This window comes from Typha latifolia, chromosome 8, assembly GCF_019914945.1.
Source record: "Typha latifolia isolate L0001 chromosome 8, TyphaL0001v2, whole genome shotgun sequence".
In the NCBI taxonomy this organism is placed as follows: Eukaryota; Viridiplantae; Streptophyta; class Magnoliopsida; order Poales; family Typhaceae; genus Typha; species Typha latifolia.
In genome coordinates this window covers 12284949-12405915 of record NC_133093.1, presented here as the reverse complement: position 1 = coordinate 12405915, position 120967 = coordinate 12284949, and the positions used below count along the sequence as shown (strand labels likewise).

The 120967-nt window shown below is 38.8% G+C and overlaps 22 protein-coding genes across 30 annotated transcripts; 9 read left to right on the top strand and 13 right to left on the bottom strand.

Moving 5' to 3' along the window:
• Positions 1-355: 355 nt before the first annotated feature.
• LOC140793420 (GTP-binding protein YPTM2-like) lies at positions 356-3460 on the top strand. Its single transcript, XM_073144897.1, has 8 exons — positions 356-517; positions 1373-1445; positions 2013-2060; positions 2141-2188; positions 2451-2522; positions 2627-2782; positions 2955-3058; positions 3143-3460. Exons 1-8 carry the CDS (start codon positions 504-506, stop codon positions 3237-3239), a joined length of 612 nt encoding a protein of 203 aa, XP_073000998.1. The 5' UTR covers positions 356-503; the 3' UTR covers positions 3240-3460.
• A 732-nt stretch (positions 3461-4192) lies between these two features.
• Positions 4193-8355, top strand: LOC140793566 (uncharacterized). Of its 3 annotated transcripts, XM_073145099.1 has the most exons (7): positions 4193-4500; positions 5119-5157; positions 6077-6214; positions 6409-6548; positions 6632-6726; positions 7474-7589; positions 7777-8355. In XM_073145099.1, the coding sequence occupies exons 1-7, from the start codon at positions 4360-4362 to the stop codon at positions 8152-8154; spliced, it is 1047 nt and encodes a 348-aa protein (XP_073001200.1). In that variant the 5' UTR covers positions 4193-4359; the 3' UTR covers positions 8155-8355. The 3 variants fall into 3 exon arrangements, with proteins under 3 accessions (XP_073001200.1, XP_073001201.1, XP_073001202.1); XM_073145100.1 differs by lacking the exon at positions 5119-5157 and having other exon boundaries at positions 4236-4500; XM_073145101.1 differs by lacking the exons at positions 4193-4500; positions 5119-5157 and adding an exon at positions 5768-5819.
• LOC140793567 (uncharacterized) lies at positions 8300-9483 on the bottom strand. The gene is made up of 3 exons (XM_073145102.1): positions 9356-9483; positions 9223-9262; positions 8300-9138 (listed from the first exon to the last, which is right to left on the bottom strand). Exons 1-3 carry the CDS (start codon positions 9419-9421, stop codon positions 8507-8509), a joined length of 738 nt encoding a protein of 245 aa, XP_073001203.1. The 5' UTR covers positions 9422-9483; the 3' UTR covers positions 8300-8506.
• A 102-nt stretch (positions 9484-9585) lies between these two features.
• Positions 9586-11543, bottom strand: LOC140793565 (phospholipase A1-Ibeta2, chloroplastic-like). Its single transcript, XM_073145097.1, has one exon. The coding sequence runs from the start codon at positions 11383-11385 to the stop codon at positions 9805-9807; it is 1581 nt and encodes a 526-aa protein (XP_073001198.1). The 5' UTR covers positions 11386-11543; the 3' UTR covers positions 9586-9804.
• Positions 11544-13903: 2360 nt separating this feature from the next.
• On the bottom strand, positions 13904-21860 carry LOC140794145 (protein VASCULAR ASSOCIATED DEATH 1, chloroplastic). Of its 3 annotated transcripts, none has more exons than XM_073146029.1 (18): positions 21547-21860; positions 21396-21458; positions 20768-20818; positions 20503-20568; positions 20334-20429; positions 20019-20120; positions 19313-19413; positions 19066-19238; positions 18844-18884; positions 18672-18759; positions 18506-18592; positions 18346-18400; positions 17200-17266; positions 15890-15986; positions 15159-15220; positions 15016-15058; positions 14584-14876; positions 13904-14389 (listed from the first exon to the last, which is right to left on the bottom strand). In XM_073146029.1, the coding sequence occupies exons 1-18, from the start codon at positions 21706-21708 to the stop codon at positions 14153-14155; spliced, it is 1884 nt and encodes a 627-aa protein (XP_073002130.1). In that variant the 5' UTR covers positions 21709-21860; the 3' UTR covers positions 13904-14152. The 3 variants fall into 3 exon arrangements, with proteins under 3 accessions (XP_073002130.1, XP_073002131.1, XP_073002132.1); XM_073146030.1 differs by having other exon boundaries at positions 14584-14873; XM_073146031.1 differs by having other exon boundaries at positions 21396-21452; positions 21547-21832.
• A 3670-nt stretch (positions 21861-25530) lies between these two features.
• LOC140794313 (serine/threonine-protein kinase D6PKL1-like) lies at positions 25531-29542 on the top strand. Its single transcript, XM_073146298.1, has 3 exons — positions 25531-25730; positions 26155-27641; positions 28569-29542. The coding sequence occupies exons 2-3, from the start codon at positions 26392-26394 to the stop codon at positions 29440-29442; spliced, it is 2124 nt and encodes a 707-aa protein (XP_073002399.1). The 5' UTR covers positions 25531-25730; positions 26155-26391; the 3' UTR covers positions 29443-29542.
• A 588-nt stretch (positions 29543-30130) lies between these two features.
• On the bottom strand, positions 30131-30840 carry LOC140794055 (oleosin 16 kDa-like). The gene has a single exon (XM_073145868.1). It carries the CDS (start codon positions 30824-30826, stop codon positions 30389-30391), a length of 438 nt encoding a protein of 145 aa, XP_073001969.1. The 5' UTR covers positions 30827-30840; the 3' UTR covers positions 30131-30388.
• A 1372-nt stretch (positions 30841-32212) lies between these two features.
• Positions 32213-36866, bottom strand: LOC140794325 (protein ROLLING AND ERECT LEAF 2-like). Its single transcript, XM_073146325.1, has 4 exons — positions 35552-36866; positions 35264-35448; positions 33392-33615; positions 32213-33278 (listed from the first exon to the last, which is right to left on the bottom strand). The coding sequence occupies exons 1-4, from the start codon at positions 36627-36629 to the stop codon at positions 32483-32485; spliced, it is 2283 nt and encodes a 760-aa protein (XP_073002426.1). The 5' UTR covers positions 36630-36866; the 3' UTR covers positions 32213-32482.
• A 2125-nt stretch (positions 36867-38991) lies between these two features.
• On the bottom strand, positions 38992-40160 carry LOC140794326 (ethylene-responsive transcription factor 2-like). The gene has a single exon (XM_073146326.1). The coding sequence runs from the start codon at positions 40069-40071 to the stop codon at positions 39316-39318; it is 756 nt and encodes a 251-aa protein (XP_073002427.1). The 5' UTR covers positions 40072-40160; the 3' UTR covers positions 38992-39315.
• Positions 40161-45536: 5376 nt separating this feature from the next.
• On the top strand, positions 45537-46595 carry LOC140794263 (ethylene-responsive transcription factor ERF105-like). The gene has a single exon (XM_073146218.1). It carries the CDS (start codon positions 45621-45623, stop codon positions 46341-46343), a length of 723 nt encoding a protein of 240 aa, XP_073002319.1. The 5' UTR covers positions 45537-45620; the 3' UTR covers positions 46344-46595.
• Positions 46596-49525: 2930 nt separating this feature from the next.
• On the top strand, positions 49526-51741 carry LOC140794244 (pentatricopeptide repeat-containing protein At2g44880). Its single transcript, XM_073146186.1, has one exon. It carries the CDS (start codon positions 49624-49626, stop codon positions 51433-51435), a length of 1812 nt encoding a protein of 603 aa, XP_073002287.1. The 5' UTR covers positions 49526-49623; the 3' UTR covers positions 51436-51741.
• A 192-nt stretch (positions 51742-51933) lies between these two features.
• On the bottom strand, positions 51934-53038 carry LOC140794389 (protein Brevis radix-like 1). The gene is made up of 5 exons (XM_073146401.1): positions 52979-53038; positions 52646-52872; positions 52441-52564; positions 52131-52354; positions 51934-52020 (listed from the first exon to the last, which is right to left on the bottom strand). Exons 1-5 carry the CDS (start codon positions 53036-53038, stop codon positions 51945-51947), a joined length of 711 nt encoding a protein of 236 aa, XP_073002502.1. The 3' UTR covers positions 51934-51944.
• Positions 53039-53455: 417 nt separating this feature from the next.
• LOC140794415 (deSI-like protein At4g17486) lies at positions 53456-55862 on the top strand. 2 transcript variants are annotated; one of them, XM_073146431.1, is made up of 4 exons: positions 53456-53936; positions 54427-54714; positions 54796-54876; positions 55456-55862. In XM_073146431.1, the coding sequence occupies exons 1-4, from the start codon at positions 53756-53758 to the stop codon at positions 55593-55595; spliced, it is 690 nt and encodes a 229-aa protein (XP_073002532.1). In that variant the 5' UTR covers positions 53456-53755; the 3' UTR covers positions 55596-55862. The 2 variants fall into 2 exon arrangements, with proteins under 2 accessions (XP_073002532.1, XP_073002531.1); XM_073146430.1 differs by having other exon boundaries at positions 53480-53936; positions 54790-54876.
• Positions 55863-56555: 693 nt separating this feature from the next.
• On the top strand, positions 56556-60050 carry LOC140794246 (uncharacterized). Its single transcript, XM_073146188.1, has 12 exons — positions 56556-56758; positions 56845-56929; positions 57198-57249; positions 57342-57362; positions 57438-57491; positions 57674-57724; positions 57867-57929; positions 58506-58571; positions 58752-58790; positions 59184-59306; positions 59509-59601; positions 59731-60050. The coding sequence occupies exons 1-12, from the start codon at positions 56662-56664 to the stop codon at positions 59920-59922; spliced, it is 936 nt and encodes a 311-aa protein (XP_073002289.1). The 5' UTR covers positions 56556-56661; the 3' UTR covers positions 59923-60050.
• Positions 59840-63966, bottom strand: LOC140794245 (lipid droplet phospholipase 1-like). The gene is made up of 10 exons (XM_073146187.1): positions 63636-63966; positions 62500-62567; positions 62288-62358; positions 61895-62137; positions 61567-61730; positions 61408-61463; positions 61218-61270; positions 60977-61097; positions 60353-60450; positions 59840-60196 (listed from the first exon to the last, which is right to left on the bottom strand). The coding sequence occupies exons 1-10, from the start codon at positions 63761-63763 to the stop codon at positions 60125-60127; spliced, it is 1074 nt and encodes a 357-aa protein (XP_073002288.1). The 5' UTR covers positions 63764-63966; the 3' UTR covers positions 59840-60124.
• A 1390-nt stretch (positions 63967-65356) lies between these two features.
• Positions 65357-73278, bottom strand: LOC140793811 (protein ARABIDILLO 1-like). 2 transcript variants are annotated; one of them, XM_073145521.1, is made up of 12 exons: positions 71492-73278; positions 71230-71388; positions 71073-71153; positions 70837-70968; positions 70081-70208; positions 69637-69724; positions 69464-69558; positions 68624-68687; positions 68273-68448; positions 67360-67581; positions 66611-66695; positions 65357-65980 (listed from the first exon to the last, which is right to left on the bottom strand). In XM_073145521.1, the coding sequence occupies exons 1-12, from the start codon at positions 72818-72820 to the stop codon at positions 65804-65806; spliced, it is 2736 nt and encodes a 911-aa protein (XP_073001622.1). In that variant the 5' UTR covers positions 72821-73278; the 3' UTR covers positions 65357-65803. The 2 variants fall into 2 exon arrangements, with proteins under 2 accessions (XP_073001622.1, XP_073001623.1); XM_073145522.1 differs by having other exon boundaries at positions 66611-66692; positions 71492-72954.
• Positions 73279-73939: 661 nt separating this feature from the next.
• LOC140793291 (uncharacterized) lies at positions 73940-78166 on the bottom strand. 2 transcript variants are annotated; one of them, XM_073144683.1, is made up of 7 exons: positions 78015-78149; positions 77762-77931; positions 76497-76985; positions 75989-76210; positions 75817-75901; positions 75053-75163; positions 73940-74515 (listed from the first exon to the last, which is right to left on the bottom strand). In XM_073144683.1, exons 2-7 carry the CDS (start codon positions 77876-77878, stop codon positions 74142-74144), a joined length of 1398 nt encoding a protein of 465 aa, XP_073000784.1. In that variant the 5' UTR covers positions 77879-77931; positions 78015-78149; the 3' UTR covers positions 73940-74141. The 2 variants fall into 2 exon arrangements, with proteins under 2 accessions (XP_073000784.1, XP_073000783.1); XM_073144682.1 differs by having other exon boundaries at positions 77762-78166.
• A 1322-nt stretch (positions 78167-79488) lies between these two features.
• Positions 79489-100397, top strand: LOC140793479 (uncharacterized protein At3g06530). Of its 2 annotated transcripts, none has more exons than XM_073144975.1 (39): positions 79489-79738; positions 79829-80042; positions 80135-80230; positions 80337-80454; positions 80557-80730; positions 80910-81080; positions 81978-82033; positions 82141-82230; positions 82304-82452; positions 82646-82728; positions 82822-82938; positions 83047-83121; positions 83296-83461; positions 84592-84731; positions 84819-84926; positions 87036-87216; positions 87665-87765; positions 87855-88004; positions 88229-88385; positions 89477-89634; positions 90134-90215; positions 90288-90462; positions 91400-91475; positions 91667-91840; positions 91947-92018; positions 92302-92406; positions 93298-93387; positions 94315-94520; positions 94640-94850; positions 94962-95144; positions 95417-95512; positions 95596-95663; positions 95751-96108; positions 96792-97007; positions 97135-97797; positions 97915-98321; positions 98595-98838; positions 99367-99537; positions 99748-100397. In XM_073144975.1, the coding sequence occupies exons 1-39, from the start codon at positions 79579-79581 to the stop codon at positions 99976-99978; spliced, it is 6492 nt and encodes a 2163-aa protein (XP_073001076.1). In that variant the 5' UTR covers positions 79489-79578; the 3' UTR covers positions 99979-100397. The 2 variants fall into 2 exon arrangements, with proteins under 2 accessions (XP_073001076.1, XP_073001075.1); XM_073144974.1 differs by having other exon boundaries at positions 83293-83461.
• A 475-nt stretch (positions 100398-100872) lies between these two features.
• LOC140793480 (uncharacterized) lies at positions 100873-104329 on the top strand. Its single transcript, XM_073144976.1, has 7 exons — positions 100873-101263; positions 101776-101989; positions 102105-102271; positions 103208-103332; positions 103456-103516; positions 103749-103797; positions 103892-104329. The coding sequence occupies exons 1-7, from the start codon at positions 101069-101071 to the stop codon at positions 103972-103974; spliced, it is 894 nt and encodes a 297-aa protein (XP_073001077.1). The 5' UTR covers positions 100873-101068; the 3' UTR covers positions 103975-104329.
• A 281-nt stretch (positions 104330-104610) lies between these two features.
• LOC140793271 (putative kinase-like protein TMKL1) lies at positions 104611-106380 on the bottom strand. Its single transcript, XM_073144652.1, has 2 exons — positions 105675-106380; positions 104611-105469 (listed from the first exon to the last, which is right to left on the bottom strand). Exons 1-2 carry the CDS (start codon positions 106177-106179, stop codon positions 104892-104894), a joined length of 1083 nt encoding a protein of 360 aa, XP_073000753.1. The 5' UTR covers positions 106180-106380; the 3' UTR covers positions 104611-104891.
• Positions 106381-108359: 1979 nt separating this feature from the next.
• On the bottom strand, positions 108360-112650 carry LOC140793647 (phosphatidylglycerophosphate phosphatase PTPMT2). The gene is made up of 6 exons (XM_073145265.1): positions 112074-112650; positions 111146-111268; positions 110553-110646; positions 110004-110086; positions 109827-109916; positions 108360-109194 (listed from the first exon to the last, which is right to left on the bottom strand). Exons 1-6 carry the CDS (start codon positions 112260-112262, stop codon positions 108793-108795), a joined length of 981 nt encoding a protein of 326 aa, XP_073001366.1. The 5' UTR covers positions 112263-112650; the 3' UTR covers positions 108360-108792.
• Positions 112651-113373: 723 nt separating this feature from the next.
• LOC140793966 (uncharacterized) lies at positions 113374-114627 on the bottom strand. The gene has a single exon (XM_073145765.1). It carries the CDS (start codon positions 114534-114536, stop codon positions 113457-113459), a length of 1080 nt encoding a protein of 359 aa, XP_073001866.1. The 5' UTR covers positions 114537-114627; the 3' UTR covers positions 113374-113456.
• Positions 114628-120967: the final 6340 nt, after the last annotated feature.

The following is a 120967-nucleotide window of genomic DNA, read 5'->3' as shown; positions in this document are numbered from 1 at the left end:
AGTTGAATTAAAGTCAATTTAGATGCTCCTTCTTGGTGGCACGAGATTTATTACAAGGTGAGCTTATCCTTGCAGGTAATTGATACGACAAATATATCTCTACACTTACAATTGAAGTCTCGGCAATGCTAGATGCTCTTCACCCTATTACCCTAATTGCTGCCGATCATTCTCTCCTCTTGGGAAACATGTTGACCGGCATAAGTGCCTGACCACCATATTACTATAATATATTAAAATTTCTCATATTTTTCGTGAAGCAAACTAGGTGTCTGAGTGGATAGCTAACTTAGGTCTGTCAATAGTTACACATTAAAAGGAATAGTTTTTTTTAAATAATTAAATCCGCGATCGATTCCCTTTCTCTCGGAATCTTCTCCTCCTCTTCATTTCTGCTGCCGTCCCTTCGTTTCGGACCCTAGAAAAAGTAGGAGTACGTCTTTTCACGCGAATCCCTTTGTTGATCACCGTTATTGTCGTCGACGTCCTCCTCAACTCCCGCCATGAATCCGGAGTAGTAAGTCACGAAATCATAATCTGAATCTCAATATAGTGAATATTTTTGGGACTTGGAGTCTTTTAATGTTTGTGTTGTCTGGATCGATCGGATAGGGTTAGGTTGAGATCTCTTTTGAGTCATACAATTTTCGTATTTTGAGGAGGATTTCTTGTTTTTTTTTCGGCATGATTCGTGGTGGAGTGAACGTTGATTAAGTAGATGGCTAGATCCGATTGTACGGGTTTTTTTTTTTTTTTTTTTTTGGGGGGGGTCTAACGTTGTTTTACTGCCTTTTCCCTTTCTCGTGAACGTTCTCTTGAAAGATTGCTGAATAGCGGATGCTATTTGGGTTGTCTGGTTGGATATTACGGTAACGTTCTGCAAATGATTGGAATTATTCTCTACTAAGCCTTGAATAACATTACATAACAACATTGCCGTTGGTGTTGATCAAGTAAGGATTTGAAATTGCCCACAATTTTGGGATGTTGTTAGGAATGTCAGGATGCACAGCTGAATTTACACTGAGATTTAGATTTTCTCTTAAATCTTGCACATTATCTTATTATTAATTGGAAGTTTTGTTTTGTTTCATTGGAGAAGCATGTATTTTACACCATAGACGTTTCTAGCAACATTCTTAAGATTTGAGAATATAAAGACACGATGTTATGGATAGCTTGTTAAAACATGGACGGTTAAGTAAGAGCGTAATACAAGATGAGACATGCGGATTGCACATTTTGAACCTAAACAGAACTTCCAGATGTTAAACAGCTTGTTTAACACTTGTAGTGCCTTCAAGCCTTTTCCTTTTTGTCTCTTGAAATCGGTTTCTAAAAAAGTTATCTTCTTGATTTTCCAATTTTGCAGTGATTATCTATTCAAACTTCTCCTTATCGGAGATTCAGGTGTTGGCAAATCTTGTCTCCTCCTAAGGTTTGCGGTAAGAAGCAAATTGTTTGTTTACTTGATTTCAACTTTGTTCGCTTGTTGGAAAACTGATGTTTTGTTATCTTTGCCACCATTAGCTTATCTTCTTTGCATATGCTTGATGGGAATGGTCAGATATACATGACTGCATATATTATCGATGAAATTGTTATTTTTTCTTTTCCTTGTGATCTCCTTGGTAGTGGATGGCTGTACATTTGTATATCTTACTGTTGATGTAATGAGAAAGGACAATAATGTATTGGTTATTTATATGGCTAACCAGTTGTCATGCTAGATCATACACTTCATTACATATAAATATTTCACCCTGTGATGTAGTATGGATGTGAGTCATATAGACAAAGCACTACTTTTACATTACAGTATCTTTTATGCTCCTATCTATTGGCAATGAGGCAGATGCTCACACAGTATATAACATTCCCTAGAATTATGACTGAATTTTCTATCTTCTGGTATGAAGTTCGTCATGTTAATTTCTGAAATTTTATCATACTGCTCAGTCAAGATTCTACCTACTTAACCCGTTCTTCTCTTTTATTTTTCCCATGGTTAGGATGACTCATATTTGGAAAGTTACATCAGCACCATTGGAGTTGATTTTGTAAGTGCAAGTTCTATAAGATGCTAATTAAGTGATTCTGAGTACTCACGGAGGTACTTAAGTACTTTCTTTTTCTGCAGAAAATACGTACTGTGGAGCAAGATGGGAAGACCATCAAACTCCAAATTGTGAGTTTTCCTAAATGGTGCAATATCCTTGGGTCTGATTCATTGTTTTGAAATTCTTCCATAACCTTTGGTTTTGAAATATTCTTGATATCAGTTGAATTTTTCCAGTGATTAATATCAACAGCAGTATAGTCAATTTGTCTTACTTACCCTTGTGGTAAAAGTATAGCATTAGTTGCTTTTACTTTTCTCGAATCTTATTTGGATCACCTTTCCTTCTTGGCTGCAACTTTTCAATTTTTCTTTCCTCCATTAATCACAGTGGGATACTGCTGGACAAGAACGTTTCAGGACAATCACCAGCAGTTATTATCGAGGTGCTCATGGTATTATTGTAAGTTTTTAACAAATTTCAACTACTCATCATAATGTTGCATATTCCTCTGACAGTCAAAGATGACAAATTCATGTGTTCATGTATCCTTCCTGGATTTGCAGGTGGTATACGATGTGACAGACCAAGACAGTTTCAATAATGTGAAGCAATGGTTAAATGAGATTGACCGTTATGCAAGTGACAATGTTAACAAGCTTCTTGTGGGTAACAAGAGTGATCTTACAGCTAAAAAGGTTGTATCTTATGAGATGGCTAAGGTGAAGCACTAAACCCACGCTGTTTCAGTTTTTCTTCTTCCTTAAAATTGTCCACTTCATGAGCTTGCAAATATCGGAGGCCTGGTCATCTAGGTGCTTTCATGGGTTCTTGGATGTGATGTTGCATTTCCTTCTTTTAATACTATCCACTTCATGGTGCTCTCTATTTTAGGCATTTGCTGATGAGATTGGTATTCCATTCATGGAAACTAGTGCAAAGAATGCCATTAATGTGGAGCAGGCTTTCATGGCCATGGCTGCTACTATCAAGAACAGGTATGTTGGCAAAGCAAACTACTACTTTTCCTAACTATTATTTTTATGGATGCTATAAAGTGCTAATATTCCTGCCACTTTCAGGATGGCCAGCCAACCGGCCATGAGTAATGCTACGCCACCAACAGTACAAATCCGCGGGCAACCTGTCAATCAAAAGACAACCTGCTGCTCTTCTTAAGTTTGTTATTTGCTCAATAACATGTAAATTTTAGCAATTGTTTCCTGTTTAGGATGATGCTTTATATAAATATATTCTTTTAGATACTGCTGTCATTATTCAGTTCATTCTAATATTTGTTCCCAAGTCTGGATTAGGAACAGCAGCTGTTTGTATGTTATTGAATCTGGAATCCTTCTAGTTACATTTGCTTTCTATAATCGATATGCTTGTTGTTATGATCTTCTTTGTACCTCAGCTTAAGTGCTAGTGCATCTTGTGATACATTTTGGAGTGTATTCATGTAGTTGAAAATTGAGACGAAACCATTAACTCAGGGCAGGCTAAAACTTTGCTTCATGTTAAACAAGCAAAGTTTTATTTGGCCTTTTGAGCCCAGAGGTCTAAAGGCTGAGATTGGTTTTGTGGGGAGGGACAGCTTAGATTCCCTCCTGTTCGCTTGGGCTTCTGCCCTTGCAAGTTTTCATGTCTGCTACCAGTAGATGTATCTCCAAACTAAAATATGAAAGCGACTCAAAGATCGTCAATCACTTCTGGGAACCATTTTGAAGACTCTTATTGGAGCATTAGGATTTAGGACTAGTAAATTAGACAGCCTATGTGGATAGGGATAGTAAAATTTTGTACCTGGATTGAGTGAATTCTACATTGGGTTGTAGAGTCCTTACCGGGAGAAGGGGGAAGGTGAGTTTGCTTAATATTATCCGATGAGATAGGACCGAACCAAAATATAAAAATATTCTTATAAATTAATTTAGCCATCCTTTTGTTCCCAAAATTTACATTCATATTTAAGTAAGTGGGCTGTATAGAGATTGGCATGTAGAAAAATTAAAAATTATGCATAATAGAAGTAGATTTATTATTGCTAATAACTAGCAGTAAGAATATGCCTCTCGTAAGACAATTCAGAATAATAATAATAATAATAATAATAATCTTGCAGCTTAGGCGGCTGAGATATCATTGTTGCGCCTCATCAGTCCATCCGTAACTCTTTTTATATGTGTCCACGACACCCGGCGCTGCCATTTCTTCGGTAATCGTCACGACATTTCTTGATCTCCTTCGTCTCTCTCTCTCTCTCTCTCTCTCTCTCTCCGACTCGGGTTTCCTATCGATGGCGGATGAAGAGGAGCTCCGCCTTGAAGTAGAGGCCATGCAAGCCGTCTACGGCGACGATTGCCGCGTGATCCAAGAATTCCCCCCTCATCTCGCCGTCCACATCAGGCCCCGTACGGCCGGCGACTCATCGCAACAGGTGGCTCACCTAATTCTACTACTTCTTTTGATCGTTTTCTTTTCCCTGATTTCTGGAAGTGAACCGATGGGGGGAACACAGATCTATGTAAGAATTATGAGTTCTTGTTATACATCGATCCTTGTTTGTAGAAGAATGGCATTAAATCTTTATGTCCTTTGGATTGTGATATCTATTGAAATTATAAGGATTCAGCCATGGAAGCTATAGATAGATGTAGCAAAACTTGAAATATGCAGCTTGTGTCAGTGGGAACATACGTCGAACAGGTCAGTTTCAAACATTAGGCTTCTCTTGGGCTGTTGTATCTTGGGAAAGAAAAACATATTGGATTTGCTGCATCATCTTCTTGTTTTACCAAATCAACAAGAAAGTATAGACCTTGATGTTAAATTTTTAAGCATATAGAACTATGAATAAACTTTTTATGCATACGATTAAGCCTGTTTAATATGTCAATATGGATTATCTGTACAAGCATTCTTCCAAAAATGGCATGTAATGCTTGTAGATTGGTCAGCAATGTAGCAGTTCTCGTCAATTGTAATCTAGCAGGCTATGTCTATCTCCGGATGGTAATATTATTTTCGTTTCTTTTGCTTCTTCTTTTTTTTCCAGTTCGTGGAAGTCATCCTTGGAATAAAATCACCCATCCAGGTATGAGTTGAAAGCCTGAGAAAAATTGCTTTTGTTTTCTTTCCCTTTCATCGCCTCTGCCAATGTTTCCCATTCAAGAAAATTAGCCATGATTTAGAATTCTTTGTCTCTGAACTTCTATAAGCTACCTGTTGAAGTGCTTCTGTTTTTCCAATTCACTATTTGAAAACATAGATGATGATGGCTGATAAAAGCCTTAAATTATGTTCGTAAGGGCAAGCCAGGTTTGAGTTACACTGTTAGAAGAATCACTTTGACTTGTCTTGCCTTGTGAGTTTCTATGATGTTTGATTATTATGTGGAATTGTTTTGTGGCTTACTGTTGAATCTTACAAACACTTTGTGTAATATCCCATGATCGGAATGCTCACTCCCTAACTAGAGACATACATAGAGGTTCTGATACTAGCTAAATTGAGTAACTTTCTCCAAAACTAAAACAATAGTTGACAATGGCTGTGCCGGCAGTATACCGACAGATGACAAGAGGAGGTGCTGCACGGTATCTTCCTTAGCAGCTTCAGCGCTTGCTATTGACCTCACAATCTAGCTTACCATCACTGCTCGCTGCCCCCCCCCCCCCCGCTCACACCCATTGGGTGCCCTAGCTTGAGGTTGACGGCGAGCGGTGACAATGAGGTCGATAGTGAGCGATGCAAGGTGTAAGTGAGTAGTCTCCCTCATCTTTTTCTGTTCTCTTATATCACAATCGATGGCTAACATGGGCTGTGCCTGTGATACGGTCATCCTTGGTTGATAGTGTCGCTAAATTCACCAATATATTATATTCTATAATTATAAGTATAATTCCACTATATATGTTTCTTGTCTTGATTTATCGTTCCATTCTTTTTTAACATGATCAGTTGTTTTCTTTGGTTCGACATTTCAAGCTTCTAATATTGTTTTCTCCTTGCAGTATCCAATGGAGCCTCCTCATGTGTATGTCATTGAAATGAAAGGCCTGGATGAGAATCGACAGGCACACTTAATTACTCGCATAAAGCAAAAAGCATGTGAGCTGTCTTCAAACCTGATGCTTGTTGCTTTGTGTGAGGTAGCCACTGATATACTCTGTTAGTTATTTTATGTTATTCAGATATCTTTGTTAAATTGCATCTAATTAATTTTTAACTTGGTAAGTTTGCTAGAACCACCTACCTGCTCTACCAATTATTATCAGCAGAATTGGAGATCAGGTCATATTATATGCTTTCCTACCTAATTTAATTTAATTATTTTACATGATAGGAGGCTGTGGAGATCCTTTCAAGTGTGAATCATCCTGAAGGAAATTGTCCATTGTGTCTGTATCCCTTGGTTTCAGAAGATAAAAGTGGCTCCTATTTGCCGTTTATGAAGTTAATGTCCTGCTTTCACTGCTTTCACAGGTTGTTTATTCTCCTCCATTTCTATTACATTGTAATAAAGTTTCAAATCTTCTTGCTGATGTTTAGGTATGCTGTTCTTGTAGTGAATGCATTATCAGGTGGTGGAAATGGCTCCAAGAGCAAGATGATTCTAATTGTCCTGAGGAGATAACTTCTGTAACTGTGGGAAGCCAGAGAGGTAACTCTTTTGTAGTATTCCTCCTTTAGTTATATTTGAACATAAATGAAGCAATTGTCCTCTCCACATGATTCTAGTCTTTTGTTCCACTTTATTTTTATTTGTAGACTTGAAAAAACTTTATGCTTACTGATTTGCCAATTTTCCTATCTTTCATAATACTAGACATTTCCTATATATGCACATGCATATTGCCTAACAAGTAAGCATGGTCCTTTTCTGCAATCATAAGTCATGATGCACATTGATGAGGCAACAGATTAATAACTTCCATCAGTTTCTGTAATATGGAGCATATTTTTGTTCTCCATAAATGTAATAGATCAGTTACTTCTCTGTGAATCTTTTGCTCTATGTTGTCAATGTTTTAAATGAGGATATTTACTTAGAGATTCCTTGAAAATGAACTGTTATACGGCAAGCACTGCTTAAAAAATTGTGGCACTCATGAATTGCCTTGGCATTAATGTTCCAGTACTTGGCACCCAGAACTCCTCCTAGAGGTGACCCACCCCACTGCATGTGCTTTCATACTCCAAAGCAATATTGATTCTCGTGACTTCTAACTTCGTAATAGTATTGTAATGGTAAACGTAAATAGATGCAGCATTCACATGCTTATTTCTATCTTAAATGTTTAATATTGGAGCTCACCTGCCTGCTAGTGTAATATTACCTTAAATGCTTAATATTACACTTCCTGCTAGTTTCTAATTCTTTTTTATGGTTGGGCGCTGTCCAACTCAGATATACATGCCTGCACAAATCAGCAGAAGGGAAATTGTCCAGTATGTCGCAAAGTGTTTGATGAGAAGGATATGGAGCATGTTTGTTATTATCTGGCAACAAGTTCTATTCAAGCAGTACGTATTTCTCTTTGTTGGTTGTCTTTTTGGTCTGAGCATCTTTCTCATGTCTCATTAGCTGCATCATGTTTGCTTTTATATTGCTTCATTTGTCGAAAATTTAAATACACTAAATGAAGCAAAAGGACATCACTTGCTATTGAGAAGATATTAAGTTATTAACCACCATCATCATTTGATTCAGGAGTTTGCTACAGCAAATAATGATGAAGATGAAAAAGTAGTGCTACAATCTGAGTCGGAAAATAACAGAAGGCAGCAATTTGAGACCCTGTTAAGACTACAACAGGAAAGAAACGGTTTAATTGAACCCAGGAAGAACCTATCCATAGCGCCTGGAATGTTTCTTCCTCTTACTTCCATTCCACCTGCTACATCCACAGAAAGCAACCAATCTCAAGATACATCAGGCACTTCAAATGAACCCACCGCGAGCAAGCAAAAGACCGCAAACTTTAGAAGAAAACATAGAACCCATAGCTCAAGAAAACAACAGCAACATGGGAAAACTGTGAGAAGACAGCAATGGATACAAAAAGGAACGGACACGTCAGATCTATGACAAAAGGGAATGCTTTGATAAATTTTGGCAGCTATATGTGCATAAGAAAAGAATGTGAGATGTGTTTTTTTTTCTTTTTTCTACTATTACGTCGAATTTAAATCATCTGTATCAACAGGAATAAGTACATGCATAAAAACATGTGTATGTATAACCTGGTACGTTCCTCCTTGATCTACCATTGTTTGCTTTCAAGCATAAGCTGTCTATAGTGCATTCAGCATCGAAGACAAAAATTCAATGGCACTGCATTCTTTCTCAAGCACTTAAAGTGAACATTTGGGATTAACATAGTAAATGAATCCTAGCTCACAAGATTAACACCATTACAATAGATTGAAAAGATAAGTTGTTATTGCACCCGATGGATCCATTGTTCCATGCGAAGCTGCTTTAGTGGCGGGCCAACGTAGGGTTTGTTCTTGCGAGGGCACCGCCATTTGCCCAAACACTCTGGCGGTGCCTCATCTGCCACCTCGAATTGGCAATTGGTTTTATCCTCTAATGGACTCCTCAACCCTTGTTGTACTTTCCTTTCCAATCTCTTGTGGTTTTTCTCTTGCGACATTTGGTGCCTTTGCGGTGATCTCTCTCTCCTCTTTGTCGAAATAAAACCATTTGTTGCAGCATCTTTAAGTGGCTCTGCACCGTCTGAAGCTGGAGATGCTTGCTTGACAGGTGAACTCTTTGCCTCGATGTCTTCTCTCCCTTCTAAATTACACGAGACTTGTCTGTAATCGTCGATGAGATCATCTCCAGACATTTCCAGTAAATTTTGCTTACGATTGGCTTTTGGCAAAGTTTCGTCATTTGCCTCTCTCGGGTGTTCTTGATTTGGGGATTTGGTCTTTTCCTGGTGCCTGCTTGGAGAAGAAACTTGACATGGATCTTGAGTCGCGTTCTCCTCTTCTCCAGCCAACGCCAAGTCGAGCTCGGGGGATTCGTACTCATAGCTGGAGAACCAATTCCTTACGTCCGGTGGCTCTGAGGAAAATTAAGACAGAGATCAACAGAAGTAGCATGGAGGGAAAGAAGAAGGATGGAAGATTGGTGTCTTTGAGCACTCACGAGAAGGGAGCGAAAGGGTATAAGAAGATAAATTCAGATTCTGCGAGCGAAAGATGCAGACGAATTGTATGAATAAATGCCACACTGAAATTTACACAGTTCAGAGAAGGAACGAGAACGGTGGTAAGATTACCTCAGAATCGAGGGGGTCGAAGAGGGACAAGTCATGCTCTTCCCCGTCTCCGGAGATTTCCGCCATGACCAGGTACCACCCTTCTCAGTCTCTGAACACATTTTTGTTCAATCTTTCCCGCCTCGAGTATTTTTCGCATTTTTCGCATTTCTTTTCGCCCGCCAAACTTTTGCATAGTCTCGAAACTCGCGTAGAGTAAGGGATTTAAAATTAAATTAAATTAAATTAAATTTTGTTTCAATTCAAAATGATAATAAATATGTCATTAAAAGAATATAATGAATAATTCTCAGCCCAACAATTTTGTTGGTTCGGTAATTGATACAAAGGTATAATTAATTTATAAAGACAAAAAAAAAAGTAGAGATAGGATTGACCAAGTCGGGCACCAACATTGAACTTGACCAAACTTCTCGTTGACCACTAACTCTCCAAGACTGGGTCAAGATCTAGGAAGGGCTAGCCACGTATCCATATGGGTCAGCTCTGACGACAGCGGCAGCCGGGTCAACCCCAAGAGCCCGAGCCCGGTTCACATACACCTTCTTCACATTAGACCGCTGCAGCTGCAACAACCTCACGATGCTCCGCCTCGCGTCGGATCTAAATGGCCGACCCGACCCGGTAAACCCGTCAATGAGGTGGAGATAGGCCTCGAGATCGTGGCAGCATCCCGGTCCGGCGTTGGGCCGGAGGCAGGGGGAGGCGCCGCTGTCCAACCTCAGCTCCGTTCCCACGTGCACGTACCCCTCCCTCACGCGCGGGATCGGCGCCGGCGCGCCCGGCACGCGGGTGATTAGGTCGCCAGCGTTGACTATCCGCAGGGCGTTGACTTTAGGGTTGTTCTGGAGCCGGTCGGCGAAGGCCCTGTTCCCGACCTTGGGCCCGCCGAAGGAGACGACGGCGATGGGCGGGACGTTCGGGGAGCACGTGCTGAGCTCCTCAGCGGCGAGGAGGGCGAGGGCGGCGCCGAGGCTATGGCCAACGACCGTGATGCTGAGCTCCTCTCCTTTATAAATCTCCATCAATCTTTTGACCTCTTCGACTATCGTCGTCGAAAGGCTCGGCGCGTGCTCGCCGGCGGTCTTGTACAGGCTCAGGAAGCCGCGCGCCACCTTCGGGACGTGCGAGGAGTCGCCCTCGCTCTCGCCTTCGCTGTCGCTGCTTAGTGGGGTGAGGGTGGTGCGGAGGTTCTCGGCCCACTCGGGACACGTGGCGGTGCCACGTAACACGATCACAATATCTCGGCGACCCATCCGCTGTATCTCGCGTTCGGAGTCGCAGACGGCGACGTAACCGATCCAACTGGACTGCTGTGTCAGCCACGAGGGGGCGTTCCGGGGTTGGGCCCAGGTTGGGAGGGAGAGGGCCGACGTGGCGAAGAGGCTGCGCGTGGGACGGTAGTTCCGGTCGGGCAGGATGAGATGGCGGTGGCGGTGGCTGGAGGGTGACGTGGCGGCGGAGGAGGATGGTATAGAATGAAAGGCATGGTAAGCGTATTGAGCAAAATCTCCATATCTAAGCAACTCGCGACGCAGATTCTCATCAAGAGGATCGAGAAGTCCTTTCCATTGATCTCCTCCGTGGTAACGCCGCCACCGCGAAGCTATCGAGTTCTTCGGGGACAGGCGCGGCGATTCCGATAAGAGACGCTGGATATAATTCAAGCTCCGGGGCGATGCCTCCTCGGGCATCGGCAGCCTGGTGAAAGGGAATTTGAAGATTGAAGAGAGATTGAGAGCGTTAAAAATCCCATGATCTTGCGACGGTTGATCGTTCTTGTTGTTTTGGGTTGTCGGTTTTGTTTGGGGAAGCGGTGGGATAGTCGTCAACTGGGTGGATGGCTTTAAGAGGACGCGGTCGAGATTGGAGAGGTGGGTTTTAGTAGTTACGGTAGAAGCGGAGGAAGAGGTAGTAGTTTTAAGGGAGCAAGAATGGGGGTTGAGAGGAGAGTGTAGACGGCGATGAGTAGTAGCACGAGACGGAGAGATCTGGCGAGGTGGGGTCGCCACGGCGCCGATAACAGGCATGGATATGGTTTTATTGCTGTTTCCGAAGACGGCCGATCCTTGAATTTGTCCTTTAATTTGGCCGAGAGAGACAGAGAGAGCGGAGGAAATGATGGAAGGATGCTGATAAGTAACTAGTACCAGATACTTATATATTTTGGGCAGTCTCTCTATATATAGGTAGTAGATACTTCAATGCCCCAGAACAAATTATATCTATTTCCACTGTCTATTACGTACGGTAGAAAACGCGCTCTTTTGGAACGCGGACGCCACGTAGCTTAAATTTTGTTGGGAAAAAAATAACGATCCGCCTCCGGTACTCGGTCGTAGTCAGAGGATGGCAGGGGAGGTAGTTAGTTTCCGTGGTTGGTAGGATGTTTCGTCCTCCACGGCAGCTAGGATCGTGCGTACGAGAGGAAGAAGAGACTATTTTGAAGACTTTATTTTATGACGCTCGGCTAAGTGTGATGCCCATTTGAGATTTGAGATTTGAGATTTTGGGGAGGGAAGAGGGAAAACGGTTCAACCCAGCTTGCTTTCTGGCCTACTGGTCTTTCATTCTGACGGTTCCAAGATCGATCGATTTAAAGTTGCAAGGTGGGTTGTTGGTTAATTGGTCACGCCAAGTGTCGCCTCTGACTTGTTTGATATTTTGCACGAGACGTGGTGAGATTTGTGGAGAGTGAAACGGTTCAACCCAGCTTTGCTCCGTTGGCCATTGCCTACTACCTACTACTACTAATCTTTTCATCTGACTATTCCAACATGGATTTAACCTCAATTTGAGTCCCAAAGGTTGACCAAACGCCTCGCTGCATTGTCGGCAGATCCGACCCTTTTGGGACTCCGTTTATTTTTGCAGCTTGTTATTGTTGCCTGCCAAAATAGGGATGATCTAGCGGCCAAGTGGCTGTGATGTATATCGGATGTTGGATTTCCTTGATCAAAATCATTGATCGTTGGTCGGAGAACAATTTAGTTACCTTCTACTCCCTGATTTTATATATATATATATATATATATATTTGACTTTCTACTCCCTGATTTTGTCTTTAAAAAACAAAAGAACTATTCTACATTACGTAATTGAAGTTTTCACCACGTCAGTCATTAAATACCAAAGAAATATTATTACATACAACTTATTATCTCCATTTGTTCAGAATACCAGATTAAGATATGCCACCGCCACGGTCTTCCAAGAGAAATCCTACCCTACTTAATTCTTTCCAACAGATAGTCAGCGCATTATTAAAGACCTTGGTTTTTCACATTTAGCCCCCTTTCATGATGCAGATTTTGAGGTTATTTATAGAAAAAAAGCTCTCAGTTTTTTTTTTAAAAATAATGACAATATTAGATTTTAGAAACTGAATACATATATTTTTCATACTAGATGTATATCTTTTTATAATAAAATGTATACAATTTTATATAAACTGATACACAAAAGCTTATTATTTACTATTTGAAAATCTATTTTCTTTTTTTCTATGCAAATGCTTCGATTTATGCTCTCATAAATTTGATATGAGGTCATTAATCGGTGATGGTGAGAAGAGAAGTGGTATAGATGTGCGCTTAGTCGATTAGTTGTAATGGTCTGCCAGCCGGCAGAAGAAAGAAACCTTTGATTAGATATTAATTACGCTGAATCTGTGGGCTCACACGGTCAAATTGTACATCGGAGAACAAAAGTTGGAAGCATAAGTTCATACCTATGTGTGAACACTAGAGGCAAAAAGTAAAAGTATACAAGACTTAGAGGCTTGTGCGTGACTTCATATGAATTCAACCTTCTGACTTGTTAATCCTAGACACGCTCTGTTCCCGCTTTTCAAACCAGAAAAGAAACCTTTGAATATATTGCAAAAGTTCATCTACGTAGCTAATGTATCTTTTAACTTACCAAATCCGAGCTACTCTTAACTTGTACAGTTTCGTTTTTTTCTTCTCTTTTGTAAACATAATGGTCACTAAAAACTTTCAAAATATTATAATTATCGCTATGTGTGTTTACAAAAAAAATAATATCATTATATTAGTTAAATTTAATTAATCACAATTAAAACTAAACTTAAATTAATAAAAAATTTATTTTGCCCTTTAAAAATTATATTAAAATAGTTCAAAGTTATCCAATATTTTACCCAACAATATATTATTCACGTACTTGTCAAATAAGTTTTAACCCATACAGTAATTTAGTTATAGCTTTTCAAAAACCTAGAAAAATATTTATACATTTTTATAGTACAGTGATAAAATGATACTGTATCAAAATACAAGGGGGCAAAATATAATTAAGCTTTAAAATTAATCTATTAAAAACCAACCATAATGACACTTCTAAAAGCATCAACAATAATTACAATATATTAAATGATGTAATGATAATTATGATATTTTAAAAAGATTAGTGTCAATTATGTAAAAATCCACAACTTTTATATATCTTTAGTTACAGCATCTATTCCTCTAGCGAATGTAGTTCGACAATGCATGTACTATTATACTTTACATACTTGACCCGAGCTGGAAAGGAAAACTGTACTTATCATTGAACAACAAAGTACTTTGTAAAGCTATACGAGGATTATTCTATACTGGCAAAAAACCATTATAGTGTACATCAGTGCATTCATATTTCACACAACAAAGAGAATTGCCTCGTGAACAGCTACAATATTGGTAATGCCCCCCCCTGATGCAAGCGGACATCTCAATAGTTTGTTCCTGAATGTAGTTAGGATCCTTGTTAAACCTATTCGGATGCTGTTTATAGTCACGATTTGGCCTTGAGTTTCTCCAGGCTTTCTAGATGCGCCTTCAACCAGGCAAACTCATAATGCATCCTCTCCATGCGAGTCTCTACCAAGTGCATTTCTTCTTTAAGGTTTCTAAATCGCTTTTCCAACCACGCTATGCTATCTGATTGGTAATTACCAGGGTTGCTCATATAGTTATCCGGAGTAACTAGGTGGACTTCAGGGGATCTGGTTAACAGAAGAATGACAATTACCTGCAAGCAACAGCAAGGCCAAAAAATGGAATCGATATTTGTAGTATCAGAAAAAAAATGTCAGAATGTTGACGATTATGTTCTTCAACAGTTTCAGTTCCAATGACTTTTGAAAGAAACGAGCTGCTAAGAGATCACTAAAGTGGGTGGGATGTCGGTAATGAATGAAGCAAGAAGCCACAGAAAAAACTTACCTGCATTAGGATAAGGATAGCCACAAATGCAATTACTAACATCAGAGGAAAATGACTTGTTTTAGAATACGGAAGAAGTATGGACCGCAATTCTCTGAAAGTGGATGCTAGAGATGTTCTTAGATTATCTTGCGTAGGCATCTCAATGGGTGGAACAGCACTAGTAGTACCAGTCACATCACAAGGAATGCTTGCAGGGTTAACTGTTGCATAGGTCTCTTCTAAAGACTTTGAAGAATTTCCTAATTCAACAGTGCTACCTCCGATTGCCCTATTCTGATCAGTAACTCCTGCTGTATAAACATTATAGAAACCAAACCATCATGATATGCCAAAATACCAACATTAAGTTTTTTCCTAGAAAAAAGATTTGCCATGTTTACTGCATCATGATTGATGCTTCTGCACAGCTTGCACATTTAAAATACTAACCTTCTGAGTCCCCGATATTCTTCTGCTTCAATAATTCCTGAGCCTGGAAGGCATAGCACGCGGTTATATTTTTCCTTCTGCAATATTGACATGAAACCGATATACAAAAACAAAATATTTCAAGAAATAAAGAGAGAACATACACTCTTGATCCAAGTTGCATAAACTTCTCGGCATTCATCTTTGGTTGACTGCTCTATTTTTCCTGTAAATATATGTTCAGAGTGGGTAATAAGTACCAACAATGTTTGGTTGAAGGATACTAGCAAGTTAATATTGAAGAACAAGATATATCGAAAAAATTATTAAAGCATTCTCCAGTAAGATGCTTGATTGTGTCAGATGCATGAATAGCATCCTCTCATCCATCACACCTAGAAATCCTTTGTCGACTATGTTAAAAACAACCGATTGACCCTTTCCTACTGACTAAAAGCTCCAAAAGATAGATTGTAGACATACTGAAGAATATGTCTTTCTCAGATTCTTTCATGGACACTGTTTCAATATATATATTTCATGGACACTGTATCTTCAACTTAAGAAAAAGAAACAATAGACATTGGGTTGTGTCTCACTATGTAGTTCTCACTAGGTATGCCAGAGCAGTTTATGACTCCTAAAAAGATGACCAATCTATAGAAAAAGCATCTGCATCAGGTCCACAAGTATTATCGCAAGATAACATGAATAACAAAAAAGCATTACCATCAGATTCATGGTTCACATAAATTTCACTTCATACTAATGCAACAATAGAGTCAAATAAAATGGAATCTAAGTATAGAATATGTACAAGTAACAACTGTGAGGTATTGGCAGTTGATTATTCTTTTTAGAGAACAATTCAAGCTTTCTGTACGGAAGGACATACCTTTAAAAATAGTTCTCTTGGAGAATGCGACATTTGAGAACACCCTGAGAAGGCAACCATTTCCCTCGATAAAATCTTGTCTAATATCCCATATCCCCTATATATAGAACAAATAGGACAAGATAATTCATGTGCTCTGTTCACTGTTTTGGTCAAGAATTTTTGCAATATAAATGTAGGCCTGCTCTACTATGAAATACTTATTAGCCTAGGTGAACATGCGATCATTATTGGTATGTTACCTATATAAATTAATTAGTCTAAATTTATGCAAAAAGATCCAACACAACAGATTTTTATTTTTTGGGGACTAAAAGCCCAACAGAGTTACTAATATAGAGTTTGACACACAACTTCAATATTAAAGGCTTAGTGCAACTTAATAATCCTTGAAAGCAATTAGGTCAATTGGCAGGCAGTGCTAACTGTGAAAGAGTTCTTTTGAGCAAACAAGGATTAACTTGTACAACTGAAATCTGTTTTTAGGGTTTATATAAGACCAACAATTGTAGGTATTTATATACTCTAAATCTGGTTTTATACATCCACAAGAAAGCAGCACAAAATTAAAGACAGTCTAACGTCAAAGCACAAGCATTATAATTTCTATGAATAAAAGAATAGATACATGCCCCAACTTTCCTATTTCTTGTGCAGCTCTATCGCTCAAAGGAATTTAAACATGCAACAAACAAATGGCCATGCCAACCAGCACGGGGCATGCCGATCAGCACTTATCGTGCTGGCAGCGTACCAACACGTAGCACGAGGAATGCCGCACGGCAACTCTCCTAGTGGCGATCCGCTCGTCGTCAAGCTTTCGTCACCGCCATTGTCGCCTGTCGTGCCAGAGAACTCCGTCGATGAAAGCGTCGTTGTTGCATCCCATGTGGGGATGCTTTAGCCCTAGCCTGAGGAAGAAGACCTCGAGCGGGTGAATAAAGACTTAAAGTTGCATATTCAGATTTGAATCCGCAACTTTAAGTCTTTATTCACCCGCCCAACGATACAACGACGCCTTCATCGACAGAGCTCTCCAACAATGAACAATGGCGGCGAGCAGCAAGCGGCGATGACGAGGTCGAAGAGTGGAGCTAAGTAATCTCTCTCCTCTTTTTCTCTCCCTCTCTTGCGGCACATGCTTGGTGCGTCTGTGGCACAGCCATCCATGCATCGGACAATTTATTTACTATACATCATTAGTATACATGTAAATTGTTGATGGTATCAAAAGATTAATAAATACCACTCAACATTTTCTAAGATGCAAATAGGTAAAAAAAATTAGACATGGGCTTTGAATGTCATACCTCAACACAGAAGTGATCCCCATAAGGCACCTCGCTGACTTGCTGAGATGTCTCAATCATTATATGGCTGGTGATCAATAATATGTGAACATAAAGATGTTAAGAGCTGTTCCCAATTATTTTCACAAGACAAATATAGGTTTCAAGAGTTTCATTCATGCATAAATGAGAATATTCATGTTCTTCATAAGAAGTATATAATGAAGATAGCTGAAAACACTAGGGTAACAGACAAAAGAACGGACATCAATATGTTACTTCTTAGTATCAAGCATTATCAAGTGGCATATAGGTTTTAACCAAATAAAAGCCAAAATGAGGACGGCTTATTTGTTCTTTTGAACTCAATAAAAATCAAGAGGACAATGGTAAGTACTGATATACATAAAAGCAAATTGCAGGCTACTTTCTCTTTGGTTGCTTCTGCAGCTAGTGATTCAGTGCATAGCAATGGGGAGGAGCTTAAGGACCTACACTCTGGTAGAGTGACCCAAACTACAAATGAAGGTATAAGGCATATCAGATGACTAGAAGCTTCACGCTATTCTCAAATCGCGGATATTAACAAGCATTATTGCATTTCAACTTGTTTATCACTGTCACCTAATATGCACTATAATCTCTATTAAACACCATATGAACCATTTGGATGCATGCAAAAGATGTTAAAATAGCCACAAATAGAATGACTTCATAATCATCAACAAATTGCAGAATAGTACTTGTTCATCAAGACCACGGATTGGGGAAAGTAGATAAAACTGATTACTGATTTTAACATCCAAAGGTACATGACCACAGTCAGAACCAAAACAGATGCAGGACTCAGTTAAAAAGCCCACAAATTGATGAAACTAAACCAATAAAAAAAAATCCTAATAGACAACATTTGTACAGGAATCAGCCCAATCAGTATAACTACCCACTAATATCTAATTATTCAACTGCAATACCAGTTAATGGATATAATAGGATACAACTGTAAATGAATGTGTGCATTAAGCCATTAACTTATAAAATAATACAGGAAAATTCTATTTGTATAATAAATTAACATTTCCTCATACATAATCTGTATTAACAAGTTGTGATGCAACAAGATGATGAAAATGAATGCCAGGATACAAGAATGGAGGTTGAGGTTACCTGTTTCTATATACACGAAACTTCTGCACCTCCTGGCAGTTACCAAATTTTGCACCTTGAATACAACTAAAAGAAATCAAAATAGATATTACAAATAATAGTAATAAATTAAAAAGAAACTTCAGTGAATAAAGTGAATTAGAAGGTAATTTGTATTTACCAAGATATATTTTCACTGGATGCAGAAATGAGACATTACGCACATATCCAAACTGTTCATGTTGACGCCACGGAGTGCAGCGGAAATCTGGAAGCACAACGGAATAGCATAAGCACCAGAAGATGATCTTAGTATCTGTTTGTGCTATGAGACTAAAGTATATTACCCTTGTCACCACATCTTTTGTGGAAATCATCCAGAAAGTTAAAACCATGATCAGAGATAAAGAAATTGAAAACATCTTCCACACAAACCTACAATCATTTGTCAAATACTTTAATAATGCGTCAAGGATAAGCTGAATAACTAAAAGGTACAATAAATTAAGTTTGCATCACCGGAAACTTAGCCTCTGCAACCATCGTGAAATAATCAGGCACTGCAAATTTGAAGACTTAAGTGTCAAATCTGCTTTGATTAGGAAGTATAATATATACTCATACCCGATAAAACATCACTTTTAAAACTAAATACAGCATAATAGGTGAGTCATATAGTGTCAATAAGCATTTAAAGAATATGGATATTCCATATTGTGCATAAAAAAGAAGATCGCTCACCATTGGGAGCATCAGCATCTTCACATTGCCAAGTGATAGGGCTCACAGGGTATGAATGGTCAACATTTTCTTCTGTTCCGTTCTGCTGAACTTCTAAGGATGTTTTGGACACATTGATGTCAAAGCTATCATTAGCCATAGATTTACATTCTGAAGTATCTACATCCTTAATCCTGAACAAGAGAAATGAAACAAGATTAACATCAGAATATGATTAAACCAGTTACTTTCTTGTTCAAGATGTAACCTGTATGAGGATGGTAAATCATCTTCATAGCGTCTGGATTCTGTTGTCGCTTCCAAAATTACAGGTCCATTGTCTGGGCTGCTGCCCTCTGACTTTGAATCCTGAAGCAGAAATTAATCACTAGCTCTACACTACATCTTGAAAAAGCCGGAAAAATGACATGTATGACTGGAACAGTGCTAAGACTTGTACTAAGTTAAAACTTATTTAAGAGCTTTATTATAAGTTTGTAACCTATGAAAACTTACAGTATCTAAGTAGTATTTATCTAGCACCCAATAATTATGTCACCTTCAACATAAAATAAAGGGCAAATACTGTTAAAGGAACATCAACTTATCAAATCTCCCTAAGCAGCAGTTAGAGCATATCTAAATTCTCTTAATGCACATTTAAACTTTTCGTAAATCTACAGACTATCATATTCTCAGTAATCTTGCATAAATTAACTAAGTGGACGCATGGGTGTGCAAGCATGAAAATGAAGAATTCCAGCATTATCGGATTTTGAAATCTCACACGTCATGTAATAGATAACTAACTGGCTCATATATTTGCAAGTTGTTTTAGCAGTTCTATGTGAAAATAAACAAGGTGCAAATTTGTAATGGATCAGTTGGTAAGCTTTAAACCTCTTCCTTCTGGTGGAAAATCATGCACCAAAATTTTAAAAAGGACCACCAATTAATATGAGGAAGCTGCTCACCAAGGAATCTTGGAAAGCTTTGGCATCACTGCTATGCTGTGCCCAGCTATCAATAATGAGACGATAAGCTTCATCGCGCGATAAGAAAGACCCAAAAAAGTGCTGCCAGTTCAAAATAAAGACATAAGGAGCTTGGAGCCAACATCATACAGAAGAACCTTAACAACTTATTTCTTTTTCTGAAAACCCAAGGAATTTAACAACCACTATATTCAGACAGAAATTTTAAGGACAGAATTCCATCTGGTTGTGCTACAAGTTTCAAACTAACTTCCAGTCTACTTAGAGAAAAAAGAACCAAAAAAATTCTCTTACCCTCTTCCCTCCAGTAAGAATTTCTATAGCATTAGGAAAAATTGCGGCTGTCTTTGCTTTACGAACACAAGTGACTTCATGAAACGGAATTATTTTCTGCATAACAAATCCATGTAAGAACAAAATCTCTGTATTTGGTAAAGACAAACTTCAAAGAATCATTCAGTACCTTTGTCTCAAAACCAAAAATGTTTGAATAGAAGCAGATGTGATGAATAAACAAGTACATATGGCCCTGCGAGGGCAGAAGATAGTGAGTTGACAGTAATAATATTGTGATGCAAATGACTTAATAAGATACTGATTATTTAACATGTAAAAGAGGACAACTTAATAAGATACATAGAAAGTAACGGAAAAAAAAACTGTACAATAATATACATGCATCGTTCAGCAACTCATGAATTACATGAAAGACATAAGTGAATGCGTACCTGTAGGAGGATATTTTCTTGAAAGGCACAATTAAAATCTTGTACAAGAACCTTCACAGAAAATAAAAATAATAATAATTAGAAGGCCCAATAGAAAGTTATCCATAAGTATGTGTCTGGTGACTCTAACTGTCCAGATAAAAATTAACAACGGTCCAATTATGTGTCTGGTAGTCAATTCCATTTGATTGCCCATTATAAACCCACATGAACAAACTTTATTTAGTAGATGAACATCAAGAGAATGGCAGGCTCCTCGGGCATGGAATAGAGAAGCAACCCTTATGGGGCTATAATCGAACAGATTGCTAAAGGTATTCAAGAAAGAAAAATTTCAAGTTCATTTAGGCATGGAAACTATAGAAGAACTTGCTGCTTGTCATCGGACTCATGAAGCATTCAAATTCAATAGCATGCAAAAGTTCCAAAGGAGGAGGAAACTAATACGACTTCAATATATGCTAAGAAAATGATCAAGATTTATCCACAAACAACGTTATCTTAACCCAAGAACACCAAAGAAAACAAGAGCAAGATCCAAAGCAATCACACTCCCGGTGGCACTCCCTCGCAATCACAGAAAACAGAGAGGGGCAATTGCGCCAACCAAATCCACAACCGCACTGACCTCATCAGGGGGAAGTCGAAACAGCAGCCGGTATTCCTCGCTCCTATTCGCCAGACCCTGACCCTACCAGTAGAAACCGAATCAAGATGCAAGAACCAAGACCCCCAACAAGGAGACGACGACGAAAATTAAAAGAGTTCGAGTAGAGTACCAAGGCGTCGACATCTCTCCGATCGGGGGTATCGCCTGAGTGGACGGAGGAGCTCTCGGAGGCGGCGTCGGCGTCCGTCCTCCCAGCCCTTGAAGGCGAGGAGCGGCAGGGTGACGCCGCCGGCATCTCCGTCTTCTCCCTGCTCGGCGAGGCCACGGCCATTGGATCCGATCCCCGTGAGAAGCTCTAGGGTCGAGATCGAGAGAGAGAGAGAGAGATGAGGTCGGTGTGGGTGGGTGGGTGTTTAAAAAACGGTAGTTCTTGTTTCGCTTGTGGGATGTAGACAGAGTGGGGGAAAGAGCGAAGAAGAGTGCAAGAAACGGAAAAAATTATTTCCGACTATTAATATAAATAAATAAATAAATGTCGGTTCGGCTGCGAGTCTAATGTCGAGCCTCTGCAGGAATAGTTGTACGAAAATTACTACATCCGAAAATGTAAGCTACTGCTTTTGGAGTCCTAGCCAGTAAAACCGGCACACGTAGCTGTGCAGTAAATTCCTGAAAATGACCATACTTGCGATCAAGGGCAGTTGATAAGGACTGCAACGTACCGGTGAGAATTTCCCTAATTTAAAACAAACCGATGAAGTTGAAATTAAAATTGAGCTTTTTTTTAATTTAAAAAAAAAAGAAACTTTCAAGTTGAAATTAAAATAAGGACCAAAAGGATGTATCGAAAAAATAATATTTAGAATTTTTTTTTTTGGAAGAGAGAAAGGAGATGAATACAAATTTGTGCAAAAAAATTACTTGTTTCTTCTTGTCTTTTATTTTTTTAAATTGGTTTGTCCTAGGTTTCTACAATTTAATAATGTAATATTAAGTTTATTTTTATAGTTGATGCGTATTTTATTACGATAAAATAAATTTATTAAAATGTAAAATAAAATGTGCAATTTTATAAAAGGAATTAAAAGGAAACAAATTAATCGCTGTCTTCTCTGATTTATTCCTCTAGCTATTTTTGAGAATTAAGAATAAACCAAGCCTCCTTCCTCCAGAGTCCAGAGCTATTTATTTATATTTACTTCAACATTTTTAATTCACATTTATTTTTAAAAAATGTCCCTATCCCTCAGCGCTAGCGAACGTCTGGACTGCCACGTCATCAACTCTCGTATATAATAGAGTGCCACGTCATCCATATTCTATTAGCGTGTTGCTGTGGCAATACGACAAGATTGGTAGTTGGTTCAAACAGCTGGTCCACATGACCACATCTCATTGACTTAAACTCGAGTTTTTGACCAAATTGGCTCTATTTTAAAATTTATTTATCAAAATAAATAACACTTAAATTTAAATATCAAAATATTTTTACTTATCACGGTAATAACTAAAATAATTTATGGTTAAACATTTTAGTAAAAAGAATTAAGAGACGTGAAACATTATCTAAAGCGTTTCGATCAACAGCTCCATTGACTCTTATAACTCTTTTAACTATAATATCATAAGGTGGGCTGAGCAAATGAGGCCCAACTAGCCCAACTTGAGCAGCCTGGCCCAATAAGAGCTATTAGCCTAAATAAATCCTAAACACCTAAATATGAGCTGTTGATTTTAGTCTTTTACATGGCCTAAGAGGTTACAATTTAGAGCTAATTAATATCAACTTGTATGGGGCTTTGTTGATTAAAAATCATTATAGCCATGGAATTTTCTTCCCATGTGATATAGGCAACTATGGGACATAATGATGCAGCTACAGTGGGCATTATACAATTCAATAGAGGCTAATTTGGAACCCCCTTAATGCCCCATGACCAATAAAAGATTTATTAAAGTTTCATATGGTGGAAAAGTTGGTAATGGGGTCTTATGCTGGAACATGATATGATGCCATGATGGAGAATGATCCCATTTTAGCTTTATATATATTATATATATATATATATATATATATATAAACTAATTTTCAGGTACCTTTATGCAAATTTGGCTCTCAGCCCACCTCACACTTTAATCTAAAATATTTATCAATTATATATTGTCTTAAATAAGTGTTGAACAACTTTTAAACTATTTTAAATAATTTATACAAAGGCAAAATACTTTCTTTAATCTAATTTTAGTTTTAAGTATGCTTAATTAAAATTTACCCTGCAATTATGATATTTTTAAAAGATAATTATGTTAAAATCTCATTTATTAAATGTTAAATTGTTTGGAAATTTCTAATGTTATGGATTTTGCATGTGATTTAAACCAAAACTGTTCAAATTTTATGGGAAGCATAGGTAGTAGTAGTAGTGTTGAAGAGCCTAGCCATGGTATTATAATATTATGTACACCTTGTTCCTTCCACCTAGCAAAGATCATAGGATTCTTGGTGGCCATTTTAGAGATAGAGTGAGGTAGATGATGGCTGTCCCCTTCATTTCTTAATGATGCAAAACAATTGTGATACTGATAAAGATTGCATTTGACAAGACAACATGAAAAATATTTATGAAGCCCAAATACCAAGGTTGGATCTTTAGTAGACTATGTATGCATCCACATGTTTGATTAAATGATTAGGTTAAGTTCTTGATGCCTATCTCTCTTGGTAAAACCTAGGGATCCTCCCATTTCTTTTTCTTTATACCTTCTTTTATTCAATACTATTCAGCTGTCTTTAATTTAAAACTGTTACAAAAATATATACACATAACTTTTTTATTATAATAATACAAGATCTAATTAAAAGTCTCTCTTTTGGTTTTTCTTATAAGGAAGGGCTAGGAATAGCTCATCAGGCTATTCTCATGTTGGAACTAGAGAAAGAAAGAGGGACATGGTCAAGGTCACTTGTATGATTCCTTTCCAAACTTTAATCTGATAAAGCCTGTGGAATAGTAAGTAGAAGTAGTGGTGGGGCCTTTATTTTTATTTTATTTTTGCTTATATTTTTAACCATGTACCTACTAATCTTACACCATATGAATGCTTTGTTTTACTTTGTTGTTGTACTACATTTACAAAAAGAATTAGAAGGAGATCCAAAAAGAAGTGTGCTTGTTATTATTGTCTCACTCCATGACTGTACTATATTGCTTGCTATTAATTCTTTTTGTTCCTTTTTTTTAAAAAAATATATCCAAAGATAAATATTAGAATATATAAGTACATTATGTGCATTCTTTTATTAAAAAAAAGAAGTACAGTGTAGAAAATAAATGCCACGTGTATATTATCCAGCCGAATTCCCTTCTCCTGATCAATATATCGGAGAAAATAAATTTAGCTCCCTCGGAGGGTGCTATTATAATCGATTATTATTTGATTTTTATATCATTTGTATTCGGTTTGTAAAATTAATCATTCAGTAGTCCCTTGTCCCCTAGTAATAAAATACTTATAGTATATATTTAAATGTGTTTGTTAAATTTAATATTAGTTTTTAGAATAGTAAAAAAGAATTGTAATTATGATATTTTGAAGTAATAAGACATTCACACCTTAATTTAAATTAAACTAAGAAATAAATTAATATCTGAAGGGAATAATTAACTTATTTAAGAGGGGAAACCAAAGGATAAATGATACGTCCTAAAAATGACATCTTTGTCTAGTCTAGCAGACAACAACAATACCACCGGATCAAGATAATTCAACGGCTGTGATTCCATCAGATCGCATCAATCACTGTACCCAACGGTGGATGATACCTCAGAAGCGATGGCGACAGGTAGGAGGGGTGTACCGCAAAAGCGACGCAAAGGTGGGGCCACCACTGGGGCCCAGAGAGCCCAAGCTCCAGATTTAAGATACCTTTAGAGATTAATTAAATCCTAATCACACATTATTGGTGCTAATTGAAAATTAGCGCTGCCGAAGAGATATAAAAAGAAGAGAGAGTTTTTGCACATCGCCCCTTATAGTTTACTCTTCTTGCAAAACACTCCTCTTTCTGCATAATCTTAAAATTAATGGGGTGGGCTTTTTGCAAATATTCGGGGATCGATTTGTAAATAGAGCATTCCTCGTTGCGCTCTCTGTCTCTCTCGTACTCTTCTCTGTTACTCTCTTCTTTTTCTTCTCTCCTTTGGCTCTGCGGAGAACGAAAAGGAGAAGAGGAAGGAAACGGTAAATGGAAGAGGAGGAGTTGGAGTTCAGATAAGCCGTGAAATCCTAGCTCGAGCTCGGCAAACCCTAGATCGAAATGTATTCGAGATCGCCCCCTTCTCGTATCCGGAGGTGCGGCGATTTCTTTCTCTCTTTTTTATTTCCCTCCTTTTTTTTTATGCTTCAAATCTTCTATTTTTCGGCCGCGGATCTCCGAATTGTTCTTCCTTTGTTGTGATTTGTATACTCCCGAGGAGAACTTTCTTTTTCTTTCGTCTTGCGAAGTGGAAGTTTCCTAATGTACGCTAACGGAGTGGAATGTCTGGCTTCTTCCTTTCTTGTCGACAAAGTGTTTGATTTAATCTTTTTTTTCTGCTACTGTTCCTTCTTTTGGAGATTTAAAAGAGTGTTTTCTTTCTTTTTGGAAATAGTAGCTTTAATTGCTAGTAGTGGTGGGATATGATCTTTGTTCGAGTTTGCTGGTTGTTTGATTGGTAAATAGAGTTTTTAGAGGCCTGAGTTTGTCTATTGCGTTTGTTTTTGATCTTTTTCATAGGTATCTGGAGGAATAGAGAAGGAAAAAATTCTTTATTTGCTTCTTGGTGTTATAGTGCTTGCTTCTAGAGGTAATATAGAGTTCTCTTTAGTGTGAAGAACTGGGAAACCGAGCTGGTTCTTTGAATTCGTAAGGCTAGAGGAAGATCCATCTTGAGATTTCTTGTGGACCTATCGTAGTTTTGCCAAGTTCAGTGTGCACATTACGGAATCGTGAATTGGTGATGTTAAAGATTCCATGGAGATGGATAGGATTTCTGAGAAGAAAGTGCTGCCCGATAAGCCCCTTTTGGTCGCTCAAGCATCGGATTTGCACCAAGATGATTTGAGGACCGAGGAAGGTCCATCCAGTGCTCAGAAATCTCGCATTTTGGGCTTGCCGGCAGTTGTAAACGCATGGAAAGGGAAGAGCTCATATCCAGAAGCAAAGGATTTGGCAGCCGAGGGAGATAGCTTCAGGAGTATTGACTCGTCCGAAGATGGGGTCCGGAGCTCTTTCTCCGGGGCAAGCCATCCTCCGGAGCCTGTTGATATGGATCTCATGAAGACGGTATATGTCGCTATAGATCAAGGCGAGTCCGAAGAGGTTTGCCTGATGAAAGGCCTGTCTGTCAAAGGTCCTTTTATTGATGATCTTTCAATCCGAGTTCCAGGTGTGAAACCAAATACTGTAGTTCCTACCCCAAAGGAGAGCTTCGTTGAAGAACCTAACCAGTCAGTTGCAGCATCCCCTCCATTTTCTGTTCCTCATGCATCACAGGCCATGGAAAACACGACCTTACCTCATGATTCTGAAGAAAAGGAGTGCGTGTGGGATGCTTCCCTGCCTCCTAGTGGCAATGTCAGTCCTCACAGCAGCATTGACAGCACCGGTGTTGCAACTGCCATGAGTGTCGTGCACAGCTGCACAGGCACTTATAGAAGTGAAGGGATCAACAGTGACGGTATGTTAAGTGCAGAAAGGAATTGCGAGAGTGCTAAGGATAGTGTTAGAGGAGACTCGCTTGAAAGTGCAAAAACTAGCATTAGCAGAGCAAGTGATAGCAGTGGGCTTAGCGATGATAGTAACTGGAGCAATGTCACAGGGAGTGCTAATAAGCCTCACAAGGGGAATGATCCAAGATGGAAAGCTATTCTTGCTGTTAGGGCTCGAGATGGTATTTTAGGAATGAGCCATTTTAGATTGCTCAAGCGGCTTGGATGCGGTGACATTGGTAGTGTCTATTTGTCAGAATTAAGTGGGACTAGGTGCTACTTTGCGATGAAAGTGATGGACAAGGCATCCTTAGCGAGTAGGAAGAAGTTGAACAGGGCTCAAACTGAAAGAGACATTCTCCAGCTTCTGGATCATCCATTCCTTCCAACATTGTATACACATTTTGAAACTGATAGGTTTTCATGTCTAGTGATGGAATTTTGTCCTGGTGGAGACTTACACACGCTGAGGCAGCGGCAGCCAGGAAAGCACTTCTCTGAGTATGCAGCAAGGTAATATTCAGAGTAAGAAGCTCTTTTTTGTCCACTTATCTTATGTGCATTCAGCTTTATCTCACGAATCTCATCTTCTCCTTTGGCAAGTCAAAATCACCCTTGTTATGTATAATGTCTATCGATAGCTGATTTCTATTTTCATGAAAGAGATTTTGGTTGAGATATTGGCTGGTTTTACGTATCCTTCTTATTCCTTAAGAAGCACATTGAGATGCTGCCAAGATTATATTTACATAATGGACCAGAAAAGGCATCTTATCAGTTGTGTCCATTGTCATTATTATTTCTTGCAGCATTTAACCTGCAAATTTAATGATAGAGAGAAAATTTTGGCAATAGGTAAACAGAATGTTAGCCGTCCATCAAAGAGAACCTTAATTTGGTAACGCAACTTTCTTTAGTCAGCTAGTACAAGGCCTTACATTGATGTTGGTGTTAGGAATGTTTGTAATACATTTTTATACCTATTAACATATTGTATTAGCATGGAAGGATGAGAAGAGCTTCTATGGTTTGGAAAAAAACATTCTATATGTAACTAGTGGTTTTAAAAGTGTTGGGATTTTATCTGTCGAGGGGATCTTTTAACTTTTAAGTTTTAAGGCCTCTAATCTTTTCTTCTTTTCATCTTTCATCCTCTGTCAAGGATGAGCTCTGTTACAGACCTATCATCAATTACACCCTCGTTGGAAATGCTGACTGAAGTAAATGCATCCAGATTGACATTTACATATGGAATATTCTCTATCTTCTATTTCATGCTTTTCTTATGTTATGATCATACTCATGAATAGCTTTATCCCTTCCCTAAGAAATATTGAACTGCACCGCATCTTAAATGACTTCATATGAAATTACAGAATTCTGGAATTTTCAGCTAAAACGGAAGGTCATGATATGTTCTTAACTTCTTATCTGCAACAGGTTTTATGCTGCAGAAGTACTTCTGGCTCTAGAGTATTTACACATGCTCGGAGTTGTTTACAGAGATCTGAAGCCAGAAAATGTCCTTGTGCGGGACGACGGTCACATCATGCTTTCAGATTTTGATCTCTCTCTTAGGTGTGCAGTATCCCCAACACTCATAAAGACATCCTCACTCGAGTTTGATCCTCGACGGACTGCTGGAGCTTTCTGCGCCCAACCTGCCTGCATAGAGCCTTCATCAGTCTGCATTCAGCCTGCATGCTTTGTGCCCAAACTTTTCCACCAGAAGAGCAAGAAGAAGACTAGGAAACCAAGAGCTGAGGCAGGGCAGCAGGTTGCCACCCTTCCAGAACTAGTGGCTGAGCCAACGACTGCTCGATCAATGTCCTTTGTCGGAACCCACGAGTACTTAGCCCCCGAAATCATCAAAGGCGAAGGCCATGGAAGCGCTGTCGATTGGTGGACCTTCGGTATCTTCCTGCATGAGCTCTTGTACAGCAAGACACCATTCAAGGGGTCAGGCAACCGGGCGACATTATTCAATGTGGTTGGCCAGCAGCTTAGATTCCCAGAGTCTCCATCAACGAGTTATGCGAGCAGGGATCTGATCAGAGGTCTTCTAGTTAAAGAGCCCCAGCATCGTCTTGGTGTGAAAAGGGGAGCAACTGAGATAAAGCAGCATCCCTTCTTCGAGGGCGTAAATTGGGCACTTATACGATGCAGCACACCGCCTGAAGTGCCGAGACCGGTCGAGGCCATGCTGCCAGCAAAATTCGGGTTAGCAGAAGGGATGGGGAGCAGCAGCAAGAGGATGGTAGGAGGAGCAGACATGAAGTCTGCAGGCAAGTATCTGGACTTCGAGTTCTTCTGAAAGTTTCTGATCATAGGATATTATTCCTATTTGTACTGGGTCAGTTTGTTATTCATGTGTTGGCTTTGTTATCAATGATTAATCTGATGAGTACCACGCAGCTGCAACTCTGAATTCGGATCTGACAATAGATTACAATCTTGCCTTTATGCATGAAGTGCGTTGCCAGGAAAAGGAGGTAATAAAAACAAGTCATCGACTAGGACATCTTATTTGAAATGGGATTTTGGCATAGAACTTTTGACTCACTGATGAAAAGAAAAAAGAAGAATCTTTCAACAGATAGTTTTAGTTGTTGCATAGTTGTTTTTAGTTGGGACTTGGAAGTGCCTACTGGAAAGTGGGAAACATTGCCCCTGACATACAAAAGAAGAAGGAATAAACTTTTTAAAAAAAATTAGAAATACAAGTTCTCCTTATTTTTCCTTCGTAAAAACATTTGTTTTTTTAACAAGGATGAAAAAACAAATATAAAGAACAAACTTAAATACATATTGATACAATCTCGTCCATTAATATTAGCATTATTAGATACTATATTATAATAAAATATATTGCAAGCATCTGCTGTAGAAAATATATGCAATAATTTAGGTTTACATCTACTCGGTCGTTAATTGCATAAAAATTCCACCACCCTCTTCTTGGCCATTTTATCAACGCGTGGATTGCATGCATGCACAGAACGTAACAAAATTGCAAATATATTTTTCCTCACTCCTAAAAATTATCTCATGGAAATTAAAACTAGAAGCACACGAACATCCTTATTTCAAAGATAACAAAAGGAAAAGAAAAACAAACAAGAAAACTACACGAACATAATAACTTAAACCAAGAGAAGAAGAGATAAAAACGAAACACCACCACCAACAAGGGTAAAACTACAACTACAAATTGATGCACATATGCAACAAAGCCCCTGATAAAGTCCACAATTTTGCACTTAGGTCCTTTGGGCCTGGTCAAGTCTCTGCTGAGCCGATTCCCTGAAATCCCGAGCCTTGGAGGCGAGTCTACCCTTCGCGTAGTCGAGTTGATCCGCTCCAGGCGGGTGTTTACCGGTGAGGTATTGGTACATCCAAGAGAGAACCGAGAGCGCAGCCACGCCAAATCCACCGGAGGTGACGAAACCCAGCGCGAGTAACGACACCGCAATGGCCCCGGGTACGAGCACTGGGCTAAATATGACCAGGAGCGGTGTGGCCACCGTCAGTGCGATTACCGTCCCGGCTAAGATGAGTCCGGAGAGGACAAGCATGGAGCCGCCTAACATCGCTGCACTCACCGCCTTCACTGCGCTCACCGCCATGGGATGGCGCTGGATCTGGGCACCCCCCGGACCCATTTGGTGCTCTCCTCCGCCGCCTTGGTGCTCCGCCATCGATTTCTTTTCCGTGGGGTAATAGAGAAATAGAGAAGAAGTGAGGGTTAATATAGAAAAAGGTGGTGGACACGTGGAGGGAGGAGGTGTTCGGGTGAGGCGTGTGACAGCAAGAAGGGGACGCGTGTGAAGTAGGTTTTGGAAGCTTTGAGGAGGAGAGTAACCGCGGTTATCGGATCCCGGTTCGGTATATTGGGCTGGGCTTTGACAAATTCTTGTGATGGCCCAAAATTTTGTAACTAATTTTATATGGGCCTTGGGCCTTCTTGTTAAGGCTACTAAACCTTAACAAGAAGGCCCAAAGTTAGATAATAATCCAAACTTAGGAATATATATAATGTCCAAAATTCATACATATATATATATATATATTTTTTTTTCTCCATGCTAATGTCCAAAGTTGGTTCAAAGACAATAAAAACTAAACCCACCACATGGTTTGTTCATAATCACTTTTGCCCTCATTTTCAAGAACATAAAGTCATAAACACTTGGTTACTCTTTTTTCTCTTAGACAATATTAAGTTGCACGATGTACTTATATGTGGGTGCTCCATGAGCCTTGAGCCCATCCACTAGCCGAACAGCAAAGGATGGCTATGTGACCATATTTGCTTTAGATTCCATCACCATATTATGAAAGGACTTGGGACTTGTGGGGCTAAGAGAACACAATGGAGAGGGTCCCATAAAATGAGATGACAACTCCCACAGCTGTAGCACCAGTCTTGCATTTAATTCTCCAAACCGTGAGCTTATCTTCCACCTACCAACCAAGCATGAAAACTTAGTCTAATTTGGATCGTGACCACATGATTAATAACATATTAACTTCTAAGACCATGGCTTTCATATCTTTATTTGTTGCTCTGAAAGGAGAAAAGGAGGAGAGGAAAAGAAAGAAAGAAAGAAAAGAAATCACTCATAGGCTGTCTGTCTCTTTTGCAAGCTTTGTGCAAGTACTAGAATTTGAGCAGATTAGAACTATAGAAAGTTAATGGTTTCCAGAATCTCGATTGAAGGCTGTCCTGCTGCTAAAACAATATCTCATTTGATGCCAGAATCATATTTATATAATATTTAGTGGTTCTAGATCTTGTTGTGTTGGAGAAAGAGAATATATATATATATATATATATATATATATATATATATATATATAATCAACTTGTCATACAAAATTCCTTCTCTTGTTTCAAACCACAAGGATAGGAACAAACATGCAGCAGAAAATAATTTTGGAACACTGGCAGTTAGTTCTACAATCTGCATACCTGTTGCATATTATTTTGGAACACAGACATTTAGACGATCAAAATGGCCTATTTATCGTACATATAAAACAGAATTTATTAACATGAAACAAGCTATGGTGGTACGTATGACTAGAGAAAACTTTCACCACAGAAAAGTTTTATTAAAGCGCAAAGCAAATAACCAAACCATTTTGCCTGTACATGAACATTCCCCCTCCCACTTTCCAGAAAGGGCAAAAAAATTAGGACAAAACTGATATCTACACCAATTAATCTCCCTCACAACAAAAGATAGGGAGTTTTTTTTCCCCCCTTACTTCGTGATAATAGCTATATATACTTCTTTCCTTGACTTATATTAGATAATTTGGACTGCCAAAAAAAAAAAATGAAGGGTGTTCTAGTGAGTGGAACCAGCTCGCCGACAAACAGATTCAAGAGCCTCCACGAATAAGCCTGAGAACCCGGCCATTGCCTGGAAGACACCGGGCAGGCCTGTTTGGATGTTGTTGAGTGTCATTGACCTTGTGACCTCCACGGCCTTGGCATGTCTTGTCATCTCGTCCTCCACCTTTCTCCGGCATGCGGCGATTTCTGTCTTCTTCTCTGCGAGTGGGTCGCGAGTATCAAAAATTTGGCCATCATTGTCACGGCCGCTGCCTGGAAGGGCGATACCGACCATTGAATAGGATTGATAATACTTCTTCTCAATGGATCTCAGAGATCTGGACTTCTTTTCAAGCTCTTTCGAGTAAGTTTCAGCCCGTTTTTTAATCTTTAACTCATCTGCCTGCTTAGTGTAGATTACATGAATGACGTTTATAAAACTTTTAATGGCCTCGGAAGCAACAGTGTCGGGAAGGCGGTCAAGTGCTTGCTTCCATTCATCGCAGAAGGCAGTAAGCTCAACTGAGATAGCAGAGGAGTGGTCCTTCATGGGATTGTCACTGCTCACCTGGAAGAGGGTGAGCTTGAGCCAGCCATAGAGAGCACGGATATATTCTCGCTGATACTTGATGAGGCGATTAAAACTGGAGTGCCAAGAAGAGACGGCAGCCTCAAGATCCCGGGTGGCCAGCCTGTGGAGGTCTGAGGTTGACTCACCGACCGAGCGGTGCACAAGACCACGGACTTGCTGGACAATATTATTCTGGATCTCATGAAATTGGTTCATTGATCTCCACATGTTCAAAAACCTGCAAGTTCACGAGGAATGTTTCAAATATTCATCTTGCTATGCGTCACAAACATAAGTGCAAAGCTGGATGTGAATAAAAACTCGTGAATGGACATGAGGAGGATCCTTTACCCATAACAAAGCTCAACAAGTTGCGGAGCAAGTTCATTGTCTCGGACTCTAATAATGGCAGAAGAAGTAGTAGTGACAGCCTGCGAAGTGACGATGATCAATGATTGCAACTTCTTTAAGGAAGCCTTGGTCTTGTCCAGTTTAACATCATCCTTTCCCCTGTATTCCTGGCTCTGCAGTGTTGACAGCTTCTTCTCATGTTCAATCTTTGCATTCTCTCTTGCCTGCATGCATATCCGGGCATAAGAAATAACCAATTAGTGCATCGCACTGCAAAAGAGATAAAGGCATCAACATACAGCTACACACACAACAGATAAGTTAGACCGCTTCACTCATAAAGGAATTCTTTCATGCAATTTCTTAGTAAAGGAGATTGACCATCTTCTGCAAACATTGCTCTAAGTTAAAAATGCTATGCTGTAGAGAAAACAAACCTGTATGTCTTGGAAATGGCCTTTGTTAAATTTAGTGACGGATTAGATGGTAATGTAAAAGCTGATAACATTCTTTAGATAATGTAATTACGTTGGTAAATTAACATCGGCAGTATATGGATCTTGATGAACCGACATCCAAACATTCTTTATGTAAGACATTGCATACTTATCAAAGCGCTTAATTTTCCAGCCTTCTTATTCTATGTCATGAAGACTTTTCTTTAACTGCTAGAATGTTATATTCCAAAAGAATTCAAACATATTTCAACATACTATAGTTGGCTAGCATTTGAACAAACTATCTTTATATCAGTCTTCTTGCAGTAGCCTTATATGAATCAACAATTGATCTAGCAAGATTACAGGATGAACAATTAGGGCCTAGTTAATAAATTCTTTGTGCATAAACAAAACAGTTTCATAAACCTAGTGCACGCGTAAAGTCAAATCTCCAAGTGAACTAAAAAATTAAACCCACGAATATTAGGATTTAGAATAACTGCAAAACACTGTTTCTTTGATAAAGCCACTTTCTTTGTTTATGATTATGCTCAAGGATCTAGCAAACATTAGTAGCAAATTCTTCAATGATCCCACAACTATGTCAGATCGTCAACCTCTCATTGCTATTAAAAAAGGTAAGGGCACTGACAGCATTCACATGGCAGACAAACTGGTGGTCTTGGCCCCTCTTTACCATGCCTTCTGAGATGTGATCACCTTTTATGACAGCTGAGCTCATGATGGATGCAATAAGCCAAAATCTATTATTAACCTTCAGGAAAATATGTGACTTTGTGATGTAAAATGCTAAAATTTTATTTAAAGGATCTCCTTGGCTCCACTCATGTGCATATGAAACAAGAAGCCCCACCTGACATTCTACGGATTTTCTATCACTGCACAACCCATCTACCCAAGATTTTTCAAGTTCACTCATCCTACCTTGCATTAACCATAACTTGTTCATTGCTGAACTTCAATCTTCCAACTATTAAGCAAATCTCAAAGAAGAAAACATGTGTCCTTTTGTCTACCATGCTCAGTAGTCCAATTCTGGAAGGCCCAACAACCCTAGCTAATACCGTAATCTCCCTGCCAAAGGTGGGCGAAGTTCCAGTTGCTCAATATTAGTGACTATGGACCAGAAGATAGTAAATTAATAATTGCAAGTTGCTTGCTTCTACCTAAATAGTAGTTGGCTTCCCCTACTTACAAAAAACCACTCCCCACCAAACCATTCTCAGCAGAATCACATGAAACGCTACATCTTTGTATAGTAAAGTTACAACTAATGAAGAGCTTCCTCGACTAATCCACAGTTCATACGATACAAATTTAATCCACCATATTGAATTAAGTGTCAAAATTTTGTAATAACCTCTAAATCCAATATAGTATGGGAAAAAAGAAGAAGAGTAGGTTTTTATACCTTGACCTCCTCGTATAGCTTCTTCTCCCAAGCCAAGAGCTGCTCCAAGGTGGAGCCATGGCTCTTCCCTCCGCTGGACTCATCCAGTGCGCCGGTATCGAGCCGATACTTTATTGCCAACGGTGGCTTGGACGACCAGGTCGAGGATAGCGCGCTAAGCACGCTATTCGAATGGTATACCGTCTCTGCCAATATATTTATTATAAAAAAAAAAACTTATGAATTAATCATAGCTTAATTTAGCTTAATGGAACCCTAATTACCCGTGCCAAAACACCAGTGGCTTACTCTTGAGCTGACGGAAGCTGCGATCGAACTGTGCGCGGTTGATCTCGAGGAGCTCGGAGATGGCCTGGCCGGCGGCAGCCGCCTTAGCGAAGTACTCCTCGATCGCCGCCGCTATCTCCGCCATGGTGCGGTGGCGCACCACCAGCCTCATCTCCGGCGCGGGAACAGCCGTCGCCGTCGTCGTCGTCGTCCACCTGGCGGAGGACGATCCCGCCTCCAACCTCACCGGCTTCATTGCCGACGAACCTATCTCCGATCCGATCTCCGACGGCGCCCCGAACTCCGATCTAGCGCAGCTGATCCCATCGGATCTCGATCTCCTCTCGTCGTCCTCCCTCTCCTCCTCGGATCTGGAGGAGGAGGACGTGGTTACGGAGCGATCGTCCCATTCGGGACAATGGATCTCCTCCCTTCCTTCTCCGATCTCGTCATCGTCCTCCTCCCCTTCCTCCTCTTCCTCGTATTCGTCTTCCCGTTCTTGAAGGCGGCGGAGGCGGTTGGCTTCTTCGAGCTCGGCCTTGCGGCGATCGAAGAAGTCGGAGTCCGGAGGGGAAGGAGGGCGGAAGTTTTCCAAGTTTTCCCAGTCCCAGACGGAGGACGACTGCGACGGCGTTGTGGCGTAGGCGGAGTTGGCACGTGGTACTCCGCTGGGGTAGTTGTTGTGTTGCCTCAAGGAGGGGGATGGGCTCGGTCTGGTGAGTATACGGGGAAGCTTGGAGCTTGCAATGGCGGGGGAAGGGGAAGGGGAATCGGAGGGGAAGTAGCGAGGCGGAGGAGGAGGAGGACGGGGTAAGGGAGTGGGAGGTGGGAGTGAAGATGCGGGAGTGATGGAGCGGTGGTTGTGGTGGTGGTGGTGGTGGAGGAGAACGGGAGGGGTATTGTCGGAGACGGCGAGGAAGGGCTCCCCTGCGGCGAAGCGGGTAAGGGAGGATGCTGTGGCCAGGAGGGAGTTGAGGTACTCGGAGTGAGCTGCGGCGAGGAGTTGGCGGGACTCGACCGCCGACTTCATGAGGCGGCGCCGCTCCTTGCACCGCCGCACCGTGTCCTCGTTCTCTACCCGCGACGCCGCACAACCCATCGATGACAACGACGGCGACGGAAAAGGGAATGGGAATGGATGATGTTGGGAAAGATAAGAGATGGAAAGGGAGAGGGAAAGGTGAAGAAAGAGAGAGAGAAAGAGAGAGAAAGCCAAGACTATGTTAGACTCTATCTAGTCTTTCTTTCCCACTACACTTTACTTTTCCTTTTCTCTTTCTCTCTTTCTCTCTTTCAATAATCAATACCATCAGCCATTCCGTTCCAGTCCACGGTTACGGGGTTAAAATTAATCGGTAGTTTGGTTCGCTTTACGCTCTTATCGGTCGATAAAACCGTAATAAATGGATAGATCGTGCGGCTGAGATTAGATACGAGATGGATCGATTCCGGCGATTTATCAGAGCAATTTTTTAACCCCGTATTTGGCTGGTTTAAAAGTAGAGGTAGCACGTGCTACTGTCATAGTGTACGTTTTCCACGCCGGTTCGTCTCTTATTTCTATTTCATTTAATTCGTTATAATTAAAAATTAATTCTTTTTTATTTTATTTTTAAAAAAAAAAACTTCATTTGGTGGAAGTTGGCTTTTAGGGCACATCTTATATATATATATATATATATATATTTAGTTAGATCGTGCAAGAAGATGGAGGGTAGCTGTAAAATTTAATTGCCAATGTTATATAAATTAATCTGAATCCTGGAGTCAATTGCCTCCCCCGCCAAAATGATGAAGCCAGAAGCCCCCACTAGATTCTAGAGGAGTAACGAAAAGAGTCATCCTCCACTCTTACTTTTATTTATCATGATAGAGAATGCTGGATAAAAAATAATTATTCAATAAGCCACGGATGGTGAAATAATATGAAAGAGATGAATGAAGTTAAGGATCCAAAGCGAGAGGTAATTTAAAAGGGAACCGAAACATGACTACTTGCAGAGTTGCAGTTGCACCCAACACAAGCATGTGCAGAAAAGGCCTTCTCTTTTGTCCCCCAATCCCTCCTAACTTTCGTATCTTATATTCTCCAATTGGCAATTGGTCGTCCAACCTTTTATTTTCCATCATCAGTTTTAACTCAATCTATATTTACGAGAATAAAAACATCAAGGGTCGAATTGTGAATGTGAAGAAGTATCAGGGTACGTATTAGTCGAGTACTGTCATGCTCTTGCTATTTATTCTAAGCAAGCATTATTATTCTTCTGGTATTCGTCTAAAAGACACCCAAGTTGGGAACCCCGAAGAAGAACCACGCACCTGATTCTCGACGGCTTTGGAGACCCCTTTATTGGTGTCCACAAAGTTGGTTCCCGTGCATGTGGCCAAAGTGATTGGAGATTACTGCACGCATTTCTACGTTATGCCAATGCTATCGTATGCCTTTAATTTTCTTCTTTCTTTCTTTCTTTTCTTTATTTTTTTTCCTTTTTCTTCCTACTTTATAGACTACTTTCAAGAAAGTTCACGAGATTTGAGAATATTTCGAGTTAATTCCACCTAAACTATAGCCAATTTTCACATTTTAAGATAATTAGAGAGTTAAGAGAATTAATGCATGATTATCCTAAAAAGATAGTTTTATGTAATTAGATGTTAGAGGAACTGGAACCTTATTATTCTAATCGGGCCGAGCCTAGCTTTCAGGCAAATCCAAGGAAAACACCACTCTGGGGTCTGGGCCCGTTTGGTTTTCCACCAAATCCAGCATTCGTATTGGGCTGGGTCGATGGTCGAACACTTAGTGGGCATTTCTTCTTTGATGCGTATCAGATGTTTGTTGTTTTGCTTCATCCGGCCATTTCATTACAATTACTAAAGCCGAAGTTTCGCAGAGCCTACTACTAATGCTTGGGGATTGGATTGCCTTAATTCCAGGTTTCAATACGTCACAACTTAGTGATGGAAAGAGATGTGGAGCTAGATGACAAGAAGTGACAAATCACAAAGAGAAGGTCCCCTACTTCTACTCGAATGAGATAAGCAATAGACTTTGAATTCTTTGATGCTGATATGACCAAATTGTGGTTTTCTTGTGGTGGAATTATTTTATCGAAAAAGATGAAGTATATTAAATGTATGGTAAGAACTATATCTCGCCCTTTACGACTACATTCATCTCTCCGTCCTAGATTGAGATAGAATCTATTCAGCCTTCACGAGGACTCTTGCAATTGGGTTTCTTCTCTCTCTCTCGTGCTCACGCCCTAAATAGGTCTCCTTCTTCACTTCAGCTCAAACTCATTATAGTTAGCTTGTCTTGGTCTAAATGCTATATTATAATCGATTTGGGTGGCAACTATAATATCTTAAAATATATAGTGACAATTAATAATTAAAAAAACAATTTAATTACACCGTTAACAGGGAATAAGTTGTTAGGAGTAGAAATCTAGATATTTTAGAAAGAGAACCTTCATTAAAGAATAAAGGAAAATTGTGTACAGATTTTTATATTTCTAGGAACACATTCTTTAGCTTTACTCACACAAAATTCTGGAACAAATTTAAATAAATAAATATAAAATAATAAGAGCAGCAGACAGGCCTTCCAGTGGATATATATATATATATATATATATTTTCGTTTTGCCACCTGGACTTGCCAAATTTACTTCCCAAAGACGTCGAAAAGCACTTTTTTTTTTGAAACCACTGCAACTTCTTGCAATTTGGTCCTCGTCAGTCATCCTGTCCTCTTTCGCCTTTCCCGATTCCACTTCTTAACTAACCAAAAGCTGACCGGCACGTGGCATCGCCCCGACCGAGAAGACCTCCGTCCTGTTCCCGTAGCCCAATCCAGTCTGCGTCTGAGCCGGAGACGAACCCATCGCTATCGCCGCCGCCTCCCCTCTCTTCCTCCTCTTCGGAGACGAAGAGGAGGAGGACGAGGAGGAAGTCGAGGGTTCCGGCGAGGATCGCTTCGATCCCGGCGGGGGCGGCGCCGGGGACGGAGAGGCGTCGTCGGAGCAGATACGGAGGGGGAAGTTCAGGAGCGCACGTGAGCCGCGCATGCGGAAGGCGGCGCGATCGTAGGCGAGGGCGGCGTCCTCCGCCGTCTCGAACGTCCCGAGCCAAACCCTGGCCCCGTTCTTTGCCGGATCCCTGATTTCCGCTGCAAACTTCCCCCACGGCCGCTGCCTCACGCCCCGGTAGTGCTTCCCCTTCGGCGGCGCCGGCGCCGGAGGCGGCGGGCTCTCCGGCACGGGCTCCGGCTTGGGGGCGGTCTCGGGGAGCCAGCCGTGGTGGAAGGCGTCGCGGAGGGCACCGTAGATGACCATGTCATCGGAGTCGTCGAGGCGGAAGGGGAGGTCGGCCCACTGGTCGGCGACGAGGCTCCCGAAGCTGGAGCTCCGGCAGTAGACGGGAAGAGGCCTCTGCGGTAAGGTTACCGCCGCGGCAGAGGACGGGACCACCGCCTCGGGCTCGTCGAGGAGGTGTCGGCGGATGGAGTCGAGGAGAGCGAGGTCGGAGTTCATGTTTATGGTCACTGCAGCGGTGAGGATATAAGGTAAGCGATTGCTGCTTCTCTCTTACTTAATTAGCTCGTGTGGGATTTTGGGGGAGGTGTGGAAGCAAAGAGGGAGGAGAAGGGTTTATATAAGAAGGATAGCAGAAGAGGGCACACGTGCTTCCGTGAAACTTCCTCCACTTCTAGCACGTGTGACAATTCCCCATTTCTTGGCTTTTTTTACGAATATATTATTTCTATTAATCATCCTAGAGTGACGTAAAATACTTGTTTGATTTCACAATTATTTATTTGCTTGCTGATGAGATAATATCACCAATAGAGAATAGAGATTGCGGTGGGACAGGGCCGAGATGGAGAGCCGTTGGTTTCTTTCCCGGTTTCGAAGAAGCATCTGGATGAATAATTCCCACGTAAGTCCCTCAATAACTTTTATTTACATTTTAGCACCCTCTCTCTCTCTCTCTCTCTCTCTCTATATATATATATATATATATATATATGTATCTATCTATCTACTTGGAAAAGAGAGGTGTATATGTAACTAAGTAAAAATTCACAAAAGCTAATAATAAGAGGTCGACGATAGAGAGGGAGAGAGATAATATAAAGCTAAGTGGTATAAGATGTGGGCCCCGTAGAGACGACAGTTGGGCCAAGGAGATGCTTGGCTGCTAAAGAGTTACAGGATATGGAAGCTTATCTGAACGAGCTATGGATAGATGACAGCTATTATTTCTCGTTCCTTATCCCATAGAAAAAGATAGAATTCAATTCTCATACAAATATCATAGCTGATATCAATAGTACAAATATTAAAAAATTATATACGATTTATTTGAGATTAAATTTGATTAGAACAAAAATTAAATTCCTAGTCCTACCAACGCAGAACAAAATAATGCCTAGGATATTCATAGAAGATATCCAATTTTTACTTTGGGAATTATAACTACCCAGTATTTTCAATTATAGAGGTCGGTCGTCGTCACCGTCGGTAAATAAAGGTAATAAATCGACACTCTGTACACGTGGTACGGGTTTATTGGACGCTTGTCACACACTCCACCTTTATGTCTACATCCTTATCTGTATATTAATTTACTTAGCGCTTATACATGATAATATGAAGATTATGATACTAATATATATATCCAACTCCTCTCCATTATTCGTGGATCGTATTGAGAAAAATATTTATCAATTGCACGTGGCACTTTTATTATATAAAAAAAAAACAATCAAGCATCTCTTAGATAGAATATTGGTGTTAATTTTAGATATAAAAAGAAAAAAAAAAAATTTAACCCTTAAAAAAGTACAGTTAGTTGCAAATAAATTTAAAATAATCACAATAAATTTAAAAAAAAAAAAGCTCTAATATGGTAAAAGTATGAAAGAGACGAGCTCTGTTGAGTGTTGACTAGTCGTGCCATTATTTCAAAAGTTACTTTGTCTTCTTAAGAATTAGTAGTGACAAGTTAGAAAAGTTTATATATCCTCTCCTTCGAGGTGTCTTCCTTCTTTCTCCTTCACTCCTTTTTATTCTAATCTTATATTTAAAATCTGGTGACAAAATAAAAATAAAATTTAATCATTAGTAAGTTAGTTTTTGTTTGTTTAAATGACTTATATGTGGGTGAACTTATCAAGTTGACCAGTCAATGGGTTGCTTGCTTGTTGTCTCTGACTTGAGACTTTCTAGAGACATTTCTCGATAGTAGAAAGGGAGGGTAGGGATAATATTCTTTATAGACGGACCCCTCGAGACTGCACGTGTGATAATGCCAACAAAAGTAGACCTTCCAACATACCCTACCTCCTTCCAAGATGTTTCCATACTCGAGGTTGTGAATTAAATATATATATATATATATATATTTAATGTTTTCTTTGCATGTATCCTTTAAAGATATCTTATAGACATTTATTTCATAGGAACCCGTGAAATTAATGTTTTTTTTTAATTTTAACATATATTTAAATATTTGATCCATTTAATAATTAAAGGACAATTATTGTACTTCAGTATTTTAATAATATATATGGAGGAGTATATAAGTAATAAGGAGTTTTTGAGGGGTATAATGCGTATTTTATTATAAAAAGATGTGTATTTAATATAGAAAATAAACACGTTCAATTTGAAAAGTTCAATCTTACAATTATTAAAACCTAAGTTTTTTATATTATGCAAATAACCCCACTTATCCTTAGAATATTCTTAATAAAATGAATGATACTGTAGTTTCTTCTTTATAAAAAATTAAATAGTGGCGCATATTAACAAAGGTAAAAGTGTAGTATAAACGTAAAGGATGATTATTAATTAATTTATATTATTAGTCATAAACTCGTCATGAAATATGTGGGCATGGGCTGCAATATAACAATTAATACGTGGAAAGATGATAATTAGTAGTTGGGGATTTAATAAAGTGACATAAGACCAGAAACAAACAAGGTAGTTATAACTTTGTCAAGGACTTGAGCATAAAATCCCCGGATAGCTTCGAGATGATTCTTTTTTTCTTTTCTGTGTGGACTGGGTTTCGCCGTAGCTTAGTGGAATTTTTTAGCATCCAAACATTACATTTGGTCCGCATCACACCAATGAATACCAAAGAAATCAATCAACTCTGGTAAAATTGGTAAGTATTTTTCTTATGGATAAGAAAGTCATAGGTTCGACTCCAACACTTAAATAATATTGTGAAGAAAATTATTCGACGGTTTAGAACAGATTTCGACGAGTTTGATTTAGAAAAATTGTTCGATGACTTACAAGTCTTGAAGCCTAAATTAGGCAACTTATATATACTATATTGGCTAAAAACTTAGTAGAGTCTAAGTATCTCTGTGTCTAGAGAAGATTAGTCTTTGCCCAACTCATATCTAATGTTCGAGCTCATAAATTTAAATGATGAGAGACTATTTAAATTTAGAGCCAAGTATTTCTAACTTTTATTTTTTAAAAACCACCCTAAACTTAATCTTGAAAGATATCCAAAAAGTAAGGGGGGAAAAAACGGTACAAAAAAATATGAGAGTCAACAAGTAAATACTAGTAAGTGATAAATTCCAATTTAAATAGGATCTAAACAAGTGGGGGTTATGAAGTTCCATTATTGATTCCTTTTGGCGTGCCCATTGGTGGTGATACAGATACTATCATGGGATATCATATCAAATCCTATTCATCAATCCAAAAAAGGTAGCCCTTTGTTTTAAAGAAGCAGGCAAAGGCATTAGGTATCTAATATCATGGTAATATCCTAGTCAGATGCAAATCAGGATAAGGACTAAGAACACATCTCACAGCACACTGCACACTGGAGTGACTGGACCACTAGGTCTGCTCTACATATACATATATTATAGGGTTAATTAATTATATTTTCACTGGTGTGATTTGGCTTAATTTTAAGTTAATCTTGTATCTTAAACTTGGGTCATTTTTAACACTTTTGTAATCTAGGCCATGGCATAATTATTAAAAAATTTTTATTTAGAATTAATGTACAAATGACTAAATTATATTTACTGCTATGAGCGCTAGTTGTTTAAATATTTTATAAGAATAATTAAGTTTTTATTTTATATTTTTAGAAAATTATCTCGGACACTCTTTGATTTAATATAAAGTAGGTTGATTAGATAGATATTAAGAGTAAATTAGTAATTGAGTTATGTGTAGTATAAGATGTAATCTTGATGAATAATATTTATATTATAGAATGAGGTTATCATGATATTTAGTTGTTATTTAAAAAAAATATTTCTAAAATAAACAAGAGTTTAAGTTTTAGTAATATCAATGTTTGACTCTTGTATACTAGTCCTTCTACGTAAAATACGTGCATAGAAACTAAGCCAAATCTCCCATCCTCTTCTCTTCTCCTTATAAATTCAAACGGAAAATGTACTACTAATATATCCAATAAACTATTATTCACTATTCCTTGTTTTTTCTCCATAACATAAAGTTTATTTATTTTTTCTTTAAGAAAAAAAATGTAGCTCTAAAGTAGATCGTTTCTACATGCTTGGGGTGTAGATTGGGCCGTAACGGGCCTTAAATTGTTTTCAGGTCCAGCCCAATTAGACTTATCTGGATTGGGCAAACATAAACTGGGCCGAGCCGAGCTTAATAGAATAATTTAGGCTAAGTTTCCTTTAATCCTACCTCCCTTTCTGTTTCTATAACTTTTTATATAATAATTTATGGTAGTTTACTGATTAAATTCTTAAAATATATATATTCTAATCTAGATCCACACTAAACTAAACCCTCTTTAAGCCTACCTCATCCTAAAATTATTTTTTGTTTGGAAAAATTATTGCCCATTCTGACCTCCGAAACTTTTAATTTGCTTTGATTAATTCATTTTCCGGTCATCCATCACTATCGAAGTGATGTCTAATCATCTCCATTAATTACTCCATACTCCATAGCGAAGGAAAACCAAAAATCCTGACGTATATTCTAAGTCGAGAAACATCTCTCAAGTCAAATTCTTCAATCGAGGAAGGTTGTAGCCGTTAGCTCGCACGCATCAAACGAGATTTTATAACCATATGACTAACATGCCAATTTAAACTAATTTAATAACACCCTCTCTTTCGTCTTTATTTAATTATATTATACCTTATTTTGAGGTCAACTTACAAGTATTTTTAATTATTTTTATCTTTGAAAAAAAATGAACTCGTTTTAAATTAAATTGGCAAAAATATCGTTAACTTTGGATTAAAAATCTATTGATTACAACTTAATAAAAATTAATTTAGCTCAAAATATAGTATTTTGAATACAAATGATAGTAAAAACACAAGATATAGTATTTTGAATAATTTCTCTTAATTTTTTTTTAAATATTCGCACGTGCAATTAATAGGGCTGGTATTAATTATCAAGTGGACGTATCTAATTATTACGAAAGACCAAGGAAGAGTAGAGAGAGAGAGAGAGAGAGAGAGAGAGAGAGAGAGAGAGAGAGAGAGAGAGAGAGAGAGAGAGAGAGAGAGAGAGGTACCTAGACCAAATCCAAGGCCTTGGATTTTTTTATTCTTATTTTTCGGTTATAATTTAATATTATGATATTAATTCACGTAACGACTCCATCATTATGTTGACTGGGATGCGTTGACGCCAAAATTTTGACCTCAACTTTGTCCTTTTTATTGGCATATTTATTTTTAATATCTCATAACGATTAGTGCAAATTTGTTTCAGGTCCCTCTCCTGCTCCACATCCTTACCACAAATTCTTCTTCGTTAACTTTCCTTTTCAAGTAAATCATCTAGTCGTGGCCCACGCCACGCATTAAAGTTTCTGTTTTAGGCAATGTAATTTACGAAATAGACCCTGAGCAAAATAATAATAATAAAATTGAGCTCTCTTTTGCGAAAAGGTCGCTTCTTCTTCCCATCATAGAAACTTCTCGGAAGGCTTCCTCTCCCTTCGCCTTTAAATCCTCCCCCTTCACTCATTTGCTCTCCACTTGGAATTCGAAATCCTTCTCTTCTTCTATTGCTTGTTTACGATCTATCTCATGGCGTTTCCCAGCGACGAAGTCTCCTTCCTCGACCTCATCCGCCACCACCTCCTCGGCGACTCCGCTGACCCGGTAGGCCCCGCTGTTCGGTCCGAAGGCAACCCCTCGCCGCCCTCCCGATCCGATCGTCGGCCTTCGCTGACCCTTTCTCTCCCGCCGGTCCAGTCCGCCGCGGGAGTTGGCGGGGGGTGCGAAGGGAGGGGGTACCGAGGGGTGCGGCAGAGGCCGTGGGGGAAGTTCGCTGCCGAGATCCGAGACCCGAACCGGAAGGGGTCTAGGGTTTGGCTCGGGACCTTCGACTCCGCCGTGGAGGCGGCGAGGGCGTACGACCGCGCCGCCTTCAAGATGCGCGGATCCAAGGCGATCCTTAACTTCCCCAACGAGATCGGATCTTGCTCAGACGAATGGATCCCTCCGCCGCCGCCGCAGAATACGGCACCAGCCATGGCGGCTTCGGGGAAGAGGAAGAGGAAATCGCCGGATCCGGCGGCTTCTTCCCCGCCGGAGGCGGACGACGAGGTGGTGGAGGTCAAGGCGATGAGGAAGGAGAGGCCAGTGGAGATAGAGAACCTGGATTGGATCGCACCCTTGACGCCGTCAAATTTCCCAGCGTGTTGGGATTGGGAGCGATCGGATTCGAAGGGTATCTTTGGATTGCCGCCATTATCGCCGTTATCTCCCCATCCGCCGTTTGGGTTTTCGCAGCTAACAGTTATCTGAGAGGCAACCAGTTAGATCATTAGACGGAATTGTCAGCATCATCGGCCGTAGGATGGAAAAGTCTACCATAATGGACGGCCGTGATATATGTAGGGCCCTGCATTAGAGAGAGAAAAATAAATAAATTACAAAACTGTTTTGTAAAATAATCAGGACGTAGTTTCACGTAATTTTAATTTTCTGTAAGATTATTTGGTTCATGGATTCATGCAGAATGGAAATGAAAAAAAAAAAAAAAAAACGTTTGGCTTATCACTTGGCAAATTAGTGGAGAATGGTGGTAATATAATTATATACAATTAAGCCACATTATGTGTCCATTTGTTTCATTATTTCACTCTATAAGTTGAGAGAAGTGAAAACATAATAATATCTTAATTAAAAGCCGTCCCTCTCCTCTCCTGGTACGTGAACTTAAACACACTCGTAAAACATTAGCTATTTTAATTAACTATATATATATATATTATTTAAAAATTATTCAATTAACTATATATATATATATATATTGATTTTAATTGCTTGGTAGATTATTTCTAAGTAAATATTCCAAAAACTATAATTTTGATAGCTTGCAGTTCTGTAAACCTCGTCCTCATCTTTTTAACATTTTTATATGTGTTAAACAGAACAAAATATATGTTCTGGTTAATTATAATCCAATAAATTGTTATCTATTTTCATATAAGACTTTTACTCTTTTTTTTTTTTCGAAGCACTTTGGCCTCTTCTAAATTTTAAACCGAGATTCATTTCATGCCTAATGAATGATTTTTTTTTTATGAATTAAGATTTTCTTGAATATATTTTATAACTAAATACTTACTTAAATATATTTTAGTCAAATTTTGTATAATATAAGTCACGTAATAAATTATACATAAAATATTATCACAAATAGAATGTGTGATGAAGTTATGCATATTTTTTAAATCAAATTTATTGTACAATTAATATACTTATTTACAGTTAGTTACTAAACATATAAAGTCTTATATAAACTTATTAAAAATATTTATTATATTTTACAGCTAAATAATCGAATAAAAAAAGTTATATATATCTAATTTATATTTTTTTAAGAGACGTGCTTAAAACTATATTTAAAATAATTTAATGCACGAATCAAACTAGAGCTTAAAAATAAATTATATAACCGCGGTGTGACATTTTTTAATAAAAATTATAATTGATAATTAACGAAGTGAAGCCACCACAGCAACTGGGTCAGAGTCACGAGTCATGGTCAAGAGTCATCAGTCGACGTATATATCCAACTGTAATCATGCTACTAATCCAAAAGAATCTCTCTTTCATCCTCATAATAATAATGACTATTATTAATTATTACTATTAATCTCACTACTCCTACTCCGACAGTGTCCATTAGTCGCATCTGTTACTTTCATTCGGAAACCGTCAGCTAAGTTAGAAAATTAACCCAATGGCCCATAGAATCTCTTTAACACTTCCTCAATCATGAACACTAATTGGCAGTGATCTAATTAGACTAAGCTTAGATTTTATATAGATATATACATACCTAATATGACCATGCTTATTCCAGTCATATAGATTGAAGAAAACCATCCTAAGTGCTTACCGTTGATCAATTTGCCTCGTAACTCATCGTGCATTTTCAAACCAATATTATCAAATGATTTCTTATGCATTTTTATAATAACTTATGAGTTGATATCTCTCTCTCTATAAATTTATTTATCACTTTAATCTATTTTATAGTTATATTTAAATTAAAATAATATCGATGGCAAAGATAATATATATATATATATATATATATATATATATATATAATCTCTTTGTTATATAAAATAATTTTAAATGTGTTATAAAACTTCACCACTTGCAAATGTTTCGTACGAAGTCTTTTGTTGATGGAAGTATATATACAGAGAAGAGAAAGAAAGAGTATGAAATGGCCGCAATGTTTGGCTATGACCGAGTCCAAGACTTCGAAAAAGAGAATAAGTTTTTTGGAAGTCAAATCTATTATTGTGGTCATATACATATACAATTAGTTTCCTCTTAATTAATGAACGCATGTGAAAGGGAAAGGCTTAGATAATAAATTAGATGATTCTTTTTTAGTGGATATGATGACGTCCTACGTAACAGTTGAGTGTTTTTTTATACTTGAGAAAATTTTAAATTAACCAACTTATAATATAATTATCTCCTTCTGTTGTTTATAAATAAAGCTCCAGCTTCGTTTAATTAAAATGTGATTTTTTAAAATATTTAATTATATTTTGAATTCATGATTTTTTTTCGCAAAAATTAAAGAAATCAAAAGGGCATTTTGGTATATTAATTTTCCTTCAAAATTAATATTTATTTTTAAAAATAATATACCTAAATTCGAGCCAGCTAAGCGAGTTTATTTTTCTATTATTAATTAGGTAATATATAAATTTATTATCATATTACCTTAATATTACACAGTGCCACTTTCGTTAATTAGTTACCACGAAACTTCGTTGCATAAAAAGACGTTAGCTAGAACGTAAATTAATCATTTTATTTATCGATTGTGAGCTCGCAAACTAATCATTAGGCTAAATATAAAGGTTAGAAAGGACTAAAGAAACTCAATCAATTTTGATAAAAAGAAAAGGTAGTATGGTTATTTTAGAATAGAAATTTAATATAGTAGTAACCAGCTTCAATAAGTCAATAGTAGAGAAAAATGTCACATTATTTTAAAGTCAATATAATATAGCCAGTCTAATTTAGATGACTTGCCAATTCAATGTTTTCTTCTTTCATTTTGGTCCCTCAAGTCCACCAAATTTATGAGCCAACGCCGTGCATACAGGCGTGCGAACTGCATAGTCTTCGTTTCGTTTTCTTTTGACAAGGATAAGAATAATAAATAAGAAGCATAACTTATTTGACAGTGGATAAAACTTCTTCAACTTAGAAGATATCCAGCTCGGCATAGTTCGGCACTATTTAGTTACTTATTAGGACTTTGTCAATTAAATGCTAATGATTGGCTTAGGACCAACAACAGAGAAGAGAAGACCTTATTTTTTTGATGCAGAATAATTTATTAGATAAAGTTAATATAAGAGAAGAGAATAATTATAAGGGTATTATTAATTTCAGATGAGCATGAGACGGCGTGTTCTTATTAAGAGTGGATATATTTTTTAGAGGGTAATTTTGGAAAATGATAAAGATTACAAATTTGAGAGGGTAGGAATTTATATGGCTGTAGGAAATTCCTACACACTAGATTGCAGGAAATCTATCCATGCCCTTAAACCTCTGGACCCAAGAGGAAAACCTCTGCTTCTCCCTCCTCCATCGCGTCTCCCGCCTCTCCTCTCTCCTCCAAATCCACGCCTTTCTCCTCCGCCATGGCGGTTTCCTCTACTCTAACCTCCCTTTCCTCACTCGATTCATCTCCTCTCTCTCCTCTCTCTCCTCCTCCGCTTCTATCCGCTATGCCCACCAACTGTTCGACCAAAGAACCGCCCAGGACTCTGCCCTCTGCAACGCGATGCTCCGCGCCTTAGTCCACAAACGCCTCTTCCGCGAGTCCATAGCGCTCTACCGCGGCCTGCGGCGCGATCCCAGCCGTCCATTTTCGCCCGATGCCTACACCTTTCCTTTGCTCCTCAAATCCGCTGCGCTCAGCTTGGAGGGGCGGAAGGAAGGCAAGCAGTTACATACCCATGTAATCAAAATGGGTTTTTTCTGGAACGTCTTCGCTTCGACTGGGTTGGTCGATATGTATGCAAAAGCCGGTGAGATGGAATTGGCGAGGAAGGTGTTTGATGGAATGAGTCAGAGGAGTTTGGCATCTTGGACGTCAATGACGATTGGTTATGCTAGGTGTGGTGATGCGAATTCTGCCTTGGAGCTGTTTGGTTTGATGCCCGAGAAGGATACGGCTGCGTTTAATGCTATGATCGACGTCCTCACCAAGTTGGGTGATGTGGGTTCGGCTCGGCAGTTGTTTGACGAGATGCCGGAAAGGAATGTGGTGTCTTGGACTAGTCTGATATATGGGTATTGCAAGGCTGGCGACATGGAGACCGCAAGAAAATTGTTTGACGCGATGCCAGGGAGAAATCTATATTCTTGGAATGTGATGATCGGTGGTTATTGCCAGAACAGGCAGTCCCAGCAGGCATTAGAACTTTTCAGAGAGTTGCAATCCAATTCGTGTCCGTTTGAGCTAGACGAAGTGACGTTTGTGAGCGTGATCCCTGCTATCTCAGATAGTGGCGCAATCGATCTTGGTCGGTGGATACATAACTGTGCCAGGAGGAAGCGGTTGGATCAGCGGACGAATGTTGCCACTGCATTAGTTGACATGTATGCCAAATGTGGGGATGTTTGTGAGGCGAAGCGAGTTTTTGACCGAATGCCGTGCAAGGAGATTGCTTCTTGGAACGCTATGATCAATGGGTTTGCAGTGAATGGCCATGCCAAGGAGGCACTGGATGTGTTTGAGGAAATGCAGAGGAATAGAATCTCCCCAAATGCTGTAACAATGATTGGAGTCTTGTCGGCTTGCAGCCATGCGGGACTAGTGGATGAAGGAAAACGGTGGTTTAGGGAGATGGAACTATTGAAAATTGATAGAAAAATAGAACACTACGGATGCATGGTGGACCTTCTTGGACGAAGTGGGCATTTGGATGAAGCAGAGCAGTTGATTGAGGAAATGCCCTTCAGTGCTAATGGGATAGTTTTGAGTTCTCTGCTGTTTTCCTGTGGATGCCATGGGGATGTCAGTAGAGCTGAGAGAGTAATGAGGAGGGCAGATGAGATTGAGCCTGGGAATGTGAGAAACTATGTGATAATGAGGAACCTTCTTGCTGCAAAGAAGAGGTGGCAAGATGTGGATACGTACAAGGAAGTGATGAGGAAACTTGGGGGCAAAAGGGAAGCTGGCTGCAGTGTCGTCGAAATTGGAAGCAGGGTCTGGGAATTCGTATCAGGGGACAAAGCTCACCCTGATTGGAAGGATATATATAGTCTACTTTGCTGCCTTCAGCTACAAATGAAGGGCCAAAAAGAAGAGGAATTGGAAAACCAGTTGATGAATTGGTAGAAAGCTCAATTTTCCAATCTGGAACTATCACCATTGATAGGATTACTTTGCTGAGGGAAAGCTGGCAATATATCGGTACTGAGATCTCAATCAGTTGCACTTGCCGAAGACCTGGAGTATAGGAATTGGTGGAATTTTCTCTTTGAGCTTCTCACCAAAAGTCATGCAGGTGTGAGTTATACTTCCAGATATGCAAGCTTACTGGATGATGTGAAAATTAGGATTTTTTTTTTTGCAACATTATTTTATATGAACAAAACCGAATTTCCCTGTTAACCATGTTTATCAGATCGTCTAATTACATCGTGAAATGCACGCTTTTGGTATATCATGTATTATATAATTCAATGCAACAGAATTAAATCAGGAAAGTCCAGTAGCTAGAATGTTAATAGGTTTGAAGTATTGCAAACCCTTCATAAGATTTATGTTTCATGAAGACAACAGTGAAGAAGTTTAGAATAACAACTTCTCAGACCATTACAAGACTGAATCTAACTAGTTTGAGCCTATGAATATAGCTTCTGTAACCTTGTCTTGTTCTCTTCCCACCACACCCTTGCCTTCACCTCGCCAAACCTCTCCCTGCTGCATAATTGGTGGCAATGTTTTTTTTTAGAACATAAACACAAATAGGCAACACACTACTCTTACAAAGAATAGCAGCCTAATTCATCCTAAACATTGAAACTCACCTAAGTTCCACTCGTAATAACTCCTTCGAGCCATTTGGCGTTGAACGTATCGTGATGAATACGCCTGGTTCATCTTCAATCACCCACTCGACCACCTTCCCTTGAATCACCTCTCTGTTACTCGTCGTCGGTCCTCCCTTTGAGGAGCTTGACGAATCACAAGAGTCATGGGAGGTCTCCGAAGCCTCACCTGGTTCATGAGCTTTGGCTGGAAGAGAGTGACACTGAAACAAGTAGAGAACAAGGACATACATAGCATGGAGGAACTAACAAGCAGCCATTCTATGAGCATAGATATATAATTTTCTACCTCATCCTCTGATTGATATGGGATTTTAGGAGATTGGCCTTGTGTAATGCTGTAGAGTTCAACAATCTTGTCATAGTTCTGAGTCCACCAACTCTGAGCTCCCCAAGAATCATACAACTCTTCTCTGCTTTAGAAAACAATAACTAGTTATTTGTTGTAGTACTTTAGAAACTAATGAAATATGTAAACAAACAGTATTGAGTACCTGAAACGAATCCTTTTTATGTAATTGCCTCCACTAGGCAAAGAAACCAAGGTAATAAGAACACCAGTTTCAGGCTCTGCCACCCATTCCTTCTCTTCTTTTGGGCATTGCCATTCTTCTTCTTCTTCTTCTTCTTCTTCTTCGACGTCAATTATGGTGACTTCTTTTGGGTACTTTCCCTTGCTTCTTTTTTGCATCATACCAACCTTGAAGGAAATCACCTTAATCTACCACATAACATATAAGAAATGATAAGAATTGGAAACCATGGTTTATAATATTAGCTAAAGATTATATAAGAAAAAAAATAATAATAATGAACTGGTTAATTACATGGTTGGTGATCTCCTTGATGAGCCCTTTCGTGCCTGGACAAGGAATGCATGCAAACATTTCTTTTTATCTCTCTTTCTTCTCAAATCTCTCACTGTGAAGAATAGTGAGAGGGAGGAAAATTGTGCTAAAACAAAGAGCGGTTTGAAGAGTTACTAGGCAACGACTAGTACAAGAATTTGTTCTAAGTTTATTAATAGAAAGAGCCATTTCATGCTAGAATATTGCATAATTAGAGGCTAAAATGTTGCATTTAGAGTGTTCGAAATTTTAAAAAGTTTCTATTTAAAGAGATCACTATTGCAAATTACAGGAGGCAATTTTAGTATTTTTTTTTCTTGTATTAAAAATAACATTTATTAGTTAGTTGCAAAAATTTTAATATATTTTTTTTCCCAGGAAGAAGAATATTCTTGAAAGCTTTTCGACCAAGTGTTTTTTTTTTTTTTTAATAAAAAAAAATTCCGGTAGTTTTCTAATTTCCGGATTTAATTAAAATTCAGAAAAAGCTGTGGCGTTTCCCCCTCCTCCGCATGAGGGCGAAGCCCTCCTTTCCTTTCCACCAAAAGGGGAGGAGTAGAAGATCTAAAATATTAGTGGAATTAGAGTGATCCCATCCAAATCGAGTCAGATTTCCCCTGTTCCTAGGATTCCTTGTTTATAACACTCGATATGATCGATTCGCCGGTATTTTCTCGCACCGGAGCTCGATTCCCCCTCCCCGCGATGGGGAATTGACTCTGGGGTTGGGCATTGGGGAGTTTCTTGGGTCCAGGGATGGGCGATAACACGCGCTCGCTTCTCGGGGGGTCTTCCTCCATGAAGGAGCGCAGCAATGGCGGGAGCGACGGAGGAAGCAGCGAAAAGACGCACCTTTATCTCAATGTGTACGATCTTTCCCCGATCAACAACTACCTTTACTGGTTCGGCCTCGGAATATTCCATTCTGGGATCGAAGGTACGTAACATTAACTTTCCGATCTTTCTAATTCCTTTTGGTGGTTGGAATTAGGTTTCCATTTTGATCCTTTCAATATTTATTGAATTGCTATTGGAGAGACACAAGTTGGATAATTTTGCAGCTTATAATACTTGGAAGAATTATGCGGCTTCTTGATCTTGCTTGTTAGTAATGTTCTTTTCGGATTTATTTGAGGTTATTTTTCATGGTAGATTATTTGTTAATTTTTTTCTTTTCTCGATTAACATTAGGAACTCCTTCGTTGGAATAAATAGTTCTTGAGGAAATGCCGATTCTCACCCTGCTTATCAGATGATTTTTATCACATTTGTGACGAGATAGGGATCTATTTTTCTATGTTAGAGGTTTCGGTATATATGTATCAGTACTTGTTAGCATTGTAGAGATGGAGAAAGTTACTTCTATTGATTTATATACTCTTTTACTTCATTCATATCCACATCCTGATTCCTAATTCAACAAGTAGTACATGGCATGGAGTACGGATTTGGAGCCCACGAGTACCCAACAAGCGGCGTGTTTGAGGTGGAACCGAGAAGATGCCCTGGTTATATCTTCAGACGCTCGATGTGGCTGGGCACTACTGGAATGTCTCGTTCGGAGTTCCGCATATTTATCGAAAATCTCACGGGAAGTTACCATGGTGACACTTACCATTTGATTATCAAGAATTGCAACCATTTTACCAATGATGTTTGCAAGCGTCTGACTGGAAAATGTATTCCTGGATGGGTGAATCGGCTTGCCAAATTGGGTTAGTGCCTTAAGTAATTATCTTCTTGGGTTTCTGAAGAAAATTGGGCACTGATATTACATAGACTTCTGGAAGTTTCAGGTTCCTTCTGCAACTGTCTTCTGCCAGCAAGTATTCAAGTTACAGCGGTCGGACATTTACCTACTCATCTGGCAACTTCTGGTAAGTTGTATCTGTATTTTGATAATATACGTTTTACAGTGTTTCACCCTAATCTGCAATGAGATTCAGAAGGCTATTCCTCCATAGTTAGATGCGAGTAACTTCAACTTGTCTGCTTGGTCATGCTAATCATCAGTTTTCCCTTTCAGAGTATACTATGTTCCTTGTGATCATGTTCCATAACCTTGAGATATTGATCTGGGAGGGAAAATTTGTCATTTTCCGGACCTAAATATAACTGATCCAATCTGACACCTTTGATACTCATGCAATATATATCATGGGTTTGAGGCATTGAGGTACTGTAGTTATTACTTTGCGCTTCAGATCACAAATAAGTATCTAATATGAACTTAGCCTTTGCTTTTCCTAGTTTTTTCCACATGTAAGATGCCTACTTGTTAAGACTGTCTACCAATTAAACATTCTAACCTTTTTGAAGGCAAGTCTTTGAGCTCCTTAAAATAACAACTTTTGAAAATATTTCTTTCTCGATAGTTTTGGTGTTCATACTAACTATTTTAACCAATTTATTAAGTCTATTGTGATCGACTGTTTGAAAACAAAATCCTGCTGCAGATGATGGATCAGCTTCGGACGCTTCAACTCTAACCGTTGAGGAAAGCGATGAAGAAGAGGCAGATCAACACTTGCTAGCAGCATCAAACAGTGACCTTTCACATTCGAGATCAATGCGACTCGCTAAAGATATGATGTGAAGAATCACATTCGAGATCAATGCCAATCAATATCTGCTCCTCTAAAATTTGCCTGAGCCATTACAGTTTGTAGAAGAATTGGTGCTCTCATTTTTTAGCTGCCCTCCTGCTAACTTTTCTTTGGTCGGCCGCAGCTTGTCTCGAAATAAGACTTCCCCTGAGGTTTCTTAATATTAAATTCTTATGAAAGATCTTTCTTTCTCCCCTTTGAAATGTTGTTATAAACTGCAAATATTCTTCTTATGGAAGAAGGTCAAGCTTTAATGAGTGGCAAGGTATCGACAAATATCATTCACCAGACTTTTTTTTTTAATGATCAATGGTGGTTCCAACTGCTTGGTCTATAATTTTCAGTGAGCACATTAATGATCCTATAGATTTGAGCCGTTATCTATAAATTTCTCTGAGCACCGAAACATTGCATTCAATGATGAACACTGCTATAGATATGCCCTCTATAATTTATTTCTACGTCTACTATCTTCTACTTATAAATGATTTATTGAAGAATCCGGATAACTTTCACTTCTTTCTGGGCTATACTGCAAGAACAAGCCAATCAATGCGTTATAAGAATCCACTATAAAACAATGAATGATTTTATCCCAGCTAAACCTTGTGCTGGAATTGGTACTAATAAAAGTGCTCACTTGTTAAACGTTTACATTACTTAACATTATTAAACTTTACATTTTATAACTCTTAATATTTATTATTTAAAAGAATTTGTAATCTTTTTGGAATAATATTAGCTTACAAGAAAACGGAAGAGTTGGTTAACTAACATTTCAATTTCTACAAGTTTAAACGAAAGAAAGAAAAAAAAAAAAACGCGCGAAGTCACATCAAGCGCGTCATCGACAGTTATTAACTTCTTTGACTTTGGTCGTGACGGTGATTATTTTATATCGCTCTCCATATCTATCTTACCCCTTGTTTTCACTCCCTCGGGGAGCGAAACACATCCTTTCTTCTTCGAATCGGATCACTTCTTCTCTTCCTAAAGACCGAAGTGTAAACCCATTGGAGATTTTTGGAAAACCCAAGAGGAAAAGAAGGGCGAGGAATGGCTGGTTTGCTGTTAAAGATCGCTGCGCTCGTCGTTCTTGTCTCCGCCTCGGTCTTGCCTACGTTATCCTCCATTCCATTCGTCGTCTTGCATGGTTTGCTCCACTCACTTGGATTCTTGGATTCCGTATGCGATTTTGCTGTGAAGGCAAGGTGTTTGATGGTTGGGTTCTTCCAATAGGGATTGCGGATGAGTGCTCCAGCGCAGGGGTTTCGCGGTTGACGGAGCTTTTGAGCAGCTGGTCTGGCTCGACAGGACACTGCTTGTGCGTTTCTTGATTACTCGTGCTTTTCTATTCTAAATTTGGCCACTTTTTCTTGGAATTCATCTTTAAAGCCAATTAGATGGCATCATATTAACAGCTTTCAACTCTGCTCTACTTTGACGGAAGATACAATGTTATTGCTGAGAATGCGAGATTCCTGTTTTATCTGTTACTGAAAGAGTTTACTTTGTGTGTGTTCTTGATGATTATCTAAATCTCTGTATAAAGTGAACTTTTTTAAACACAAACTAATTTTGTTTCACCTCAGAGAAGTTGGAGATGGAGTATGGGACTCTTGGCTCATGCCCCTTCAGGAACAGGTTGATTTCCAGTTCACATTGATATGATCCCTGCTGAGGATATCTATTATACATAAGGTTGTCCTTATATTTTCTTCTGTGCATCTTTGCAGGCTAATGTTGTTTGTGAGAAGGTGATTCAACTGTCTGGGTAATGTGCGCAAATATTCTCTTCCTAAATTATGTCGTTTAATTTGTGTCATTGGCAGGTAAAAGAAATGGAAGATCTCAGCATGGGTTATAATTTAGTTGGTCTTTCTCAGGTACCTGTAGATTACCTTCTTGCTTCACATCTTACAACTTAATAGCTAACATATGAAAGTTCTAAACGTTGTTATTTTTTATTTGCTTTGATATTTTGATGATCTTCAATTACTCTCATTTGGTTACTATACATCCTATACTTGTTTGGAAGCATTAAATTTTTTGTGTCTGTTGTCTTTAGGGAAACTTGATCGGTCGAGCAGTAGTTGAGTTCTGTGATGGTGGGCCTCCTGTAAGACATTCTAATTATGCCAGACTCTCGTTTAAATCACCAAGATCTTGGATCAGCGCAAAGAACTAGATATTGAGACCTACGTTTTAACTAGTTACGATTAATTTTCTAATCTTACACAGCTATGTTTGGCTGTTATCAGGTGAAGAATTTCATCTCATTGGGTGGTCCTCATGCGGGTACTGCTTCTGTTCCATTATGTGGTGTGAGTTTTCCAAACTGTTTTATGTCCTGTGAATCTTCTCTCTCTGTAAATCTCATTTTCTTCAATAACAGATTAAAATAGTATACAGAGAGTAAACGTATTAACTGCTGATGATAGTACCATTAGGGACGTGATGAAATTGAAAATTTATACTACAATGACAGACAGCATTGGATCCATCATCCATGTAAAGGAAGATGGAACACGGGCACTATTGTAAAGTCATGCATTGAGGGTGGATTCCTCTAGTTTCCATCTGATTTTTCATCTTCAAAAGCTAGTTAATGTAACATGAATTATGTGGTCTCAGTTTAACGTTCTTGTTTCTCTCCTCAATTTTGTTTTTGCCTGTTCTTTGCTTGTTCTTCATCACAACCTTCAACTCTCAAACTATTAGATAAATACAAACATGAGTTGTGGCGCAGGCATATTTTGATTTATATCTATCCTGGTAAACTTCATTTGTTTGATTGTTTCCATTTTATATATCAGAATTTGGCAGTCAGATTTTTAAGATGAAGAGGTTTTTGTTTAAACGTACTTGTATTTTCTAAGTCTATTCTTTTCAATCTGCAGTCAGGTGTCTTATGCAGTCATGTGGATGCCCTCATTAAATCGGAGATATACTCCAATTTCGTGCAGGTTTGTATGTGCAATCTTATGTTTCAAGTGCTAGGATTGTCTCTCAGTTAAGATCTACTCATCTTAGTGCGGAATAACATTGTTCTCCATGGAATATTAAGATAATATATGTGTCATGCTTGTAGGAGTGTTAGCATAGTTTTGACTTATGAGGACTAACTTCAGACTGATGAATTACAGGACCACCTCGCCCCCAGCGGTTATCTGAAGATTCCAACTGTGAGCATTCCGTTTCTTTCTTTAATGCACTCTTGCTTATAAGTGGAACTTGTTATACAGGACTTGTTTATTCGATCATTCTTTCTCATGGCTATTCTCCTGAATTCCCCACTGGGAGAAACTTTTTTTTTTGGTCAGTTTTACTTATAACTGGAACTTGTCATATAGGATTTGCTTTACATACTTACACGTCATAATCATTATCCCAAATTCCTCCTTAGAGAAGTTCTGTCAGTAAAATGTTGTGTCAACTATTGACACCAGCAATGAAATTATGCATGAGCGTCTGACTCATTATCCTAGCTATATATGTGGGGCTTTTCCACAGCAATATAGTGCATTATCAACTATTACAGGATGATAAGCATGAACAGATATTTTGCTTTTGTCCAGGATGTCCATGACTATTTGGAAGGATGCAGATTTCTTCCAAAGCTTAATAATGAAATTGTAAGTGAAAGAAATTCTACTTACAAGGAGAGATTCACTAGCTTGCAGACTTTGGTTCTTATCATGGTTAGTTCAAGAAAGCTCTCTGTTCCATTTTCCTTTGTTCATTTCTTACATTCTAAAGAAGAATGTTCTTTGCTAAGGCAAACTTTTGGATGGCATAATAGTGTATCTACCTACCTCCTGGTCACAGTTGAAATTTCCTTTCTTCCTATTTCCTCCTGACAATGAAACTAATGATTATGTTTATCTTTTCGCTGCCCAAAAGTTTGAGCATGATACAGTATTGATACCTCGTGAAACCTCTTGGTTTGGCTATTATCCTGACGGTGCCTTCGATCCACTTTTGCCTCCTAAACAGGTAAATTACTTCCTCTTTGAGCATTTGCCACGTTTCCTGTTTATAGTCTATTCTTTTCCTTTGCTATCATTCAGATTTCTCTTGTTGCATACATTCCTTCTGTTGTTATAAAATGTTCTGCCCTCGCAGACACCTCTCTACACTGAAGATTGGATCGGCTTAAAAGTTCTAGATGATGCTGGGCGAGTAAAATTCATCAGTGTACAAGGAGAACATGTGAGGATATCAGACAATGATATGAAAAAGCATATTGTGCCCTACTTGGAGGACAGACCACCAGCAGGAAGATCTACTCGAAAATGTTCTAAATTACAGCAGTAGCTTTCATCAGCTTTTGAGATTTACAGATGTTACAAATTACTTACAATTGCTTCATTGGCAAGCAAATAAATACAAGAATTTGAAGGAACAAAGGACTGGACAAAAGAATGCATCTACTAGTTCTGCTATGTGAAGAATCTCCTTGGATCTGCTACCATCTTTTGAATTGTTCTACGTAAGCTTTCAGCAGACCAGATGAATCTCAGGTCAGGAAGTGATCAATCATGTGATGTATAACATCCGCTCCATCTGAGTGGATCAAGAAGTCCTTTACCTGTCAAAAAAGAAAGAAAAAAAAAATAGAATCCACTAAAATAACCACATACTGTGATTCTGATAAAATGGGAGAACTTGGTAAAAATATGAGACAAAAGGTACACGGAGATGTAAATCCACCAATAAAGGATATATAGAGAGGAAGAGAAAGAACCTGTATTACACTGTGTGCATCGAACCTCTGTATACTGTTGTGAAAGCTAACATCCACTTTTTCCCAGGACAAACTTGAAAGGGCTGTTGCCATCTTTTCTGCAGATTCAAAACAGTCAAATATGTTACTGAATTTCTAATTACTCTTTTATAGCTATTAGCATATGATGTAGACCTTGGCCACCATATCTTCTTTTCGACAAGATAAAGCCTGTAGATTTTAAGAGAAATAAACAGAAGATAGACAATGTGATCGAGGGTTTTCTGGCATAATTTCATGAGACTCGGTAGATCACCTTAGGAGGCACAGTATCATGTGAAGCCCCTAAAAGTTTTCCACCTCTGCCAAGAGTCCAGGACTTGCTTTTGACTCAGGGAGAAGTTGGAGTATTCTCACCTGGCTGGGCTATCTAAAGGATGAGATGGGCCAGCTTCTTAAATCTAAATAGGCCCAAACTAAACAAGGATTGTCTTTGGACACAATACATTTCCAGGCCCCTTACTAACTGGACTCAAAGCAACACTATTATTTTGATGTTGAGCAGCATGAAAACTACTTCTGTGAACTGAAAAAGGACAGAGTCAATCCAAATCAATCTTGCAGTAAAATAATAAAAATATTTACCTTCTAATAATTGATGGTCCCAAGTAAAGCCTGCAAAGTCAGTGCATTTATCAACATTCTCTCCGTTTGACAGTTCTTCATATACGATATGAGGGTATTTTTCACTTAACGAATCCTCCCGCTGAAAAAAGTGTGTTCTTAATTCAACATATGAAACTAAGGTGAATGCAAATGCTTCAAGTAACGGTTATCCAGATTGCCAAAGCAACAAAATACGATACAAACAAGTTAAACAGACTACCTCAGGCAACTCAGAATTGCGCCTAATTGATGATGTCCTCCAGCCGACAATGTCTTTAAACAGATTAAGATGTACTAAGAAAGAGCAACCTCAGAAGTTCTACTTCCAGGGATTCTAATAGTATAAGAGTCGGACTGAAAAAGTACTCCAAAGAAGGAAAAAAAAAAGAGAGAGCAGAAACAAAGGATACGATCATGGACAACATTTGAGTACGCAACTCGGCGTCTGAATATTTGCAATGCAGACCTGCATCAATTAAAATTCAGAACATGATACTGTAAGTACCAAAAATATGCTCAAGATTCAATTGTATCTAAAATCTTGTGACTAGATGAAAATGGAGATATACATGAAATAGAGATCCCCCCAGTCCACCACCATACGCTGCAATAGTGGAGGCTTTCCATCATCCATATCAGTAAGAAAAAGATGTTTGCCAGTTCTTCTGAATATCAAGTGAATTATGCGAGAAGCAACCTTTTCAATTGCATTGATACCAAAAAGAAATGGAACCTGCATATTGATGATTCCTTATTTAATATTATGATGGAAGCATCTCCTTGTTTCCTCTTGACATTGAGAATACCGTGTGTTTGAAATAATAATGAATCAGTCATGAACAACATTGATACGCTTAAGAAAGTAAATTGTGCTATTTACAAATAAGATAGAAGCACCTGCTTGTTTCCCCTTGAACCAAGATGAGGCGTAGCGAGTGTGACAAAATTCATTGCTTCGAGACCGCATATTGAACCCCTTGAATTTTCCTCATATAAATAACTCTGACAGACTTCTTGGTCTTTCCTGCTAGGCAGTCTGTAGAGTCTCCCGATGGCATATCTAGCAACCAATCCTCCCACAGAATGTGCAACAAATGAAATTTTTTGAATTCCTGGCCTTCTGTTAATAGCTTCAACAACCTAAATTATGAACTTGTCAGTGAATTAAGACAAACAAGGAAGAGAAATGTCAATATTCTGCAAAGAAATCATTCAAAAATTTGGGTAACTTGCAGATTGTAAGACTGGAATGGCTAAGAAATACTACAGATACTTCTCAAAGACTCTAACCTCTTCTGCCAACCTTTCACCCATAACATCGATGCCATCTAATGTAAGCATATAAGTGTTACAGTCACTGCCTACAAAAAGAAAAATGTACAATAAAAATCTGTCTTAAGGAACACACATTACTCAATTAACATACTAAAGCAGCAAATATAAAAGAAGAACAAACCAAAAAAGAGAAATTTCAACAGTGAATTGATGAGGTAAAGACTCACAATGTACTACCACTTTATCTGGTAGAGATCTAACAAACTGCTCTGCAGTGAACTTCCAGTTTGCTGTGCTGCAAAGTATGAAAGGCAGAAACTTGAAATTTTCTAAAAAAATGTAAAACAAAAAAAAGAAAGACAAGATATAGAAAATTAAAAATAAAAAGACTAACCAAAACCTAAAAAGCCAGAAATGAAAAAGTTACCGCTGTAGCTGAGATTATATTTACTTACATGTGCTATTCAATTTTATGATAATTAGATGTATTTAAAAGGAAATAAACAAAGTAATTCCTCTTAGACTCCATTCACGAGTACAAATTGCAAAGTCTACTAAGATGAAAGTAGACTTCCTCGATTACCAAAACAAAATTATGCTACAAGTGGTCTAAGTTGTGTGATGTCATCAATTGTATCGATAGAGAGCACGTCGTGCTAATTATAGACTAGACATAGGTTAACTCTTTACGATATATAAGTTGGATCTATGAGCTAAAAAATAGATCACAAATTAATCAAACCATGAGGCTCAACGGGATTATAGCAGGCGCACACATGAGCTATTTTAATTTCTTCACGAAAAAATTTGTAGTTATAAGCGCTCGAATCTGTGATCTCTGGCCACATATGGGTGTGCACAAGCATTCAAATCCTGTCGCCTCCTGCCTCATGTGGGCATGCTTTATGCTCCTACCACTGCTTTGCGGTGGTGGTAGTTCAAAGTGTCATTTCACAATAAAAAGTATGGCCAAAATTCATTGTTCTTTTCCTGCTCTGAGACTTTCAAATTCACAGTTTAAAGAACAGCAACCTTATTCTCGGACTTGAGATATCCTCCACACTAGAGATAATTCAACTATCCAAATATAAATTTTAAGAACAGAACAATAAAAAGAGAAGGAAAAGACGAGAACTTGGCTACAGAATCCCGTCCTGGATTCAAAATTATCACCACTTAAAGAAGAAGAAGAAGAAGAAAAAAGACTGATTCAGCATTACATAAACCACCATGTCAGGCAAGAAACGAAGAAACCCGAAATTGCATAACAATTCACCCAAATTGAGCTCGAGATCATCAAATTCTTCCAAATTAATTAAAGTGCGTCCCAAACGAAATCACGATTGAGATTTTAAAGCATTACCTCCCGAGGATCCCATGAACCAACACCACGAGATGATCCGCCTCGGAAGCCATGTCGTCAGACGAACTCAATACATCCACCCCGTCTTGAACGGAATCCTCCACGCAAACCCTTCCAATCTCTCCCATTATTACTTCTTTAACCAAACCATTGGAGAGAGAGAGAGAGAGAGAGAGAGAGAGAGAGAGAGAGAGTAATAATTGCAATAAGGAGACGGGAAAGGAGGAAGAAAAGAGGTGGTGGTATTTATAGCATTCGAAGATACAGGGACAGCAAATTTAGGAAAGGAGGAGGACAGCGTGATAACTTCCCAAAAAGATACCCAAAAGCCATACGACAAAACTTGGGGGAAGTTTAATATTCGTAAATTGCAAAACTTGGAATAAATTTAATACATTTTTATAATTCTAAGAAATAACTATCTAATTTTCGAACAAAAACAAACTTGCAACCAAATGAGACCGTCAATAATAAATTGAAATCGGATATAAAAATTTTACTCCCAAGAAATTTATTTTCTTTGGTTATTTAGTCAGCAAATTAATACCTAGCTATATAGTTCTACAAGTTTTTCATTATGAAAAATACTTGTATAATAGAAGATGAAAACAAGGACACTATTGCAAACTCATGCATTGACCTCTGGTTTCCATCGGATTTTTTCATCTTCAAACTATGGTTATGCATTGAGGGTGGACCGTCCCACCTCCGGAGCCTGGCGCTTGATCGTTCCTGCACCCGAATACAAAGAATACAACACGGGCGTCGTCATCCTTTTTCATCGCCGGCGCACCGGGCAACGACACTGAGAGATCGAGTGCAAGTCATATATTCCCCGCCGGTGGCATCATCTTCGTCGGGATTACTCGCGCGATCAGCAGGATCACCCGCATCACGGTCGAGATCAAGGGCATTCCGCTCGCGATCGAATCCATTATCGACATCATCGGCGCATCGTTATCCGTCACCACTATCAGCATGGCCATCGACCGTGAACCCGAATTCATCGATTGCATTGAATCAGGATCCACCGACAGCAACGAAGCTAAATGCAGGTGCATCTCCGACTTAATTGACAGAGACCTCTACGGATTGCGCCTATATCCGGGTGGTCCGATGCAGTCAGCGATTCAAATGAAACTGATATTAGGATCTACATTTGTTTAGCTCTTGTTGGCTTTACAATTTCTATGGAAGATCACATGACTAATATTACCCTACAGAAGTCTCTATCCATTTTTTTCTCCATTAAATTTTGCAGCCTTAAGTTATCGGTAGTGTGCCTGTGGTCATTCACGCATTTTCTTTCTTTTGAGCTCGTGAAAAATATAAGGGTTTTTAAGCCATATTTCATTAAAATAATCAATCTATATGTTAGGTTTGTATTCATATCAGTGTGAAAAATAAAAAATCCTATCTGTATCGATATCCATTTGAGATTCAATCCGTAACTTATTTATTATTTATTTAGAATATAATTTAAAAAAGTCATCTAATATTTATATATTTATATCTAAATTTATATTTGAATTAAAAATATAAATCATAATGTGTTTAGCATTATCCAATCTGTTTTCGCGCTTCAGTTCCTTCTAGTCTTTCTTCTTTTCATGCACACTGCTTGAAACAAAGAAACAAACAATCGCAAGAGAAGTTGGCAAACCAATCAAAATAACTTTTTACAAAAGAAACATGAAATATTTACAGTTAAGATTTGTGAATAGAGCACGCAACCAATAAATCAAAGTCTGTATAGTTATCATAGTCTAACAAACAAATTGTCATGAATTTCAGATACAAGTTTAAATTTTATATATGCTTTTTTTTTTTAACAATAAGCACCTTCTTCTACATCTCATATAAATTAGAAAAGAAAAATTAGATCCACACCCTATATATAATAGACAAGTCAAATCAACTCAACAAGTGCCTAATAGACATGGAACAGGAGAGCTCCTATCTAATCCTTTTATCTCCAGGGCCTACTTCTTGGAATGTCGACTGGTTATGTAAATGTGAGACCAGCAAGCTTCAACAGCCAAGAATTTCCGCATTTTATAGAGCAGGATACAACTTTACGCATCATTTCTGGCTGGCGCAAGGAAGGAAGTAAGCATTCTGAAGTGTGATGCAAGTGTGAAAAGGGAAATGTTATGGCCCGCCAAGATTTATATTGGAGCTTCTAGCTGGTGGTGTTCAAGATTCCTGAGTACTATCTTTGCAAAGATTTTGGCCTCAATAGGAGCTGTTGCAGCTGCAGCAGCTGCACGAAGGACACGTGCAGCGCCAGCTTTCTGCAAGAGGCCTGCATGGTGCGTTGCATGCCTACCTCCAGGAATGGTGAACTGCATCCATTAGACAAATATTTAATAGGAGCACCGGTGCAATCCTAAGATGAAATATAACTAGAGGTAGACCTCACTGAGCATGCCAGCAATTTAAAGATAAACTTCCAGGAAAAAGGAAAAAGATGAGTTCAAGAGTTTAGAGACTGAAAAGACAACTGAACCAGTAAATCTTATATCCAGGACTATCTTAACAGCAGTAACAAAGAGTATTACATAGTTTACCTGCACCAGTAACTTGGAATTCAGATCTTATAAAGAGAGCTACATCTTAAATAAGCACAGAATACTTAGACATGTTTGAGCAGAGGTAAAGCTAAGTTTAACCGATTCTGATATTCTCAAATACATAAATCTGACAGCAAATATAACAGGATGGACAACTAAGTTCAATATCTAAAATTGAGAGAACAATATCACTAAATGAGAGATTCAAAATTCCCACTAAAGAAAGCTAAGCACAGGAGAAACAAGTATCCACAGGATCAGAAATTTAAGGTTCAATAGAACCATAACATCTCATCTATATATGATTAATTAAATGGAATTTTCTAATCTGCTAGAACTATCAAAAACACAAGATGCTACAAACATCAAGGAATAAGGAAATATATATAGGAAATTGCCTACCTGAAGAAGAGCAAATGCTGCACAAGCACGAAGAATTGATGAAGGGTTCCGAATCATGGCAACAAACCTCCCAATCTCAGCACTACTGAAAATAGGTTCAAATAAATTTTCAATATTTGATGTATGTTTTTCATTTTTATTTATCTTTTTGTAGCATAGTTGCTGAATGAAAAAAGAAAGTAAATCATACGACAATTAACGAGAGACAATGCACTGTGGATAAATTGTACCACCTTAACGAGAGACTAAGTTCATAGTTGCGCAAGGCAGAGCACATAATAAGCAAGTGCTTAATTATTAGACGTCTAAGAAAAAGGAGAAAAAGGCACACTAGCATTACGACGTCTAATTTTCACAATACTGACTACTGATTATGAACCATTGGAAAATCCAAAAAGGGATTCCCTATTTTCTGTCAAAGTCAAATATATAGGTAGAAAGCTTTCTGCCAGGGAGCCTTGTCTTGTCGAAAATCTGTTCAGTTCTGGCTTACTGGCTATAGGAATCCTTCTGCCAATTCAGCTTTCCTTGCCACAGGCATGTTCCTCTACTGATCTAGTACCTGGCATATAATTTTTCACCTACTTCCACATAAAGTCCTCTATCCAATTCTCTCCCTCTTGTATATATATTAATAATAAGAGTTTGAACATTAATAAGCCAGTCAGCAAATGTTGACCCATCAGTATTTGAACTGGATGCCACTAACTTATAAACACATAAAAAACTTCAGTAAATTGATATGAAACCTGCATCTCAGATGCCCTGCTTCTTGTATGAATACTGCTTCAGCAACTTGTGACAAAGCTGCCGGAGCTGAGGATGCAGCAGCCATAGAGAAGACTTGTGGATTAGAAAATGTCATCACAAAAGCTTCTATATGCTTCAATGCCATCCTTCTAGCCCCGTCAAAGTTAACACTCTTCGAAGAACCCTCAGAGGATGACCCAACCAATGCCACCTCATCCATTCTGTGAACACAAAAGTAAAGTTAACTAATTAGATTCACTAATCAATACCAGATGATAAGCAGGACCATGTAATCTTATATAGCATGATAACCAACAAAATCAAGATAGTGACTAGCAGCTCCTGACAGCATTAATGTAGTAATTCCACAGAAAATATGTTCAGCACCACCACAGACTTCAGCAACTGCTTATATAGTATAAGCAAGATTTGATCGAAATTATTAACTCATCAACCACTCTAATAGCTTGAGCTATTAAAGAACGGTGATTTTTTATGTTTCATATTCTAACACTCTCTCTCATTTTTCGGTTTAAGACATTTTAAAAGGCCCAAAAATTAGACTTGACTTAAAGGGATAGAGGTTTTATATTTTTACAAGATAGATGGATCTGGCATGATTTGAACACAAAACCTCTGTTCTTATACCATATTAACTCACTAACTACTCTAAAAACTTTAAGCTATTAGAGAAAGTTAGTTTTCTAGTTTATATTCTAACATAAATGAATAGATGAAGTATCAATCAACTTTCATCATAATCATACATTTACATTCTCATCATCAGAATAGAGCGAATTGACTCATTTATGGAATGCAGATTGCAGTAAAATAGACATCCACAATTAGTCAACAACCATTAAGTGCAGGAAAATAATTTCAAAGATGACAGAAATCTATGTGGCATTTTACCTTCCATCAAACATGTAAGCAAGGGCCAATGCAGCCATAAAGCGAGCCATTTTAGATCCAGACGATGAACAAAGGTGCACAAGAATAGGAACTCCTCCTTCTTCAACAATACGAAGAGCATTACCCGAATAAAATGCAAGATTCCAAAGTGCCCCAGCAGCTGTTTCATGAACATCCTATAGAAGACCAAAATAGTAACTTGTCAAGTTTCCAGCATTATGTGGAAACTAAAGCTCATCCAAGTCATCAAGTGTAACATGTTTATTGTATGAGACAGTCAGAATTGAAGTATCTCTCAGGCAAGAAAGTGTTTTGAGAAAATGCAATGGGTAACAGAATACTAAGACTTACTTCAGCCTCAGATCGTGCCAATGCAAGTAGAGGTGCAATACCACCTTCTCGTCCAATTGCAATGCTAAATGCCAGAAAATACAGCAGTTAGTGATAAGACCTTTCAAAAAAAAAAGCAGCTAACCAACAAAAGCAGAGGTTATACTTGACGCGGTGAACTAAGTCATAAATCCTTTTGCTGTAAGTTCACAATTATATGCTAAAAGAGGAACTACCAGCAGGAGGAAAGAAAAGTGACTAAATCTTTCCACATCAAATATTATAAACTAAAGAGCATAATCATCATCCTGTCTAATGTCTAGTTGTGTAGGATAATTCTTAAAGTTAATTACTCGGTCCAGGAGTCAAGCTTGCTTGGATTGCTTGGAATTCTTCAAGTCAAGATTGCTAGGACTTTGTCATAAATATGACTCAATAATGCTGTGAACTTTCAGTTCTTGGAACTAGGTAGAGTAAAATTGAGATTTTATCCATCATCTTCTACATTGTTCTAACCCTTCTTTTCTTATACATTATTCCTCATTTATCTTCTTTTTTCTTTCCTTTTCACTAATGTACAGCATTTGTTACTGCTTTATGAAGTTGGAAATAATTGTTATCCATATTTAAATTATATCTTCAGGATTACACCATAACAGCAATAAAGAAATCAGGTAACAGAACAGAGAAGTGATTGTAGCCTCCAATCTAATAAGTTCCATCAAGTTCTTTCACAAAAGAAACATGCCCATAAATTGAATAGCAATCATGACAGATCTTGCAAACTACAAGAATAATAAGTTTGCATAAACATAAGATGGTAATAGCAATGTGGCTGTCCATATTGAAATTACTAATTACCTATTAGCTTCTGACACTGACAATCCCCACAAAGCACCTGCCGCCCTCTCCTGAAGGCCTTCAGAGGAATTTGAACATTCTTGTGCAAGTGCAACCTAAATAAGGAAATCGAGATTAGCTTAACCGGTAATATGAACAAATTTTCTAGGTAGAAGTAGATGAGAATTAGATACCAAGGCTTCAACACCAGCAGCAGCGGCAATTGCTTCACGGTTCCTATCATCAAAAGATAAGTTCCACAGCGCACCAGCAGCTTCTTGCCTGGTTATATTGCATGAAATAGCAGGAAAGATTTACTTGTTATACAAATCTAGTAAGGAATGAGTTGCATTCTATTTTTCACACAGATTTTGAAACTAGAAATATAGAAGTAAGGTACATCTATGAACTACGTTAGAATAAGTCAAGCTACAGGAGAGAGTAAAATAATGAGGAATTCAAAGTTTAGAACATGGTTCTTCAAAGAATAAAAAAATATCAGAAAATCTCAAGCTGATAACAAAATTGCTTAAGCTGTTTGACATTAAGAATAAAGAAGGAAAGAGAGTTCATTTTGAGAACAAGTCAGTTGGACCAATGCCTCAAGTGATAAAATATATATTCTAGAGAATGATTACCTTACACCTTCATTTTGAGAACAAGTCAGTTGGACCAATGCCTCAAGTGCACCTGCCTCCTGGCCAACAGCAGCATTATTACCGTTGTTGTCTCCATGTGCTGCTAAATTGGCTAAGGCTCGAGCAGCCTGAGGATTACAACAGAAAGTAAGAATGTAAGACATAAACAACAAAATAATCTTTAAAATTAAAATAGCTCAGGAGCATTTTAACTGGAATGCCAAACAAAATAATCATAGAAGTGGAGAGCTAATAAACCAACATTCAGAATATAAAAAAAATACACAGTTTTAAAAATAACTTCATTGTCAGCAAGATTCATGGCATTTCACTTGCTGCCAGCCTGATAGCTCGATCATGATAGTTTTGAAGCTAAGTTAGCTAACAATTGTGCCTATGTTTGTCAAGATAACAATTGTGCTTATGTTTGTTATAATATATCAATGGTACAAGAAAAATGAAAATGTATGACACGTTATCTAATAATACCTGATAGCTAAATGTTGCACACTGGTGCAATGAAACTGAGCTTACACTTAGGGACATGTGCTATGGTTCTGTTGGAAATGAAAATTGTTATACTGATCTAGCAGGCATATGACAAAGGTATACTGAGAATGGTAACACATGCTTGGTGTAATATAAGTTTTTGAGTGACAGTATGAGATCATAAGAAACATCTGGGAAATATATGATCTACCATAATGACAGAAACGAATCACAAGCACAATCTTATGAAGATAAGACAAGTGAGACCTGTTCCAGGACGCCATCAGTTTTGCATGATCGAGCAAGCATTACCAAAGCATGGACACCACCAGCCATTGCAACCTCTAAGCTACATTTGTCATCAGCAGCCAAATTTGCAAGTGCCCCAGCAGCTCGTTCCTGTTAAAGAATGCAACAACATCAGGAAGACCATTAGCAAGTTATAGTACATTTCAGGCTAGAGAAAGAATGATGAACTTCTAATATTTCAATATGGAACATACAAGAACTCCATCGACTCCAGCTCGCCATTTGAAAATGAGATCCACTAGAGCTTTCACTCCACCGGTCTCAGCAATAGCCGCCTGAGAAAGCACCCACTCAAACATTACCACAAGCACTGTGAGTTATCATTAGTATAACATTCTACAAATGAAAAACCTTGTGTTCTTCTCCCACAGAAAGGTTCCACAGCCCTCCAGCAGCCTCTTCAGCAACCAACCTGTTCATGGACCTGGCCAGGTTGGTGAGTATTGTAATACCTCCTTCATCAGCAACTGCTTTTGCAACTTTTGCATTCACAGACAAGTTCGCAATGGCCTAAATTTCAAAGGACCTTTATAAGCATCTATTATAATGTTATCAAAGAAGAAATCAAAGAAGATAAAAAAAACCACTGAACTGGGTACTAGAAGAGCCCAACCTTTGCAGCTTCAGACTGTGCACTCTCCCTGCAAGACCTTGCAAGTTCCAAAAGCAAAGGTATCCCACCATTCCTCATCACAACTTCTGACCTTGCTGGATCCACATTCGCATTCTCATCGTCGACAACCACGAATGTAGCAAGTGCAGTAGCTGCCCTCTCCTGCACATCTTCCTGTGAGCTCTTCACCAAGCTGAGCAACAGAGCTGCTCCCTGCCTCAACCAAAAGTCATCCATGCCAGGTGGGTTAGTCTCCGCCATTCGCAGTAGTGACTGCGAAAGAATCCACTCAAGCCAGGTCATCATAACATTCAGGTTCTTGTCCTTGTTTTTCCTATTGAATTCATCAAAAACAGCCTGTTTGTCCACTGGCGATCCAGTAAACAATGACGCAACCCCTTTAGATATATCGGTGAAAACAGTAAGCAGCAGCTTTTCCTTAGAGTTTCTAAATGCCATGGGATTGTGAACCTCCTCCTCCTCGAGTGACATGCAGCTAACAGCGCAGATCACCTTCAAGCTCTTTGACTGAGATATAAACCTCGAGACAGCGCTAGGAGATACATCAGTCCTTGAAACATCCAGCCCAACTAAATTTGGCAGCTTACTCCAGTTGAGAGACGCTGTAGCCCACTTCACATTTCGTGAGCCCGCTACCGACAAGAGCCGGAGCGACTCCACCTTCCCAAGCGCACCCTCATCGATGCTTCCGCAATCCAAGAAAGCCACTTCCTCTAACCGTGGGCAGTGCCTTGCAAGTGACCCAATGGCTTCCCCGTCAATCTCACGCACTCCAGATAGCCGCAGCCGCTGCAGCCAGGTGCAGCACATGGCGACATGGCGGACGGCATCACTGGAGATCCTTTCACATGGATCAGGTCCTATCTGCAGGCTCTCTAGGGCCTCATGACGTGCAGCGATTACACCCAGCATCGCATCAGTGATACCGCGGCAGTACTCCCCAGTAATTTCCTTAAGCTCCCGTGCCCGGAGGTTGATAACAGCGGCGGCCGAGTCCGAACCCCGAAACCTCAGGCTGCGGAGGTGCGCGCACCGCGGGGCAAGGACGGCTGCCGTGTCGGCGTCGCATCTGTGTGCGCGAAGGTCGAGGGAGGTCCACAAGCACGGGGAGGAGCCGAGGAGACGCCACGTCCGGCACGTAGAGCCGAGGCTGGCTCGGTCACGGTAGTTGAGGTAGGAGAAGAGCTGGACGACGGTGTCGTCCGGGAGAGTGGTCCAATCCACGTCGTTCTCCGACGAAACACTGGAAAGGATGGCCTTCTCCTTGTTCTTGGATTGCACCGTGCGCCGCCTCACCCGCCGGCTCATCTCGGCAAAACCCTAACCCGGGGAATCTCCCCCCACGAAACCACCGAAGAGCTCGAAGAGCCTACAAATTACGGAGCTTAGGGGCTTCTACAAACCATCGGAAGCCCGGATCTTTGCAATAATGGGGTCATTCTATGGTCCAATCTAGTCCTCTTCTAGGGTTTCTTCCCTCCTGGATTTGGGGATAACAGAAGGGTCTTGGTGTACACCTGGAGGAGCTATTCTTGAGCTGAGAGATTGGATTGGAGTTCGATTTGTTCGTAATACCGGTCTTATACAAGAAGGGGGAAGACAAGGAGGAAGCGAGGGTTAGGGTGGAAGACGTGATTGGCAATAATTAGACATGAAGCTGCCTCTTGGATCTCTTCCTCTCAAGTTCGAATCCTATTCCTGGTAGAGGAGGAGGAAGAGGAGGAGGAGGAGGAGGAGGAGAGGAGACGATGAGTAGAAGATATCTTAGGAATGGGAGAGGAAGGTTGGGTTCTTATATTAAAAGGAAATGTTTTTGTTGCTTGTGAACAGTGCTTATATAAGAATATGTCTGGATTTATTGCAATTTTTAGGCCTAATTATATTGCATTGGAAAAGAAAAAGTATTTGGAATTATTGCTCTAGGTTTGCTGTCCTACATGTTTGGTATCCTCTCAAATTACATGATTAGCAACAAACATCGGTCCTTAAATAATTTTTTTTTTTTTGTATTTATTAGTGATGCTTTTGCCATCGTATAACTCACTAGTTTTTTTTTTTTTTCTTTCTTTCTTTCTTGAGAAAAATAGCTCACTTGTGTTTTGGAGTGTTAAGATGGTAAGTAATGTCATTATGCTTGCAAAATTTATTATGTTGCAAGAATGATTTGCATACCTGTATAAAATCAAAGGGTCTTTTTGCATATTTGCCTTCCAAATTTCAGATCTCATAATTAATTAAGCCTACATTAATTATTTTTCTGGTGCGAAATTAATGCATGATAGAAAAGATGAGTTTCAATTAATTGATAACCCTTAAATCTACCACCCCCATCAGGCACCAAGCAAGATCTCTAGTTATGTAAGACAATTCACCTCAAAGCAAGTAAGAGCATTATAATTCTGGTCCCAAGATGGTAAAACCACAATGTGCGAAACCAATACTGCAAACTATTGCCAAATCTGTCAAGGTATAGTACAAGGTTTGTGAAGGACATGTATTCTTCTTATAAATCTGAAAGAACTTAGAAGAGTTGAACATTATAATACAATAACTTGCTGATGTTAACATCATTGTAAAGTCCCACAAAATGGGCACAGCAGAAGGATCCCCAAAAGAACAGGAAAAGACCTCATTCGTCATCTGAGCTATCCTCACCCGAGTCTGGAAGCGTGGACACCACTGCAGCACAGCAGAAGGATTCCCGATCCTTCAGGAGGAGGCAACTTCCATCAGAATTCCATTTCAGGTCACAGATAACAAATTTTGGCAATGGAATGTTGACACAGCATGCTCCAGAGGGACTCCACATATACAAATGGGAACTCCCTGTGCACAAGACAACGCGGGGGCAAGTTGGGTCCCAGGTAGCAGCACGGATTGGCTCTTTATGAACCAAAACTGCGGCAAGTTCCAAGCGACAGATATCCCATATCCAAAGGGTAGTTGGCATGTTATCATTACGAGTGAAGAGATATTGACTATCATTGCTCCATGACAGAAGACCTGCAAAATGTACTATGTCAACTAGGGGTCTTCAAGAACTTTTGAGCAAGGAGACGTAACCGATCAGTGCTCCATAATTATACAGAACTGCATGATGTAGCATAGTGAATTTTAGATGATCACAGAAACCCTTTACTCACACTGAAGTTGGATATCAAGACCAGGGAACTGATAAAATTCTTTCAAATAAGAAAACTACACCTTCCAACTTGCCTTAAGGAGCGCTAATTATAGTTGAACTTTTATATACAGCAAGCATTTCGATGGACAACTTAAGTGTAATTCCATTTAGTTATAGTACATAGCTTCTTGTATTAACATTGTCCATATACTACAAAATTTTGGGACATACACATTACAGTGCCGCTTTGGTTGATCAGTAGGTTACTATAATTTTCCATAGACAATGATAACTAAATTACAGCATATTATAGATTTTAAACAGCAATTTCAACATAATATTGCTCAGGCTACCTATAAGTTCCTGCAAACAGTTAAAAGTATACTGCAGCAGAGATTTTAAGTTGAGAAGCTAACCGACTCCTTGTTTGGGGTTTGGCTTGTCTATTGTTGGCTTTTGCATTGGCAAGCTGATTGGAAGATCCACTACTTTGTATTTAGTTCTCGAGTTCCCTTCTGCAGCACTTTCTGAGAACAAAGCTAAAAATCAGTTACATATGCCAAGTCCACATTCATAGAGACCTAGAAAGATAATATGAAAAAATTATCTTACAATATCCTTACATAACAGAAAATACATCTTTGAGATCATCACAATACTTCCACTTCTATGACTACAAATTAACTGGTAGTTATATTACATCACAAATTCCCATCCCAATAGAGGTATCAAAGAGCAACTGCGATATATTCAAACATCATATTGGTAGTGATCCTTTGGAGATAATGAAGAACAGTATAGAGCATGAATCTGGATATGCTCTACACATACAACACAAGATAAGATGACACCATGAATCTTGAAGAAAAGATGTACTCAAGAGAAATGATAAAAAAAAAAATATTCTCAAAGTAAGTTCTCTCATATACTATATTATGCTGACTGCATTAGCAATAAATCTGTTTTACCCAATAATACTTGAGCAGTTGAGCTTTTGCTCTGAGGTGGTAATATTGAACAAAATCTTTTCCAAGAAGCATGCTGCCAATAGAGAAACTAACAGAGATAATGGGTTTAGGGATATGATGCCATGTTGTGGCAGTTTCAAATTGGCACGACATACTTTCATCTTTGCACAATGACCAATTATAACTTCTGCACCTCAATGCTCACTACTCACCAGGACAATTGTCTTGAATGTTACTGGGGAAGTCCCCATTCAGACATAATTCTGACATATCAAGTTGCAAAGGCTCCTCCACTTCCTATAACATCCAAGATAAATACATTTGTCTAGCATACAAAATGAGAAATCCAACTAAAGAAGAAACAAATTCAGAAGGTACATTTACCTTGAAAACTGCAGCACTGCATGGAGCACGAATAGTTGCTACATGCATAAATTCAGCAAAGGTTTTCCATGTCAGGTGGTTTAATGTACGTACTGCCTGATCATAACTACCAACTGCAAGAAATTGGCCGCAGGGGGACCAGGAAACACTTTTCACACCTAAGCCACTTTCATATGCTTGATACTTGTATAGGCATCTCCCATCTGGGGAATAAACCAGAACCTGTAATATGTACAAATTATCTCCAAAAATTAAATCATAATTTCTAAGTTGGAAGATGATCTTAGAGCAAGTGCATATATATATATATGTGTGTGTGTGTGTGTGTGTGTGTTTGTAGGATGTCTCATTCTTTGTGTGCACATGAACAAATAATATTCTCAGGATAGATAGTAAATCCATGATTAAAAATAAATTTCTCAGCCTAGATAACTTCAATAGAAACATCTACTGTTCCCAATAGAATGGAATTACATCGAAAGACTTCTGATAATCAGAGAATAAGTACCTTGTATTCAAGAAGCGAATCCCAGACAACAATGGCGCTATCATCTGGAGACCACTCAACTCCTGCTAAATCTATTGTATCAACAGCAAAAGCACCCATGATCTCCCATGAGTGACATGATAGCAAATTTACATAATCCTTGCAATCACGCCTAGTGCAGATTGCTGCAAACTTTCCATCTTGGGTAAAAGAAACGCCCCTTGAAGCATGCTTTGGCGATTGGACATGTACACATGCTGTGTTTACAAGAGACCAAACAGTCAGACGTAGCTGAAACTCTGATGTGGTAAGTATATGACGGCTGTCAGGGCTCCACCTAGCATAGGCAATTCCCGCTGGACCTTCATCTATTTTACAAGTCCACTCGGGCTGGCTCAATGACCAGGCCTGTACCATTGGTCTCTTGTAAAGACCACAAAGTATGTATTCTGAATCAGGGGCCCACTCAACGAAGTTTATCTTGTCGACGCATGAATATAATTGTACTACCTGGATAAAGTAGGAAAACACAAATTAATGTCTAATGAGGGGAATGAACCACCAGCAGGCTTATATTTCTAATCTGGCCAACATATTTTGGCCTAGAGAGAACTAAAGAGCAGCTTTCTTTAATTTGGATTGTTTGTCGACATGTATAAACTTGTCCTGCTTTAAAGCTAGGCTGAAACTGTCACAAACATAGTTGCTATTTGTTCTCTCTTTTGCTGACGCTCATAATTCCACTTAACATTCTCAACTAGACTGTTTCTCATCTTCCATAATATAAGTGTACTTTCCTACTGTAACTTTTTCAACCTGAACTTTCATGACAGTGCAAAAACTGCCAATTATATCCATAAAGTTCTAACTTCTTTAGGTTTATATAACAGAATATTTGATCTAGCTTTTAGAGAGGTAGTTTATAGAAAGAAACAAGTGTACTTACTTGATAAAGGAAGCATATAGAAGGCTGTAGGTCATTGTGTTATATATGTTCATATAACTTAATTGATCGCTTTAACCTGCTATTTATGAACTGCAAAAGAGTAAATACTATTTAGATGCACATTGTGGAAACTCCTGGGCCGAAATGATTTCCATACTCTACTGATTCGAGTGGATTCATAAGCCCGAGCTTGATATCTACGATGATTTCAAGATTCGCATCCGACATTGTCATCTCGGAATGCTCGGATGATTTTGCTTAATTGCTTCGGATCGGAGACACCTAGATCTACTTGAACAGTGGAAAATCTAGAAAACGATGAGAGATCGGGTTTACCAACCTTGAGAGAGACGACGTCGCGGATTACGAGGCGGTAATCAACGGCGACGGCGAGGTATCGGGAGTTGGGCGAGAAGCAGCAGGGGCCCGACTGCTTGTACGCCTCCGTGAACTCCATCTACTTGATCCGATGCCGGAAACGATCCAAAGAAACCCTAACAACGAGAATCGCTATCGAAACTTAATTTGAAGCAGAGAGAGGGAGAGAGAGAGAGGGAGAGAGAGAGAGAGTGTGAGAGAGGGAATGGTGGTACTTTTCGAACGGGATAGAGAGGCGAAGCCGGCAGTGGTGGGTTAGTACAGTCAGTCTCGGAATTCGTGCACAGGTCCATTCAAATTTCGTGCTGGTGGTGAAATCGAGCCCATAAGCTTGAAGACCAGGGCTGGATAAGCACCAGTTTGGGCCACACCTTCCGGTGCATAAGGCTGTGTTTTATTTGAGATAAGTTTAAAACTTAATTAGCTAGTCTCATTTTTAGATTAGACTATGAAAATATAGTGTGCGATTATTTAGTACCTTAAATTTGGCTAAGAATAAAAGTAAAAAAATATTGATTTAAAAAGAAAAAAAATGATACATACGACCAAAATACCATTTAACTTTAATAATAAAATTTAAAATTTTAATTAATTAAAAGTTTTTTCACTGATTTGTTGGTTTACATGCAGCATGTCAGACTATGTACTTTATAAAAAGAATGCTTCTATTTATACTTTGTCTTACTGTAGTTAGATATATTTTTTAAAGCTGAATATAAAGTATGTATTTAAGGTCTATCTCTCATTTTTAATTAAAATTAATTATTATATATATATATATATATATATATATACTGTACAGTACTGATGCTAAGTTGATATCATAAAAAAATAAAACATATTGAAATGAATTCCTACCTATTGCTAAATAACAAGAGGTTTGATAGAATTTATATCAAATTACATTATTTTTCCTGAATTAATTCCCAAATAAATTTAATTAATTTCTTTACCAAATGAAATCAATTGAAATCCATTCGAATTTAGTTTCAAATATATGATAAACCTTGGTTACAATATAGAAATAATTGAGCACAATGGCAGGAGATATTAAACCACTGTACGAAGGAATTTTGACTAATATATTTATATCATAAGATTCTCCATTATGAACAGGAGAATTAAAATTTTAACATCAAAAGAGTACGTTGTATGTTTATTATGTTTTACACTTTGTTTTTTGCTTTTGTTTTCGTCTCTATGTTTTTAATAGAATATAAAAAATTCAAATGAACCGATCTTATATGTATAATGTATAAGCGTTTTTTCTGTACTGTAAAATTAATTATTTATTAATCAGTTTAATAAAAATATAATAGTTAAGATTTTTAAAGGCATAATAAAAAAATTGAAAAATTAAATACACATAATTAAATCTTCTTAATTAATATATATATATTTTTACATAATATAGTTTTGGAACCGATATGAGAAAACCAGTATCGAGTATGAAAATTAGCTATTATAGTTGTTGGATTAAGATTTTAATTTTTAAAGTTGCATCGAAGTCTTTGTCGTAATGTATTCTTTAGGGTGTTTCTATGATTTAAGATAGAACAAGGGTTAAATTGAAAAAGTATAACGATGTGAACTGAAATAAACACATTATATAGGGTGTGAAATAAAAAACAAAACTGCCTAATATCGGTTCATATATAAACCCTCACTCGTCCTAAACCCTTCGACTTCACCTTCTTTTTCCCCCGTCTTCTTCCCTCCTCCCTTCTCTCTCCGCCGCCCACTACCCGCCCTCCACCGCCAAGAAACCCTACTTCCTCCATGGCTACCTCGCTCGCCTCCCAGCTCCAAGCCATCAAATCCATCATAAAGGGAACTCAAGACCCCATCAGAGCCCCTCGCACACGCCCCTCGGTCATCTTTGATCCAAAAGAAGCAGCCGATGTCGATCTCAGGACTATCTTGCCGATAGCTCTCTCCGGTAATTCTCTCCATTTCTTCCCTCATTTCGAATCCTATTCAAGAATCTGAACTCGAGCCCCGCTTCATGGTTTCTTTGATGGGTTTCTAGGTTTGGAGGTGCTTATTGAGAACGATGAGCGCTTTAATGGATACAAGGGCTCTCTTTTTAGCGATACCAGTCTTGATTTGGACCGGGAAAAGATGGTCCCCGAGGAAAACGAGAAGCTGAACAAGTCAATTCATTCGTTTCTTAGGTTGCTTTCAGGGCATCTGCAGCTTCCTGCTGCCCTCAAGACGATGGAATATCTTATTCGCAGATACCAGTACGGCCTTCTCTTGCCTCGATTGATCTGTATTTGTGATGCATCTTAGTTTGTTAAAGTTGAAGAATGCTTCCTCACATTTGAAATTGTAGGATTCATGTATTCAACATGGATGAGCTGGTTCTTGCTGTGCTTCCATATCACGACACTCACACTTTTGTTCGGATTGTCCAGCTTCTGGATTTAAGGTGATCAGGGGATAAGGATTCGTTCAAACGATAATGTTGTTGCTTTGTTTCTATGGTCTCACTTGTCTCTTGTTTCTATGGTTTTGTTTCTCTTAATTAACTGCAGAAATAGTAAGTGGGCATTTCTTGATGGGGTTAAGGCCATGGGTGCACCTCCTCCTAGGAATGTTATAGTGCAACAATGCATCCGTGATAAAGGGCTGTTGGAGGCTCTTTGTAGCTATGTGTGTATTTTATTTGATGTTTTGATTATACGATTTTTAAGTTATTTTGTTTGTGTACGCTAAAATCGAACTTTGAGTTCCTTTTTTGCCCTCTATTTGTAGGCATCGCCAACAAAAGAGTTCCAGCATTCAGGGACTACTATTCATTTTTGCACTGCTGTAGTTGTAGAGTCCTTGGGTGCCATTCCCAAACTGGACACAGATATTGTTCAAAGGGTATCAGGGTTTGTGTTTGATGGACTTAACCCTGCTATGAAAGGAGATCGTGATCATAAGGTAAGACTGGAGAGTTCATATGGTTAATTAATTAGTTATGTTGTCATATATCATTAGGTCACATTCTTCATAAAAGAATCATTAGATTTGACTCCTGCTGTAGCTGTATTTCTTCCATCTATCTATGGTTTAATTAAGTAGTTATTATACGGGGTTTGACAAAAACTTTTTATCTGTAGGCTGGTGCACTTATGATCGTTGGCATATTAGCAACTAGGGCAACATTATCATCTAAGCTCGTCCAAAATTTGATATTCTTCATTGCAAGGGTTGCACAACATGACACAATCAAGTCAATTGACTTACCATGGCTACGTGTTCTGGCAATGGCCATGATTACCCTTGTTCAGGTAAGAATTTGTTTACGTTACTTTTTCAGCTCAAAAGTTACCCATGAACAATATTAGGAGAAGTGACTTCAATATGTGGATCTTATATGATGGAGGAGGAAAATAGGATAATTCGATCTACTTCGAGAGTCCATGATTGAAATCTTATCCACTCGTCTATTCAAGAGATAATGATCAAAAATCAAATCTTATTAGAGATATTCATATTTGAAAAGGAAAGATAATATGAATAGATAAGCAAATTGTGATGAATTCAGAATTGAACAAGTTTGATATTCCAAGGAAAGACAAATTTCTAACTAAAACACATCACACTAAAGGTTGTTATGACCCAAGGTGTATTTCGGCCAAATTTCATTGTTTAGGTCTCAAAATCAACGATTTTGCTATTTTAGGAAAGCGATATTTTGCTTATATATCTTAGTGTAAAGCTAGGAATTTGATTCCATTTGTTCCTTTGTGTTTAGGTCGAGCTACATATGGCCTTTTATGTTTGATCAAAACTTTCCATAAACATAAAGTACAGATTTTTGTAAGATTAGTGTTTGAGTCTTCTATTGATTTACGCATAGTATTGTAGGCCTGTGGCCCAAGAATTGATTTGAGTTCAGTTTATTTCTTAATATAAAATTAATATTTTTCTCAATCTTCTGACTTTTGTGAGAAAAGTGGACATATGGGGTATCAAAAAGTTATTATCTTGAAAATCTTAAAATGTGCCATGGGTTGATTCATCGCACTTCCCTTCCCTTGGCATTCTTTTTTAGAATTTGCCAGGATTTTCTTGGTGATGTCATATTTTAACTGTTGAGGCATGTACTGAATTCCCATGAACTCATACTTAATGTTTACGAAAAATCATTGCAATGTTTCCTGATTTATCTTCTTCTCATCCAGTCACAGTCGGCACAAACATTTCCAAAGAAGATTTTAATGATTCTGAAAGAAATCAGGTCATTTCAGATTTCACTTTATGGATAATCCTGCTGTAGACTTTCTAAATGTTTTTGCTATTCCTTTTCACTTGAACTAGGCCTGATTCAGTTTTTTCTTCCTGAAGGGATTTTGCTGGAGTACTTTCTGATTTGTCCCGTGAGTTCAACATTCAAATGTTTATGCTCCTTTATCTTGAATCCTTGGTTGATTACAGGTGACCTGTCATTATTTTTCATAAATTTACTTCTGCCCCTGTATCTAGAAACTAATTTTCCTGTTTGAAATAGTATGTCTGATGATTCCTGCTGTTCAACACTGATAATTATGATCGAGGCCCTTCCGTTGAGGAATTTTGTTGAGAAGATTGTATTTAAAGTGCTCTTGCACTGTACAAAGTTTTCACAAGCAACAGATATCTCAAAATTGCATCAAGCAGGTACCCCTGGTTAGAATATTATTTCGCAGCATATGGTTTCTTTTCTTATAAATCAACTGAGTCCACCACCTACTTGTTAATCTTTAGCTGTAATGACATGAAAGTAGCTGCAACTTGAGCACTAATAATATTGTCTGGAGAAAATGTTTTGTCCATTCTTTTTTTGAAGACTGAAAGTCGCGAGTCACCACAGGTCAATGGGCAAAGGAAATTCTTGTTGTGATTGAAAGGCATTATCCATTTGAATTACGTGGTGCTATCCGCAAATTTCTTGAGGTTCGCTTCATTTAACTCTTTTTTTGTATCACTTCATCCTTTTATGCACCATTTTAACTGTTAGCACAATGTTAATACCTATCATTTTGCTAGAACTCCAAAACGAACTTAAGAAAAGAGTCTGTGTTCGAAATGATGTTTGGTGGAAGCATGGACATGCCAATGGAAATCTCTGACTCGAAAGTCTGGTTTTCCTTGGAACATCCAAAGGTATAGTATTATAGATAGACATTATTATTCTTACTTTCAAGTACAAGGTAAGTTTTGAAATTATTTGACATGATGTTCTCATTGCACCACTTTTTGTTTGTAACACAGGCTGTGGTCCGTCAATCTGCTCTCTCAAAGTTGGCTGCATCTGGCATACTACAGAATATGACTGTTAATCCACAGGTTCTGTCTCAAGACTTTCTGTTTTTGAAGTACTGAATTTTTTTTGTTCTTTTTCTTTTTCCTTTTCTTCAACCTTGAAAATTTTATATTATTTTTGCTGGATTTGTGGATTTTATTTTTTGTTATAAAATGGATGATTACTTGTCTTGTTTTGATTTTGAAATGGTGCAGAAGATTGCTAGTGTACAAGATGCTGTGGTACGTGGGCTTTATGATGAGGATCTTGGTGTTGTCCAAACAGCTTTATCTATGGATGGACTAGATGGAATAGTCAGTCCCTCTTGTCTTCTGAAAGCTTATGGTGATGTTCTTTCTAGATGCATTGGCATCATAAATAAAAGTGAGTAATATCTATTAACTGAATTTCTAGTTGTCTATTATGTTTTCCTACTTCTCCTACTTCATCAGCCACTATTGTCTTTATAAGGTCAATTCTAGTTGTAGGCAGCTGCATTCTCTAAGAACATTCTTGTTCTCCCATACCTGAAATCTTCCGCTGCTTTCCTGATAAAGTTTCTATGTCTAGCTTGATGTTCTTGTTTGTGACTTTATTCTGCTTTCTTGATATATATACATATTGTATGTGGTGATTAACTATTATGGTCGATGACCTTTTATTTTATGAATAAACATATTTGTTGAAAGCTAACTACATATTTCATTGAACTGGACATCAGATATTTCCATCTGGAAAAAAATTCCATCCTCCATTTACACCAGTAACTACACAGTTGATTTCATTGTTAGTATGAATATATGATGCTAGATGAAGATAATTGATGAATCTTTTATTGTTTATATTGTGAAGCAATATAACAATTAGCAATGCCTTTTTGATGAATGTCAAACAAGATTGAACTTGACTGAAAAGTTCAATCTTGTTTGACTGAAAAGGACATTTATCTTTGTACTTACAGACATTTCTGATTCATATCTATTTCCTTGGAGTATGAGGAATCATCAGAAGTTCAGAACTACGTGCTTTGATGTCGCTTCCATGTAACTTAATTTTGTAGTTTCATAAGAAACAGTGATGAGGTTTATGTTTGTAGGTTCCGAGAGGAGGAGGGAGATGTATTTGCTTTGTGTTTCTGTAATTCTGTGTAATCTGCACTTTCTTTTCTTACAAAGCAATTTCGGTGATACTTCTAATACATGGTACACATGTGTGTGGATCTCTCATGAGTTTTACATTAATTAGTTCAAACAAGCTACTATTATACGTAATTAAATGGCTTGTTGATGGGTCTAGCAACCAAACCAATTTTAACTTTACCTTTGCAAATATGCAAATTGTGATATTGTAGTAGCTGAGTCCTGAAGGTGTAATGTGTACAATGTGGTTACTTCCATGTCAAATTTAAGAAATGTAACAAATCAAGTTAGTTTTTTTTTCTATTGAAATCACATCTCTACTAGTTTTTGAGGTTTTTGTCACATGCATTTTCTTTCCCTTGTTCCCCTTTGCAGGTACATCTAAGGTATCTCGGGCTTGTGATGTTGCTGTTTCTTGCCTCAACCACATGGTTATGGAGTTTCAAATGCATCACTTGGAGTATTCAAAGGATGTTGCAAGAATAATATTTCCTCTACTTCTTGTTCATCCAATGGTCTCGTATCTTCCTATTTGCTGCGATACTTCATTTACAACTTCCTCTAGTGAAACTCTTCTTGAACAATGCATCGCTACTGTGCAGACTTGGAAGGTGAATTTGAAGGCTTTGGAATTAGCTAAGAACGTGCAATGGCCATTCTACTTTCAAAGCTCTGTTGCATATGATCCTATCATTTTTGATGAAATGAAGGTTAGACCATCTGACATTGATTGCATTGCTGCATTGCCTATTTTTAATCGTTGTATAAGGTCTTTGTAGTTAATTACTCACACCAATTAATATTTGTATGCCTGGAGCTGATTGCTAGTTGTCTATCATCTTCAAACATTTTTAATACATATTTAATAGTATAACTGTGTAAGTAGGTTTTGGCCTGATTTATTGATCTAAGAGTAGTGAACAGTTGCCTCCTGAACACTGTTCTTTTGCCACCCCCCAGCTCTAGCCATCAAATTATTGACTTCATGCTTGGTATTCTGCGGTTCTGTGAATTTTGTGAAAAATCTTGTCTGACGTTTCTGATATTCTTTTTATTTTATCTTGTGGATTCTGGATAGTGTGAACTCTTGCTTCTTACTTTTTTTGAGCTGAAATGGAGTCCCTTGGAATTCTCTAATACTTAGTTCCTGCTCCTACATGTGTGTATGTGTGTGTTTCAATTTTCAGTCTCTTGGCTGCAACGTAGAATGCCTAGCTGCATCATTTTGTTGTCAGGCCTTATAGGTCTCATATAAACACGAACAACTTTAGGTTTGAGAACAGCAGCAAGCACAAGAAGTAACCTGTAGACCTGATCATTTGTATTCAGCTGTAATGCTATGTGGATCTCTTTCCTCCATTCTCCCGTTGAAGCATATTGTAACTAGGTTTGTTTGAGTAGCTAACTGGAAAAATTAGAAATGCGGTTTATTTTACCTTTATATTGTTTTAGTTGTTCATCATTTGGCTTATATTGTTACTTGTAAGTTAGACATTGCAAAGTCATCAAGCAAAGTTCCACTTATCGGGATTGGTGGCCCAAAAAAAAAATGATATGTATCGGCCATTTTGGCTGTTGATATCTGATTTCAGTATTAGACTGCATTTATTTATGTAAAAACTTAAAAAAAATAAAATACTGAAAATTCTTATTTTTAAAAAAAGTAAGAAAAAAATAAAAACATAAATTGCTCATATGTGAATTTTTAAAATTAGAAAAAAAAACTCTTCCACTAACTCTCTCTCTCTCTCTCCCGCTAATAGGAAAAAAGAACTCCCCCCTCTGACACTCAATCAGAGAGGAGTTTAAGAACTCTCCTCTCTCCCACTGTCACTCTACCTATCACTTGCTTCCTCTCACTCTCGAAAAGGGGGGGGAGAGAGAGGTTGGAGGTCATTGGAGAAAGAGATGAGGTGGGGAGGTGTCGCTGGAGAGAGGAGAAACGGAAAGAAAAACCCAAACAAATGAAAAGAGAGAAAAATGGCTTATTTGTGGTTGTATGCTGAATCCATCAAAGGACGAGCTTCCTGGACTTCTATTTTGACAGATCGACGTCGGAGGACTTCGCGGAGGTGTTTCAAGAGATGAGATGAGTTTTGTATTTAATAGTTTCGGCCGATCAGGCTGAAACAGGCGCAATCTGGACGCACCAATCCAGTCAATACGGTGGGATTGAGATTGATTGGAATTGGGAACCTTGTTGTCAAGCATTCTATTGCAGGAGTTTTTTCTTTTTGTGCTAGTCACTTGGATAGTTATCAGATCGATCCAATTCGAGAATAATTTCTCCGGACGTCCCCCGTTGGTGTGTCCAGTAAAGAATCCATATCAGCTATCCTCAAATAGCTGAGAATAGTTTTCTGTTGAATAACTAGATGTGGAGCTCCTGCCTTACGTTTATAAGCAGCTGTTGCTAAAATTACCATTTATCTATGCCAGATGGCTAGAGTATCTATCTTTTATGTTATTTACTACTTTAGTCTCTCAAAAGGAACATGGGAGAAAAACTGGTTAATAATTATCAGATCTTCATGTGATGTTGGCTGTTGGTTTTTGCTGCTCTGTGAAATTATAATGTGAATCTAGGTTAACAAAAAAGCACCTGTTAAGTGGTAAGTCAAGAATTTACTTGAGATGGTCTGAAGTTATGGAATACACATAGTTTTAGTGGTAAGGAGATTGTTCAGAACTTCAGATTCAAGAAGGTGCAGCACAGAAAGATCTTGAATTGGATATAGGAAGATATTTGCATCAAATAATCTTTGTTTTCCTGCAATTTTCTATTCTGATTGACTATGAGATTGCCAAAATGAATGCAGAATCTGGATTCTGATCATGCTGCTTCCATCAATATGAAAACCATTGGAGTGTTGGCTGAAGCCTTTTGGGCAAACCCTCAAGAGCATATCCAGTGGTTAGTTGAGTGCAGCAGTTATGATGGACTGTCCAAGAGTTTATTTTTCTTCATCATATTGCAGGCAATGATGAACCACAATAAAGGTAAGTCCGACAATGATAGTGCTCTGTGACACTTTGTTGTACACCTCATATTATGGAAACAACAAAAAACATCTTACTTTTCACCCTTTTGATTTTGGTAGCATTCTGTTGTTTTCTGAATGGCTATTGGAATATATAAATTGGTATAGTATGATCTAGTTGTCCATCTAGAAAGCTGAATGTGGTTGTACATAACTACATATCCTGTTTAAAAGTATCATTTTGGATATTCTGCCAGTGTTGAGATACTGCAGTTTAGTTTGGTTCTTCAGTGGTATTGGACTGACTTCTAAATCGTGCATGGGATATTGTGCATTTCCTGCTCTTGCTTAGTTGCTATTTCATGAATAGTAGCGATATAAGAAACAACTTTGGAAGGACTTGCTCTTATCTTCTTTTAATTGTCAGGTTGCCGAGTTACTGATTTTTTTGTTTTTCATATTGCTAGAGTTTGGAGGGATTGTGAAATTATATCAGAGTTGCTCCTCAACACTTAAGAATGAGTGGAATAAGATGAAACTTCATGGTGGTGTCACTTTGAACGAAGATGTACATCTCTGGCTTGATGCTATATAGAATTTGAGAAATTGTCAAGAATATAACATTCTGAAACCAAATGTACTGCATCCATTTTGCAGATCAATGTGGACAAACTGGATAAATCCTGCATGGGATTGGTGAACCATCTATTTCATTCTGAAGCTGAATCATTGAATGCAAAGATTATGATTTGCATCTTTTGGAGTCTCTTGAAAGCATTTCATGCTATGGCTAATGAGAGTACCTTGGTGTGTAAATTTGTTAAACTCCATTTCTTTTTGATATACTAATGGATAGTGAGCTGACTGAAGGGAAACTGTTAGATCTGATCCAAATTATTGGAACTATTGGCTTGGTTATCCCATTGTTGTTGTTGTTGTTCTTGTAGCCTATGAACAGTTAAATTCTGCTGTTTGTAACTCACATGGTTTACAGTGTCCTGTTTCTTATGTGCTTTTCATTTTTCATGCAGGCTGATGATGGAGAGGGAGAACCTATACTGAATGACCTGTTTCTCTTCTTTGTCACAGCACAACCTAGGAATGCCTTCACAAAGCATCTTCAGTTTCTCTTGATTAACTGCACTAGGGAACCCTTTCGGTTTCTGTCCAAGTATTTTTCTGATGAAGGTTTGTGGTGTAAAATTTTCTTTTTCCTTTATATCAAATTCTCAATGTTAGCGATTAATGTCTACATTGATGTCTATATCTCAGTTCTAACCATCTTTTTTTCCAACATCCTGATTGTATGTTATCCTTTACCGGATAACAATATTGTGTCTGTGCATGTGCCTATGTGTGCCAAGTTATGCTTGTCAAGCTTATAGAGTTGTGCCAGCAGCACTGCAGGTTGTGTTGTGTGTTGGAATAAAATTTTGGCAATTAAAGTAGAAGATACTATGACCTTGGACTGTAATATTTCTCAATTTTGAAGGGATCAACATCTGGAAGCATGAAAAGTAGTTGTCCTTGCTATTTTATCCATTCATTATTATTCACCTTGCTATCTTGTCATATTACTTATGTTTTGTAGTTATCCTAGTTAGATTAATTCGGTTTTGGTTGTATTCCTCTGTAACTTTATTGTTTTGGCATATAGACAAGTTCTAGGATTTGTAGTATAACTTTGATCATCAGTATTCAGTATGGATGATGTGATGCAACAAAGTATGCTCATGTACCTGCAAATTTTGAATTTTGGAGGTCGTACATGCAAGTTATGTAGTATTTGATTGGAATGTTGGCAAGTGTTATTGATGGGTCAGTAAGAGAGCATTAGATTCAATTTTTAACTATGTAATTATCTGTTCTGGTGGGTAACAAATTTGCAACTTATTGAAGTTGAGGGATGTGTATTGGATGATTCATGAAAAGACCTAGACTTGTTTATGTTTAGATTACTCTTTTTTTTGTACTTTACCTGAAACACTTTTATTTTCTTTATTTATTTCAAGTCTAGTAACTTCTTGGAATATCCTAGTTTTTTCTTCTTTGTTTGCATCCTCCATGCATTTATAAGAATTTAGTAACCTGATCTGGTAATTATTGATTTTAAAAACTCTTATCAAGCCTTTCGCAGAATATTGGAAGATTGGGTTCATGTTTCCTGCATTACGTACTTCACTATTTTTACACCTTAATTCCTGCTAAAAAAGTGTCTTCTTTTTTACTAGCAATATATATTTTTGTGTTCAAATCTTATTTATTGTGCTGCATTTTAGGCTTTCCTGTTGAAGTGCAAGTCGAAAGCCTACGTTTACTTGCAACTGTTTGTTCTATATATTCGTTGTCTGAAAGAAGCAGTTTGGGAGGCAACTCCTGTTTACAATTTTTAAGTGGATTTCCTTCACTTCTTATTCCACTTTCTCATACAGACAAGGTATAACTTTGGATTCCATTTCATTTAAATTTCAAGCATATTGATGTAAAGTTGTAAACCTTCTACGGCATTGTCTTTGCTATTTGAGGTTCTCTTTTAACTACAACCACCTATATTTTGGTCATATTGCGGAAAAGCTCTTCCTTTTGAGTTGACTTCTCCACCCGATGTATATTTATGAGCAACCACCCTCCAACATTCAGCAATATTCTTAGTATATTCTATATATTTTTACTAAAATGCCCTTTAGGCCTTTTTTAACAAAGGCAGGAAAAGGAGAGAGTGAGAAGGGCATTTTTAACCAAAATAAATGAAAATATTTCTCACAAACCAACTGGAGGTGGTTGAAAAATATCAGAAATTTCTGACAAAGGAGTTGATTTTCAAATATCTCACAAACAGTAGGTTTTTCACAATAAAAATTATAAGATAGTGCTATGCATGAAGTTCCTTTTTCTCCATCTCTCAAAATGAAGTGCTGTTGCTGGCTTTTATGCAGGATATACGAACATCTGCCATGAGTTGCATAGAAGGGCTCTACATACTTTGGCGCCGTTTTGAAGTTTCTCCATTAAGAAATGGTTTCTTCATTTATTTTGTCCTAGTTTGTGATAATTTTTAGTAATATTTGATGACATTATATGTATCAACAGGAAATGATCCGACTATATCTTGCTTATGGTCACCAACATTTGGGGACTTTCTCGAATCCTTGGTTAACCAAAAGGAGTTGATTTCCTCGGATGTAAAATTCCTTCACACTTGTGTGACATCCATGCTAAACTCGTCTTCTCATGACCTTCTGCTTCCTGAAAATATTAGCGACAGGTGGTCCCTCTATTTTGGTATCCCATGTTTTGTTAGTGGAAGATGCTAACCAGATAACAATACAAATTATATAGACCATCTACTACTTTCAAATGTAGTTTTCTCATCTGTGCTTCTGACCATCCAGCAACTTCCATAAAAGATCTACTACTGAGATGTACTTGTATTGTTTTGAGTTTTATCTATAAATGGAAAATCTGCACCTAAATTTTTCTGATTCTTATCTCATGATACATACCTATTATGACTGCTCCTATTCTGAGTAACATGTACCTTAAAAACGTTATAATGCTCGAAGTTGACAATCATGAACTTTGCTAATGTAGACTGCAAAAAATAGCCTGCAAGCTGTTTTGCATGCTAAGACACTTATGAATGGTTTTAATTCTTAGGATGTAACACCGCTGTCAATAATGTGGGCTAACCAGCATTTTACTACTAAAGAATTATTTTGGAATTCTCGATTCAGTAGTTCATATTTGAGTTTTGAAGATTTTGCTAGTGAATGGAAGCCATTAAGTTTAATGCAATGAGATCTTAGAACAAATGTAAGAGCGAAAATGTGATTGATGACCAATGTTGGTTAAGTATCTCATTTGCATAAGTATCTCGGGTTTTGTCCTGTTCACCTATCGAACTTGGGGGTATTTCAGCTATTTATGGCCTTCATAAGATAAAACCAAAGAAGCCTCCTTAAGCTTTACTTATTATATATATGTCATTTGTTTCCACATCCCTTATTTCATGGACATGTTATTCCCTTAAAGATTTATTCTACATACATAAATCCAAGAATTACTACATTGGACCCACATGTATCCTTTCATTGAGGCATTGTAGAAAAGTAGACTATTTATTACATGCTTTCTTCATATTATCAGGATGAATTGACCATTGTTACCTTTTGTAACAAGCTAAATCTTGATATTTTTTCCAGGTTTGATCTGCTTACAAAAGAAAGCCTGTTGCATTTCATCTTGAGGTCTGCGCTGAAATTTTCATCATATGGGAAGGTTTGTTTTATGCACTGAGACAATTTGTGTAGCATTTTGTGTTCATTTCAAAACAGTAGTGTTTTGTGTGCCTGGTATTTGCAAAGGCTATTGGCAAATGTTACTAGAATTTTATCAGTATGGGGAACTATTGTATCTCTTCCTGTCATTCACTTGGGAAAGTTCTGATGAGCTTAATAATTCTGTTCCAGCTGATGGTGTTATCATTGCTCAAAGGAATTGGGAATTTCATATTTCATGAAAAAGGTACTAAAAAGCTGCTGCTCAGACTTGTGGATGGACGCAGTCATTGTGAACCCGGGTCTGCTGATTTACACGGAAAGTTGTCAATCCTTGAAATAGAGACTTTATGTTTGCTTTTGGAGGTCCGAAATCATTTTTATTGGATATTTTTCACATGTTATCTTGCATCTGTGTCATTCCTTTTTGTCGCAGTGAAGCAAGTCCTATTAAACATTCTTGCATTTATAGGTTTCACTTTCAGCATCAAATGCGGCAGATCTTGATGCTGACATCTTGGGCTCTTTAATAAACGCTTTAAGAGTAAGCACTAGTAACTTCCTAATTGTTCTGATTTTTCCTTTCTCATCTGTAATTTATCTTACCGTAAATGTTTTCACTTTTAATAATCTAGTTGAGGGTGTCATTAGATGTGACAAGAATGCATTCCACCCTTTGACTTATGAATTCATTTTAAGACTCTCCAGCAGTGGAGTACAGCCTGTTTGTACTTTCCGGAACCCACTTTGGAGGGAGCCTTCGTGCCAGGATGCATTATTTTTGGATTTTGTCTAATGAATCATCAAATTTCTGTTTCACCTTGCAGGTTCATGGGCTGTCTTCAGCAGACCCTTGTATTGTACGACCATGTGTAACTGTCCTCCAGAATCTTAAGCCTACTTTCTACGATAGCTTGAAGAATGAGATTCAGGTCATTACTCATTAGAATTTGTAATACCAGTCCAATTGTTTATGTTATTCGATATTTTATTTTGCCTATTTAATATCTTGTTAAATTGTTTGCGATATTATATTATGTCTGAATGTAGTGAACATAAAATCAACTGTTTTTGGTTTAACGCGCTGGTTATTGCTTATTTCCTTTCTTCTATTTCATGTGTTATTTATCTTCATATTACATGGGTGCAATATCAGTTTGTGTGGAGGTGGCCCAATCATGTCAATGAAGAAGATGTTGGTAGAGAGGATAAGGGAGACATATGTTCAATTTGGGCTGTTGGGTTGGTTATTTGTGGGACTATATTTTTGTTCAGGTAGATCAAATTATGGGGAATTTGACAACTTTGTTGGCATAATTAATTTCGATCTACAGTTGAAGTCTTTGTGTCAAACAAGCAATTAGGTTGTTTTGTGACTATCTTCAGGAAAAGGCTGTGCTTGGTTTAGGAATTATAATGAAAACAGGTCTCGGACCACATTACTAGAGTAAGCTATGAAGTAAACTTTCCCTCCTAAATCTCAGAATTTAAGTTGCTGTGGCCAGAATGTTTGCTTGTTTCTAGCGCTTAGACCTAAAGTAGCATTCAAGGTTAATTAATCTAATAAAAATGACCGTTGGCAGAGAAATATACTTGTGAGCTCATAAGACATACTTCGGGAGAAATATATTACCTAAAACCATAGCCTAAAGAGTGGAGTATTTTTCTTTTTTCTGAGATCCATCTTGCTGGCATATGGAAATAAGTAAGCTCAACAACATGATACCAATTTTTACTCTCCCTGCACTTTCATTGATTTCAACATTGTATTATATATTTTGAAGATATGCTCACTTAGTAATCTGATAATTCATTTTTTTCAGGAGAAGTTTTTTGGCAACCTGGTGTTTCTGTTCCATAATGCTAATGGGGACATTCGTAATGCAACAAGAGACACACTTCTGCGGATAAACGTCTGTATTGATATCCTCAAATTCTTTTATGTGACAACTAATTCTTGTTGAACTCTTTTATATAATTTGAATAAAATGATGCGATCACGCTCAATCTTGTTCCTAAATATATGCAAGATATGAAAGTTATATGTGTATTTTATTTTTCAAGTTTGTTTTCTCTGTTGCATTTGGCTATTGTATGAGTGAAGACATTAGGGATTTCTCTTTATACCTTTGAGAGAATCTTCTGTCATGCAGCATAACTAAGGTTTTCCTTTTCTCTAGAAGACTTACAGATAACTATTTAATCTAGATGTGCTGACTCCTAGTAGTTCAGACTTAGGGCTTTGCTATTCTTTAGAGGTGCAGATGTTCTCAACTTTCTTACATGAATCAAACATCTAGGTGTACAATATGTAACTTCAGTGTGCCGCATGTCTTTTTTGAGCCTTTATTTGTTATTTTTACTCATTAGATGTCATATATCGTTCTATATTGTAGTCAAAATATGCTACACACGAGAATATGATAAAGAAAACTAATTGTCACACAGAACTCTTGAAAGTCAAGACTTCCTTCAGCATGATCTGAAAAGTGCTAGTGCATACTTACACATACTTGCATAGTGATTTATGGAATAATGCTAGTACATACTTACGAATTGTGATTATGTTGGTTATTTGATGTTCTTAAACATTGTCTTTAATCACTATATTCATTTATCAGCTTTATTCCAGTTCTCATTTCTTGTTATTTGCCTTGGGTAGCGTAATGTAGTTTGTAACTTGCTATATGTTTCTTGTTACGTCAAGCAGCAGTAGTATCAGATACCATCAAAATTTATTGTACAGCTGTGCTAAGTGGTATTACCATTTTACAGCCTTTTGCATACAATAGCCCTTTGATTTGGTTATACTGATATAGTTGTTCATCTTCAATTTGCAGATCAATTGCTCAACAGTAATTAGGCTCATTGAAGTTATTCTTGGCCAAGGCCATGCTATTGGTTCCTCAAAAAGAATGAAAGGAGAGGACATGACTTATGGCAGATTTGGCTTGTATCAAAATGCATTTGATAGAAATGAAGAGCCATTTCTTATTCTTGTCTCTCTTCTTGACATTCTTTGTCTAAAGAAGAAAATGAGGAAAAGGTTTGTTTGTTCATGCAATCTTAGTGTTCTGTATCTTTCTGTTGGCTAATCTATTGGCATACCTCAATTCATTTTGCCTTGCTATGACGTCTGACCTTCATATTATCTCCCTAATGCAGGAGCTCTTTGATACAACCACTTTTTCGGGTTCTTTCTGAACTATTTTCTAATGGTTGGCTTGTTAATTTATGTGAGCAAGGGGCAAAGGGAAGTGGGGAAGAATCTGAAGTATCTGAATCGGTCTCTGGGGTGGTGTATCAAGCTCAGCAGACTACACTACTAATTCTTAAAGATATTACTGATTCATTAGAAATGGATCTTCCTGTTAAGGTCACTAGCATTTCCACCAAAACTGATAAATTTTAGTTTGGAAGTTTGTGGTAGTGTTAATTTATTTCTCTTTTTCTTAAGTAATTTTTCATGTTATTAATGGTTGCACAGGAAGACCTATTCAATAAGGTAACTATGGATCTTTTGGTTGCATGTGCACGTTCTGCCAAGGATGTAGCGACCCGCAATCATGTATTTTTATTGCTCTCTTCTATTGCAAGGGTTTCTCCAGAGCAAATTTCTGGGAATATCATGGATATATTTACTGTAATTGGAGAATCTGCTCTGAAGCAGGTAGGCATTCACTTCCCTAATAGAAGTTTGAAGCTGATTTCTAATGTTAAAAAGAACTTCCAACAGATTCCTTTGGTAGTTCCAATTTCTTGAGTGATGCCTTATTGTAATTTGGTTCCTAGAAATTAAGCCAGCTGTTCCATGAAGTTTTCTCAAACTGGAAAATATTTTATTGTACTTGAAAGTTCATTAAATTTTCTTCTTGTACTTAGTTGTGTGAAGAAATTATATTTTCTAAGGTGTTTCTTTTTCTATTTATCACTTGAATGCAGAATGATAGTTATTCCCAACATGTTCTGGAGGATCTGATATCAACACTAGTCCCATGCTGGTTATCAAAGACCAATAGTATAGAGAAGCTTCTTCAGGTATGTGGATGGTGCCAATCTTGATGTATACTGTTAGTCTTTATCATGTACCAAATTTTTGTTAAGCAAAACTTTTCTTTCAGATTTTCATAAAAGCTTTGCCAGATGTGGCAGAACATCGGAGGTTGACTCTCATAGTTTACCTATTGAGGTAGTACTAGCTTGAAGCCTGAATTATTATCTAGATGGCTATGCTTCTCCATACTCTATTAAATATTTTGTATTACGTGGTTCTCAGGACATTGGGAGAAGAAGGGAGCTTGAGCATACTGCTTTTTCACCTACTTCACTCCTTGGTTCATCGCCTTGTGGAATCTTCTCCTGAACAACAAAGGAACTTGCAAGACCTCTTTTCTTCCCATTCTGCTACTATAACAGAGTGGGAGTACACATTTGCAGTACAGATATGTGATCAGTATTCATGTAAAATATGGTTTCCTTGTTTAGTAAAACTATTGGAAGAACTGAGAATTCGTAATGAGCAAGAAGGACTATTTCTTGAAATGCATTTGGCAATGCACTTTATCCTATTTAAATTGCACGACACAAAATTGATTTTCGAGCGTGAATCTGACCAGTATGCGGAGCACTTTCAGGTCTGTTCTGCCTTAGGTTCTCCATATATGATCCTTCTTCATTCTTTTATTTTCTTTGCCCAAATTTTTAGAGCTTGAAACACTATACAATTAATTTCATAAGTTGAATAGCTGTATCTCTTGCATATGACACTATATTTGACACTTTAATAGTCAGTTCATGAATGCAAAAGTGAAGAAAATTGATCCAACCTTTTGAACCTATTTAACAATAATTAAGACGTATTTGTTGTGTATGTTGGAAATTTAAATGGTTTGCAACTATAGCTGATGAGAGTGCATACTTCTGAATCTGTGCCATCTTACCTTGCATTTAATTTGGCTGAACTTCCTAGCTTCATATGTGATTTGGCTTATTTTGCCCTTGCTATATATTCAGAAATAATTAGCTGGCACATGCTAAATTTTCTGCATGATTTCTGACCACAACCTATTAAGCTGTGCTGTTTGTTCAAATAGGCAAATGTCACAAATCTGAGTAATCCCAATAGAATTTATAGATTTTTTTTTTCTTTCTCTATTGTGCTAGCTTTATTCAGAAGAATTTCTAATGCACATTCTGATCTTCTCAGGTTTATGTTTGACATGTTTTGGTTTTTTGTTCAATCACCGAGTGTTTACTGAATTTAATTTCAAGAATTGTGAATTAATATACTTATCTCATTTGATTATATTCCAAATAGATCACACTTGGAGCCCTTATGGAGCAAATTGTCCTCAATTTGCAATTAGCAAGTGTCAGAAGCAGACAACTGAGAATACCTGCTGACATTGTAAAGCAATATAAGGACTGTGCCAATCAAGTACTAAAAACAATTACTAGATGCATGACTCCCTCCACATTCTTCCAGGCCGCCACTCAATTACTTGATCATACAAATGGAAGTGTCAAAAGAAAGGTGCTTTAGAAGATAAATGAGTCAAGTTCTTTTTGTTCAATATGCCTAGTGTGCTTATCATCTCTTAATGCAAAGGAACAGATATTATTCTCTGACATCATATATAATTAATTTACTTTGGTAACAGGTGCTAGGGCTATTGAGTGATACTTTGAAGGATAATGGTCTAGTCCAGAAGAAACAAAAGGAAGGGAGAAGATTGAAGCTGAAATCTTTTGCCTTACCACAACATCTAGATGAGACTGTGACTCCATCATTCAACAAGTTGTGCTTGAAGGTAGCAGAGTTAATTGACAATACTACTGGTGATTTGGATACAGCTATAAGGGTTTCTGCAATTTCTGCCCTTGAAGTACTAACTAAAGAATATCCATCTGATAATTTTGTTTATGGTACCTGCCTCACAATCATTGTAGAGAACATTTGTTGTGATAATCTGGCCATATCTTCTGCGATTATTCGAGCCACAGGTTCATTGATCAGTGTGCTTGGTTCAAAAGCATTGTCACAGCTTCCTCTTGTTATGAAGCATATGCTTCAAAAGGTTCGTGAATTCTCAAGTAGCTCCAGTAAAATTCCTAATGGGCTCACAGAAAATAGTACATCTCTCTTGCTGTCTATACTTATGACGCTGGAGGCAATTGTCGAAAAGCTTGGCGGATTTTTAAATCCATATCTTGAGGACATCTTGGATCTAGTAGTTCTTCATCCAGAATATGCTTCAGAATCAGATACAAAGATCAAATTTAGAGCTGCTAATGTTCGAAAGCTTTTGACGGAGAAAATACCAGTATGTTTCTATGCACCTTTATTTCCTTTCATTCTTTTGTGCACATGACAGTCACCTATCATAGTGTATCCACCATCTGCCAGCGCTTTATGTTTAACTAGGAAATTTGTGTTGCAGGTTCGACTTATGCTACCGCCATTGATTCAGATCTACCCTGATGCTACCAAATCTGGGGAATCAAGCCTCTCTTTGACATTTGAAATGCTAGCAAGTCTAATTGGTGTAATGGATAAGTTATCAATAGGAACTTATCATGTTAGAGTTTTTGAACATTGTCTGGTAGCACTTGACCTCCGTCGTCAGCTTCCAGAGTTTAAGAATATTGATACTGTAGAGCAAAGTGTTATTCATGCCATCGTTGTTTTGACAATGAAGCTTACTGAATCAATGTTTAGGCCTCTTTTTCTTCACAGTCTGGAATGGGCAGAGTCTGAGTTTGAAGGGAATCAGTCTGTGAGCAGCAGAAGCTTGGATCGAGCAATTTCCTTCTACAAGTTGGTTAATAAACTTGCAGAGAAGCACAGGTGAATTCAATTTTATTTTCATTTGCCTGTTGTCCTGTCCCTATCTGTTTGAAAGATTCATGTTGCTTATTGATTATATCCTGACTCAAGCAAAAACAAGCAGGTCAGATAGGGATTGAGAAAGAAATTAGTGGGTGGCATTACTGGGCCAATAAACATCTAATATTTTTGTTATTTTTTGCTTCATACTGGAGAGTTTTTCTGGGATGTTTCAAAATTTCTTTTGTAATGGCGAGCTAACTTTGATGGATGCATCATTTCTTATACGCGCAGATCCTTGTTTGTACCTTACTTCAAGTACTTCCTCGACGATAGTGTACAATACCTCAGCCCAGATGCAGGTTTGGTTGGTTTGAAACGGAAGAAGAAGAAAACGAAGGTTGATGATGCACAGGATCATGGAAATGATGTTCTGTCCCCCAAGCAATGGAATTTGAGAGCTCTTGTATTGAAGTCCTTATATCAATGCTACCTCTATGATACTGACCTTAAGTTTCTGGATCCCTCTAATTTCCAGGCTAGTATCCATCAGTTAAATCCTGAAATTCTGTTTGCTCCTAGTATACATGTTTTTATTGTCCTTACTATCTGAGGTACCTCGTACTTTCCTCTGGTGGCATATATATGCTATACTTTTCAGCCTTTTTGAGTGTTCTTGTGCCTTTTGAATCAACTGTGTCAAGTTTTGAGGTTTCCAGCTTATTTCAGAATTGAGATAAACATGATGAGACAAAGATGGGGTGGGGATGATGAGGATTAGGGAGCACATATTGTTTTCAGTAGTGTCTTTCTATTTGTTGAAAAGGATAACTTTCAGTTCTCCAATGTGTGTAAACCTTTAAGAAAGTAAGAAACAAATAGATATGGCTTCTTTTTTAAGCCAACACAGCCATATGAAAAATTCTGCTGTTTTCTTGCAAATTTTGTAAGTTACCACATAAACTCTTCAAATAACACCTTGAGACATTAAGAATGATATATGTAACCAGTTTATATTAAATTTAATTCTTATGGAGCTGAGAATTAGAGGTCTGAAATTTTGCAGGTGCTGTTGAAACCTATTGTCTCTCAGCTTGTGGTGGAACCTCCATCATCTCTCGAGTCATTGATGAGTGGACCTACCATAGAAGAAGTAGACGAGACGCTTGTTATGTGCCTAGGTCAGATGGCCATTACAGCACGCTCGGATGTTCTCTGGAAGCCACTCAACCATGAGGTGTGTGTTAATTTGTTTGTGCACAAAGGGAGTCATTCCTTCAGTTTGTTTTAGTCAATTGATACTTATTGCATCTACTAATATACCATTTTAAGTATGGGAATTTCACTTCCATCTTAGCAATAGAATATCATCAGTGTTCCTTTTTCTTGATGATGATGCCATCAGCTTCCTATGTCATTCAACTAATCTTCCTTTATATCCTTGTAGGTGCTGATGCAAATGAGGGATGGTAAGGTCCGGACTAAGATGGTTGGTCTGAGGGTTGTCCAGTACCTGGTAGAACACTTGAAAGAGGAATATCTTGTTCTTCTACCTGAGACAATCCCATTTTTGGCTGAATTGCTGGAGGATGTGGAGCTTCCTGTTAAGACGTTGTCCCAGGATATTCTGAAGGAATTGGAGACTCTTAGTGGGGAAAGCCTTCGACAATACCTGTGAGAAGTCATCATGAAGGCGCCCCGTGTTTGTTCATCATTCCTGTAGACCAACCTCTCTGCCTTGTTTTCCACTTGTGTTGCTCTCTACCAAGAAACAAAGAGGTGTCTGATAACTCGAATGGCGAGGCAGGTCCACTGTTGTAGTAGATAATTTAAGATGCAGAAGAAGCTGCTAAACTTGCTCATGCGAAATGAAACAAAGCTGGTATAAATCTGAGGTATTTGCTTATGGCTTAAGTTGCTTCCATTTTGTACAGCCGCGAGTGAGTTCAGCCGGTCAGTAAGCAGCGTTCCACTTTTTCTCTTGCATTTTTTGCTGGCTATTATGTTTTTTCCCTCATTTTGTAAGAAATATTTTCTCCTTTTTGGGGCGAATTAGTAATTCCATGGTTGGCTTACATTGCCAACCGTCTTGAACCATTTGTTTGTAATGCTATGTTGCTCCGGTGAAAGCTTCAATAGTGTTGGGAAATCTCAGTGACAGGATCATGAGCCAGACAATGTGGATAAATTTTCTTTTATGTCGCTCAAAAAATAGTTTGATAACTGTATTAACAGTAGTTCACTGTTTTCACATTGATTAAGATCAAAGGGGTTGCATGATAGCTAAACATATCATTATTAGCGATCAACCTTTTCAAATGATATGTTTTTCCCAGTAATCTTGCTCCTGAGCAAACAAACTAGAAATAATATACTTAGAAAGAGCCTAAATATGCTTAATTATCAAAGAACGCAAGAAGGATAAGATAAGCGAGAACATTAACATTTTTCTTCGTATATTTTCCTCTATTCGCTCCTTTCTCGCGACCCATGACTCGGCCCATCCTAGGCCCAACTAGTTGTTGCTTTTTTTTTTTTTTTTTTTAAATTTTTTTATTTTGCAATTTCCTTTCCGGTTTGGTTGTGGGCTGCGTGTATTCCCTTCACTCACATCTCTTCCTCGCTTTCTTTTTTCTCTTCTTGATCTCGCTCGGTGTTTCGTGTCACCGATTTCCTCGTCTAAAGTCCAAACTTTGCCTACTGCATCGTGTTCTCGAATCCAATCTTTTTTCTTAGATTTGATCCGCCTGCTTTGAATTCCTCCGAGGATGTTTCCGAGATGGGGAAGGGCAGCTTCAAATCTCTCCGCCCTCGCATTGCACAAGAGATTGGTAGCTCCTAAAGAAGCTCTCTTCTTCGAACAAAGCTACTCTAAGGCTGCCGCTGCCGCTGCTGCTGCCGCCACCCCCACGGCCTCGAAGCCGCCGGTTTCGCCCTCGAAGCGCTTCCAAGATAAGCCGGAGGTGTGGTCGCGGATTGGTATTTCTTTTTGGTTCTAGGTTATCTTTTTTCTTCTTTTTCGCGGTAGGATTCGTTCTTGTTTTGAATGATATGTAGTTATGATTGGTTATCTGGCATATGCGTCTCCTTGGTTGCCTGTAGTTTTCCGTTCGAAGATAGGTCTGGTTAACCAACAAGAGAGGACAATGAAAAACTGAAATTTGATGTATAGGGCACCCAAGGAAGAAGAGATAGCTTAAAAATGAGTTAGGTTTGGAAATTTAGGATATTGTGTCAGCAATGGATTACCCCCATGAGTTATGACATATGCTGATACTTAAATGAATACGGTACGTGCCATCCGTGCTGGTTGTCATAAATGGATATGGCCTTGATTAATCTTGTGAACTTTATATGTTTCTTATCAGTGAGTAATGTCCTTATTTGTGACTTGTTTTGTTCTTACAAGGATATTTTGTAAGTCGTTGTATTTGAGCATAAATCTGAAAGTTCTTTCTTTTGCTCCTTTTGGCAGGGCAGACTGAATGCTTTGTTTTGGTCTAAACCCTGTTCATTGGCATTGGCTCCTGGTTCTTCTCTAAGAGTTGAAGAACCGCAGTTTGAGGGCATCCGTCAGATAATTTTTAAGTTAATGTTGTTCTACAGTAAACAGAGCAAATCAATTAGAGGTGCAAATGTAGTCTACCGTCGCGTCATTTCTCAGGTTGACAAGCCTGCTATCTATGATGGTATGCCTTCTTACTGCTCATCAGAAAATATCTAACTCTTGCTTTCGTTAATCCCCCTAATGGAAGTCATTCCTCTAAACCCAAAGTTAACAAACTATTTCTTACACTTTTGCAGTCTTTCAATTGGAGAAAACATTTAAGACAACATTTTCATTGCTTGTTCTCCACATGTGGCTTGTTTTACGTCGCCTGAAGGAAGAAGGAAAGGAAGGAGTTGAATTCGGTCAATACCTCTATGAGATTTACAATCACGATCTTGAGTTGAGAGTTTCCAAGGCTGGGGTTGGTCTTTGTTCCCTCTTTATTACAATACATTCTTTTTGTTAACATTGAAAATAAAGGATGTGGAAACAATTAAGATATATGGACATATTAGTCTTTTTATTATTGCAGCATTCCTGTGATCCTTATTTTATGTGCATTCTGGTTGTCAATCAACTGAAACATGCAGTATATTCATGTCTTCTAACAGATCTCAATTCATGTACCTTTCACTTGTTTTAATCAACTGGAACATGCGGAATATTTATGTCTTCTGCAATAACAACACCATCACAAATCTTTACGTTGGATTTAGCTTTGTTGAAAGTTACAACTCTTAGTTAACCTTCTGTTTTGCGCTGCATGGTCACTGGACTATAAACAACGCAACTGAAGAATTCTTTTAGTTATCTTTCCAAGAACGAATTATATTGTTCAATCTTTTTAAGGGATGCTTCATTTTATTAGTGGATTGTGACCCTGATCTCAACTTTTATTTCTTTTCTAACAGAAACTTTTCTTCTCCATGAAATCTGTGTAGCCATGGTTAGGCTATATGACCAACTGTAAATCAGTAAAACCTCAGTTACCTGTATAATTTGTACAAAATTGTGTCAGTTGATGCTTGAAAGTTCAATAACTCTGTTGTCATTAGATAGACAGATCTTTTGGTAGCATACTGAGCATCTTAAAGAGGAAGATTAGGTTGGAACAATTGACAATATTATAATTGTAGAGATATGCATTATTGCTGGTTGAAGATCGAGTATAGCTGAGACCTTTTAGAGGTTCAATGGTTATCTGTCTCTATTTTAGATTCCTATTCTAAATTTGGCAGTTATGTTAAAGGAGTGAATGCAGCTATATCACATCATCGCGCTGGTGTCTTAACTTTTATGATTTCACAGTCTGAGAGATTATATTTGCTTGCGCTTACTTCTGTCAGTCTGATTTCAGGTCAACTTGCTATTGACAAAGTGGATGAAGGAACTGGAGAAAATATTCTATGGGAATATTATGGCATATGATGCGGCTATGCGTCAAGAAGCACGACATGATGATCTTGTAAATGCAATATGGAGGTAAATTTCTCTTTAATAGTATTTAGTATTTACATAATAGTTATACTGTTACAGCATTTCCTGTACTATTCTTTTCTTCTGTCAATTTGTGATAATCTTACCTAACCGGGGTCTGACTTTCAGGAATGTTTTCTCTGAGGATGGTTCTGAGAGTGCAAATGATACTGCTGCTACTGCAGTCCAGGCATGCTCCTTATCCCTTCCAATCAAATTCCTTTAGATTAGTGTTTCAGTGTTGATTCTGCATCTCTCAAGTTTTGTGTTTTCCCTTCTAAATGGCATTGACTTTGGCTGCTATATGATGGAGCCTTGTATATTTTGTATAGTCCCAAGTCATGCTGAATCCTGCAAGTTTACGTTTCTTCTTAATTTTAATATAGTTCATCGAAACATGCTTCTTTTTTTCCCTCCTTCAGGCCATGGCTAGGTACACTCGCAGAGAATCTACATGCCTTTCTTTGACCGGTTAGCATCATTCCCTTCAAGCTCTATATTATTTTTACTGCTAACTGTAACTTCGGAGGAAGACTTATTTCCTTCTTGGCAATATGATTAACAGAGAAGGAAGCTATACTCTCTGGCAACTTCATTTTTACCTCACTGGCTGCTCAGGCACCAAACCAGGAGAATCCAGCAAAATGAATCCTATGTGCTATCAGGAAGTGGAGAATATCACAAAATGAGGTTTCAACTAAGGTGACTTATCAGATAAAAAAATAATCGCATGAATTTATTTAAGAAAACAAAAGATGCTCATTGCTTTTGATACGTTGGTTGGTACATCCCAAATCATGAGGGAAATTTTATGCAACTAATGTCCAACAGAAGTGGATTGTATGTGTTGCACATTTCACTGTCAACAGGAGTTGTACAGCCATTATATTCTCAACATTGAGATTGACCAGTAAGCTTTTTGGCCACTTTTTGACAGAATATTTCCTTGATTCAGTTGAAATGTTTGACCGCTTATTTCTTAATCAACTTAATAATTATCATCTGTTTGCGTGCTTTCTCTTGCGCTCTTCCTTGTTGAGATGTTGTTATCGAGTGTGCTTGTATTCATGTGCAGTTTCCATTGGGTTCTCGTCGTTTAATGGTGATGTTACCCTCGATTATTTTATGTAGAATTAGTACTAACTAGGACAGAACTGGTCTAATACATCGGGTGCTGTTTGAAATATCAATGATCATGTGGATCATGAACTCTCTAATTTATCTGTGGTTTGCGTTTGTGCACTGATCTAATAAATGATAGGTGCTCAAATTGATACAGTGAGGTTATGGTGATTGGAGTATTACCCACTACAGAGCCGTTGTTGAGGCTTTCATATTCTTGCGTATATACATTATTACATGACTAGTGTAAAACAACCTCTCTGATTTCATTGTAATCTTCAAAGTACACGAAGATATTCTTGTTCTAACATTAATCTAAACATGTTCTCCAACTATAGAATTCCGTGACTTTTGCACTGCAAGCAACGAACAAACTGTCAAGACTGGGCACTTGGAAGACAAAGCTTGTAGTCAATTCATCTATTCGCTAGTAGTTTTTTTTTTCATGAACTATTACACCCAATTTCTTGGAGCCTTGTAAGAACGTGGTTAACATCCGGCCTTGAATCAGGCGAAGGGGAGCAACAAGCCATTGCCAGCTGAAAGAACGTTAACAAACCTTCTTCGTCTCCATGACCAAAGAAGCTTTTACTTCGGCTGGCGAACTCGGAGATTTTCTGCTCGAGAATCAAGTCTTTGAAGGAAGGCGAAGAATGACGATGATGATCTCGAGCCCGCAGCAAATTATGATTTTTCATAATAATCTCGAGAAAAACTACACCCAAATTATAAATATCACTCTGTTTAGTTGCATGCTTCATCTTGATCAGCTCCGGAGGTTTGTAGCCCTGAGCTGCAGAGGCTTCAAGCATTTCTTGCCCTGCGGCCGGACTCAAGATGAGGTGCAGACCGAAGTCCGATAGCCGAGGCTGGAGATCGCCGTCGAGCATAATGTTGTTAGTTTTGAGGTTGCCATGGATGATCGGTTTACGTAGCGCATTGTGAAGGTGATCCAATCCCTTTGCTATACCTAGAGATAGTTTGTGAATAACTTCCCGTTTATAGGATTCAGCAACTCCATCTGTAGAGTTAGTTAGATAAGCAACCAAAACTTAGGTGACCGGAAAGATTATGTTCAGCGATAAGCAACAAACTGACACGAGTTTTTACGTCTTCTTCCGAATCAAAATTAACTTTTGTCTTCTTCTTAATTAAAAATCTATAAATTCGCAAACTTCCAAACAGATCGAAACCCTAGAAAAACAAGGATCACAAGGAAAGCCCACCTCTTTTCAAGAACTGGGCCAGATTCCCTGCGGGATAGAAGGGATGGACGAAGAGCTTCTCCCCCCTGGGCCCCGCGTAGAGAGCCCTTAGCGGAACCAGATTCGGGTGACGGATCGAACCCAAGACGCGAACCGCCGGGATGACGTCAGCGGTCCGGCCAATGCAGGCCGGTCGAACGAACCGGAGCAGCACCGCCGAGCTGGTCCGGTCCAGGGTGGCCCTGTACACCGTCGAATAGCTCGACTTCCCGATCACCTCCCCGGGAGCCTCGAGGACGTCCCCGAGAGTTAGGTCCTCGCCGCCGGAGAACGCGATCAGCTCCTCCGCCTCCGGTGGCAACCCTACACCGCCGCCGCCCTCCAACGACGAGTCGCCGTCCTTCGACGAGATCAAGACTCTCCGAGAATAGCAGTAGTGGAGGAGGTAGAAGAAGAAGAAGGCGAGGAGGAAGAGAGAGGGTAAGATTACTCCGAGAAGGATCTTGAGTAAACGATGCGTCTCCATCTCGCTAATAGCAAGAGACGCAAAATGTTTCCATTTTTTTGCCAGAGATCCGGCCGAGAACCTTACTGTTTGTAGGAAAAAGATGCGATCTTGAGGTAAGAAGAGCGCATTCTTCTGAGAAAGGAGCCGCCTTTGGTATGGATTCAAGAGGTGCAAGAAGCTTCCATGTACTGGAGAAGAAGACTTGGGGGATGAGAGGGAGAGGGCGAAGGAGAGGGAGAGGGGAGTTTCTTTTTTAAAGGAAACAAGGAAGCAAGGAAAAAAAACGAAGACAGGTGGCATTTTCTTATTGGACGATCCGGAGGTTGAGGGAGTTAGTTTAGTTTTGTTTTATTTTTTAATTTTATTATTTAAGAGCTTCGAATCATCTCTCTCTCCTCTATTTAGCTACAGAGCCACTTCACTTAAATCTCATTAAAATTTAGATTAAAAATATACTAAGCTAATATGTCGTAAATTTTCTATAGTCCCGCTCGTAGGAATTTGATAAATGTATTTTAAAAATTCTCAAAAAAAAAAAACCCGTACACAGTGAGTTTTTAGTTCAAATTCTATCACGATTATTTTTTATTTATTTTTTTTGAAAAAACCTATCTTATTATCACTTTTATGAGAAAAGCTCTATTTTTTACTAAAATTATTTGAAAAAAAAACTCTTTAAGTTAGTTAGCTTGAAAAAGAATATTCCGTTTTATTTAAATTAATATTTTTATAATTTCGAAGATACCATCATCATTTTATTATTGTAAAAAGATAGGGGCTTTTTACATAATCTTTTATTTTATTATTTTAAAATTAGCTTGTACAAGAATATTCTGTTTTTTAAACTCACCATCTTATTATTATGTGAGTTTAAATTAACACAGAGGCTTTTTTTTTAAAAAAATATTTTTTATAAAGATAGAATTTATGAGCTTTTTTGCAAATTTCCCAATCTATTAAGACACTCATGCACCCTCCATGAATTATATAATTTAAATTAGCTCTAGATGTAAGATGATCTTAATATTTCTGAGTAACTTTTTCTAAGATTAAAGTAAAACTAAAACAAAAAAATCAATCTTAAAGGTCAATAAATTTGAGATATTTTAATTTAAAAGTTAATAGAAATATTATCTATTACATCTGTTGCCATTATGTTAAAATTAATTCAAAGTGTTTTTACGAGATTAATAGCAAAAAGGCATGAAATGGTAAATATCTTAGGATGTGAACAATGGTAAAACAAAATAGATGGTATTTACAATTAAATTTCTCAAAAGTTTAACTAAATACAGGGATTTTAAGATGGGGGTGAAATTGCAGGACATTGAAGGTGAACCATCATGAGTTCAATAGTAGGCCCAGCTCACATATAATTAATATGCATGGTGGAGAGCTGAATAGATGAGCTGTGGGTGAAGAAAGAGTGTAAAATAAGATAATAAAAGAAATTAATATGATGGCTCACACACTCGCTTAGTGATATTGGCTGTCTTTAAGTAGAATTATGAGGGGGGAGGAGGAATGAATGTTGCTGGTATTAAGTGGAGGTTTAACTAATAGTTGTTTAAGGGCCTACTTGCATTAACTTGTAGTAGGAGAGTGGCACCATTAATGGCAGTGCTTGAATCCTCTCTAAATGTAGACCTGGAGAGGCCAATGCACATCTCAACCACCAAGAAGAATAGGGCCTTTTGATTTGAACCTATATATATATATGTTAGAATTAAAGAGTAGTTTTATTCTTTCAAGATATAGAGAGAGGAAATAAGTTTAATGATGAAGTGAGAGTTTCTGGTCCTCCACGCTTTGGCATAACAATTGTTAGACCATTTCAGCGTTTGCCAGAGTAGCTTGACGTGTTAATCACGTTACACCAAACACATACCAGTGATTAATAATTCCAACTTACTCCACAGTTCCTAATTTGCTCAAAACTTTAAAATCATGGTATAGTACATATGATTATGGAGTAAATAGCAGCTGTCCTTTCTAGTCATACTCCATTACAAGGAAACTAACACCAGTTCCAAGAACAAATAAGAATCCATGTCTTCTTTTCTCTTTTTTTCTACCTCTATTTTTTCTTTTTTTTGTCACAGCTGAACATTGGCTGGCAAAAAAGTGAGGAAAGAAAAGATAAATGATCACAAGCACTCCTACCTCTTCGACTGGCATATTAATTGGTCATTTCACCATTGAGAAAATGGACTTCCCCCACATGCTAATAGAAATAATGAAAAGGAGTGATGAACCCTATATGAACAACCCTCCAGAAACCATACATAAGATATAATCCCGGAATAGGGGAAAGACCTTTGAGCAAACCCCTAACCAGACTATACAAGCTAAAACAAGCATCAAGTATGGTTAAGAGGATGGCGCTATCCAGAAACAGCCTGGGACCGAACAAATTCATTTTAACATTTGTACATATGATGTGTATATACAGGATCATCCGCCAATAATATTTGGTTACTTTGTTGAAGTAACTTTATACTACTTATTGAAGCTGGCTTTAAAGCTTCAAAGGATGATATTGCTGCCATTTTGTTACTCAAAAAGCATTCCGACAGTATGTTTCTTTATTACCTGCCCACCATTTAAAGGAAGCAAGGAGAAGAAAAAGGATCACAGCTCCACCACAACCCCTTGCAGTAAACAGGGGTGACCAGCTTGGAGCTGTTCAACTTCCACAGAGCAACTCTCAGTTCCAAGATTTTCAGGAAGAAGAGTTGCTTTTGAGGCATGACATCGAAGCCAGAAGTAAGAAAGTCTCGCAAAGGCCGCTTGCCCAGCAAATTGCACTCTGTATACAAGGCTCAGCTCTGCCCATATGTTGTTGCCCACATTACTGGATTCAACATCCCCATCATAGCCGTCAAGGTCAGATTTTGATACCACCACATATGTACCGTCATCAAAAGCTACGAGATTTTGAGTAGTCATGAGAACCGGTGATTTCATGACCTGGTTATCCAAGCCGCTACTCCAATTTTTCTTCACTCTAAGATGGTAAAATTCCTGGACAGCCTGCAGATGATTTTAAAAGATTGCAAGACAAAGAATGACAATATCAATAACACAAGAATGATTTTAGAAGATTTTGGCGTAAATCACTTCCCATGCAAGTGTACTAAAGTGGCATGTGAATGAATGACTGCACAACCACCACCTTATTGCTGTTACTGTAGTAGCATTTTCAACTATACACATTAATGAGTTCTATTCTAGGCACATGCATCTATTCCATATGTAAATGTAGTCATAAGTCGTAAAGAACTGTGCAAAGAGGCAATAAATAATTCCAACATATTTGCTTACATATTGTAGGTTACAGAAACTAGTTCATCTTTCTGAGAATCTTTGCAAGCCTGCAGATGCATAGTCCATTAAGAGTATAACGAGTGAGCAATGTGCTCACCAAATACAGTGTCAGAATTCCCTCAGAACTATATAGATGGATTACATGAATACTCCACATAGTTTGCTACTCAAGGAGAAGCTAGATGCTTCACGTACTAGTTACTACATATACTATGCATTAGTCAAGACTTATAAGGACCTATATAACAATTTATTTTGAAAAGCTATAAGAGTCAACAAGTACATAGAGAAAATATATTGCACTGGATGGTAGAACTTGCAGCATCATACTGACTTACCTTCCACTGTGAAGAAGCTAAAAGAACTCTTGGCCTAATCAATCTCACATGTTCATATGCTGCAGCAGGTGTCATTTGCTTATATTGCACCTAAAAGATGAATATTCATTATTAAATGCTTCCGGATTATATAAATAGCTCGTAAAACTTAGTGAGTACTTCTGACCGTTTACGGACCAAGTAACATAGAACAATTGTTGTGCTGCGTCCTCGACCAGCTTTGCAGTGAACATATGTAATTTTCCCACAGGAAGCGTTCCCTTTGCATAGTAAAATTAAACAAAAGAATCTGTAAACCTTCTGTGAAATTTATTAGAACATATAAAAACAACAATTATTAGAACAGGAATTTTAATTGGTGTCTGAAGAATAGCATCGGAACATAAACAAAATAAACAGCAAAAAGGTTCGGTGGACGACCAAGATATGAGATAGTCATGGCTCGCAGTTTCCTTGTATACACTAGCAAAGCAAGAACTACATAAGCTGCAAGTGGATATGAAATGCCTAGAGTCTAAAAGAATCCAAATGACTGTTGCATCATAGAGTAATTTTACTTGTGCATTCAGAAAGTAGTCGGTAAAAATTGTAAACCAGAATATGTTAATAAGCTAAGCTCCACATTTTGTAAGTAACTTATTAAAAATCAGACAAACAAGTATAACCTCATAGAATATTATAAAAGTATGAAAATGCCTCATTGGAGTCAGAGAAGGCAATGCCTACTATGGATGAAGTCTACAGCTCTGCATATATTTCCGAATGATGGTGCAAAAAGGTAATCTCTTGTCGGTATCACCAAGTTTTCAATCCCATGAGCCTATATAATCAAAGAAATAAAATTAATAATATTGGAGAAACCTAAGATTAACTTCAATAAAAATAAAATGAACATTATCTGCCACTCCAAAAATCATCAGACAATAGATAGAACAGAACCGAATAATCAAAAGGTGACAAAATATAAGCTTACAGCTCTAATTTGAACATAGAATGTGATGATAGACTAACCGATAAACAAATATTCTCTAAGATCCTATACATGTATCTAGTACCATTGTACCAATATATGGAAACAATTGTCAAAAATCACACGAGGGATTGATTAGAAAGTTGCATTACTTTAATTAATTTGGACCTTCCAGGAGAAAATGGTTCCAGACTGTAGGTGTTTATAACTTCATGTACCACAAGCCTTTTTATTGAATTACCCTCTTTCTTTGCGCATGTAATCATCTTGTCTTTTAAGTTCTAGTTAGCTAAACACACATATGAAGAGGTGAAACAAAAAACAAGGATAGCCAGGAGTAAATACTCACAAGATATAATGAAGTAGGAACCAGAGTCTCATATGGCTCATTTAATGTGATAACTCCATAAACACCAAGTTCCTTTAAGCGGGGAACGTCACTAGGGAAAGGAACAGCACCTAGCAATAAAAACTGATACAAAATAGTTCAGAGAAATCAGTAAACATTTAGTCTCACAAATATTACTGGTAATCAGAGGAAGTAAAACCACATATCGAGATGATAAAAACTTGGAGTACATAGGAATATATATTGCAATCCTCTAATAAGCAAAGGAACTCCAGGATGAATATAATGTGTTAACACAATAGGAGTAAAAGGTTCCCGTATTACATTTAACAATGACATTTGACAAAGGTAAGAATAAATCTCAGCTATTAATATATACTCTGCAAATCATCAAAATTGTTTAATCTAAATTGCTATCTACATGATCCAATGATGTGTCATCAACTCATCATACTTCAATTCTAACATTAATGTGAAGATAATTGTAGGTGATACTTCAATCCTAGCATTAATGTTAAGACAATTGTAAGCAGTCAGAAAAGACAAGTTAAGTTTCAGGAGGACCAGATCAGATAATAACATCTTACTATAGGGTATCTATATCAATAATGGTTAAAATTAATACATTAACGTTATAAAATGTTAAAGAAATATCAGTGGAAAAAAGAAATAGAAACATTTAAACGGGCAGGTACTCTATTAAGATTACACTGCCGCTCAAATGGAACTCCGCCTGGATCTTATACAAATTTATATATACTAAAAAACCATGCTTCACATTTTGCATCAAAAAAATAAATATATAAAGAGGATTATACAAATTTATATCTACTAAATGGAACTCCACCTGGATCTTATATATACTAAAAACCATCTTTCACATTTTGTGTCAAAAAAATATTATATATATAAAGAGGATTATACAAACCTCATCAACTTCATCCCACCAATGGAATTCGGTCTGGATCTTATTCCGAACAACATTATAAAGGAGCGTCGGGTAGAAGAAAGCCCGAGCGCCAACCCCAACCGCCGCCCTCTTCGCATCCAACAACACAATCTTATTCTCACCTCCTCTTCCTCCCGAATCCCCTTCCGCTAGTTCCTCTATATACATATCCAATCCACACAGAACTCCCCAACCCCGATCAAAATTAACGAAAGAAACACAAGATTAAAGCCAAACCGAGGCAATTCGAGAGAAATTGCAACCTAAAAGGAGAACCCTAGCTTTCCGACCGAGGAAGAAATAGGGGAACAAGAAATCGTAGGATTCCTCCTTCGAAACCTACTCTCTATTGCTCGATTTCGGAAGCAAGAAGCAATCTTTCGATCCCTTTCTCTCGATTACGCCAAGTCGATGCATCGATCTCTCTCGCTCTCCCCTGCGTTGTGTTGAGATCACCAGAAAAGGAAGCGGTCGGTCGATAACAACTCCTCGCCCGAAGGAATCAAATAGGTGAGCGATCGGGTGGGCTCTCCGCTGCTCCTCCCGTACGGGGAACAGTGAACGAATAATGACGTGGCGGATAAGTCCACAACTCCGCCGGTTATATTCTGCCACGTCGTCTGTGAATGCCGTTTGCTGTCTAAAGTTAAACAGCGCGAGTCGCTCATAGGAATTAGTGTACGCCGTCGGATACGGGGCGACCGCCACGTGGGCGATAGAAAGGACCCTCACGTGTTTGTTGAGTTGGATCTAAGGAAAGCATCTATAATTTTGGGCTCTTAATGGGCTTAATATTTAAGCCCAATTAATGTTGGATAATGATAATAATTATGCTACAATAATGTGAACATCAAAATAGATCGAAGACTTCAATTATGCCTTCTCTGATTGCTCGTAGATTATCTTCAGTAATAATTTCAACTCTGCTACAATTATATGGGCAATAAAGGAAAGACATCAGGCCAAAGAAATGTGACAATGTAGTTAATTTAATTTAATATAATCAAATTATAAATGGGTTAATTTGTCCGGCACCATAAATTTGATAAATATATATGAATTCGAATACCTCATGTAACCTAGTAATCGGTTTATAATTTGTTTTAATTCATTTATTAAATAGACGGTGTTCATACTTAATATTCTAATCTAATTTAATAAATAGATGGTAGTCTTCAAACTAGTTTAAACTTAATACGATCCAATTGCCACTTGTAGTGCTAGCTGCAGTTTATAAATCATTGCCATCAATAAGTTGATGCTAATAATTAAGTCGAAATAAGACGAACTTAATATGACTTTTTGCCACTAATTCTGATCACAATGACACAAAGCATCATACAAGCTTTACTAGTTGTAAAACTAGTTGGAATTTCTGACACTGCGATGAGCAGTATATCTCTTGATTGACTCGATCCTTTGAAGCCTAATCTGCTCTCTAAACTTGGCTATGAACTCATCGGCCTTCTTGTCCACTTCATTCTCATCTACACTCACTGTTGCTGTGGAGCTTGAGACATACGATTGCTCGGCGGCGACATCGCAATCATTGGTATTCGAATCATCTGAGGCAATAACCAGACCGTTCGTTATCTCAGAGCGATGAGATATATACCCAAGTGATTCTTTAGAAGCGTTCTTAACTACATCATCCAGCATTTGTCTCTTTACTTCCTTTCCTTTAACTGTGAGTTCATCTTTGAAGCTCTTTGTGGTCGCCTCCTTATTGGAGATTGTGGAATGCCCATGACTGAGGAGTGGAGGTGGAGGTGGAGGTGGTGGAGGTGGAGGTGGCGAAGACTTGTACGAGCTCTTCTTCTTCTTCTCCTTCTTCACCGAATGCTCGCTTCTCTTGTGGAAAGATGGGATCTTGGAAGGATTCGCATCAAATGTTTCCCCCCTTGATCTCCATGGAATAGGCGATGGAAGAACGCCACTCTCCTCTGCTTCGTCTCTCGATCTCAAGCTCCGGACTGGCAGGAGCAGGGGATTAGTAGCCTCGTGGCCTCCACCGCTACTACCATTTGCGACCACAACCGCAGGCTTGTTAGGGTAGTACAGAGAGCTCCAAGATTGGATCTTGGCCTCGTCGAGAATCCTTTGACATGGGCTGTAAACTTCATCCTCCTCGAAAACCAACGCGCCATGGAGGATTTGGGAGGCGCAAGATTGTGGGCGATCGCGTGTCTTTTCCATCTCGCAATCGACAACCGGGTCGGCATTCTTCCGGCTGAAAACGCCGTAAGATACCGCGAGTCCGACGAAGAGGAGACGGAAAAGCTCCCAGCTTTCCCGGAAGATGGTTTGGTTCACAAAGTCGGGAGCTTGGGAAGATAGGTGAGGGAGGAGGAAGACGAAGACCGCGAAGTACATGGATTTGTAGAGGAGATTGGAGAGGAATGGTGGTTTAATGGGTTGGATAGTAGAGTTCGTCTCCGCCATTAGAATGGAGAGTGAGTTGAGAAGCTCTTCATCTTCTCTCCTCCTCCTTAAGTAAACTAAAGAATTAGTTATTTGGATAATTAAAAGAGAACAACGTAAGAGATCAAGAAGGTTGTAGGAGGATAAACGTGGCTGGGATTCTCCTTTTGGAATGCATACGCTAGCTTGAGGTGGAAGGAAGTGGGACTGAGGTGGATACTTTTTTTTAGTTATAGCTCTTATCAGCTTATGTTCTTTGATAGGAACATCATATGTCTTATTAGATTCTCACGCCGTTTTTTTTATATGTAACAAAATGAATAAAAAGTTTTAGGTGTTCATTTGAATCTATGCTCTCCTTTTTGTAGGTAAAGTGGGTTCCCATCTCCTAAGTTGCAAAAATATACGCGAGAATATCTCTTTCTTTCTCTCATGGTCATGATGATGTCTATTAAGGCTTTATTTGTTTTGGTACAAAGTGAGAATCTTGGATAGAGAGCAGAATAAGAAATGTGTAGAAGTAGAACTAACAGTGCGGTTGTGAGCGGTAATTCTAAAAAAGTGAGGGGTTGATTTGGATATAAAAAAAACAGGATTCTTTTTTTTTTTTTGTTGATAAAAGAGCTCTATTCAGCTATTAAGAATTCCTGGATGAACAGTTGTCCATCTGAACCAGGATGTACAACTCATGTGGCATAGGGTCCCCCTCACGGAGAGTTCCGATCTAGGTCGCACCCAAGCCTTTACGGGCTGTCCAATCCATGACCTTGTTTTTTAATGCGCTTACATGGGTAATGGAATACGCTCCCACCTTGGCTAATACAGCCTTACACTCCCACACAATACCCTGGATTTGCCACGGGCAAGGCCTCTCTCCCCTCAAAACCTTCACTAACTGTTCCGAGTCCGACTCCACCTGTGCAGTCTGCTCTCTGCTTAGTAGGTTAAGCCCCATTAGCATCGCCCATGCCTCCGCGTGGAGTGGAGACACCGCTGGTATAGGTTCCCACCGGACCTGCACCACTCCTCCGTTGTGGTCTCGCATGATAGCTCCGGCTCCGGCCTGGCTCGCTCCTGAGTGGAATGCTCCATCCGTGTTCACCTTCACCCAACCGCTCGGAGGCCGGCACCAGCCGCCTACCTGCAGTGTCCTCTTTGGTTGATCACCGCTCCTGGGTGGATTATATTCCTCGGTCAAGTGTTGAGCTCTTTTAGCCACCAGGCACGCTGCCTCCCTCGTCTCTCCATATACTATGCGGTTCCGTTGTTTCCAGATGCCCCAGCACGTGGTTGCTATCAGTTCCCGTGTTCCGGCGAGGCCTCCGTTCCTGCATCTCCCCCACTCCGCTGTGATCCATTCTGGTCCGATGAAGCTCCCCATCTTCTTTAGTTCTGGCTGCAACTGACCCAATATGGTCCATACCTCTCTGCTGTACCTACACCCATAGAACAGATGCTCTATCGTTTCTGAGAACAGCCCACATAGGCTACACTTATCGTCTCCTCCGATCCGTAAAGCATGCAGTCTCTCTTTGGTCGGTAATCTACCCCTCAGTAGCTTCCAGCAGAACAGCCTCACTCGTGGAGCCACCTTTATCTTCCACAACTCCCCCCAACCGCTCCAGTTATCGTCTTCAATAGGCCGTAGGACTCGATATATTGCAGCCGCCGTGGGGGTCCCCATGGGATGAGGCCACCAGATCCATGTGTCCTTTGATCCTTCCTTCCCTAGTGAAATGGATGCCATCTCGACTGCCAGCTCCACCCCTACTTCATCAACCATGTTTTGGCCGTTGCCCGCTCTCCTCTTCAGAAGCTCCGCCACTGTCAGTTCCGGTCTTAGGAACTCTGGTTTGATTGTTCGCGGTTGCCACCTCCACGGCACGGCGGAGGTCCACGGATCGTCAGCTACACTCGAGCCCGTCCCGTCTCCTATTAGCTTTCGGCACCCCATTTTGATGGCCTCTGCTGTTGCAGTTATGCCTCTCCAGATCCACGACGCATCCTTCCACTTCCTATGCTCCCACGGATGCAGACCACCGTATTTCCCATCCATGATTCTTATCCATAGCGCATCGTCACCATTTAGGATGCGAAAAACCTGCTTGCCAAGCAGACTGCTCCTTGTTTCCTTAAGTCTCCTCACACCTAGGCCACCCTTCTTCTTCGGCTGTGTCACCATTTCCCAGCTTACCAAGTGAAGACCTTTACGTTCTCCTCTACCCCACAGAAAGGCTCTCGCTACCTTGTTGATCTTCTCCAGTACCGTATCTGGTATCCAGGTGCAACTCATCCAATAGTTAGGGATAGACATCAAGGCACTTCTGAGTAGGGTTAGCCGACCCGCAAAGGAGAGGCTGTTACGTTTCCATCCTGCCAATTTCTTCGTCAGACGCTCCACCAGCCAGCTATGATCCTGAACGCTGACTCTCCTCCCTGCTATAGGAACACCAAGGTACCTAAACGGCATTTTGGCCCTCGGTAGACCCAGCAAACTGCGGATGTTGTCCGCTTCCCTGGCCTCCATCCACTCCGGCAGGAACAGCTCCGACTTCGCAACATTCACCTTTTGGTTAGTTATACTAGAGTAGACCTGAAGGCACTCCTGAATGACACTAACATTCTGAGCTGAAGCTTCCACCGTGACTAATAAATCGTCCGCGTACAGTAGGTGCGACAGGTGCACATCTCCAACTCGATAGCCCTGCAGAAGCCCTCGCGCCATGCGATCCTTCAGCAAGCTAGATAGAACCTGAGACACGAGTAGGAATAGATAAGGGGAGAGCGGGTCCCCCTGTCTCAACCCACGGTGGGGCGTTATCCACCTTGACGGTGATCCATTCACAAGGATTGCATATCTCGGGGACTTGATACATGCACTGATCCAACTGCACCACTTGGCCGAAAAACCCATTGCTTCCATCACCCCCAACACTGCCTTCCAACTAACTCGATCGTATGCCTTTTCCATGTCCAATTTTAGCATCATCAACGGTGTCATGTGCCTTCCACTGACCATAGTATGAGCCACCTCCTGTGCCGCCAGAATATTATCGTAGATATTCCGGCCTTTGATGAAGGCCGCCTGCTCTGTATCCACCAGCTGCGGGAGGAGCCCCCGTAGCCTTCCGACCAGCACTTTGGCAATGATTTTATACGCCACGTTGCATAGGGAAATCGGCCGGAACTCTCGCGCCGTAGCCGGTTTTTCCACCTTCGGTATCAGGGTGATGTAAGTATTCCCCCACTGGCGGGGGAGTCCTTCATGCTGGAAGAAGTGTTTAACTACGTTGCACAGCTTGTTCCCAACCTCCTGCCAGTATAATGTGTATACTTCCACCGGTATCCCATCAGGGCCCGGCGCCTTGCCGGTAGGCATACTTCGAAGGGCTTCCAAGATCTCGTCGTTGTCCACCGGTTTCAGCAGTTTGATACTGTCTTCCACTGAGACGCCCGGTAGGTCCAGTCCCGCCGGTAATGTCCAGGCATCATCATGGGTTGGTCCCCATAGTTCCTCGTAGTGTTCGAGAAAGCTCTTCTCTATCTCCTCCTGCCCTTGGACCCATAAACCTGCCTCCGACTTTAATCTTTGTATTCTGTTCCTTCTTCCCCGCATCGTCGCCGTAAGGTGGAAGAAATGAGTGTTTCTATCTCCCTCTTGCACCCATCGCAGACGCGACCGTTGAAGCCACTTTAGATTTAGTTGTCTGCTTAAGGCTGCCTTCCTGTTGTAGCAGCTTCTCAGCCTGGTGCTTCCCTCATCATCCAGGGTGCCAGCAGCATCCAGCTCTTCTAGCTCCTTCAACTCGGCCTTCACGGATTGCAGCTGAGTCTCCAGGTGACCTATCTGCGATCTGCTCCACCCTTTCAGCTGTCGTCGCAAGTTCGCCAATTTATGCGTGAACCCATGCATGGGATTCCCATGCACGTCTTCTCGCCAGACTTCCTTCATGATGCGCCTACAACTGTCGTATTCCGTCCAGTACATTTCAAATCTAAAAGGCCTCCTTCTACTTTCCACCACCTTCGGGACCATGACAAGCAAGGGTGCATGATCCGACGCTGATCTATCCAGGTGTACCACGCGGCTCCGCGGATACCTTCGCACCCACTCGGTGTTCGCCAGCGCTCGGTCTAATCTGACCCAGATTCTCCTGTTCCCCTTCTGGTTGTTACACCAGGTGAACGGAACTCCTTCGAAGCCCAAGTCGCATACTCCCGCCTCCTCTACGAACTTAGCGAAAGCAGATGACTTCGGCCCAAGCGTCACCCGAGCATAACTTTTTTTCTCCTCCGTTGAGAGTATCGCATTGAAGTCGCCAGCAACTACCCACGGCAAACCGAGAGAACCTAAACCCAATAGTTCCTCCCACAGCTGGATCTGCTGCTCTAGCCGGTTGCTTGCATAGACTGCAATCACCAGCCATGTTTCGCCATCCACCGAGGAGACCACCATGTGTGCCGCATACCTCGACACCGCCACTACGTCCACATAACCAACTGCAGTCTTCCACATCATTATCAACCCTCCTGATACACCTTCAGCTGGCACCGAGAAGGAAGACCAGTTCCTTCCCATTATCCGCGCCACCATTTTTGCTTTTGCCCAGTCTGTATGGGTTTCCAGTAGACATATAAAATCCACCTTATGTTCTCTGTTTAGATCACGACATCTGTCCAGTACATCCTTTTTCAAGGCTCCTCGACAGTTCCAAAATATTGCTCTAAACATAAGACACAATATAGGGTTACTCCAGTCTGCCACGCTTTGTGGCGGATCCTTCCTGGCCCCTTCTGGCCTTCTCTCGCGCTTCATCAGGCTGTGCATTGCCATCTGAGCTGTTTGGAATGCAGACCAAGGCCCATTGGTTTTCGCTTTGCCCTTCCAGATCCATAGGCTCATGCCCATTGTCCGGTGGTTTCGTCAGCGCCTCCTTGAGCTTCCTGACCGCCGAGCAGTGTCCTTCGGACGGTCCCCTCTTCTCCTCAGGTGGCCTCGATCCGGTAGTCGCGATACCATCGGTGTAGATATCTGCTGGGTATTTTGGTGCTTTGGTTCCACGTTGCTCTATCTTTGTTGTCGTGAAGGGTGATCTACGGCCGCGATCGTCACCTGTCCCGAGCTTGATTACTATCCCATTGATGTTGACAGACTCCCGGTCCTGCGTCACTTCCGTCCTTCTGCAGTCCAGCTCCACTAATCCGTCCCGCTCAAGTGGGGTAGCCTTGGCCTTCTCATGACACGTCTTCCTTCCATCTTGTATTGACTTCCCTTTGTCCTCCTTCCTTTGTTTCAACCCGCCAGTTAAAGGTGAGTCATCGCTTTTCGTTTCCACCACCTTAACCGTCTTCGTGTTACTCTCCTGATTCTCCCCGCTATGCGTGGCTTCAGAGATCTTTCCTTTCCCTTTGGCTGGCGTTCCCTTATCCTTATGGAAACTCGAGCTCTCCCTCTGTTGGTCAGTTTCCTTGACTTGTCTATTAGTCCTAGGAAGCGTCTTGGTCTGGTCTGCCAGGTTCTCCTTCCCATTGCACCTTTTGCCTGGTATTTCCGTACTCCTTCCATTTTGATGCAAGTTCACCTTACTCGCTTCTGGCCTCTCTTTCCTAGCCCATGTCTTCACTCCTTCAGCCTTCACCTCTCTCATCTGCTCCATCGGAGTCCGCGCTGCCGTGTTCTGCACCATCTGCGATTGCACCACCTTCCGTCTCCGCCTCCTCATCGTGCACCACGGACCATAGGTCGTATCCTGTTCCGTCATCGGATATTGCATGGTCTCCGTTTCAGTTCCGGTCTGTTCACACTTCTCTTGCTCTGTTCCTTGCTTCCTCGCTTCTTCCTTCCTGTGTTCACATCCTGCTGCCCGGTGCCCTATCCTGCCACAGAGGTAGCAGAATACCGGTATATTCTCATAGACCACTCGGAGGTCCACCTGGTCTTCCTTCGGTCCAAGCCACACTGCCTTCTTTAGTGGTTTCTGGAGATCAATCTCCACACACACCCTTGCAAACCTGCTCCTCGTGTGGTCCAGTGTTGTCTCGTCCACCCTCAGTGGCTTCCCGAAGTACCCAGCCACCGGAACCAACGCTTCTAGTTCTCAGTACTCCTGTGGCAGATTATGAAGTTGGATCCATACCGGGGCAGATGTAAACGCTTCTGCTGTAGGCCTGAAGTTGTTCCTCCACGGAATGAGGCTAAGTACTCTTCCTTGTATAGTCCACGGCCCTTTTGTGAGTACGTGCACCATATCCTCCTCCTTCTCGAACCGGAACAAATAATACCCTCCAGACATGTCCGAGGCAGCGAACTTGTCTATTCCGTTCCAAAGTCTGATCAGTGTGCGCTTGAGCATTTCTAAAGGAATACTCCTCCCTAAGAACCTTCCGAACAGCGTGAGCTTCCACCGGTTCCTGCACTTCACCAGTACTTCTGGGTCTATAATAATACAGTC

Coding starts and splice junctions, on each gene's coding strand:
- LOC140794055 (XM_073145868.1), bottom strand. CDS start 30,826: ATGGCGGAGCACCAAGGCGGCGGAGGAGAGCACCAAATGGGTCCGGGG.
- LOC140793291 (XM_073144682.1), bottom strand. CDS start 77,878: ATGGAGTTCACGGAGGCGTACAAGCAGTCGGGCCCCTGCTGCTTCTCG. Junction 76,211..76,496: donor ATTCGCTTCTTGAATACAAG/GTACTTATTCTC, acceptor TACATATTACAG/GTTCTGGTTTATTCCCCAGA. Junction 75,902..75,988: donor GCAGTGCTGCAGTTTTCAAG/GTAAATGTACCT, acceptor TGGATGTTATAG/GAAGTGGAGGAGCCTTTGCA.
- LOC140794246 (XM_073146188.1), top strand. CDS start 56,662: ATGGCTGGTTTGCTGTTAAAGATCGCTGCGCTCGTCGTTCTTGTCTCC. Junction 57,363..57,437: donor CTAATGTTGTTTGTGAGAAG/GTGATTCAACTG, acceptor TGTCATTGGCAG/GTAAAAGAAATGGAAGATCT. Junction 59,307..59,508: donor AGACTTTGGTTCTTATCATG/GTTAGTTCAAGA, acceptor GCTGCCCAAAAG/TTTGAGCATGATACAGTATT.
- LOC140794325 (XM_073146325.1), bottom strand. CDS start 36,629: ATGGGTTGTGCGGCGTCGCGGGTAGAGAACGAGGACACGGTGCGGCGG. Junction 33,616..35,263: donor AGCTATACGAGGAGGTCAAG/GTATAAAAACCT, acceptor ATATGCATGCAG/GCAAGAGAGAATGCAAAGAT. Junction 33,279..33,391: donor CTTGTTGAGCTTTGTTATGG/GTAAAGGATCCT, acceptor GTGAACTTGCAG/GTTTTTGAACATGTGGAGAT.
- LOC140793479 (XM_073144974.1), top strand. CDS start 79,579: ATGGCTACCTCGCTCGCCTCCCAGCTCCAAGCCATCAAATCCATCATA. Junction 92,407..93,297: donor GCTTGAAGAATGAGATTCAG/GTCATTACTCAT, acceptor CATTTTTTTCAG/GAGAAGTTTTTTGGCAACCT. Junction 93,388..94,314: donor ACACACTTCTGCGGATAAAC/GTCTGTATTGAT, acceptor TTCAATTTGCAG/ATCAATTGCTCAACAGTAAT.
- LOC140793647 (XM_073145265.1), bottom strand. CDS start 112,262: ATGTATATAGAGGAACTAGCGGAAGGGGATTCGGGAGGAAGAGGAGGT. Junction 109,917..110,003: donor CAATTGTTCTATGTTACTTG/GTCCGTAAACGG, acceptor TTCATCTTTTAG/GTGCAATATAAGCAAATGAC. Junction 109,195..109,826: donor TAGCTTCTTCACAGTGGAAG/GTAAGTCAGTAT, acceptor AATCATCTGCAG/GCTGTCCAGGAATTTTACCA.
- LOC140794263 (XM_073146218.1), top strand. CDS start 45,621: ATGGCGTTTCCCAGCGACGAAGTCTCCTTCCTCGACCTCATCCGCCAC.
- LOC140793480 (XM_073144976.1), top strand. CDS start 101,069: ATGTTTCCGAGATGGGGAAGGGCAGCTTCAAATCTCTCCGCCCTCGCA. Junction 102,272..103,207: donor TGAGAGTTTCCAAGGCTGGG/GTTGGTCTTTGT, acceptor GTCTGATTTCAG/GTCAACTTGCTATTGACAAA. Junction 103,333..103,455: donor CTTGTAAATGCAATATGGAG/GTAAATTTCTCT, acceptor TCTGACTTTCAG/GAATGTTTTCTCTGAGGATG.
- LOC140794326 (XM_073146326.1), bottom strand. CDS start 40,071: ATGAACTCCGACCTCGCTCTCCTCGACTCCATCCGCCGACACCTCCTC.
- LOC140794415 (XM_073146430.1), top strand. CDS start 53,756: ATGGGCGATAACACGCGCTCGCTTCTCGGGGGGTCTTCCTCCATGAAG. Junction 53,937..54,426: donor ATTCCATTCTGGGATCGAAG/GTACGTAACATT, acceptor TTCAACAAGTAG/TACATGGCATGGAGTACGGA. Junction 54,715..54,789: donor GAATCGGCTTGCCAAATTGG/GTTAGTGCCTTA, acceptor GACTTCTGGAAG/TTTCAGGTTCCTTCTGCAAC.
- LOC140793567 (XM_073145102.1), bottom strand. CDS start 9,421: ATGGCGGAAATCTCCGGAGACGGGGAAGAGCATGACTTGTCCCTCTTC. Junction 9,263..9,355: donor TCGACCCCCTCGATTCTGAG/GTAATCTTACCA, acceptor TTTCGCTCGCAG/AATCTGAATTTATCTTCTTA. Junction 9,139..9,222: donor TACCCTTTCGCTCCCTTCTC/GTGAGTGCTCAA, acceptor AATTTTCCTCAG/AGCCACCGGACGTAAGGAAT.
- LOC140793566 (XM_073145099.1), top strand. CDS start 4,360: ATGGCGGATGAAGAGGAGCTCCGCCTTGAAGTAGAGGCCATGCAAGCC. Junction 4,501..5,118: donor CCGGCGACTCATCGCAACAG/GTGGCTCACCTA, acceptor TTTTTTTTCCAG/TTCGTGGAAGTCATCCTTGG. Junction 5,158..6,076: donor GAATAAAATCACCCATCCAG/GTATGAGTTGAA, acceptor TTCTCCTTGCAG/TATCCAATGGAGCCTCCTCA.
- LOC140794244 (XM_073146186.1), top strand. CDS start 49,624: ATGCCCTTAAACCTCTGGACCCAAGAGGAAAACCTCTGCTTCTCCCTC.
- LOC140794145 (XM_073146029.1), bottom strand. CDS start 21,708: ATGGCCGTGGCCTCGCCGAGCAGGGAGAAGACGGAGATGCCGGCGGCG. Junction 15,059..15,158: donor ATGCAACTTGGATCAAGAGT/GTATGTTCTCTC, acceptor TATGCCTTCCAG/GCTCAGGAATTATTGAAGCA. Junction 14,877..15,015: donor GAATATCGGGGACTCAGAAG/GTTAGTATTTTA, acceptor ATGTTTATACAG/CAGGAGTTACTGATCAGAAT.
- LOC140793271 (XM_073144652.1), bottom strand. CDS start 106,179: ATGGAGACGCATCGTTTACTCAAGATCCTTCTCGGAGTAATCTTACCC. Junction 105,470..105,674: donor GGCCCAGTTCTTGAAAAGAG/GTGGGCTTTCCT, acceptor CTAACTCTACAG/ATGGAGTTGCTGAATCCTAT.
- LOC140793420 (XM_073144897.1), top strand. Junction 2,523..2,626: donor GAGGTGCTCATGGTATTATT/GTAAGTTTTTAA, acceptor CTGGATTTGCAG/GTGGTATACGATGTGACAGA. Junction 3,059..3,142: donor GCTGCTACTATCAAGAACAG/GTATGTTGGCAA, acceptor TGCCACTTTCAG/GATGGCCAGCCAACCGGCCA.
- LOC140793565 (XM_073145097.1), bottom strand. CDS start 11,385: ATGCCTGTTATCGGCGCCGTGGCGACCCCACCTCGCCAGATCTCTCCG.
- LOC140794245 (XM_073146187.1), bottom strand. CDS start 63,763: ATGGGAGAGATTGGAAGGGTTTGCGTGGAGGATTCCGTTCAAGACGGG. Junction 62,568..63,635: donor GTTCATGGGATCCTCGGGAG/GTAATGCTTTAA, acceptor CATACTTTGCAG/CACAGCAAACTGGAAGTTCA. Junction 61,271..61,407: donor CTCAAATGTTGTCCATGATC/GTATCCTTTGTT, acceptor ATCTGTTTAAAG/ACATTGTCGGCTGGAGGACA.
- LOC140793811 (XM_073145521.1), bottom strand. CDS start 72,820: ATGAGCCGGCGGGTGAGGCGGCGCACGGTGCAATCCAAGAACAAGGAG. Junction 69,559..69,636: donor CTGCTGGTGTTGAAGCCTTG/GTATCTAATTCT, acceptor TTCCTTATTTAG/GTTGCACTTGCACAAGAATG. Junction 68,688..69,463: donor TCAGTGTCAGAAGCTAATAG/GTAATTAGTAAT, acceptor TCTGGCATTTAG/CATTGCAATTGGACGAGAAG.
- LOC140793966 (XM_073145765.1), bottom strand. CDS start 114,536: ATGGCGGAGACGAACTCTACTATCCAACCCATTAAACCACCATTCCTC.
- LOC140794389 (XM_073146401.1), bottom strand. CDS start 53,038: ATGTTTGCATGCATTCCTTGTCCAGGCACGAAAGGGCTCATCAAGGAG. Junction 52,873..52,978: donor TCAAGGAGATCACCAACCAT/GTAATTAACCAG, acceptor GTTATGTGGTAG/ATTAAGGTGATTTCCTTCAA. Junction 52,355..52,440: donor CATATCAATCAGAGGATGAG/GTAGAAAATTAT, acceptor TACTTGTTTCAG/TGTCACTCTCTTCCAGCCAA.
- LOC140794313 (XM_073146298.1), top strand. CDS start 26,392: ATGGAGATGGATAGGATTTCTGAGAAGAAAGTGCTGCCCGATAAGCCC. Junction 27,642..28,568: donor TTCTCTGAGTATGCAGCAAG/GTAATATTCAGA, acceptor TATCTGCAACAG/GTTTTATGCTGCAGAAGTAC.